General features: G+C 48.2%; 5 protein-coding genes and 1 long non-coding RNA gene across 13 annotated transcripts; 2 read left to right on the forward strand and 4 right to left on the reverse strand.

The window, feature by feature from the left end:
* Positions 1-8,216: 8,216 nt before the first annotated feature.
* On the reverse strand, positions 8,217-18,491 carry LOC1272105 (uncharacterized). Its single transcript, XM_061650582.1, has 4 exons — positions 17,466-18,491; positions 12,613-12,660; positions 10,324-10,788; positions 8,217-10,223 (listed from the first exon to the last, which is right to left on the reverse strand). Exons 1-4 carry the CDS (start codon positions 17,754-17,756, stop codon positions 9,732-9,734), a joined length of 1,296 nt encoding a protein of 431 aa, XP_061506566.1. The 5' UTR covers positions 17,757-18,491; the 3' UTR covers positions 8,217-9,731.
* Positions 18,492-48,573: 30,082 nt separating this feature from the next.
* On the forward strand, positions 48,574-54,112 carry LOC1272104 (bifunctional arginine demethylase and lysyl-hydroxylase PSR). The gene is made up of 4 exons (XM_061648906.1): positions 48,574-49,230; positions 50,775-51,133; positions 51,236-51,580; positions 51,662-54,112. The coding sequence occupies exons 1-4, from the start codon at positions 49,158-49,160 to the stop codon at positions 52,190-52,192; spliced, it is 1,308 nt and encodes a 435-aa protein (XP_061504890.1). The 5' UTR covers positions 48,574-49,157; the 3' UTR covers positions 52,193-54,112.
* LOC133391944 (uncharacterized) lies at positions 49,689-50,938 on the reverse strand. Its single transcript, XR_009765374.1, has 2 exons — positions 50,315-50,938; positions 49,689-50,168 (listed from the first exon to the last, which is right to left on the reverse strand). It is a non-coding gene; the product is annotated as an uncharacterized LOC133391944 (long non-coding RNA).
* A 1,569-nt stretch (positions 54,113-55,681) lies between the features above and the next one.
* On the forward strand, positions 55,682-94,252 carry LOC1272103 (kinesin-like protein KIF2A). Of its 8 annotated transcripts, XM_061644542.1 has the most exons (11): positions 55,682-55,807; positions 58,713-59,169; positions 75,368-75,663; positions 77,808-77,858; positions 78,977-79,142; positions 87,927-88,027; positions 88,112-88,653; positions 88,775-89,021; positions 89,101-89,760; positions 89,822-89,996; positions 90,672-94,252. In XM_061644542.1, the coding sequence occupies exons 2-11, from the start codon at positions 59,121-59,123 to the stop codon at positions 90,812-90,814; spliced, it is 2,430 nt and encodes an 809-aa protein (XP_061500526.1). In that variant the 5' UTR covers positions 55,682-55,807; positions 58,713-59,120; the 3' UTR covers positions 90,815-94,252. The 8 variants fall into 8 exon arrangements, with proteins under 8 accessions (XP_061500526.1, XP_310979.5, XP_061500539.1 ...); XM_310979.6 differs by lacking the exon at positions 77,808-77,858; XM_061644555.1 differs by lacking the exons at positions 55,682-55,807; positions 77,808-77,858 and adding an exon at positions 55,815-56,044.
* LOC1271637 (uncharacterized) lies at positions 82,499-84,494 on the reverse strand. The gene is made up of 4 exons (XM_566247.5): positions 84,350-84,494; positions 84,122-84,260; positions 83,091-83,364; positions 82,499-83,018 (listed from the first exon to the last, which is right to left on the reverse strand). The coding sequence occupies exons 1-4, from the start codon at positions 84,492-84,494 to the stop codon at positions 82,710-82,712; spliced, it is 867 nt and encodes a 288-aa protein (XP_566247.5). The 3' UTR covers positions 82,499-82,709.
* A 1,984-nt stretch (positions 94,253-96,236) lies between the features above and the next one.
* On the reverse strand, positions 96,237-105,225 carry LOC1272102 (AP-3 complex subunit delta). Its single transcript, XM_061644519.1, has 10 exons — positions 104,100-105,225; positions 103,523-103,888; positions 103,146-103,415; positions 102,292-102,365; positions 100,728-100,876; positions 99,374-100,650; positions 99,121-99,298; positions 97,934-98,101; positions 97,703-97,832; positions 96,237-97,627 (listed from the first exon to the last, which is right to left on the reverse strand). Exons 1-10 carry the CDS (start codon positions 104,193-104,195, stop codon positions 97,018-97,020), a joined length of 3,318 nt encoding a protein of 1,105 aa, XP_061500503.1. The 5' UTR covers positions 104,196-105,225; the 3' UTR covers positions 96,237-97,017.
* Between the last annotated feature and the right edge of the window lie 713 nt (positions 105,226-105,938).

Consider the following 105,938-nt stretch of genomic DNA (forward strand, 5'->3'; position numbering starts at 1 on the left):
TTTGTGGCCCCTTCCATCCCAGTACCTTCCACTCCCTTCGCTCAAGCGAATGCGAACGAACGAAAAAATTGAAATAATGATTTAATTACACGATACCGGGGCCCAGCGCGGACCTCCCGGTACACTCGGACACGGCACCGGTTTTGCTGCACCGGCAAAGTGCACCGATCATTACGAAATGACTTCATTAGGGGCGCATCGGTGCGTTCGAATGCGCCTGTGTGTGTGTTTGTGTGTATGTGTCGGTGTGCGAGCCAATAATGGTCGTCCATAAAACGAACCAAAAAAAAAAGCAAGAATAAGCACACACTGCTCCCAAAACCGTCCCCTTTTGGGGTTTGCAGTAAATTGCTGCCCTTCTAGACGAACGGCACCCGTTTCCTGTGCGGCTTTGCGGCTCTGGGACACCAAGACAGTGCTGCGATGCGGTTTATCGCTCGCCAAAGGCGCACCAATTCGAACCCCGAGCGGGCAGTATGGCGGCGGGTTTAATGTGTCTCACACGCCCTGGCAAGATGGTGCACCTTCGCACCATGAACCTTTTCCGGCAGTAGTGGCCATCCGTGCCGGAAATGATAAACGTTGAATGGCTCTTGACTTTCGGGCTCCAAGTGCGCTCGGCTTCATTATGTGTGAGTGTGTGTGTGTGTGTGTGTGTAGTTCTATTAATTCCATTTCAGTTGGAAGCTGTCCATTTGCGGAAGCTTTCGGGTTATGGGCACTTCATCGAACGTGTCCGCAATGGTTCATGCCAAAAATGCGACGGACCTGGCCAGCGGGTGTGTCCCAAACACCGAGAGGTCAATCGGTTGACTGTCTGCACAGTAGTAGTCTGTACAACCGGAAAGAACTTCCGACCATAAAACACCATAACTCAACGCGGCAACGCTAGACCACGTCCCGAAAGTGGTAATTCGGCGCCCGAGATGGGCCGCGATCCTCTGGAGGTTAATGACTGGGGACGTTGCCGCACACTGCCAAAGGACCGTGGTGGGACATTTAAAGTTGAAACAGTTTCAGCCACTTGCCAAACTCACATTTGCAAACTTTTTCACCAACGCGGAGCAGTTTATTGCCCCACCGCACCTTCCTCGGTTGGTGCGGACGTCTCCTCTGTATCCCTTTCATTCAGCCCCAAATATCCTCCAAGCTTAAGGAATTGAACCGTATCCGGATACTTTTGGGAATGTTTTCAGGTTTGCTGCACATCCGGAGTTTTTGGCTTGCAGCGGCTGACATCAGACACTGCGAGGTGAGTTATTTATTCACAAAAATGCCTCAAACAGGAAGTAATATCGAGTTGCTAGGCACAAGGAAGATCTGCTATGATTTACATAACGCAGAGGATTTGATGAGTAAGGTTCGCAAATGTCTACAATACCATCGAAGAACCATCTTTCTTGCATCTGTAAAATCCAGCATATTTGACCTCTGACATTGATTATGACCATAATAATGTCAACTGTGCGATCATATGAAGTGTCACAATAAAGAACCATTCTGCTTTGGATTGTTGCTTAGGCAACATCTTCAGCGTTTCACCTTAAGTCTTCAGCATTCAGTTCTTCCGTCTTCAATTCTTTCGCCGTCAGTTCTTCAGTCTTCTGTCAATTAATTGTTGTGAAATCAGTGGTCATTAAACATCTAACATATTTCATAAAAAAAAACCCTCAAAATTTGGACTAATGCGACAGGAGCAAAACATCGGCGAAAGAGTTGTTTTCAGGATCTTTCAGATAAGGCATTTGTATCGAGTTACTAGACATTATTTATATCATAGAACTCTAGCAACACAATCGCTGCGATGTCTTACTTACATCTCCCAAGAACTCCAACAAATAATCCGTTTGTAATTTGCAATCGTGACTCCACTATTTACCGTCGGTAGTTGGAACCGCACCACCGATACCAACATCCGCAACATCTGCACCGCTGTTGGCATGGAAGCATATCCGCCTAGCACTCCAAATTCCGGTTTCGATTACCGTGTGGTGAGGTACCGGCACACTCCAACTCCGAAAGTATCGACACCAAACAATGCAAACAAACCCAAACCCGATTTTGCCACCCCGACGTTTCGGCCCCCGGGGAATGGCTTTCAATTAAGCGCAGCTCAATTAAACCCACCACCAGCGTCCACCAAAGACGCCCGTACGCTGCAAAAAAAGATGCATCTGCAGCGCCGTCCCACGCATCTTCGAGCCCGCATCGGGACGCAGCATCCCGCATTGTCCCAAAACCTCGGCTCCGGCGAATCCTCTCCGCATCGGGGTGTTCGCGAGCTAATGAAAACTAATGAATACGACAATAACCTTAAATTAGATTGACCACACCGGTACGGCAAACGCGTCCGTGCCTGGCGGATGGTGAGGAAAGGACACCCGCCTGACCATAATTCAATCTGCCCGATGGTGACTCAAATAAAACCATGCAAATTATGCACCGAACCACGGAACGCACCGTCCAGCGGGCCGGAGGAGACGGACGGCTTCAGTTCGTTACGAGTTGATGCATCGCAAGGCGGGGGGGGGGGAGGGGAGGTTGCAGCAGAAAGGAGAAAAAAAACTCAAGTCATCTCCACGCGACTTTGAGTTTCGTTCGCCGACAGCACAAGAAAACGATAGCTCCCTCTGGATCCCCTGAGGTTAAGGAACCACAGCCCTCCGGAGAAGGCGAAGGGAGCCCACCCGATTCGCGAAAAGCGAACTCCCAAACCCCCCCCCCCGCTCCCCCCTTCTCACCCCGCAAACCCGAATCGGAGCACAAAACGGGCGAGCAAATGGCGTCACGGTGCATGATGATATCGGTCGCTGCAACGGTCGTGATCGGTATCGGTTTCCCAGACCGGTAGGTCCAACCGCATCTGACGGGCTCCCAGAGAGATCGCTGGCGTCATACCGTGTCGTGGTGGGGGGGGGGGGGGAAACAGGAGGACGATTCAACGTGAAGTGCACAAGACGAGGAAACGAACAACACACGCGCAGACCAGACCGGAGCACGTACAGTACGGCACGGTAACCTGATACACCTGCCGAGAGGTTCGCTCAACGTCACTTCATCTCGCGTCCACACGGGCAGCGTGATCGACGCTCTTGCGCTTCAGGCATGTGTCCCTTGGCCAGGGCGCAAACGGGCACGAAACAGGGGGGGGGGGGACTACGCCCGAGCCGTCCGAAACCGATCTCGTTGAGGATTGATGAAAGGTGGAACATGCGAAATGTTGCTATTTGTATCTGTCGTTTGCTTGGTGTTTTTTTTGTACAGATGTGGCTGGGTGGCGATTTCTATAGGCGCTCTAAATTAATCCAACAATGTGCGGCGTGCAACGAACACATAAGTAAGATTTTATTTACTTGTTTTCGAAAATGATCTGCTGTTACATTTGTTTCTGATGATGTTAAGTTATTTGTGTATCTAGAATTATAATTTCTTATCAGTTACATGGTATGCGAAACGTTCCGAAGAATCTGTATCGATAATAGCGAGAGCAATAGAGAAATGCTGGATAGCGAAAGGGATAACCGTGCTGGTTGGTACATGACGGGTTTGCGTATCAAAATCTCAGTCCGACCAATTATCAATCCAATCTTGAGGAACTTTTTCCATTCAAGTAAAAGATACTGTTTCAACATCTGTGTGTGTAAGTCAAGTCTATGGGTTATGAACATAATATAGCTTCACAAGTAAGAAGAAGAAGATCTATGTGGTTTTGTTTTTGTGTATTATTTTTCTTACAGCTAATTCCACTTTAATTAAACGTAATGATTGTTTCATCAGAAATGGCAAAAGGCTTAAAAAAAGTAGACATGGGTTGCAACACGTGAAGCAAGCAGCAATAACACATACACACACACAGAGAGAAACTGTCCACTCCAAACGTAGGCAGGCAATTATTTACTTCACAAACAGCTTGACACTGACACTTGTTTGCAGGCGCTGTCCGGCCCGGGCGGACGCTCTCGTCCGTGGATGTCGTGGATGTCATTCCCGCAGCTCCATTTGCAACAAATTAAGCGCCAAGAATGCGACACAACCACGGCACCCCCTGCCACCTGCCATACGGTTAGGACATAAAGGATAACGGAAGGGGAGGAGGTGTATGAGGGGGGGGGGGGGGAGGTTCTTTTGTAAACGGACATCCAATAGGCGGAGCATCGGGTATTTTTTTGTTTTGTTTCTGCTCTTGTTCATATTGTACTTCCTCCTTAGCCCTGCCCAGGACCTGCGTTTAGTCCGGGCGCGTCAGTCCGGTGGCGAAGCGAACGAGCGAAATAGAAGGATCAGCGCAAGCCACATGCAGGGGTACAAACCTGCAGGGGGGAAAGCCAGAGGAGAGAAACAAAACCAAATGGCCGAACGGTAGGGAAAAAATGAAACCTTAATGAATAATGAGCGAATAAAGGATTCGGATTCTACAGCAAGCGTAGATAAAACCAAACAAAACACACACACACACACACACACGCGCACTCATGTACACCGGAAGTGTCTTAGCAGCAAGTTCCGACTCGTGCATCAGTTGCACACAAATGAAGAGGAGAAAAAAACCACCCAGAATGGCCGCTCAAAACAACCTGAAAGAGCCTGCACGCTCCTCCAGGGAAGGATCTCCCGCGTGGGGAAACAAACTCCGGAAGCTGAAGTTTCGCAAACAGAGCGCAACGGACTCACACACACACACACACACACACACATGTGCAGAAAAGCCTTCAAACGATCGGTCCCATCCCCGAAATAAAACTGCATTCGTCTTCATTTGCAAAACTCCGGAGGAACAAAACCCGAAGAAACTGCACTCAGTCCCGCTCGCTTGCTTTCTCTTTCCGGCGTTTGCCACCAGGGAATAAGCAACCTGCAATAAGAAGAATGGTGGAAATGGCGGGCACTAGTTGAAAGGATAAGAGAGCTATTCAAGCACGCACACACACACACACGCACACAGTCGTCAGAGTGAATGCAACTCCTTGAAACGGATACACAATCGTAGTGCGAGCTGCACTTGAGGGTGGCATGCATCGCATGAATGCAATCAAACAACAGCAGCAGCAGCAGCAGCAACAAAAAACGAAGGAGCCACCACCAAACGCATACTGCACACGGTTGTTTCCACCTGCCCTCCTACCCCATCACACTCCCTCCTGTCCTGTTCTGCTGGGGAAAAGCCTCACGAGAGAGAGAGATAGTACAAACGAGTGGAAAAGGAAACGGCACAGGGTATGCTAAAAAAAAAAAACAGAGAAAATCGGGCTTCATTTTGAGGCCTGCAGTTTCTTCCTGCTGCCCTCTTCCTTGCACACACACACACACACTAACACACACATGCAAAAACGGATCCTCAAAGGCACCGGAGCGCATGCATCTTCATCAACTGTCAAACGAAAGGGTAGGGTTTTTTTTCGGGTTCCGGGAGGAACTGGGACAAGTACGACTATGGCGGCAACCGGAGGTCTCAAACAATTGTACCCCATCACACACACACACACACACACATACATGGAAAGGGGAAGCGCCAAGGCAAGGATACCGGATTGGTCTTTTGTGCAAATAATGGGGCGTGTACGGTGTCACTCACTTGACGAACCCCTATTTAGGCCGTGTGTGTGTGTGTGTGTGTGTGTGTGCGCGTGTGTGTGCAAAAACAAACGGACTTTATCCGAAAACCTCCCGCCCAGTGCAGCAAGCACCTTTTGCGGTGGCAAAGGGTAGTTGTGGAGAGGGCGGGAGCCTTCTTTTCCTACTTCCGCCCAGCGAACGACGGCGGCGGCAGACGACGAACGCACGCATTGTTTGGTTTTGTTAGGGCAGAACAAAATCAGCATTAAAAAAAAACACTCACACACACAATGCAGCTCTAGTTTTTGCGCGCAGTTTTTTGTACGCCCTTTTTTTCCCCCATTTCTTGTTGCATTCGCACTTGGGCGGCGGTGTAGCACCGCTTGTGCTCCCTTTGCGCAACGCTTTCTTCAGCGTGTGCCTTTGTCGCCGGTTGTGTTTGTGTGCTGTTTTTCCACCTTGCTTGTTTTTGTGTGTTGTTCTATGCTTCTTTCGTCTCACCCATCCCCCCCCCCCCTTCCCCCGCTGTATTTTTCCTCCGTCTCCGTGCCCAACTGCCCGAAACCAATGAGCGCCAGCGACCAGCCAGAGAGGTCCTCTCGCTTTGGCCGGCCGCTTCCGACCACTCGACAGTGGGTTTGCGGTGGAAATGAAACTGAAACGCGGGGCCCCGAAAACCCGAAGCCTTTCGGGTACGGTGAATGATCGACAACAATCGGCAACGCCGACGCTGCGGGTACGCAAAGGTGGGCAACCCTTGTGCACAGTTCCCCAAAGCAAGGGCGCACACAGCACGAGGGTAATTAGAAACGATGGGCAAAGTTTGCAAACCTGCACCAAAATGGAAGTACGGCGAGCTCAAAATGGCGCTCCCTATCCGCTCCGGGCGTGCATGTGTGTGTGTGTGTGTGTCAATCATGGCTAATGCACGGGTTGTACTGCAGCTTTTGCGAAGAGTATAGAGTTGAGCAAGGAATTAATGTTGAAAAATGTTCTTTAAAAAAGGACCTAGTTATCTATTAAAACTATGGATAGTTTGTTTCACCGAGGAGTTATTTGTGTTAAAATCAATGTCAATCAATCATGTCTTCCTAACATTGTTTTGAGACTGCAAGTGCTGGATGTGTTAACCGTGTGTGAATTACAACGAGTATAAAAGTGCAGCAAATAAATGCGTAAAATGCAATTTGAATAGTCGTAATTAAAGAAAACAATAGATAATCATTGAAAAAAAATGGGAAAAACACAGAATAACTAGCACATACCACAAAACAAACAACACAAGACACGTTTTAACTGCAAACATGAGAAGAAAAAAAAGTAAATGAGAAGAGCAGTTCAACCTGTTTCCCTCCCACAGAACGTTTAAAAAGAAATCCGCAAGCGAAACGTAACACAGAAATGAAATAATAAATCTTAATCCCAACATAAACAAACGCATTTCACCACCACTCACTACCGAACAATGCGCAACAGTTCAGCGCAGCATCAAGAACCGTTTGCCATAAACTACGGCTCTCCCCGGACCCGTTCGACGAAAGAAAAACACTGCCTCAACAACAACCGAAAAAAAACCCCGCAAAATTGCTACAGTAAGCAACGTTCGACGGGCCGTTCGAAAACCCGACGGGAAAATAACAAATAATATTCGCCCCGCCCGTGGAGTGCGTTCGGGACCGGGACCGTACTGCTCGGCCGTATCTCCCACTGGGTTATGGTGATTATTTATTTACCATAGTTTAATCAAACGACAGTGTCAGCAAATCGACGACGCACCGCTGATGCTGCACTCCTGCCAGCAAATGGGGAATATTTGTCGCTTTTCGGGGGGGGGGGCTGTGCGTGTGGTTTTCTTTGGGATCGTTTGGTGAAGGGGTTTTTTTTTTGTTTATCTTTCCTGCCTTTGCCGCTATATTAATATCTTACCATCGGGCGGATTTTAAAGGAGGATGGGCTGAAGGTTGCAAGTAAGCAGCAAGACAAGTTCCCGATGCACCCGCGAAGCCGTGAAGGGATACGAGGGGACGCGCGAGAACACCCATCGATCGATTACAAAGATGTAGATAATGTGGTCCCGGACAGTGCATGCGACGGACAGCGACTTTGGGCAGGGCTGTAGCACCAGCCGGCAGGGTGTATAAAGTTTATTTGTTTTTTAGGCTTCGTGAAATTAAAATGTTAAAATTTGCTCATTCGGTTAACTGAACCCAAACTGGGTAAAAGTTATATGATGGAAATAATGTTTCAATACTTTTCCCAGGCTGCTTGGACAGCCCTGCCATACGCACAGAATTTGTTTTACTTTTATTAGCGAGCCTTCTCTCGTTGCCTTCGAACCAGCACACATTCCAATCGAAACTACCCTGCTTTTCGATCCTGAATGCGCAACCTGATCCGTCGCGGATACCACCAGCACAGCACCCACTCACTACCAAGTGACGCACGTTTAGTGTCCCGAGTATGAGACATTTGGGGGTTGCGAATGGCAAGTGAAATATGTATTTATAGCAACAATAAACACCAGAGGTCCGTTGTTGCGTCTCCGACGAGGTTCTCACAGTTGTAGCAGGATCAATATTCACACAAAATAGAAATCAACAAACTGTCATCATCATCTCAGCGAAAAAAAAAAAGTGCAGAAAAACGTATCAGCAGACTGAAAGTTCGCTTTGTTATAATATATTTTAAAAGAGCTTTATTTTACAATGATCTTGAGTCAGTCTTTTTACACAAATGTACACTTGGTTGCATTGTTTTTTGTTTTACTATATATATATTACACCTCTCTTGCTTCTCTCACCCTCGTTCTCTTTCTCTTCTTCCCCCATGTCTTCTCACTCTCTCGCTCTCTGCTTCACGCCATATATTTCCATAGAGATTCTCATTGTTTTAATTTCTTGTTCTACTCTAATGTTTTTTAGCAGTTAGTTACACTGGTTTTGGACCTTCCGAAAACGGGTCTCCTTTATCCATTTCCTTCCGATTTGTTACCCTTTGTTTTGTGCAATTAACACACTCTCACACATGCGACAGAAAGAAAAAGAGAGCCCCTGTTAAACGCCACTGTCTCGTTGTACCCACCCGAACACCAATATCACTTCAAACTACCTCATCAGTAACCCTGTTTGCCTTCCATTCCATGCCACTTGGCGACTAACTCTGATCGGTCAGCTCGCGTTTCAGTTACATTGTTTATTTTGATTTGGTTATCTACTGTTACAGGATGCGTGCTCACCTTCGTCCCTCTTGCCGGAGGGCCAGATCACTCGCAGAGAGCCAGATGGCGCAGCACACTGCCACCCAAAATGCTGCCCAGGTTCATGTGTGACACCTGCGTAATTTGGTTTATCATTTCTTGCTGGACGTCTCCATTTGATCGGGGAAACGTAAACGTAAAAGGAGAACATTGGTAAGGTTGTTTGATTTGTGTGTGTTTTTTGTTTTGTTTTTGTTTATATCTAATACCTTCCACTCATTATCTAGTTCTCGTTCGCTCTTTTTTTTTCTCGCTCTCTCTTTCTCCCACCAATAGTTTGATATATTTCATCGCTAATGTCACGGTGTTGTGCACCCCTGTCCCCGTTGATAGTTGTAGTTTAAATTTCCAGCAATTTCAACATGATTTAAATATCGACCAAAGTGCCACATTCACAGAGGTGGTTCGAACACACGGACTCAGTACAGCTCAAACAGATACACAACAGAGAGACGGCCACGGCACCTTGGCAGACCCGTGACAAAAACTCCCCTAGAGCGAGAAGAACCTGGGCAATGTGCCAGCTTTACACATTCTAAGACTAGTATTTTATGTTTTTTTTTTTTTGCTTACGTGCTTGCATCGCACGCCGTTGTCTCTTATCTTCTGCACCCTTCTGCAGGCTTGTGTTAGTATAACTTAGTTGCGCTCGAATTTCTTAGCGAAGAAACTACATACAAAGAAATATTGCGGGAAATCGGTATGTTCCCATAGAGAACCACACAAAATTCGGCGATGGCAGCAGGAAAGATAGTTCGTAAAGAGTGTTGTAAAAGGACAACAAAACAGGGCTCTAAAACACAGTCAGCGGGAGCAGAAGAATAGAGGCAAACTTACGCAAACTCTTCAACGGTGCGTGCGATCATAAATAGACTATTTACAGCAGCGAGCGACGCCGGCATCTCGGTTCCGCATCCCTCTATCAAACGTGCAGAATCTTGGGCAGAACTTCGCTCTCGATCAGCAGCTCGCGGTCCTCGTGCGGGCCCGGCTTCCGGCGCACCAGTATGAGCACGGTGAGCGCAACCAGCACGAGGGCCAGCAGGGCCACGAACACGCCGAGGATGAGTATCTCCTTGGAGCTGCCGGTTGGGCCGCTCCCGACACCAGCCAGCTCGCCCGCGCTACGATCGAACGGCCAGAAGCTGTGGTGTCGAAGGTGTTGCTGCTGCTGCTGCTGCTGCTGCTGCTGCTCTACAAACATCCTCAGATCGTCATCGTCCACCGAGGGCGGTCGGTCGTCCTGGTCGGTGTCCACCCGATTGGAGGTGATGGTGTGGATGGCGGAGTTGATCGAGCCGCCTCCCAGCGGTGCCGTCTCCGTGGTGGTCGAGGTCGTACCCTGGAGACTCACGATCACCGCCTCGCTCGTGTCGACGAGCAGCGAGGCCGAGCGGATGAGTGCATCCGTTTCCTGGACGAGAGAGAGAGAGCAGAAACAGGAGATACGGGCAAGGGTAATTGCAACATTCAAACAGCGAAAGAACTTAACCCTACCAGCCATCGACACTCACCTTATTGCGGCAGGTTACGTGCACGTGGTACTTGGTGTTGGGCCACAGTGACAGCTCCACCTTGGACGTTTCCGTCAGCAGGTTGCCGGTCAGCCCGCCGCCCGAAATTTCCCACGACACCAGACACTGGTGGTACTGCTGCAGCTGCGGCTCGTCGCTAGGCGTAGCGGGCAGTGGCCGGGTCGCCAGCGTCTGCATGATGCGCGACACGCCGTCCCGGGCGCCGGGCACGACACCGCCGTCCCGGGCGATCCGCGACAGCCGCTCCACGTTCTCGGAGGCGGCGAGCGGCGACGGTACGACCGGGTGCGGCTGATGCTGCACCAGCTCTTCCGGCGTCGTCCACTCGATGTCGGCCGTCACGACCGACTCGTTGCGTATGAGGCGCACCAGGCTCAGCAGCAGCCGGTGGGCTAGATCGTTCTCCTTCCGGATCTGGTGGTTGCGGTTGCACACGTCCCAGCACTCTAGAAGGAAGGACCGGTTAGAGAACTTCTGCGGAACACAAACTTCGCGAGCGAGGGGGTTGGTTGTAGTTGGGCAAACAGCAGGCTAATCTCGAGGATGTATTGTTTGTCGTAAGCAGCACTGTCGTCTCCAAAAGAGGCAAGCAAAAGCCTAAACCCCAAACATGTCTTTCGGTTCAATACAAGCACGCACGGTTTCGTAACAGACTCCTACGCCCCAATTTCTTCCCAACGCTTTCACTGTACACTGTAATGCTTTTAGAAATGATATCCCAGACACATCAGCCACCGTTCGTATTAAGATAGAGCACCAACAGCAGCAACAGCAGCAGCAGAGCGCTCCAAATCTTGCATCTTAATGGCGCTAATGCAACACACACATCGCACTCCAAAAACCCTAAGCGGTTTTTATAGAGTCCGCCTTCAACATTCCCACTCTCTAGCATCTAATCCTTTACATCTTCTCACTCCCCAAAAAAAAAACGCCAACACCCGAAAGGTCTGTTCCGCTTCGAAAAAGGTGTTCCAAAAAGCCCAGCAATGACGGCAACGAAAACAACATCAAGCGGACATTTTCTCACGTGTCTATGGTAGGCGTCCCGCTCCGACCCGCGATAAGCGCGATTCCACTGAGCTTCCTCCGCCGGAACCTGTTCAACACAGATTGGGGATGAGGTTCGGGAGCCTTTTTGTCTTTGCGCCTTATTAGCCTTTATCTGCGGGTCGCTGCAGGACATAGTTTATGGGTCTTCGTGGTTCGATGGTTCGACACCGTCGGCCGTTCATCTTCCCCGCAGAAGATCTCTCCAACCCGCCACCTTCGATGGGCAGAGCAGGTGCGCCTGCCTGCCTGCTTGCGTGAGTGGACCCTAGTGAACCTTTCGGAAGAAAAACAGAGGTTTAAAATATTCCCCCTCCCTTGCACCTTGGACTCTCCATCGAGTTTTGATTGTTTTAAATATCGATCGCTTTCCCGAACCGGCTCAAACTTTTCGACTCCACTTCTGGATGGCAATGTACAAGCTCCTTTCCAACGGGTCGAGAAAGGAATGTGCATCGACACTGCATCAACAAACCATTATCTCGTCCGGAATGAGGCCTCAACCAGCCCAACCACCTTCGGGAAGGTAACAACAACAGCCACCTAAAAGCCCTGTGGCCGGGTGGGAGTATCTAATGGAATTGGAGCTTCTGCTACTGCTCTGCCCGACACATCTTCCACACTTTCCAAGCGCATCGCCACATTAAGGGGAAAGCCTTGGTTAACTTCAGCTCCACATGCTCCAGAGATGGGACTTTTGTGTACCTCCAGGCATGTGTGTGTGTGTGCACAAAAAAGAGAAAATTTCATTCCCTTCAGTGGCCGGGCTGCCAGCAAAGTTTCAGAAAGCTACTGCTCATGTTTAATTGCTTTTCCGGAGCAGTTCCGTGTGCTTCCCTTTCCTCAAGGATCGCTCCAGATCCAAGCCCGGAGCCGAGCCCGAAATGGTGAAATTCTAGAGCCGGCACTTAGCATACCTCTTCGGAAGTGTGCGCTTCCCTTTGATGTCGAAAGTGTTGATCCGTCGTGCACTGAAGTAACCCACAAGTGTCCCCGCAGGCGCACACAGCCAAGCTCGGACGCTTTTAAATGCTGCTCGGGCGCTTAGGAATTCCTAAGCAAAAACAACTTCCGGAGTTATCATTTCTAATCGGTGTTGTGCATCACGAGCGTCAGCAAAACAACTTCAATACAAATCCCTCTCCCTGCTACGGAGATGCCTTGCTAATGCCTAACGTTTTGTCCAACGTGCCATGCCGTGGTCTTGGAATTATCGCTTACCATTGAGCACTCGCGCTGCTGCGTGCAGAGGATGTCCTTTATAGAGCGCTAAAAGATGGTAAGGAGAAAGAGAAGAAAGACAAAGATTCAATTAATACAATGTAATAGAAATTAAATACCTCACCAAGCTTCCTAGCATGACAATATCAAACCCTTTTTTATGCCCAAACGAAGTAGCACCGAATTCTACCCCACTGGAAACACATTTCAAACTTCCGGGTCAGGCTGTATATGCCCCAAACCCCTCTCAATGATACAACAACTTCCAGCTCAAGATTCAACTACTTCACACGCTAAATGACAGCTAATTGCTTCCCTGCGCGTTTCCAACTCTCTCCCATCTTTCCCGTTCCGAACGCGGCACGGCAAAATCAGTCGCGCAGAAAGGACTTTCGAGAAAGAATCGAAAAAGCAAGCAAGGGAGTGGGAACAGAATAAAACGACCCGGGGGGGGGAGCATAGTGTTGGAACGCACTGCCAGCAGCTGGACGTGCGCCAAACCAGCCGTTAAGTTATGTCCACCATTCAAAACCCGGCACAGTCTGTTTTCCGGACGATCTATTTTATTGTTTTTTCAGCAGTTAGTTCCATTGCTCTTCTGTGTCGGTGCCAAGGCTTGCCAAGGCTGTTTTGGAAGGAGAGGTACAGTTTTATTGCAGTTTTTCTTTTCTTCTTCCCGTGTTCTTCTCGCGCTATGAGAAGAGTTAAGATTATGTGCATTTGATTTCGGCCAATTTCCCGAAAGCTTTGTCGTTATTTTGCTTGGTTCTCCAGCGGAGTTGGGAGTGTTGAGATATTCGCACCGGTGAATGTCGAAAATGTCTTGAATGCATCGTTGAAAAAGAATTATCTGTTGGACAGTTAGTTGAAGCAGCTAAAATCGTTGCAATATCGATGAGTTCAATATCAAACCCAGTGACCAAGAATGTGACTAGGAACAATTGTCGCCATGTACTTCATCCCCGACGAAGACAACAAAAAACCTCAACCAATGAAACCCACGGCAGGCAACAGCGATTGTATTAATCGTACCAGAGCGCCAGGTGAAGATACAATTAAGCGACTGTACATCCCCTTTTCGACATGACCTACGGATCGTAACGCAATCGATTGTCAATATGGTGACTCGAGTTGCCTGCTTCTGCAAAGGTTGGAAGGACTTTTCCCCCGTAGTCACCGCTACTCATCCCGCACGCCCATCCCAACGACAAGTTCAATTTCCGGACCACCGATGCGACCGGTCAGTCCGGCCTATTCCCAAGGTAATATGGCTTGGAATGAAATTATGCCGACGGTTTAATCACCGTGCGTGTGACTCTTCCCATTGCTCGGATCCAAGACGACCAAAGACAATCGTCTTCCTCGTGGGCACATGAGCGTCCCAGGCTCGACGCCGGACGTCTCTAGCCCAAGAGACATCCCGTCTAGTAACCGGGCCGAACATGCAGAGATCCTCCCCCGTGGGGAATGGTTTTGGTTGGATTCCTTCCCTCTACACCGTACACTGGCTGGCAACAATTCTGCAATTACGTGGCTTTTCGATTAAAAGCACTTCCGTTCAGGGTTCACCCTCTAACGCCACTATTCGGTAAGGTGAAGCCAACGCCAGACGTCCAGTTGGTGCCGTGCTTGGACACATGCCCGAAACCCCCCCTCCGAGCCCAGTCGAAATGCAACCGATGCTCCATCGTTTAATTGGTATTGTTCGGCTGGAAGGCATCGCCAACACACCACACTACCCGTGCGCCGCCGATGTTCCGGAGGTGAAGCGGAAGCGCATCACACCGCGCTCCGGCCAGCATACACCGCACGGACATGCTGTGGCCTGGTTGGGCATGCACTGGGAAGGAGCAGAGCGAGGTTTTTGGGACAGTTTTTCGTCCAAGTCAAACAACGCGCCTATCCCGAATTTGCGCAATTGCCACTTACTCGGTTCGGTTACCGGTGGTATTGCGGGATATCGCGCGTCAAGTACCGGATCGGAACATCGCCGCCCCGTTTGCGTGGATGACTGCATTTCCCCCCCCCCCCCCCCTGATACGTCCCCCCCCCCACCCTACCCGTGGAGATGTGAAAATCCGTGCGCGTCAGCGTCAGTGCGGCCCCCCACACACGATTTGCATGTCTGATGATTTTTCGAATTTATCCATTTCCGTACCTAGCAGGGGAATGGCGTGATGGCAGGAAGGATGTTTCACTCTGTATGTGTATGTGTGTGTGTTTTGGGGATGGGTGTATCGGACTATCGAGCAACTATTGATAAAACTTTGCCCACTTTAGTCGCACCAACGCTGCTAGTGGGCACAAACAAGGAGAAAAGTGCCACAATCCGCGAACACTACTCGGGACCCGCTTGTTGGTTGATGTTTCAATAATGCAATTGATGGTGAAGGCTTGCCTGTCCCTCTGTGTGTATCTCCGCGATTCATCGAGCTCGAGCATGGAGAAAGGCTCACGCATCACAAAAGGACGATGACGTTTCGCAACAGGATACAATGCTTGGTCCAATGCTGGATTTAGTTTTGGTGCCTAAATATATATATATATATGTTTATTTATATATATAAAATTATATATGCACATGAAAGTGAAAAGAACGCACCGTCCTTACTGAAACTTGAAATTGAAGTTGAAGCTTTGATTCGAGTGACCATCCCAGGCCTGCTTCTTAGCAGCTTCTTAGCATCTAGCTGCTCCATAACATTGACTAACGGCACCAATGCTCTTCAAGACACTCACTAAAACTTTTGGTTTGAAATTATCATCATATACTTCTTTCAATGAGCGTTTTCAAGTTTAGAGTACAGAATGTAACGTTGCCGCCTTCAACTGGTTTGGTTCGTTCAATCTTTCTACTCACGCACGTCTGTCCCTTTCTTCTACCTTACTTTGAACCATTCTGCAAGGGGATGCCCCCTTACTTTTCCGACCACAGCTTATCTAAGCGCTTGTCCTCTTTTTCTAACGCACCTACGCTCACCCTCCTGCCTTCACAACCACCATTTCTATCTCGCTCCCTTCGCCCACATCAAATCAAACCGCAGCATCAGCTATCAGCGTTAAGGATCAAAATATTATAAATAAATTCAGTACGCACCCCCAAATCTTTACCCAGTAGGTAGCCGGAGACGCGATAAGACATTCCGCCCTCCCGGGTCCTGCTTCTCGCCTGGACAATGAAATTCGATTCGTGTCCGTTAACGACGACCGATCAGCATTTATCGCCGCCGAATCGCCAAGCTGAACCGTACCAAAACGGCACCGACACCCGCCACGAGGAGCAGCTTCAACAGCTTTCCACGCTGCACTGCACCTCATCTCATCCGCCGTGAAGGGAGCGAGAGAGAGAGAGAGAGAGTTAGAGTGAGAGAGATAGTACTGAGCACATTCACCTCACGTACAACACCGACGACGATGGAGTTTTCGGGCTATTTTTTTTTTTTTTGCTTCTATTTTATCCTTACCACCCCCTCGAGTGACATCCCCAACGATGGCAACATGGCGCACCGATGTACGTGCAAACCGGACAAAGGACGACAACAAAACCCCCGCGTGCTGGTGTGCGTAGTAAAGTTCATTTACCTACGCCTTCAGCCACGCCGGCAGGCAGCAGGGAGAAAGGTGTGGGATATGATGGATTTTACACATTTTCCATCTTCCAAACCGACACGACTGTGCGAAGAAGCATCTCTTGCCAGACGTGGCTGCGTGTCAGAACGGCACGCTTAGTGCAAACAACAACAAAAAATACCACAACTGGAGAGCAAGAGTGAGATGGAGTGCAATTGCGCATTGAGGAGCGCACACAAATGCGAAAATTTAATGCGATACAGAAAAATACGGTGTGACAACGTGTAGCAACAAAACCCCACCACACACACACACGACAGAGCGAATTTACACTCTTCACACGCAGACAAACACACTTCTCATCCATGAGAACTGGAAGCAACGTTTGATGGTATAGAAAGATTAGCAGAAAAAGTTTTTTTCTTATGAAATATATAATCAACGGTCGTTTATAGCTAGACCTTTGACCCGGTCCTTCTGCGTGCTACGCCTGCAGCGAACGAATCGCAATAATCAGTCGTTTGCAATTGATAACGCATAATCTTGACCAGTATCGTCCATCCGCTTTAATTCTTCAAATTGTTCCTTAATCCCGTTCTACTTACTTGTTTTTATTTCTACAACTTCTTGTTTTACAATTCGAGAGTTGTTTTACTTTCTCGAGAGATCAGCTCAAAACCCACTGCTTCGCTCCTGTTATACCAACTGCAAATTTCTCCACTCATTGTATACACAACTAGATAAACAAACATAAACCCACCCCCGCACACGGTGCAAGTGTTCCGGATGCAGCCGATTGAGATAAATTTGCCAGCAATCGCGGCAGCAACATTGCCCCAAAAGAAAAAGAAAGCAACAACAATCCGCCCAACTGCACCCGGCGGCATTTATGATCAGTGGCTTTGATTTATGTTCGTCAGGCTAATGTGCAATTTCGCGCGTAGGTTAAACTGCTGGCAAAAAATCAAGGGAGAAGAGAAAGAATTTGCGAACGGATGTGCTGCATTTATTTATATTGTGCGCGGTGCTTGTTTTATTGGCTTTCAAGCTCGTCTGGATCGGACCTGGATCAAAGAAACCAATTGGGTCCACATTTTGTTGTTTTAGCTGCGACCGAGCAGGATTATGAGCCACGAACGAGCTAAACTGCGAATCTTTTTCTTCTCAAAGGAGCACAGACCCGGGATGCCACCAAACACCAACGCACATTCTATCGCCCAGAATGCCCATTTTGCCCTTACCCTTACGGTCTGGCGGCACATCGGCACAGTCGCTTTGCTTACCTTTTGCAGACAGCCCTCCCGGCAGCGCGTCGTCGACCGGGTCCGGGCCGGTGTCGGCACCGGCGTCGTCCCGGCGGCCGGCACCACTACCGCCGGCGTTGATCGGTCGTCGGTTGATGGTGGACGCCGCGGCTCGATCCGGTCGACCACGAACTTGGCGTGGAAGCGACGGGCCGCCGGGACGCTCAGATCGGACTCAGCGTCGGGTGCGGCCAGCAGGCAGCCGACGAGCGCCAGCAGTACGCCCGCCCGGACCGTGAGGCTGGTGGCCGAGATGGTTGAGCCGGCCATCACTAGGCGCAGACTGGGGGACTGGAAACACTCAACACTTCACTCCCTCACGCGGAGGGAAGCAGCAAACACGTTGCGTCGGTCTGTTTTTTCTCAATGCCGCACCACGGTCACAGTAGAACCCACTACGGCCAGGACGCTACGGACTTGCTGCTGATGGGCGCAGTATTTCTTTTTAAAGCACAAGTCACACAGAACAAAATTCAGTGCCAATAAAATGTTATCACTTCTGCTGTCAAGCTGCCACAAACAGCAGCAAACACACGGAGCGGAGAAGAGCTTTCACCTTTAACACTGCCGCACGTGGCCACCGGGATCCGGGATTTTCAAACACATCACTTTCTATTCAACCAACCAAACGGGCAAACGTTGCCACTGGGACACATGCACACTTTTCGCAAGAAAGCACCGCTCGCAATCAACAACGATTGATACACACGCAAGACACACCGGGGAATGTTTTTTTTCCCCCGTTTGTTCTCAAGTTACTCGGCAAGAGCTGTGGTTTTGTCAAACGCAGTACCAACTGTGCATTGAGTTGAAGTTGATTGAAGACAGCAATTGTTGGCAAAACTGTTTACTGCAGCCAGAAGACAACACGACGACGTGCCTCGCGCACAGCTACACAACCTGGCGCACGGGTCTTCACTTTTCCAACGCGGAGCTTCGGACCTCCAGGGCGAGGTAGGACTTGCTTCGACCGATGCACGAAAGAGATTGAACGGCTCGGCCGCTTCCAGGCGTGTTGTCAGCTCCTCAGCTCTTGCGGAGCGCCCTGAGTGTAACTCACTCTCACGCTCTTTCGCTGCTCGCGCTCTTGGCACTCATGCGTGTTGGCTCTTTTTTCCACTGCAGTGTAGGAGTCACTCACCGCCACGGGGCCACTCAAGCCTCTCTCAGCATAACATGAACTGTTTGAGTTCGGTAGCAAGAACAAAAAAAAAACTGCTCGATTTTTTATGTTTTTTCATCAACATTATGCTTTATGGCAAACTGCTATGGGTTCTATAACCGTGTTCGTATTTGTACAAATTTATTTTTATTAGAATTTAATTTGTTAAAAAGAGATCACCAGGGCTTTTTTTTCTCATTCCTGCAAAAATAAACACTCCTGGCGATAGAAGGTCGTTTTTTAGAAATAAGTTCTAAATATTTAAAATAATACTATGCACAGAAAATATAAACTTCATCCAATATAATAAAAGTGATCTAGCAAAATCTGTTAAAAAAAATAAAAAATAAAACGGAAAAAAATATTTTGCAAAAAGATCCTTCAGGTTCGTCGCTTACGTCCCGCATTTGCTCATCGGAATCTTTCTGACCCTTATTGCCGTCCCCGCTCTGGCCGCTGCAGCAAGTGTCGTCTGTTTCTGAAGCATCCAAAGCTCGCTCCATCCGATGCTAATTTGCTGCCCACCGTCCCGCAGTAGCGCGCCGGGCTCGGACAAATTTACACCACGCAGGTTCGAGCCCTGTTTGCTGTGCGGTCACGGTAACTACGATCCACGGTGCAAGATTGCGCACGAACCGGAGAGAGAGAGAGAAAGAGGGGGATGGGGGAGGGGGGTGTGGGAGAGAGCACCGAAAATGGGCAAACCGTTCGACCAAAGGGTTTCGCGACCATCCTGCCAGGGCTTACCAGGTAACAGGAGCAAACAGCCAACAAAGAGCAGCCCGCACCCCCATAAATCCGTGCGAAAGGCCGCGGGTGGATGCGGCTCGGCCGAACACGCCGCACCTCATTCTCCGCTTTTCTTTTGCAGCCCGGAAAAACGGAATGCAACCACGGTGTATCGATTGGGATCGAGCCCGCAGAAAGTGAACATTCGTGTTCTGCGTCGGGATCGACACCACACGCAGCAGGGCTGCAAGGTTCCACCGTGCACCGTGCTTCATTTGTGTTTGCACCCTCAAAGCGAGGGGGGGGGTGACAGAATCAACATTCCGTAGGATGGTGCCAGACAATCTCAGCCAACCGTCAAACAAAAGGTCCTTTTGGCAAGTCGCTCGACACATTCCCGCACGGATGTGGCGGTGCGCGTGTACGCGTGCTTGGATGTTTGATTTTCGTCGCTAAGGGTTATGTTATGTCGTGTTGCTTTCCCGTCCCATCCCGCCCGATCCATTACATTGTTGCAGCCGCACAGCACTGCAGCCGCTTTGCAAGAATGCGTTTGACAAGCTTCACGGAGAGAGATTGAGCATTGCAGCCAGAGCAATGCAAATGATACAGCACCGGTGAAGGGAAAACAGTGAACGGCCCGGGCGACAGATGTAACAGCGCACCGGGAGAGGATGTATTTTTATTTGTTTGAATGTTTACGACATTTTCTGCTCTACTTCCAATATTGATTCACAGAGTTTCTAGAGTACCTTTCTAGAAGCACTTTTTATGCTACATGATCTCATTTTCTACCTCTTTTATGTTGGTTTGAGATAAATTGCAGCATTATCATTGTCTTCTACATTTGCTCTTACTTTTCACTGTTTTGATGGCTACGTTCTTGTTTATTTTTCGTTCTACCGTCACGGCATTCACTTGTCTTTGATTTACGCTTTATTGTTGTTTTGCTTTCAGCTAATTTCGTCCGAACTAATCTTGATGCTTCTCTAAATCGTGCAATTAAGACGAACTTTAGGACCGCAGAAACTCAAAACAGGCAATCCCACCAAATGTGTGCGTGTGTGTGTGTGTGTGTGTGTGTGTGTGTGTGTAAGGTAACTAAATGCAAACGAAACCCATCTCCCGGGTCCGCTCGGCAGTGCTGACAGAAGTGTGATGCATTATGCAATGAGCATTAACAAAACCAAATAAACAAACAAAAAAAGGAGCGAAAAACCCCACTACCTCCGCGGCAGCACAAACTTTTTTGTGAATCATCAACCCCTTGAAGACCGGCAAGCGATATTAGGCCAAAAACGCAAATCAACACGCCCGGTGCTGCCTGCCCGGTGCTAGCCACACTGGCGCAAATGACAGTTTGCGCGCCTAGATGAGCGGGACGAGAGATCCATCTCCTGCCCTGACAGGGTGGGGCAGGGAAGGGGGCCGCGCAAACGGGTCGGTTTGCCGGCGCTCGGGACAACAATCTTGATCGCGCACACACAACAGTTTTACTACCTTTATTGCGCACATAAACATATTCATCGGTTTCGGGCTATCTTTATTTCTTATTTATCGAGCAATAAACGGACCGGCTCAGCTTAAGCCCCGGCTGCTGGGAAGTGTTTTGTGTGTGTGTGTGTTTTTTCTTTTTCTTTCTCAACTCTCCCGAACCCGTTCCGCCCCCCCCCCCCCCCCCCCCCGCATCATCTCACCCTTGCCACAACCGAGCGGGAGGGTTTTGAGTTTTAATCACTTCGCATCGGACGGGACGTCGTCTTTCGCGAAGACAACGTTAGCTCATCCGCGCGGGCGTGTGTGTGTGTGTGTGCGTATGTGTGTGTTTTTTTTCCTTATCTCGTTCCTCTTTACTCCCATTTCTTTGAAACTGTTCCGGCGAAAGAGAGCGGGAGCGGACGAGATCGTCCAGCAAGAAGTGGGGCTGCTGCTTCGCGATCACGATCGAATGTTACCCGAACCCTTTACCCCCTACCCCCCCCCCCCCCCCCCCCCCCCAATCAACCCTTTGTGCCCCTCCTCTTCTTCCCCCCGTGCCCTGTCTTTGGCGGGTGATGCGTCGCCCGTGTGCAGCCATTCCGCTTGTTGATTTTAGCGATCATTTATTTTATTCCATTACGTTTTGTGCACTTCGCTTGCCTGCGAGCTCCGCTTACGCGTCGCACTGTATGTTTTTTTCTGTCCCGGTTTCCCCACGGTTTTCTGTGCCATTTTCGTTCCTCTGCTGCACGTGTGTGTTCTTGCTGCTGTATGTTTTGCTGCTCCTTCTCATGCTGCAGTTTTCGCTACATTCTTGCTGTTGTTTTTTTTTTCTTTTTTGGGGGTTTTTAGCTATCTTTTTTATTGATTCATTTTGTTTTATGTTGTTTGAGGTAATTGTTTCTCTTTTTTTTGTCAATGCTTTGAGTTACATTATTAATGCACTGTTCTAGATTAAACTTTCTTGCTGTTTCATTTTATTGGAAAATGTTCTATTCCACTCAAGTATTTCTTCTGTATTTTCATAATTTTATTTTGATGCTGTTTCATCTTATCCAGTTTTGGTTTTTTTTCTTCTTTTTTTAAACTTCTTTTTTGTTTCTGTTGGATAATTCAACCCAATATTATTTTCTTTATCATTTTTCCCTTTTTTCCTTCCATATCGGATCAATCTTCTCATGCCAAATAGTGTTTCTAATAATTGTTTTGAAATTTTTTAAAGTAATACTTCACTTTTGCTGTATTTTTTGTATTCTTCTGGCTTGATCGTAACTTATATCACAACTACTATTACTTAGAGCGATCTCTGTTATATTGATGTATTACGTAATTTTCAATATAACACTAGTTCCATATTTTAAAAATATCTTACTTCTCTAGAACCTTCATCTAACTCTTCTATTTCTATTGAGGCTGCCGTTTAATCGGCATTAAAAGTTCCCTGTATAATCGCCCCACTTAAACACACGCGCGCACCCGGTCCCCCATTTAGCGTACCAAAAAACGCACAAAACCCCATCAAACGCTTCCACCAGTAAAGCACCCCAGCCCATATCCCATAACCTTTGTCTCTGACTAGGCGGTGGATTAGCTTCCTGTCCTGCTTCAAATGCTGGACACCGTGGCGGCATAAATGGAACCAACCGTAAACTGCGTCCGCTTTCGTTGTTTTGTTTCCATCGTGCGACTTCAAGTGCAGCCCGCTGCCCGTGTTCCGGCAAATGAGAATGCAAAGAGAAAGTTAACCGACAAAAAACTCACTCAAAACAAAAACAATAAAACACACACACACACACACACACTAGCCGCGAATCCTAACCTCCCGAAACGGCGGGCGCGGGACACACAATCTTGAGCCTTACCGCGCGCCCGCGTCCACCATAAAAAAAAGGGGAAGGCCTTCACCCTGGGATGAAGTGTTCCGGATTAGACCGAAATCCTCAGCCACGCCACCTCCCCCCAGAGATAGGCGGGAGCAGGGATAAAACAAACAAACGGTACAAGTGGAACACGCCGAACTACCGAGCATTGTCTCGGCCGGACCGGTCGACCCACGCGCGACGGGGCGCTGGAATGCTGTGGAGGGGGGAACCGGGGGGGCTGCCCACTCGACTGCAGCTTGATGGATTTATCGTCAGCTGTACGCTGATGGATAGCTACCTATTACCGGTCCTTCTGACCACGCACGCGCGCGCTCGCCGCCAAATTTATAGTGCCGAGCTCGAGCTTCCAACCTCCATATATAGGGAACCCCTGGAGGTGGAGGTGTGCTCGCCGCGGGAAAGGGTACGGATCACTCTAAACCGCACCAATGCATCAAGTAGGGAATGGAAACACAGGTGCACTTTGAAGCTAAAATCATACACAAACAGACACGGGATCGATGGTGGCCGGTTGGCGGATTGTCTACGTGCGACTCCTTTTGCCATGGTAAGTGCTGGCCGTTAAGCATTCATTCTGGGGCCTTTGCAGTAGGTGGATTATAAATTTGTTTAGGAAAAAAACGTTAATGATTCAATGGAAGGAGTTGGAGTTAAATTAAATGTGCCATTAAAGATTAGTTTATTAATTTCTGGAAGGTTCCCAACAACCGAAGTACAGCGAATTTAAGGCATAACGAGCATTAATATTTTGAAAAGTCGTGATCTGAAACGACGACGACACAGCGAGAATCTTATACAACGCACGAAAAGCTAAAACAACTTGAATACGTCATCTATGAAAAAGAACGAACGTTTAAACAGGTTCTCCTGGACAATCCACTAGTCAATGGCTATGAATAAATAGGTCTTTGACAGTTACCGATCTCCTTCATGAGCTACGTCATAGCACGATACTACGAGTACATTGTTTCTGGCCAATCGTAGCAAGATCTTATTTTTGGCTCTGAACACAACTTGAGATTTCGTCTAATATCCTGTGGGTTATGCACCAACAAGATTAGGCACTTACTTTCTTATCCCGCACTACTCAGAATACTACTGACCTCAACAGACCTCAACAGATTAAAGCCGGCACAGTCGCTGACCTAAGACCTCGGATTTTCAACTTCTCCGTGAAGATCTTATTCTCCATTCGTTGGAAGTATCATCTCAGCTGTTCTAGGATGTTATAAATGCCAGATTTGTTACATCCGTCGAACAAAACTCGAATCTAACAATGCAAAGTACTAAATGCAGGCAGTTATCGAACGTTGCTCCTTAGTTTTTTGTTGTCTCAGGGATTTCAAATCAACTTATAACGCTCTACAATTTATCCTGTATACAGTAGAGTCGTTTGAAGATGTTTGGGTTCGAGGTTCTAGGATCTTAAAACCTGAACTACTTCCGTGCCCTAGGAATAGAGCCGTCATATCGGAAAGTCTTGGTCGCCTTCAGAATAGCAGTGTAACTTGTCTACTGAATTCAACTTGATGTGTGTCCAACTACATCATATTTTTGTAATTCTGAATAAGTCATGAAGGCTCTAGGAGTGTGGAGTTCGTGTGGAGGTAGATTCTTGTGCTGGTTGATACACCATCAGTACTCCCAAAAAAGGTTTTACGATGCGTAGATTAAAGCAATGATTGCAAGGCGTATTCTAGCTCCATCCACAGGCCAGCTGAGATCAGCTACATACGGAACGAAGGTACGATTTCACTTACGACTAAACTGAGATGCCATGCCTCCCTCCCAACAGCAGCACTCAAACCGGCGAGTGAAGGGCGCAACCCGGCCGGGTTGACAAATCGGCCGCAATTTTCCACACCACACGGGCGGTCGATGACGGATAAGGTGTGTGATTACAGCGATTACCGTACCCGGGCTGCCTCCTCACCTGCATCGGCATCAATTCAACGCGCACGATTCGCCACACAATTCGCCATCATCGTTCGTCATTCGCCAATGATACGCAAATGACATGCAGCGCATCGCAACGCAACGATCGCAAATTTGTTCCGTGCTTTTCCCGTGCTGCAAGCGCAGTCAAACCGTGGCATTCAATCGCATCAGAAAAGACCACCCGGTTTGGGGAAGAGGGCTGCCTAGCGGCAGAGCGTTGCGACAAACGCTGATCGGATGTATCGTTGTGCCTCGCTTGGTAACGCTTTTGCATTTCGATATGCACCGCGAGCATAAATCGAACTCGCGGCGCTCAGCGCAAGGAAGGTGCTCTCCAGCATCGTGGAGATGGGGGGACCACGCGCATGACAAATTGCCTCGTTTGCCCCCGAAGCGCGCATTTCTTCGCATTGCACGGAGCGCTGCCTGCTCCTGGCGATGATTGAAAGGTGTAGAAAGCATTTCTTGGTTCTTGCCGTTCTCTTTCGGAATTTATATTTTTATTCGATTTGATTTTTATAACCATGCAGATGACACGAGTTTCCAGCGCGGAGATTCCTCCTTTGCAAACCAGTTGCCTTTCTATTGCTTATTAGTAGTTGCTTATTTCATTTCGGAAAAATTGAGCTAACAATAAATGCAAAGAATTTGCACTTTTAAATGCATCAATTGAAAACCCACGCTCCTATTAAGCACGGCAACGCAAGAACATCCGCCTCCGCTTGTTTTACGAAACTATTCGGCTATTCGTTATGCCGGTGGCAAATATTTCACTAACTTCACAACAGGCACAAGAAGCAAACGGCACGAAATAAATCTTTTCCCATTTTCATTTCCCTCCCCAAAAGCCGTTTTGTTCACACGAGCACAACTCACATCCTGACCGTGGCCAGCACAGGACGGATTTGCGGAATGCGTGATTAGCGGATTGAATTTCATCGCCTGCTTGTGCTCGGGCTCGGTCAAGATCTAGTCCAGTTTCTAGTTCTGCTGTAAGGCCAGTGAGAGCAAACTATACCATTGCCTTAAATGGCCAATTGCGAGAAAGAGTTTGTTGTTTTTGTGTACGGTTCAGTCTTGAGACCAATTTATTAAGTTTTTTTGTCAATAATTTTGTGGTGGTCTACTTTACACCTTTTTCCCATTCCTCTTATTATTCGTTAAGCTAAAGCCATTTATGTGAGAATGAGAAGATAACTGAACATGTTTTACTTTTCTGCCCGTTTTTGAATGATTTGTGTTCCTCTAGTTACTTTTTTTAGGCTTAAGAGAAACCATAGAAACGTATTTTTTATTTTTGCTCACACCTTTAAAAAAACATTGAAAAATATCTTTTTTATTGATTTTGCTAAAAAAAATGCAACTAACAGCACGAAATCTTATCGAAAAGGCACGTTCTTCAAAGGTATTTTACCCAAAAAAAAAATGATATTCGGCTCACCGGAGTATTCAAGAGCCTCAAGAACTCAGGAACTAATTTACTAACCATTGTAGATAAATGGTTAAACCAATGCATATTACAATGCCTGCAATGCTGACACTTTGTCAACGAGCAATACTTTGTAAAATAATGCCTTTAATGGACTTCAGGCCCGTACTTCACTCCCGTCTACCGAAAACCATTGGCAACACCACTGTCCCCGGGTTTTCTGCGCGGTCCAGAATTAAGCCTCCAAGCAAAAGGTGACTCGGAAACGGGCAGCACGGTCCAGCTCGTTCACCCAGCGATCATATTCTTTAAGCTCCGTCTGCGCCTTATCTTTGTTGCAGCTCGCGGCACCCCTGGGCACTCCGCGCAATGCAAAACCAATGCTTCGGATAGGGAATCCCCCCATTCGGGACCCTCGGCCCGCGCCAGATCCGTACTCACGATCTCGCGGCAGACCTCCTGCTACAGATATTGAATTATTTCATTATCTGCTTCGTTGCGCGGCCCAGCCCGGCCCGCCCCGTAGTGACGACAAAATCGCTGTGCCGCGGGACCGATGAGAAACGGCGGCAATGAAACGATTACACAAACGAGAGGACCACCCGAAATGTGATGAGAAAGTCGTGCCACGGTCCCGGTCTTTACCGCTACCCGTCGGGGGGGGCAGTTAGCCATTCCGCTGGCCATCCCTGGCTGCCTTGCCACTGGAACTGGCTGTGTTTTTTTGTTCCTTCTCCCTTTATCTTTTCCGATCTTTTCACTGTCTAAAACTGTTGTCGGATGAGATGAGGAGAGGGTAGCGTGTAGAGACTTCTCGGGGGAGTTCGTGTGTCACGGGAGCAGAGCTCGACAGCCGTTGCGAGCAATTAATGGCGGGCAATTTGAGTCGTTTTGGGGGGCTTGCGGAGTTGACAGCTGCAATAATTGCATTGGATTCTAAGGCGTGATGCTGTCGAATTTCATTGTCCGGGATTTATAGGTTGGGTTTTTTGGCTTGGAAGATTCAGAATACATGAAGGCGTATGGTTTGTCAAGTCTAGATAGGAGTAAGGAGTTACTAGATGCTGTAAATGCTTTCCCAAAACGATAACCTAAAACGTTTCTAGAGCCTAATAAATCATTTTGCTGTCCAAATTCGAGAGCATGAACATATAATTATCTGGAAAGTTATTCCTGGAGTATTAAGAGTATTATCTATTCATACATTGAACTTCTCTGACTAAAAACAACTTCCAGGCTTAGGCTCTATTCCTAGAAGTTTGTTAGGCTCTAATGTATGGTAATGTCAAACATGTCCAACATACTCTTAGCAAGATACTTTTGTAAGCTTTGGTCACAAAATGACAAAACTTTGCTGGAGATACTCAGTAACTAACAACTCTTGGCTTGAACTACGAAAACTCCCCAAATGAACGACAAGCATGTAATTTGTCGCGGTTAGGATGTAGTTCACATTTCGATACAACCATTGCAGATCTGCATCTTCATTTTCTGAACCCAACAGTGTAGAATACGTCATGAGATTCCGAAACAAAAAACTATCCATACGCCCTGGTCTTTCCATATTTCTCCTACTCGAAAGGTCCCTGGACTTTCCTACTATAAACCATGAAATCATGCTTCAGCAAAACCATAACTCATGATCCAAGCCTAATTTGATAAGCGCTATTTTAAATAGCTGCACCGGCAGGGTGAAGATACATGCCTCCATTTACAATGTACCCGTGGCAGCTGAGCGCCCAAGAACTCGCAAACCTCTGCCGATACGCCAAGGCCAAAAGGGCATCATTCGAATGCTTCGCTCGGCTGCAAAAGCTTTTCCCGGCCCCCGGTCCATAAGCCACATTATTCTGCATCGTTCTCCAGAGCCAGCCGCTAATACACACGCACAACAGCTCGATTTTATTCTACTCCCACCCCGCAATGACTCGCTTCTTCTTCACGCTTTGTTCTTTTACATGTTTTCCCTTCAATTTCCCGAATCACGATTTATCTTCAATTGCTTCGGTGCGCGGTTGCCTAATGGCAAATGCTTCCACCAGCCTCGGTCGAATGCGTTGCTGCATGTGCTCGACCCTCTCCTATGACCTTTTGTTTTCCCAAAACCTCAAACCTTCCCACCGGGTCTGTCTTTTCCAACCTCCGATCATAAATCAGCGAACTTGGGCGGAAGAACACCCGGCGGTCGCTACAAAGTTGCGAACAGAGCGGCGAAATTTTTCATCCACCAGCGGCTTCCAGGCCGTGGCCGCCATCGCCGGTAAGATGTCTTGATTTCATGTTCGAATGCACCGTACATCGACACCCCATTCCAATGGAGTCCTTCTCCCCTCTTGGGGAGACAATCCAAGTGCCAGTGCGGGCTAAAAACAAGACTGTCCACGGGGAAGCGACAAAAAAGCATATCGCTGTGTTTTTTTTTTCTTCTTTCCTTTCTGGCTCCAGAATCGATTACAATGTTAGTGCACTCAATTGTCAGCCCGGTACACAACGTTCCCGTAGCAAAGGTCTACGTTCTGCAGCTGCACCACTCCCCTCTCGGGCACCATGGGGGGGGACACGATTACGAAGACCGATTACCACGGCCTCAGATCTGCAATGTGATTGTGAAGCTTTCGCTGGCTCGTTGGAAAATTGAACTCACCAGGGGAGGAAAAACTACTCCGGAGGTGAATGGCTGAGGATGAAGTTACCGAGCATTTTTTGTTTTGTTTTGCTTCCTTACGCAAACGAGCAAGCATTAACATGTTAATTCGATACTAAACACGGCTCGCGGCAAGCTTCATTTGGCAGGCTTTCGTTGACACTTGGGCAAACATAACCCGCCCTATCCCCCCTCCGGGAGCGCCATTGACAGGACAAAGTGTCCAACTACAACGCTTTTTTCTATAGGACCCATGCTAGACGCTAGGCAAAGTACAGCAGCCAAGAAAGCACAAAATTAGCAACAGCAAACGGAGCAAACGACCAGGGACGCAAGGAAAAGAACTACAACGTACCGAACTTTGGACATTGCAAACCTTGCCTAGAACCTAAATAAGAAAACCACCCAATGTTGGTCCGTAGCTACCAACATCGAGCCCATTAATTGTGCCTGGAGCATGGCGTAGAATGCATTTCTGCTTCAGAAACACTAGCCGTTTGGCAATCGTCCATCCCAATCCCAACACCGTATGGCCGTACTGGCCCATATTGGTCCAACTACTTGGAACGAAACGGGGGTCGTCCCTTGCTCTCTCTCTCTCTCTCTCTCTCTCTCTCTCTCTCTCTCTCTCTCTCTCTCTCTCTCTCTCTCTCTCTGGTAGCTTGAGAAGCTGTTGTCTTCGGCAGAAACGAAACGGGTACTTACGGAGTGCCATTTTTGGAGGTAGGAAAGTTTTCGGAAGTCGAAAGACATCTTACCACCAGGGCTAGCTTAAGCAGCCTTGCCTATGCCCAAAACAACCAAAAGGCACAGATAATGGGCCGTCCCGTAACAAAGTGCTACTCGCAGAAAGTGACAATAACTCGTTAAGGTTTACGTATGTTTCCTTTTTCTTTTTGTTTTTTGCTTTGCTAATGCGCGGCAATACGTTCAAAGCGAAGGTGCTCGGGAGTTGCTAAAACATTTTTAATTTGAAGAGCACATTCACCAAGCGAGGCACTATTTCGCGTCGAATCGTATGCTAGCTTGCCGTTTTTTTCACCCTTCCTAACAGCGTCTTCCACTAACGCCATGCCACTAGCTCTCGGCAGCGGAAACAACGCGAAACAAAGTGTTGAGATACAGATACAGTGCAATTTTCCAGCTTGACAACTTTTTGATTGAAATATTGCATGGGGTTTTCCACGGGCCAAAGGGTGGCAGGTTCTTGTTTGCCGTGGTTCACCCTCCGTGGCGCTTGCAAGTAGTCATGCTCTTTTTGTGCCGTTTTTTTTTGTTGTTACACTTTGGATTTACTTTTTTCCTTTCTTTGTGTAACTTTTTTTTTACACCAAGTTTCTAGCCGAAGGGGTGGCGAATGACTTAACGCTAGGTTTGGGTTAAGCTCAAAAATTGGAATTGAGATAAGTAAGAGCAGTCAAGCGAGCCAAGCAAGGTCTGGTAAAAATAATTGTGATGCCATATAGCGTCCATACTTTTACTAAAGCCGCTAAAAACAATCAAAAGTTGACAATTCGGGATTGATGATTATTACATAAACTATTCATTTTTTTTTCATCCAAAGCCACTAGAACTTATTCAAAAACTTGAATGTACTGAGCTCGGAAACTCCAATATATCTCCAATACTCCAGCTCCAATATCTAGAATATCTCACTCTCTATTTACTTATCTCAAAGCCATCATTACTCTCTGGAAATAAGAAAAAAATGGAAATTTGCTGGACTTTCTTTACAATTCTTCTGGAATTCTTGGAAGTCTTTCTAAGGCACTTTTTAATGGATAGTGGGTTGCGAGGAGGGCGTAAGTTAAGAAATCAAGTCTGATTTTTTTCCACAGTTGAAGGCAAAAACACGGATTGGCAGATGACGATGCTCTCAGACTCTCATGCAGCTGACCATGACATCAAGTTTTATTGTAAAGCCGGAGGTAAATAAGTTAGTAAGTTTAATTACAGGTTAGTTTTTTTAAATAAGCTACTTATTTGTTTTATCGTTTTTCGACTACACAACTTCTCACTGTTTATCATAAAAATATATAATAATCACAAACGCTTAAGACCCTAAACACATCTAAAAAACATGTGCATTTGACACACCTGCCCATGCATGAACGTAAGTGCACATTTTAGCAAACAATGTACCAACTTTTCGTCCTGCAATCCTCTCCCCCTCCATACCGGATGCTTTCAACCGAGTGTCACAGTTTCTTCACTTCCCTGCTAGACGTTGTTCGAGGCGCCCATTCCTGCACCAGTCAGCGTATGCGTGTGCACTCGGGTGTGCGGCAATGGAAGTTGTGCGAGCACTAGGTACTTGGAGTAGTTGGAGCATGGCAGGCAACTCACCTCCCGTCGGTGTGGCAACGCCCTGTACGCCAATAGGTTTCGGGGTTAATTACAAAGTATTTTTGGTGTAGCTTTGTAGTTTTGTTGTGATGCTTCCTCTTTCTAGTTTTATTTATTTTCCAACGCTCGTCTCGTACGTACTGGAGGGTAGTAAACAAAGTTTTTTTACTATTCTGAACCCACTTTCCAGTGATACCAAGGGGTGGTGGAGATGCAACGACTTCATTTAGGATTTTAAACATTGTGTGTTCTGTTTGTTCGTAACCAAACGTGTGGTACTACCGCAACATTTGCGAGTGGCTAGTGTTGGAAGTTTGCACAAAGCATACGATCGTATCGCTTTGGTTTTTTTTTTTTGGTTCCACGATACGCTTCAGCGCCATCTGGACATGTCGAGACTTGCTGAAGAAAACCTTGTGGGTAAAAACTACACTGCGTCCAAGTCAAGCCCAGCAATTAATTTGCATTAGTCGCTTGAGATTCTGATGCTTTCCGATCAGTATTGAACCACTCCAGTCAACAATAAAACATTTTATCGAATCCGCACCTGAACTACATTCGTTACCTCCGGCCACCTAATGCATTTATAAATGCAAACCGGACTCGCCCGCAAATCATAAAACGCTTCAGCCTCCCGAAACGTGCAAGCTATCGTGAGCATTCTATCTGGCCCAGCTGACTGCCAGCCGCCAGAACGCCTTCCCAACCTTGCCTGAGGGCCTACCAAAAAGCGTCCAAAAGCAGCAGCAGCAGCAGGAAATGGAGCTACTCACCAACGGCTAGAGCCGTCCGAAATGAACGATCGTCGAGCGCGATAAAGCTGCGGTGGCTAGCAGCAAACGGGAACCCAACCACAACCATAAAATTGAATTAATTAGAAAACTAAATCAACGATCAGATTGCCTAATTTACTGATTCCTACCGGAGTCGTTCGATTGATTTATTTTCCTCCCACCTTCTCCCCACTCCCGATTCGCCCGTCCTACACCGGGCAAGGTTTTTCCATCGCTCACTTTCAATTACAATAAAACAGAAAACAATTCCCGCCCGTCCAGCAGCGCCAGGCAGCAACGGCATGTAAGATCTTTGTGTGTCTCCCGTTCCTCTCCCTTATCGAATCTTATTAATATTCCATTAGCGGTTGTCATCGGCGATGTACTGTCGGAGTCGGTTTTTTGACTGTTTCGTCCGCCTGGTTTTAAGGTAACCTGGGGAACGGGATCTGCTGCTCCCATCTGCCAGCCTGTGTCAGCCAGCCAGCACATCCCAAACCGTGCTTTCTGTGGACCAGCTTTCTTGGACGACTTCAGGAGCCTCGATCGGCTCGTCATATTTTGTCCCGGTGCCGCCGGTTTTTGGCTTTGTTTTAGTTTTTCAGTTTCTTTTTTTTTTTTTTGAAGACATGCCACTAACGCAGAGAGCATCTACTGTGCTGTTTGGTGTGCTTAATACGTCAAGCTACCGAATGCGAACTGATGGAAATGGGACAAGTGTTTGAAGCCGTTTTTACGGCAACCAGTTTCAGCTGAGGATGAGGCCTCGAGATTGGAGACAAATGGACGCTTCAAGGATGGGTTTGTTTAGTGGAAGTTGATAAGTCCAGGGTGTGGGTACCTCTACAGCAAGATGTTTTCATATCAGAGATCAAGCTTAACTACAATTTGAAGACTTCAATTAGTCACGATAGCTTTTCTTAGCACCCTCAGCAACTCTCAACAATCGCGATGTATAGAAGCAAAGCTGTCCTGAGCATTCTAAAATACTTTAATCAGCGATAATTGCATTGTGCTCTTTGATGTAAACCTAATAATCTGCCAGAATCAACTCACTGCATCTTGAAGAAGTAACCAATATCCATGCAATGGATGACAGGTAGTGTTGTGAAACTTTACCTCACAGTTAAAGCGTGTGATGAGAGATGTCATCCACACACTTTAACAGTGAGAATAGCATCAGCTCAATGGTCTCTGAGCATCTAGACATAACGTGGATGACACCTGAAGAGCCTATCTTTGTCCTGGCAATATGAAATTAAAGGTTAATTTGCTCATTGAAGCTTAATTGCCATTGTGGATCAATTCGCGTAAATCTTCAACTATTCACTGAGATCCCGTGTTTGATAGGATATGCCAAGATCATTCCAAAGAGCACTCTTCAAAGGTCCTCACTTACCCTAAAAGACTACCGCTCCAACTCGAAATTACAGTCAGGTATTCACGACTGAGGATACAATCAAACTTGATGCATGTATTCCATTCCATTTCCAATATATTCCATTTGATGCATTTTTGCTTTCTACAAACACTTGATCTATAAGGTGTGATGAATACACACATTACCAATCATCCTAATCCAACTGCTTCTAATAGCTCGGATCGATCCCAACACGCCAAATAGTTTGAGAAGTAAAACACTTGAAAATCCTCCAACCAGAAAGTTTTGACACTCTGCCACTGCTCTGCTGCCAAGTCCTTTTTGCCGTCGTAAAAGCTACTTAATGCAACCCAAGGCCAAACTCAGCCCACTCACCGTCCAGTCGAACCGCTCGTCCCATTTGCAGCCCGCGAGCACCGCGAAAAGTAAAACATCAAACTGATTGACGCCTAAAGTGATCGTAATCTTCGACAGATCTTCGAACACCGGCCGAAGTGCACAAGACGCAAGCGGGGCCGCAGAAAGTATCCATTATCGCGCGCGTCCAAACGGGCTTCTGCATCCCAACCCATTCTTCCCTCAGCGCCCACTGGACAAGGTCAACAGCCGAAGGATGCGCTCGTGCGCACGGGTTTATCCCTACGCTAATTAACATCCACATGCCGGCACGCAGGGCTCCGGCCGACCGGCAATGCCGAGACACTGCAAGAATGCGCACTAGAGGGAATTGGGGCGCAGCCGAAGAGGGCGTGTGGGATTATTTTAATGATTATGAATCGTGTTGCCTGGTCATGGTTTGGACCCGCCGCCATTTTTCCCTTCACATACGGGCGATCGGGCAGTATTTTGGCAGCAGCTGACAGACCGCCACGACGGCCTTCCAAACATCTAAACGTCAGCGTGAATGCTGACCGTGGAAACGTAAATGATTAAGAGTGCAGGCACGCCATCAATCAGTGCTGTGCAGTGTTTCTGAAGCTGCTTGTCGACCTGGAAGTCGACTCTGGTTCTGGATGTAAAATGCCCATTAATCGACGCATGGCCATGCCAGAAGATCCTTGGGAAATTCAAGCAATCGACACTTGCTGAATACACCGCCGGTGCTACGCTGTGTCCGATGCTGATTCAATTGATAGATAAACGTTAAGTAGCAACTTTAAGCTCCGTCACTCACGCTCGCTTTTAGGCACTTGTCACATAAAAAAGCTCTGCTCCGCATGGCAGAGATCTTGAGGTGCATTAAAGCCATCGTTTTCGATCTTTATCTTGCAGTGTGCAGTGTTGCATTTGGGGATCAAAATACTACCGCAAGCACATCGCTGGGGCGGGGAGAGAGGCAGATTGACGGGCCGGAACAATCCCCACGCCCCAGGACCGCTGTGCATTGGTACATTCCATCGAGCACTCTTCATCTGTGGTACGGGAATATCTGTCCAAGAGGTATTTGAGATAATGTATGCTCTTTTTTTGCTGAGTGTGCAAACCCTCCAAAGATTCGTCTTTATTCGCTCTCGTAGTATTCTCATCTCGAATCTGCTTCGCTTACTCCCCCCCCCCCCCCTCACACACACACACATACACTGACAAGCAAGATTCGTTGTCTACCAAAACCTGGGTAAGCTCGCTGCGTACAGTAACTTTCACAACCTCCACCGCCAGACAAACGACGTAAAGTGGATCAATACACACGCGGAGCACAACAATCCGGTTTTTTCGCCACCCCGCCAGAACCCGGACGGTTTTGTAGTTTTTGCTTGCCTGTATGTGTGTTTGTGTTTTTTTGGGACAGTTGTTTTAAGAGCTGCATACACTGTGTCCACCTTTCCGTACGGGAGCACTTTGACGGACGACAAACAGTCTAATTGACTCGGACACGGCTAACACGCAGCGCATGGACACTGCGGTGCGGTGTGCAAGTGTCATTGCATAAGGCTCTGGGGGCTGTTGATTTCATGATACGTTGCTCTCGGGACAAACAAACTCTTTCGGCTTTTGGCGAGAGTTTGGAGTTGATCAGTTGATTTTCGGAACTCGGAAGAATTCTGTTCCTCATCACCTCAGCAGAAGCCTTCTGGCAGTATGCACTGGCACAATACCGGAGCACTCTGCCAAACTCCCGGATCTTTTTGATCCAGCCTGCTCTTATGAAGATGAAATCTTCCCCTGTTGGAACTACAACATCAAGCACTTCTCCAAGCGCATCCCAAGTACAGCCCAATCTTCAGCACCCCCTAACACAGTCGATGCACCAGCACCGGCACGGTACGGAATCTGCACCACCGTGCGCTAATCAAAACACGGTCCCAACGCAACTTCCCCGTTCACGCAACCCGCTACATTGCGGGGCGAGAAGTTTATCGTACCGTTCCTGGTTTTTGGCGATGCGACCGAATAGCATAAAGCCTAGTTTCCTAGGACTCTCTGCAGCATGCCTCCCCCGATAACCCGAAATCCGGAACTGCGAGTTGACTTTCGCTTCATGAAAGTCTAAGGCACATCACTTTCCCCACGACGTTTCGGCATCCCTGCTATTGTTGTTGAAAATGGCGAGTAATGGTTCTGGCATGCCCCAACGTTCCCGCGGGTTTCTGCATCAGAAGGCAGAAGTTTTTCGCGCCTAGACGCGGCAACGTTTGCTTCCAGTCCGTCAGACGACCCGTCAGATAACAAACTGTGCCAGTGAGCGGCCCCGGCACCGGTTTCAGAAAGCAATCTGCCAGTGTTGAACTTTGGGTTCCGGGTTCGCTGTTTGGAGCGATTCTTCTGGTGTGAATGTATGTGTGTGTATGTATGTGTGTGTGTGTATAAAAGCTAACAAATGTATCCGTGATGAAACAGTCTTCAGGCGGTAGCTGTTGTACCAGTTCAACCGTACTATTATCCCAGCGGGATAACAGAAGTTACCAGGCAGGACATTTCGCCATTCGTGGCTAAAATCGACAGTCGCAACAGCCGATCAAAGTTTGCTCTTCTCGAGTAAGTTCTGTGACAAAACACACACTCACACATACACACAAGGATCAAGGCAAATGCGGGGTAGCTTCCGAGCAGAGCATCAGGCAGCGTCCAGCGTAATCGTCGGCATCTGTCAACGCGTCCGCGCGACGAACGTCAGCCGCGTCCCAATCGCGCATCCTGGGGTAATCAAGTTTATAAAACAATTTCGCCGAAAATTAACGAAAATAGCCCGCACACTAATTACGTACCCTGCATCATCATCACCATCATCATCATCTTCCCCGTCCTACGTCAGCTACCAGCAATTCCAGCCACTCCACTGGGTGGTCGCGCGAAGATTCTCCAAATAATTTCCTTTCCAGCCGGTTACGCTCCTTCGCGAGCATCCTTCCATCGACCGAAACTTCCTTTCGGATTGCGACTTGATCGCGCGATACGAACGATCGAATGCCAGTGCTCCCCCTAACATTCCTCGTCCATGGATGCTGCTGCTCCCGATTTTTATTGGGATGCTTCTGCCCGCTGCTGCGACCTACTTCGCTCGCTTCGCCGGCCGGGTGCAAGGTAAGTTATTAATGCTTCTCCGCTCGGGCGCTCGGGCCCATACGCCTGCCGAAGCCGGAGTAACACGGTTAGTACCCGTACAGACCGGTGACTTGGGCAATCGGCAGAGCATAGTTCTACCAACAGTATGTACCGGCTTGGGGTTGGGTAAACAAACAAATAAAAACACAACCCGGGAAAGTAATCCCACCGACGTCAAAATCACGAAAGGTCATGATTATCCGAAAGGCAAAACGGCATTACCTCGGCACTCCCCGCGCTCCGGCACCATTGTCTCCCGCTCCTGGGGAAGGAAAGCTTTTTGTTATCGACTGTTTTATGTACTCTTTCTGCCGCCTCGCTGGTGTAGTCGATGAGGTGCAGCAGGCCGCGGCAGGAAGACTTCATTCCGATCCGAGTAACATAATTCGATTCGCCCACCAAGCGAAGACACACCGAAAACAGCACGAAAAAGAACGAAAAACCAATGAAACGCGTGGACGAGCCCCAACACATCTTCCCCAAAAGCCTCACCCTTATGCTGCCATCCATTTTTTGGTTTGGATATTTTTCCCGTCGTGGACTTTTTTTTGTGTGCGTTTTTTTGGTTTTTTGGGATGTTCTGAAAGCACCAACGTGCAACGCAAGGCACAGCAACCACCACCCAGAACACAAGCAAACACGCATTGCATACACACATACACAATGCAAAGAAAACGTGCAGCAGAAAAGTGCAGTGCAAAACAACGGGCCACGAAACCTCAATCTTAACAAGATAATTACTCACTTTAGCGATGAGAAACGTTGCCCTGCAGCGGTTGCCCACACGCAGTCAAACTCTGGAGAGTCTGTTTGAATGTGTTTGAAAGAGAGAGAGAGAGAGAGAGAGAGAGAGAGAGAGAGAGAGAGAGAGAAACGAAGTATGGAGGGGGTGGGAGGAGATATCAGGCTACGCGCTGGAACGAAACCGGGGCCACAGGAATCAAATCCCCTTCAATGATAGCAGTTGCCGATGCTGCTTTCTCCTGCCAGCCCGGGATGCGACCCCGACCCCGGGTGGGAAGCCAAGGACCTCCCGAACGTTTTGGACGTTTCGGAATTGGCAGATGTTGATCCGGCTGGCAAATGAACATCATCATTTCGTTCCGTTTCGTGTCGCCGTTAATGAATTCTGTTCCTCCCGCAGTGTTTGCCAGGTTTGGATGCAAAGTTTTTTGGACGGAGCGTTTTGGGGGAACTTGAGGATTTTGGAGGCAACGGATCAGCAACGGATCGACCGGATGGTGCAGCTGGTGGTCGCGCGGGAACTATTCTAAGCAGGCAGAGGGCGCAAACTACTGAAGATAGGTGGCTAAGACAATCTTTCAGGAAAGAACGACTTTTGGTAGGTTGAAGGTTTCCAGACTCCAATCGCTATTTTTGAAGTCATCTGAAGCGCTCTGGAGTTATCATTCTATTCTGCCAGAACCATTCATACAGTACGCAAATTCGCGCCACCATCACCGTCATCTCTAAAGCGTTCCGAATGCTTAATCCTCGCTCCCTCGTTCCGTAAAGCATAGCTCTTCGATGCTCCTGCCCATAACGTGCCGTTATCTGCTGCAGCGTACGGGATAAATGATAGGCGCACACTCACACACAATCAACCTTCCAGGCCCTTAATTGATAGTCATTTCCAAACCGTGCCTTCATCGTACGTCCACCTCTAGCGCAGTAGTTCGCAGCGCAGACTGATTGAGACCGCACCGGGCGCTTTTTTTCTCCTCCGGACGTTTGTGGCATTGAGTGTGTGCACTTAATCTGCTGCCAGCGAATCTTTGCGGTAGGTCTGCAGCCTTCAAACCACCGGTTGGGGCCTATCTTAAGCCTCTGCCCCGCTCTCACGCTCTCTGCTCTCTGCTCTCTCTCTCTTTCTTTCTCTCACTGTCCTTAACTTCACCTGTCAGTTTCTGCTGCGAACTTCTTTGCGCGTAACAAACAAGCAACAACGTTTCTTCGATTCAATGATTCCGGCGTAGCGTTGCACAGCGAATCCACCGAGTGTGAAAATGCAATCGCCAATTTCAGTTTTTTTTGTTCTCTGTTTTTATTTCTCTCTATGTCTTTTAGCTCCCACATGCTCGGGATTAAATTAAGATCCACAGTTAATCTTTTGTTCCGATTTAGAACACCCATTTTGTATATACACAACACAGTAATGCAATCGAGCTGAGAATAACAACGTTTTTATGTTCACTTTGTTCTGACGTATTGGTGACACAATTGCGCACTTCTTTAATGAGCAATCGAGTTCAAACGCGTATCAGTTTTTTCGGACCATTTCTCCAAAATGAACCTGTGGTGCAGGAGATTAAATGTAGGGCTCTAATAAACGATGCATCTTGGGATTGAATCTCGCAGAATTCGATGAACAAGTGACCAATATATCAGCTTCGACTAGATACGTTCTAATAGCAACCATCAATTTGAGTACAATCAGAGTACAGCTCCTAAAGCATCGTGACTAAAACAAAGGCTCTCCTACAGGCACGACAGAACTGGGAAAAACTTGAAGATATTCATGGTCTACACAACAATTCAAAAAAGTATATTTTAATGGCTGTATTAAAAGATCTTCTTAATGTATGAGATAATCTCACAGTTTCGTATAAGCATCAGGTCTTTAATGTATCATGCTCATACATGCTGAATTTCTGCATCTGGGTACAAAGTTATCCAGGCTCTCCAACTTCTTGGCTGTGGAGAGAGGACCTACATGGCCGTAAAATCATCAAGCACTTTTTCAGTAGGACAACAAGAACATATACTTCCGAATGATTGATCAAATGAGACATGATACATCTTTTTGAATGCACTAAGCTGTGGGCAGCCTTAGACAGTACATCTCATGATATACTGGTCGCAAACCTGTATATACTGAAGGACATTCTATCTAAATTCTACTCTACCGTGTGATACGTTGTCATACACGTCTGATTTGTGCGATAAACTAATGATAACTTTCGCATGTCTCAGTAAGGGGCTAGTATGACCCCCGTCCAACTTCCAAGAAAGTTTAAAAACTCAATCATTTCATTTCTTTTCTACCAGTAGGTACAACACTAACTCCAGCCCCAGTGGAATCGAACCGTAACAGCGCCTAGTCGTTTGCAGTAGTTAAATTTTCCTCCTCGCTGGACTGACACAACCGGCAGTCGTCGGTATGCGTAATCCAATGAAACGTTTGGATAAGAAAAAAAAGCGCGGCGGCTGTCGCTTGCGGTCGGGCAGGAACGAAAAACGCATGAAAAATGTTACACAAATTCGTTCATCCTGCAGTAAGAAACATCGTACAAAAAAACACACTCTATTATGCCATCGGTAGCGTCTACAATGCTACGGTATCGTCGTGGAAAACCATTGAGCTTTTTTTCCGAACACGGGTGTGCTACCGAGAAAGAGAGAAATAGAGCGAGAGAGAGAGAGAGAGAGAGAGACAGAGAGAAGGAGAGAGTGGGCAGCAGAAGAAATCACGTACCGCAAGGAGAAAGAAATTTGAAGCGAGCAAAAAAAGGACAGTTTTAGACGCAGCGTAAGAAACAGGAAGAGGAGAAGGAAGTTAGTTGAAAGTCGAGCATGATCCAGCGTACACAAAGCGCTCGAAAAAGCACACTGCTTCCCACATATGCAGCAGTCCGGAACTGGAATGGAAAACTTTATCTCCTTCAAATTTTTCGCATCATTGAATTTTCATGAATTATAATTCGGCTTATCGAGAACGCGTTGGTGGGAGAGACTGGGCCTGCTGTGGAGAAGGCACCGGGCAGGCAAGGGAAAAGTTCAATTTGGTTCGTATTCTGAACCGGGCAGACAAGAAGCCTGGAAAGATTGAAGGTGGAACATTTCGGAGGCCCCGTAGCCCACGGTTGGACGTGGCAGAGCAGAGCAGTGTGACAGCTGCTCGCTATCTTTTACCGAAGGTCTTGTACGTTTTGCTCGCTCCCTCTTTTTTATCGCTGTCTAGGGATGTTCGAGGCCCAAGATTGGAATGCAAAGTGTGTTCTTCTGGGTGGGTGCGCATCGCATACTTTTGCAAAGCAAGCACGTTGCACTGGCCTTGCAACCTTGCTTGCTTCGAAAAGGGAGGGAAGAAAAAACATGCGACTCCAACATGCCCAAGGACGTTGCCCGTACGGTGTATTCGATTGTAGTGAAGGTTTTGTGCGCTGTTTCACTAAATCGTATGGGTGGAAGAATATGAAAACAATAAAAAAGGCCAGAGGAGACTTCTTGGAGCTGTTTTACTATTTATCTGAGACAGCCGTTTTACGTACCACGCTTATAGTTCATACTAGGATCTTGAATATCCTGGCGTACCTAAGCAATAAGCGAAGTTTGAGCCCAAAATCTTCAGAAGCTAGCGATAACTTAGGGAAGGTGAAGTTATCTTCAAGCAAAATCCTGAAACTATATAGAACTAGAGGGTGATCCAATCTATACCTGTTGAATTATGTATTCCAAACGATTCCAACGCAACAGACGGGTGACAATCGATACATAGGTGTGAGCTTATTCCAACCGTTAAAAAGGAACACTGTTTTGACACACTCGCCCACCTTTGCTCACTCCCCCCCCCCCCCCCCCCCCCCCCCCCGAAAATGGCAATACAAGCCATGGAGTTCCATTTTTTTGTAGCAATAATTTAACATTTCCATATCTCGTAGCCCCGTTTAGTCACAATCAGAAGTTCTCAACATTTTCACTATCGCTTCATTTCCCCAATAAGATGATTTATCTTTCATCATCACCAAAACTGCCGCAGAACATTCAAACCTTCAACTTCTCGAATCTTGCCCCCCACACAATTACCTGGCCTGGCCGCCTAGATCCTGTCCGACGGGCCCGAATCGTGTCCCGAAACAGAGAAAGTTCCCCACCCGGGCCGGACAGCTCCAGGCCAACAATCGCTCGCCAATCCCCGCAGACCGTAACCTCATTAATAAACCGCGGTAGTAGGAAGCCGTAAAAAATGATGCCCGAGCTCGAAAACCGGTGTCCCGAGTCCCCGTGCTAACCGCTGGAGAGGATGACGGCGGCCGCGTTGTGCTGTCGGCCTTCACTTTTGCCCGAAAAACCGTTCCATCTCGCTATCGTTTAGATGACGTGCTCCACGAACGCCCCACCGCTCCTGGGCGTCCTGACGTATCTCCCCCTCAACCTTATCCACAGAACGACGTTAGGCACATAGCCCGTGTTCTGGCCGCATTTCAGCATTTCCCTACACACATATTTTGAAACGGCACAAATTGATTTTTAATGTACCCTGTCATCAATGTCGAGTGGGCTGACGGGTGCGCATATATACGTTTCTTATTGTTATTATTATTATTTTACATATTCTTTCCACTGCCATCCATGCTCTCTCTCTCTCTCTCCTTCTCCCCCCCCCCCCCCCCCCCGCTTCGGAAGTGTTCCGCGCTCCGCTTAGGGTTGGACTTTTGGCCCCTGAAGCATCTTTTTGGCAGCGGCCGCGACCGTGGTTTCGCAAGCTTTGCAAGCTGCCAACATGTCGCCATGGCACAGGCGGTAATATTTCGAAAACAAAGCGGCACACAGCACACATCAAGCAGTAACAGTTTCCAGAAGGAGTGAATCCCCCAAATTCATAAACCTTCAAGGGAGAAAGGTGTGTCCCGGGCCCGACGGAAAGGTTTGCGAGGGCGAAGGGCAGGCTGGAATGGGATCTGAAATATTTATCAGTAGTCAATATCCACACACACACACACAGTTCGATGCACAAGAAGCGGTGGAGCGGCAAACAAGCCAACTGAGTGCTTAGAAGAAAGATCTGAAGAACCAGCGAGGTTCGTCGTCTGGCTTTTTATTATTTTTATTTTTGGAAGCTAGCAAAAACCTTCCTCTCCGTTGGATCGCTTCCAGAGGTCGCGACTGGGAGGTGGAACAGGGTACGGGCAGTCACTTTAATACCGGCACTGATATGCTAATGTGCTGCCGGTGGATAGAGAGGTCGCACCAGGGAGTGAAAGCCCGAGGTACCACCTGTTTGCATTTTTGAAGTTACGATGTTCCAAACTTCTGGAGTCTTGGAGGTTACAGTTTCTACGCTACACTGCAGTTTGACTGCGTCTTATGATTTTCTGCTGAGCATTACCGAATAAAGAGTAAACTGCTGTTATTTACACACACAAAAATGCTGTTGAAAGGTCTGGCAGATAGTGAACGATTGAGATCAAAAGGCTAGACCCCTTTTTGAAAGGTTTGTATTAACATGGTAATTGTACATTCCCGCCGCTAATTGCCGGTATGCGCCGTGAGAACGCCCTACATTTCTTATCGCTTTACAACATCACAGCTTCACGCTCCTCTTCCTCTTCCATACCAGATAAGGCCTCTGCGCGAGTTCTGCTGTGATTTCAAATTTCCGATTGCAATTGTCAGGTTCGCCAAAGCCCTGGTTACTCCCAAGATTGGCCCACGGTGGAGGGCATGCTCACCTGCAAACCTGAAAAGGGCAACACACCCGTTAGACCCATTCTCATTCGCGAAAGCTCTTCCTCACCATCAATCCGTTTTTTACCCCCTTTCTTTCTCGAAACCACCGGTACGATTATTTATTTATATTTACTCCTCCTCTTCCTCCTGCTGCATCCTGCTCAGCAACGAAGCTCCGGACGCTCGGGCATTCCGCTAGAGTTTGATTTTCCGAGCGTCATCATCCCGCTACTTAACGCCCGGGTGCTATAATACATTTTAATTAGCACTCGAAAATTATAGAGTTCTATTTTCTATGCTACCTCACCCCTCACCCCCATTCTTTCCCAAGCACCGGCACGGCTCAATTTACCCGGCTCCTCTTCAATTAAGCCGGATAAGCTTTCATTAGCCACGCTCCGTGAAATCACTCAGCACCCGCCGCTCGGACTCGGGCATTTTAAGGCCCGCGGCCAGCGCTTCTGGACTCCAGAGTTTGGTCCAGCCCACATCGAAGTGTCTGGAGGAAGACGGCCGACCCCACTCTGCCTCTGATGCCGCATGCGGGATGCTGCTGGGATGCCCTCCGCCCTCCAGCCTGTTTGCATGTGTTCCTTTGTTCTACTTCTACGTGGGTGCTTGGGGCTTGGCGAGACGTTGCTAGCTCGGGAGGCCTCCAGTCCAGCCGAGCGGTGCTAGACCGTGACACGCAACAATGCGCCTAGGCTTCGAAATAAGAGCAGCCTGCCCGTTGCGCCAGCTGGACCCGGTACAGTGCGTGCTGTGCGAACAGTGCTGAGTGTATTTAAAAACGTATTTATTTATTTTTTTTTTCATTGCCCCAGAATATCCAGAACGGACCCAACGGTGCAACGATTTGATTCAAATAAAATAAGATTTTACTTTTTTCCATGAGAACTAGTTTAGATTAACAGTTTATTAAAGCAATTTCCAAAACTTTTGTAGGGTTAGCAATGAAACCCCATACCCTAAGAATTGGATGAGTTCTGAATATTACAAGAAGAAATACTGAACAACAGCTACCAAAGTTTATCCCACTGATATGGCTTTACTTTTGTTTTGTTTATAGTTTCAGCAATAAATATAAGTTCAGCTATAGAATGTTCCTGGAATGTAGCATCAACAAGGCTTATTAATATTAATATTCAAGCAATGACTCTGGCAAAAAAAATATTTCCAAAAAAACACATAGAATCGCACTCATACCTGCATACAGTGCACACACTGTACCGCGCGAATAGCTACATCTGGTCGGTATTCTTACCACCATCTTCGTGGACTACACCGTAACGCGATACGAAAACGGTAGGCTCGAAATTAAGCTAACGGTGTTCCCGTGTGTCTGCTCACTTTCGTGGCAGCGTAATTGACAGCGTCATACAAACACAAGCACAACAATCGCGGCCGATGACGCAAAGTTTAGATAATTTTAATTTAGTTCTTGTAGGATATGTTCAAAGTGGTAGAAGATGTCGATCATTATTGTAGAAGGATTGCAAGAAATTGGCAAGTGCTAGAGCATCATATACTAGAGACTAGGATGCTTCCAAGGCCTTTTCGGTAAATCTGAATACCCCATCGTCCAAACCTAGCGGATGTGAATGGAGCATCAATTCTGAAGTACACGTAGTACTTCAACCTTCTTCAGTATAGTGAATTCCACAAAGCTGGATCATGGTCCTACCCAAGTTTGCAATACATCTTGCCAGAAGAGTATCGCAAAACTGACATCCACATTGACATCCACTAAAATACTAAGCGAGATACTTGCTCTTGAGAGTCTTTCGCACTGCCAAAAGCTTCAAGCTGTCAGTCACAAAGCGAACCAATTAGAGCGTTTACTTCCACTTTGTTTTGTTACCCACGACCCCCTCTGTATTCCATTCAAATGGAGAAAATCCCTTTACCGATCCTTTTTTTTTCACCACCCAGGATCCCACGAGATCAACTGTCAAACAAAGTCGGGCGGAACGGTAAAGCACACCGAACTTCCGCGAGTTCCCTGGGCGCATCGCTCGGCGAAAAACTATTGCAGCGAGTTAAACTCCCCATTGACTTGGGTCGAACTTTTGATTGGTACAACTTGATTTCCTTTCTCGGACAGCTGCCCATGTCCCGCCTTTCCGGATAGCTTCCATACACACACACTGCGGGCAAATCCGTCAGGCAGCTCGCACAAAACGGCTGTCTATTTTTATTCCTCGCACGGAAGCGTTTTATTTCAGCTCTCGTCACTCGTTTTGGTTTCCTTACTTTCGTTTCCCCTTTTGTGCAACACCCACTAGCATTTACTACTAGCGTTTGGGAAAAGTTTCACGTTTGTTAAAAAAAACTTTATGCTAGATGCAGAAACACCATCCCTACAGCGCACTGTTCTGGGGCGACTTTTGTCAGCTGTCGGTGTCGTCTGCTTTCCCGAACGAACTGTCCGGGTGTGTGGGAGCTGGTAGGGCTGTATGGTAGTGTATTTCTATAGTGTATAGTACATAGCCAGTGAAGTTTTGCTCCATTTTCTTGACCACCCAGCAGAAGGTGTTCGGTTCTTCTCAACGACGAAATAAGACTCTACTATTTATGGACAGAGCTGCCAGTTAGCAAATGTTTTTAAAGACAGCTAAATCAGACGAAGTTAAGATGACACATCTTCCTGGAGGAGCTTTGTGCTTCCATTCTGAACTAGGTCACTGATGTGTATGGATATCCGTTTTCAAGTGTTCTTGAGAACAAGAACCTATCGCTCTTTAAACATTCATGTTGCAAACTATTAAAGTTACTGTTATTAGATTCATGTCCAGCGCATTCTAACTTACATTCCATATTTTTCCTTTAACGCATACACCTTTCCCAACAGCTACTTAGCGCGATTGCCTTGCATGCACCACCGCCGAGGTTAATATTAATTTAATCTGCATATATATGGGTGCTACCGACGGCTGCTGTCAGCGGCACGCACCGCTCGTAAGTTCTGTCAAACACGACCCCGGTTCTTGGCCGCGGCAAAGCGGCAAATCGGCAACGTCTGCCGCTGAGCGATGGGGCGAAGGTACACGCCTCTCGTCGGCTACACCTGCAGCTAGTAGTTGCAGCCGTGTGTGAGCGAGGCTCAGTGCAGTGATTTATTTCCCACTCGCAATTCAGCACGTAACGTTACGATGCAAACGATGCCTTCACTGGAAGCTACAGTTCGTCCGGCGGCTTCCTCGCCCTGGAAGGGTTTTCGTAGCGGAAGCCCGGGAAGATTTACAAGCGGCGGTCAGACCAGCACAAGACTTCCTATAGCGATTCGCAACCGAACCGACTCTGAGCGCTTGCATGGAAAGTGGTGTTTTTACGGCAGGAGCTTTAAGTGGATCGATGCTAGAAAAGGCTTCCAGTGTGAAGGGGGTGGGTATGCGTTTCCCTCAACAAGTGTCAGCAGGAAAGTATGCGGCAATCAAAAACACGTTGCTAGAGAACGCATTGCCACGTGGTCCTGATTTATATTTCGCTTCTAACAAACTTTAGATGGGGGTTTTTCATTCGTTTCTAATTTCTAAATTATAGCTCTCAAAACTCATCTACTATGAGTAATGCCATTCGTAAATTCATTCTAAGCGCACCATGCTGTCCAGTTCCGTTCCTGTCTTTAGTAGTAAGACGATAGTTAAGGTTAAGTTATCATTGTGCGTAAACTTTATGCGATTGCATGTTCAATATTTTACCTCCAAGTCATTCGCTTCGGCAAGGAGCAACAATAAAGCGAGCTTTTGCAAGTTTTGCTACATAAATTCACACACAAAAATAAGCATTGCTTGAGCTTCAATTACTGGCACGAGAGCTTTGAAATACACGGCTAGAAACGGTTTTCGACGGTTCCATTTCAAAGATATGCTGCCGAACCCATCCCAGGTTCGGTACAGGTACGGATCTAGATCTCATTCGCAGATCCTCGCTCACCTGTCCCGAGGCTATTCCGGTCCTAGCTTTAAAGAACCTGCTAAATGATCTGATTCTGAGACTCGTCCTTGAAACCCAGCCCCAGTGATGCACATGGTTTGTAGCCAATCGTGGTTTAGGAACTGATTCCGTATAGGCTTATGACTTGTTCCTAATGCGCAACTGGTCCAGATGCAGTTATAGTGTATGATCGGTTCCAGGACCGATATAGCTTCTCGATCAGTTTAAGGACTGGAATGGGATAGTGAATGGTTCCTCAACCGATATAAGTTTACAATCAGTTCCAGGACCAATTCAGTTCAGTATCAATTCCAAGACCAGTAGGAGCCCAAGATCAGTTCCATGACCAGTATAGGTTCAGAATCAGGAGCAGGAAAGGTATGAGTATAGTATCAGTTCCAGGACCGGCATGGGTTCAGTATCAGTTCCAAAACCGGTATGAATGTGTGATCAGTTCCGGAATCGTTATGGATTCAAGATCAATTCCAGGGCGAGTATGTATTAAATATCAATCATTCAATGAATAGCACAATAATTAATAACCTTCTTCTTATTTGGCACAACAACAACGTTGTCGGTCAAGGCCTGCCTGTATCACTAGTGAGCTTGGATGTACAGTAGTCACTAGTTTTGAAATTCAACCACCAGAAAAAGTAAAAATAATCCATGCTCGGTACCGTGAAGACTACAGAAATATCAAAGGTAGCAGTTGCAGCCAAACTGTTCTACAGCTGTTATAAAGTAGGCTCGTTTTTCGCAGCACCGCCGCGAGTTCGTTTGTGGGTTTTTTTTTTTTTTTTGTTGTGCTTTGGACAAAAACAAAACCACGTATAACAGATTGCAATGCGTGTGAACACCGCACACGGGGCCGGAATGCGTCTCGTTGCATTGAAGCACTCCATTCGAAGAGTCGATTTTTGAGGCATTTAATTGTGACGGCATGCAAACAACATTTCTTGTCTATCTTTTTTTTTCACGTGCATTGTAGTAAATTGGTGTGCAGTTTACAGTTTTCAGACTTCCCCTCGCCATTTAGCCTGGACACAAACCTATGTGTGAAAGAGAAGAGTTCTTTTTATACAACCAGCCGAGCATGGGCTTCCATTTGAAGCGGTTGGGTCAAACCGTTTTCTTCCATTCACCATACTGGTTCGTGCGGCAAAAGGCGACAGTAGAACGATTAGGGCGAGAACGATAATTGCTCCGATATTCTCAAACAATCCAAAATTTGCCCGCGTACGTCGCAAAAAAAAACACAATACTGAGCCGTTAAATGGTCGTCAAATTCAATTGTCTTTGACGCGGACGTACATTTCTGACAGTTGCCTAACGCACACCGCCATCCCTTTGATCCAGCCTGTCAACTGTCAGCGCCGTTCGCGCTGTGACAGACGCCATCAGCCGCTGGGACCCGATCAAAGCATTCTAGTGAAAATTGTTCAACAGACAGCGAACGGCACACACAATACAACAAAAATCTCACACGCACACACACACACACAGCAACTCCAACCGCCCGACACAACGGAGCGTGAGCCGTGCGTGCTGAAGTTTCGAACCCCGGGCGTGCAGAACCGACGGTGCAAACACTTTTCTTTACCAACTTACGGTGTGTGCGCGGCGCGGCTTCTGTCTGGTCCGGATTCCGGTCGGTTTTTCCGTTTTCGTTTTTCCGTTCCGCTTTTCTTTCCCTCCCCTTCTTCTCAAGCGCACGCACACACGCACCCACGCGCCATCCGGTTTTCGCTTTTTTTTGCCGGAGCATCCCCTGATAGGTGGTTTCAGCGCGGACAGGCCAGGCGGGCAATTAGCCGCGCGTCATCGTTCCACCACCACCGTACTGCCCGAGCGGCCCCAGTGTCCCAGTGTGCAATCGATCAACGGGAAAGTGTGTGTGTGTGTGCGTGTGCGTTGGATCTAGTGAACGGCAACCATCAGACGACCGCCGGAGAACGACCGAGGCACCGAGTAGCGCTAGATGGCCGAACCCGTCAAGCTGTCCCATCGTACCCGTAAACGCGTCCGGGAAGTAAAGCGGAAAGCCAGACCTGGTACGTACCCCATGGCATCGGGAAGCTGCTTTCCGTGTGTGTGTATGTGTGTGTGTGTGTGTGTGTGCATTGGTGAATGGTTTACATTGTGAATGGGACAGAGCTGCGGGTGGAGAGCGACGAGCGCGGGTTTGCCGTTCGAAGGCTCCCGTTTTCCGGGGAATCCACACGAAAGATACAAAGCAGCCGCCTGCCATGCATAACACATTGCAATTTCTCTGCGAGAATGTTGGTGTGCGTGTGTGTGTGTGTGTGTGTTGACGTTTCTCAAGAAGGATCAGCGGCTGGCGGATGACTTTGAAATGCACCCTGCGCTCCCCCGCCATCGAAACAACACCACCTTGCGCGCGCTCAAAACCTTCTGGATGGTTCGTTTCGCACAACATTCGCACCAACCAGCAGACAGGGCTGCCCCGGTTTGCATTTGAAAAAACAAAGCGGTCTTCAAAGTAGTGGTATTTGCTTTTCTGTTTTTTCTTTTTTTTTGAGCAAGCACAGGAGCATTAAAATGTGGCATATTTTTTAAATGAATTATTTTTCATTGCAGTTTTGCTCTCTACTTCGGAAAGCGCACAGGCCGTAATGTGTGTGTGTGTGTGTTGTACATCAACTGTTGCTATCTCGAAGAATCGACGAAGCAGATGCAAGACTGACGCTGTCGAAACCGATCGTTTGTTAAAATCCTTGTAAAATAGCCTAACTACACCAATGCTACTCGGATATTGTTTGATTACATGAAATCTTACAGGATAGAAGGAAAAGTGCCCTTTTGATTTAGGCAGTGCTGCAAAATGTCATGAGCATCACGAGATGTTCACCAACGAAAACAATGAACATATCCGTGGTAGCTTGATGCGCATCGCTTGGTACTCAATGAAAGTGCGTCATGACAGGCCGAACGCGACCTGCGAATGCTTGAGTCCAACGCGATACTCTGACTCTGAGATGATCAGAGGTGAGACTCTAACAGTTGGTGAACCAATCACATGCTTGAAAATGTCGCAACCAGGTGGCTGACCAAGACTTGGTTGCGCAAAATCATGCACCAAACACGTGATGATCGTACCAACTGTTTGAGTCTCACCTCTGATCATAACAGTAGATTCTCCACTGTGCTTTGGTGCTTGATAATAGAAAATATCACCGGACACCTACCTAGTAGGTCGTTATTCCACCCTAAACTTTTTGTACTGGGATTGGACATTGTTTGCTAAGCTTATTACATTTGCAAACTCGATTCGAGTAGAGACCTATGGTTCAGTTGCTCCTGGAAAGTGTTTTGCGTTTAATTCGAGTTGAGTAGACCGTTTAAATCGCACTAGGCACCAAGTGTAATAAAATGTAAGAAATACTATTTATATTCTGCCATTTTAAATGGTTTTTTTTAAAGAAACGTCCTGGGAACAAAACAGACTAATCGCACTTTCTTGAAGAAGAAAAGAAGCGGCTATGCCTTGATATTGTCATAAATATTTAAAATAATCACACTGTTTTAAATTTTCGCGTTTTCCATCTTTCTCTCTTGTCCCATAAAAAAAAAATAGAATTGTCAGACCGATCAGCATGGGTGCAGCTGGGCTACCATCAAACGTTCGAGACGTTCAGCAAGTTCGAGGACAACGTAGAGCGCATCCACGTGGACAAGGTGAGCGCACGGGAGTTCATCGAGCGGTTCGAGCGCATCTACCAGCCGGTCGTGATCGAGGGCATGCAGGACGGGTGGCGGGCCGGCCACAAGTGGACGCTCGAGCGGCTGGCCAAGAAGTACCGGAACCAGAAGTTCAAGTGCGGCGAAGACAACGACGGCTACAGCGTCAAGATGAAGATGAAGTACTACGTCGAGTACATGCGCACCACCACGGACGACAGCCCGCTCTACATATTCGACAGCAGCTTCGGTGAGGTAGGTGTCCACCCAAAAAAAAAAAAAAACCCCGACCGCGCGACTTCCACCCATTACCTGCATACACCGTACGTGCGCTGCGGGTTGCTTTGCTTTCCACAGCACCACAGACGCCGGAAGCTGCTGGAGGACTACGAGGTGCCGCTCTACTTCCGGGACGATCTGTTCAAGCATGCGGGCGAGGTGCGCCGGCCACCGTACCGCTGGTTCGTGATGGGTCCGGCCCGGTCCGGCACCGGCATACATATCGATCCGCTCGGCACCAGCGCCTGGAACGCGCTGGTGCACGGCCACAAGCGCTGGTGCCTGTTTCCGACCCACACGCCCAAGGAGCTGCTCAAGGTGACCGGTTCGATCGGGGGCAAGCAGCGGGACGAAGCCATCACCTGGTTCAGCCTGATCTATCCGCGCACCAAGCAGCCGGACTGGCCGGCCGACTGCAAACCGGTACCGTAGCTGTGTGCATGCAGAGAACCCTTTCAAACAAATCCACTGATCATCCTTTTTTTTTTTCTTTCCCATATCTAGCTGGAAATTTTGCAAAAACCGGGCGAAACCGTGTTCGTCCCGGGCGGCTGGTGGCACGTGGTGCTCAACCTGGACGATACCGTCGCGGTGACGCAAAACTTCTGCAGCCGCACCAACTTCCCGGTGGTGTGGCACAAAACCGTGCGCGGCCGGCCGAAGCTGTCCAGCAAGTGGCTGAAGGTGCTGCAGGCGGTCGAGCCGGACCTGGCCAAGATCGCGTCCGAGACGGACCTCGGCCAGAGCACGGGCGTCGCGTCGGACAGCTCGAGCAACTCCAGCTCCTCGTCTTCCAGCTCGAGCAGCTACGACGACAGCGACAGCGAATCGAACACGGACAGCGGGCAGGAGTCGCTCTCGGCGCACAAGTCGAAGAAGCACAAAAAATCCAACAACATCACCACCACCACCACCACCAGCGATGGCACCGGTGACCGCAGCAGCGGCAGCGTTAGTGCGGGAGCAGGCGGCGTTACTGTTGGCAAGCCGAACGGCGGCATCAGTCCCGCACTGGACGATGGCTTTCCCCTTTAACGCTCCAAATGCGGGCGTGTCGGCTTCCCGCCCGGGCCGCCTTTTAAGCTTCACCTTCGCCTTTGTTTACCGGTTTTTTTTTTTTTTTGCACCCGGCAGCGTGCGCCGAAAGCCGTCGTTTTCCACGGACAATCGGTCGAACCAGTATCTCAGCGAAAAGTTAAGCGGAAGGGCGAAAGACAGTAGAGGTTGGAGTAGACGCTTGACGTGGCAGTTTTACGTCTTTATCATCCTGAATGAAAGCGACAAGTGAATGAAAGTATTACCAAAATAACATCATACGCACCGCACCCCCACCCGTACCCCAGTCATGTATGTGTGTGCCTGTGCGTGTACACATCTCTTTATCTCTTCCCCGTTCGGTTCATCGCTCAACGGTTATTTATGCTACGCGCTGTACTGTTGTGGTAGATAAACACAAACACACACACAAACGGAGAGGTATTGGCTGGTAGAGAAATGTAGAATAACTAATTCAATTATAGACTTAAACAAATTGCTGGCTCTGATCGCGTTTCATAAAAGGCAGTTTGTATGGGATGTGATGTAGGAAAAAAAGGGGGGGGAGGTAAACATTTAGCGCGCTCGTATGATCAGGGAAAAGCAGTAGGAGAAAACCCCCATCACCGTCTCCTCACAAGCAGCATACGAGAGACGCGTGTATTAGAGAAGGGGGTGGGGGGGGCGGAGGCCTGCGGAAGAAACACGCTTCCGTAGCGCGAGTAAAAGTAATCAGTGGTTTTGTGCCTTTTCTAACCGAACACAAAAAAATGAAGGGATATAAATACGCAAACAGACAAAACACACACGTGGAACAAACAAGCAAACTAAAAGCAAATTACCACTGTACGGTATATTAGGCGCGGGTGTGGGTGGCGAGCGAGTGGGGTGTGTGTGTGTGTGCGTGTGTCGATGTGCGCTCTTTTAAGATTAAGTAGCCAATATAGTAGATAACCCCTGGCGCTGTGCATTAGGGAAAGCAAAGCGGGGTCGGCCATGTCGAACATGAAACACACACACACACTCACACGCACGTGCCCACAGCCCCACCTACAACCGAACACACAACCAAAACAATCCTCACGGTGCAGCAAAAGCGTTAGAAGGATCCAAGCCTGGGCGCGCTTTGCTGTGAAACGGGAAGCAATGTGCGAGATGCTTTACATTTGAATTCTAAGTTTCATGCTCGTTGAATTCGTGGTTTGCAGTAGAGAGAGAGAGAGAAAGACAAAAAACTCGTCAGACGAAGGGAGAGAGGGAGAGCAGGGTGGTAAGAGATTAAATTTCGCTCAACAGGAAACAACACAATATAATAGAATGATCTAAAGGAGTAGGATAACTAGGGTAGGATCGTTTTTGCATAAGGAATGTGAATTCAGGCAGCTATCTCTTCTCCTCCCCCCCCCCCCCCGCTTACGCTCTGCTTCCTGTTTAGGGTGCGTCCCACGCAGAACGAACACACACACAGCGATATGGAGGTGCGCAGGATAAAACTGACCAAGCTATACGAATATAGTGTTAACAAGCCACACACACCTGATACAAAACCATACTGCTGGCAATAACGGGAGAAATTAGGAATCATTAGCAGGCGGTACTCGCCACAGTAGGGACAAAGTAATAACAACCGTGGAGGCAAGCCATGCGTGTTTAATGTCCTAGCAATTCTGGCAGCCAAAAGTGGGTGCTGCTGGCCACCCACACCCGCCCTCTCCCAACAATCTTCTCAAGAAGTGATGAGCAATGAAAGCGATAGCAAAAGCGAAGAAAAGATAGCAACACGGTACATAATTCCTGCAACTCGCTAGTTAGGAAGGATTACAAAGAGAAATAGGAAAATGAAATCAATGAACTTTATGAATTACACACCTGGAAAAAAATGGAAATGAACTACCGCGCAAAGCAGAAGGCGCAGCTGAATTCCGCGATTTTTTTTGTTTTGTTTCTACTGACTTCTCGGCTCTTGTTGCACATATCACATAATCGAGCCCCGTGAGACCATTTTATTGCGATATCATTCACATCAATCCATAGGTAATGAAGATCCGTACGAAACTTCTAATATCTCTCTCTCTCTCTCTCTCTCTCTCTCTCTCTCTCTCTCTCTCTCTCTCTCTCTCTCTCTCTTGTTGACCTGGTCACGATAGAGCACGTCGATGTGACATGGCCCGGTCAACAATCATTCTCCAGGATGTTCTCGGTCCCCGTCTGCAGCCTCCCATCCATGCAGATACCCGATCTCTGACAGGTCTCGCCTCAAACCTGATCCAGCCATCGAGTTCGCTGTGCTCCCGTGCGCCTCATGCCGAACTGGGGATCGCTGTCGAACATCTTCCTGGTGGGGCATGAGTCCGGCTTCCTCATAACATACCCCAACCATCGTATTCATGCTTCTCCTTCACGCTCCATGCTCGAATACACCGCAGCCAAAGATGGTCTGGAGGATCTGGTCCGTAGAGGACCACCAGGCGAATTAATGTACGATGTATCTCACATTTTGTGCGGGCTTGAAGTCTTCGCGTTGTCAGCAGTCGGTGAAGCCTATAATAATGATTCCCCTGCACAAAGCGTCCCAGGATTTCCCTGCTAATGACGTTGTCCGAAGTAACGATTGTCCCTTTTCTAACCGATTGTCGCCGTCAACTAAATACACTGCTTCCCAGATGGTCTGAGTCTCCGGCAAGCAGGTAATTCGTGTTCGTCGCATTGATCTGGTGGCTGTGTGGTAGCAATATTTCGCTGATCGGAACCCGTAGAAGGTTAACATAGGCTCTCCATCCCCTGCTCCAACTCAATGCGTCCCTGTCGTACAGAACGGAAACATGTCTCCCAATTATTCAAGCTTGGATATACGGGGAAACCCAACCCCTTGGATGAATGGGTTGCATGGTTAAATAAAAATCCAGCTAACGTAAGCCCTACGACGAAGCTGGAGGTTAGGGAAGGGGCCTTGCAAGCCACCCTCCTAAAAACATAAAAGCAACGAAAAGTCAACATGAAGAAGCACCGCACAGGACCAATCAATTCGTGTGAAATGAATGTACAAAAAATGTACTCTGCTTCATTCAAATCGCAACGTACAAGCTGGCAGAGAAAAACGATGCGTGGTGGTTGAAAAAAACGGTTTTCATTTTGAATTGTCATTTCAGTGTGTGTGTGTGTGACGCAATTTGAACGCAACGACAGCTGTCAGACAGTGCGCCGTGCGCTCGCTGCGTCCAGCCCAAGGTGTATGCTTTTAAAACGTTAAATTTTATCGCTTCTGCTGGGCGACATTGTGGGCGACATCTGCTAGGCTTTGTATAGGATTTTCAATATTCCGCACCACTCCAACCCGGGATTTTAATAACGGAGCCAACGGAGCCAGTTCTTTCTAGTCGAGAAATATCAATTGGTCTCTGTACAACCTCACCTTGTCATATATTCAGCCACCTTGCTCACCGGAGCTCTGTCGAAACCGAGCTGTCAAGTCGAGAGAGAGAGAGAGAGAGAGCTGTCAAATCACATGCATACACCTTGGTCTAGCACCGGAACGGTAGCGCTGCAGCCGCAGTCTGTTCGTACGCCTCAAACCAGGCAGATGTGGGTCGACGCAAGTGAACAAGGAAGCAAACGGTAAGTCTCTCGCGTACCTCTGGCTGCCATGGTTCTGTGCGCTTGTGTGTAAAAGTCGGTCGGTCGGGAACAGCCAGAACAGGAACATTTTGCACAAATCCTGGCACCGACCCGTGTGTGTGTGTGAGTGTGTGTGCGCCATTTTCCAGGCAGGAAAAATCGCCCCTCCGCTCCGTTTGGAAGTGTGTGTGTGTGTGTGTGTGGCTGTGTGTGGCTGTGGCTGTTGGTAGCGGGCAGGTAGCCAAACAGGGGGAAAAGGAAAAAGTAGCTCGCGGCGGATTGATTTCATTCTTCTTTCGAGTGCGCTCTGCATTCTCGCCATGACAGAACACCACACACTCCATTGTGTGTGTGTGTGTGTATTTCTTCCGCACACAATCCAGCATCACACACACACACACGCACCAAATCCATTCATTGGCCCGACACACACACACACACACACAGGGTTGCAGAGATGGGGCAGAACGGATGGATTCTTTTTTGCATGGTTTCTTCCGTCCTCAGCCAGTCCCACTCCCTGCGGCCCTCGTCTCTTCGCAACCGGTTGGATTTTTGGGTGCGTTGGCGATCCCCTAGTGTGTGTGTGTGTGTGTGTATGTGTGTGTGAGTGGGAAAAGCGACACAGTGGAGCAGCTGTGGGGCGCCGCTGGCTTTTCTCCCGATTGCCACCCCCCAACCCTCTGCCACCGCTCACAAACGGGCTGCTGCTGCTGCTGCTGGGGGAAATGGAAAATGGAGAAGAAGAAAAAACCGCCACCGGAAAATACAACCATGGACGTGAGAAGGCGCCGAAGAAGAAAACGGCAAAAGAAAAACAACAAAAAGAGAAAAACGTGTGCCCCAAAATGGACGGGAAGAAAAGCGAGCAAATGATGGCGCTCTCCTCCATGTCTGCTCTGTGTGTGCGTGTTGTGTGTGTGTGTGTGTGTGTGTGTGTGTGTGTGTGTGTGTGTGTGTGTGTGTGTGTGTGTGTGTGTGTGAGTGTGTGAGTGTGTAGCGGCTTTTCTTTCCAGCTCGCCCAAAGGACGCGCTGGTCTGGAGAGAAAACCAGCTGGTTCGGGAGCGATGGCTATAATACAACCCCCCCCCTCCCTCCCCCCCCCCACCACCATTTTGCTGCTTTCCACTCTGGTGCTGGTGCGATGTGGTGATGAATTTTCCTGCTTCGGCCACATTTGCCACTAACTGTACGCGTACACGCAGTGTGCCTGTGCATGTGTGTGTGTGTGTGTGTGTGTGTGTGTTCATGTGTTGGCATCCCTGAGCAGCTGCTGCTGCTGCTGCTGCCGCCGCCTTCGACTGTTCGGGACTTGTGAGGGACGGAGCTGTGAAAGGACGATGGTGGTGTGCTGGTCGTAAAAATGGTCGTGATTGGAACGGCGACAAAATGGTTGCGAAAAACATGGTGATACGATGCTGATGACACCGATGCTTTCCTTTCGTCCTGTCGTGCGGGGTTTAGGGTCATCCCTTCGGTGGCAAGCATCGAATCTTGCCCCCCCCCCCTTCCGCGGCTGGTAGAAGTATCAGTTGGCATCATCATCGTTATCAATCACAGCGTCCTTGAACGCGATCAGTTTTGCCCACAGACGGTTCCATGCATCCCTTCGCTACTCCCGGGGATCATTAGATTGGCCGTGAACGTTAGCCTTCGACGTTGCAAAATCCGAATGCATCTTTATTGGAAGTTCGGTCCCTTTTATACCCCCGGAAGACCATACAATTTTAGGGTGTTAGTGTATCCTTTCCGAGGATAATTAGTGCATAAGTGTACGTACGCGTGAGTGCCGTGTGTCAGTGTTTGTGACGCATATTTATTACGCTTTTTACACGCAGCGTATCCGGTTTCTAGTTTAAGGTGATCGCGCACCTCGCGAATTTACAGTTTGACACGTTCGTTACGGAATTAATAATCGCGGTTTTTTTTCAGATTCAACGCAAAAGTAACCAAATAATTTTGGAGCTGGCGTTGGTAGCGCCAGAGTACACTCTTCCGCTGTCCATGCCGGGGGTTTTTCGGTGCCACGCATGGTCCGCTGGTGGCGGCTAGCAGTAGCAGTAAGCGATGCCGGTGGTTTTCGTGTGTTTTTGTGCGATCGGAGCACCCTTGAACGGGATCATTTCCAAGGATTCAAGGATCTTCGTTGATTTTTTTTTTGCATAGGGGTTTGCTAACTTAAGTCCCTATTTGATAGGCGATGGGACTGTGGAATAAGAGGGGTTTGCAAATTACAAAGGTTGAAAGTGAATGAGAGGTCCATAAAAACATAGAAAGAGACATAACATTTAGTATGCAGCCTTAACGGTTGCTATAGCAAACTGAGAGTTTTTCCTAATTAGAGGGACAAAAATGTACTGGAAATTGTTGTGTTCGGCAGTTTATTATTCGTATCCACAGATATTGCAGTGCTAGATTCGGAATGTTCACACTAGCGATGTACTCGCTGGAGTGCACTCACGACTCCAATTTCGTCTTCGGTATCATAGGAACTACTAGTTCCGGCCGGAATCGTCGGCAGTAGGGAGTTGTCCGGAGTCGTTCACTCCGTTTTCTAGACTTGATTATCAAACTAGACACATCAAACGAATCAACATCACACAATAGCTTGTTTGCCTTCAAATACACTTCCCTGGGGGGGTCGTGGCTATCACAGCCATAACAAAAAAAAAAACGTAAACAAAAAAGTACTCTGCCTCCAGGGCAACATAAACGCCAAATTGTGTCGCTTTGTTTGACTTTATTTTCCTATTTTTTGTAGACCTTTCAGGTTAGGTCCTTGATGTTTTGACGTCATTCTCGACTCTCTTGCTAGTGTATTGGTGTGTGTGTGTGTGTTTTTTTTTAAATACTAATAATTGATATCTCGTTCCCTACTGTTCTTATCGTCTCTCCCCTCAACAGCTGCTGACCCGCAAGTTTTACAATCCGACCAGTCCAAACCGCACCATCTGCTGCCAGGGTGTAGTGGTGTGGTGCGCTTTTAAGTGTCCTGTGTGAGTGAGTGAGCTGCGTGCGTGTGTGTGTGTGCCTGTGTGTGTGTGTGTTTGTGTACGTGTCTCTCAGTGTATCTTTGTGTGTGTGTGTGTATGTGTGCGCGCGCGAACGTGCCTCTCGGTGTCCTTTTTGTGCACGTGTGTGCTGTATGTGCGGAGATTTTGTGCAACTTTGAGAAAGCCGTAAATCGCGACGACACAACGACTGCAACCAGCCAAGCTAGCAGCAGCAACCACAACAACAACAACAAACACTCACCAAAACGAGACTACCAATCAAACCAATAACCAAATTCGCTCTCAACGCCCGGCAAAGATGGAGATGTTCGAGAAGGGAAGCGTCATCTACATTACGCGTAGCGATGGTAAGTGCCGCTGTTTTATTGATCAAAATCCTCCTTTATTACCCCAACCCTGCTTCCTTGTTTCCTTGCCTCCCGAATTGCCCGTAAGATAGTGTTCAGCGCTTTATCTTTCGCTGGCCCCCGAAAATAAATACAATCTTCCATGATCTTCCAGAAAAAAAAACCTGCAATTGCATTGTCGTGTCTCACAGCAACACGCGCTGTCTCACTCTCCGCCTGCATCGCTCTCGCGTTGCACTGTTGGCGCACTGCGCCGAGCCCTTTTGTCGCGTGGAGTCTCCCTTTTGCCCGTACGCTGCTTGCAGCACACGAAAGGGACGAGGATAGCAAGCCGCCTCTCCTCTGCGTGTGCATCATTCCCACGTCGTCCCACACGATTCGGTTCGTCGTTTGAGGTTTTGGGTTTTGCACTATTGCTGCGTAACATACGCAAACAACCATCGACAAAACAGCGTTGTCGTAGGACATGTGTGAAATGGCAGACGTGAGAGCGCCTTACTAGTGGTGAGAACTCGCAATCGGACCTACCCGATTCTGATTCCGGAGGCGGCTCCAGAATCGATTCCGTCATCAGATTAGGCTCCGGAATTGGAATTGGGAACCTGGGAATCGCTATTTGCCCCGGTAACGGAAGCAGGATTGACTCCAGAAATGGAATTAGCTCCGACAAGAGATTCAGTTCTTGAATTGAAATAAGAAACTTCAGAAGCGAAATTAATCCGGGAATCTGCAGCTATCAATACGTAGTATCATTGGACTCAAACGCCTATTCTAAAGGAGATGCCAACACCAACTCCGTTTCGAAGCCGATTCTGATTTCGGTGCCAATTTCGATTCCGGAGCCGATTCCGGACCCGACTCCGGAATCGATTCCGGAAACTGATTCCGGACCTACTATTCGAAATCGGTTCCAGAAAACTTCGGATCTAGTCGGAATCAATACCGACGAAAACTTCCATTCAAAGCCATGTCGCTGTAGCCGGAAGCTGATGCATACGGAATTTGATTAGGTCCTCTCTTTGGTTTTATACTGCACGCCAGCTGGTCTTTGTAGGAAGAATTTGTTGTTTGTTGATAAACAGGGGAATCTAATTCGTATTCGTTTGATCGGGCATCTTGTCTTGGGGGATTGTCCACCATAACAGTCAGATTTTGTTTTATGGAGCTTGACAGTTGGCCGGCATGAAACCATGCCAAACACTCGATACAAAAGCACACAACAAACCAGTGCGCTCTGCAAACGCCAATCGATTTTTCAATCCAGAAGCGCAAGGATGACCATGGCGGCGGACCACCGAATCACATGACACAGTTAGAAAACAGTGGGAAGGAAAAGCCTAACCGGCGTGTAAATGCGCCTTCTCGGCCATTGCTTCTCATTGCTGCAGCCTTCGCGTACACTGTAGTAGTGTGTGTCTGCTGCGTGTGGCAGTACCGGCATTAAAAAAGGACTATAAATAGCCCGGCGTCCTCCATGCGCCACATACCACAAAAACACAGACACACGAGGAGAGAGAAGAGAATCCGCCGAGTTTTGTGAGGTCTCGGTGAATAGTGAGGTCTCGGCCACGCAGGTGATTGCAGGTAGTAGTGCGAGTAATTAAAAACTAATGAAATAGCTCTGCCAAGCTCTAACGGAGTGGCGTGTGTAGAGTATCTTGAAGAAGATTTGGGGAGAAAGAAGATGTAGCACATTTTCGCTTATCTCGGTTCTACTTTTTTTTTCAACGATATCCTTCAAGCTCTTGATTCATCTTCAGAGCCCACGATTTTGAGGTGTCACTCGCTGAATTCTTCATTATTGGAAGATTGTCTAGATTTTAGTAGAAACCTCTACTACCTTTTCGGTGCATTGATCTCGACTCGTTCTGATGTCTGGACACACACATACACACACACATACACACACCTTCGTTGCTTTGTATCACATTTATAATTTCAGGTCCGTTCAGTTTCAATGCTTCGGGAGGGGGGGGGGGGGGGGGGGGGGTGGCTCCTCCGATCGCCTTGAGTATATGGACACACTCGAACGAACCGCTCGCGATTGCGTGGGGGTCGTCGTCGTCGTCGTTGTCGTTGTCCCCGGCAAAGCTTTACTTGGCCGCCTGTCACTGCCTGTCACCAAAAGCGTCGGTTTTAACGCTGCCATTCCTCAGCTGGCAGCTCCTCTTCTTCTGGTATCTTCTCCACTCCTGCAATAGCTCCCCAAAGAAAGTGCGATCCTTCGTGTAAGAAGAGAGACAGCTGGTGGCCGCTTTAGCTGCAACCTCCGGGCAAAAGCACATCTGTGCGGAAATCTCGCAACTGTGTCCACTAGACACACAACTACACATGCACACATTGCTTTCGGATATCGCCACCGACGAAGCGCGGCTCCATTGCCAGGAAATCCATGGGAAGGTTACGGAGCGGATGCCCACGCGAAAAAAAAAGCCGCCCGATCTTGAATGATGGTGTCTCCCTCGCTCGCCGCCGTGCTCATTGTGAGCAGCAGAATTATTATGGACGCCGCCCCTGCATTTGGGCGCAAATGGCCGAGGGTTGGCCGAGGGCGGTCGCCCTGTCTTGGGCGAGGGATGAGGGATGGAAGAGGTCCAGATCGCCATTTTAAGTTGTAACGCACACACAACGCGCGCCCGCGCGGCCTGCTTTTTTGTGTGTGTGTCGCAGGCCCCCGGTTAAAGGAATCGACCACTTGGAGGCGGAGGTGAAACGATTTCCTTTTTTTCGTGTTTGCTCTTTCCATGCCACCTATTGGGGGTCTCCCCGTCCCAGACACCCAGAAACTGTCCCCATCCACACACACACACACACACACACACACACACACACACACACACACAAACACACACACACACACACACACACACACACACACACACACACACACACACACACACACACACACACACACACACACTAACACACACACACACACACACTAACACACACACACACACACACACACACACACACACACACACACACACACACACACACACACACTAACACACACACACACACTCACACACACACACACACACACACACTCACACACACACACACACACACACTAGAAGCAGCAGTATTTTGGGCGCTCTTCGTGCTGAATGTTGCAGATTCTGCGAATCTTCAAATTAAATCAAGAAGCACGGCACTACACTTCTCCACACCAACCGTGGTAATGGTATCAATGCAAGCAAAATGTTTACTAATTAATTCATAAACCCGATTCGCAATCTGGTGTCAACTCATCGTCGGAAATGATGTGCCAGATTGTACAACCAGGCAGCCAGAAAGGCCCCCAGTGAAGTGCACAGCTTTTGTTTATTTGTTTATTCAGGAGATCAATTAGTGGTCTGGCCACGATGACGCAGTATTGCCGACTTTTATGGCGACGTTTTCATTGGAAAACATCAAAGGAATTTCCTGGAAATGGCGCACAGACGACCTTGTCCAATGTCGTCTGCTGTCGTTTTGGTCGTTTGATCATTGTTGCTCCTCAGTTCCTTTCGGTGTTGGATTTGGGATGTGAGGGACATCAGATGATATTACTATCCTAGTACATCGCTCTGGGGAAGAGCTGCTGTCTGCCGATACGGCGATACGACTGAATTAAGAAGGTGTAATTGCACCGTTTTGCTGATCCGATTCGAGTCTGCACCAATTCTGAGTCTGCACTAATTCGCCTAGATGATCGTTTGCTTTGGCTCGTTCTACATCGTCCAAAAGACTCCCTCCTATGCTCTATAAAACACACACACACACTTATATGTGTGTGGGAGACGATCGTTTGCTATTTTTGAAGCAGAGAGGTAGAACGAACCTTCACCACTCTACCATAGCAGCAATAGCACCGAGCAGGTGGTTCTCTCTCTCGCCTCTGCCACTATCTTAACACCGTTTACCACTGTGGCGATGGGGTTCTCGGTCCCCAGGTAAAGCAACTGTCAGTGGCAACGACCTGTCCACACCTTTCCAGCGCGCGCCAGCTTCAATCCGATCTCATTATCACGTCGGACGTCGTGTGTGTGTGCTGTTATCGAGGAAGGGAAGGTCGCGTGCGCCGGCACGTAGTGTGTAGTAGTCGCCCGATTGAAAAAGGTCAGTGGACGTCATCGCCTTCACAGCTACACACACAGCCACATATACTCGCTTGTATCGCATCGAAGTTCATTTCCTTTTTTGAACAGCGCACGAACACTCCATTTGTCCCGTCTTTTGTGTGCGTGTGTATCGCCCCATGTGTCCCCGTGTGCGTTTCTGTTTCTCACACGTGCACATACAGTAACCGGCTTGGCTAGCAAACGCAAACGCAGGGTTAGAGAACGTTCCAAGCGATGACGGACGGTTTCCTGCTTGTAAAAGGTGTTGTCTGAGCTACTACTTTGGCGTTCCAGCCAGCGTCAGCGAGTGTTGTGTGTCCGCGTGTGTTGTGAAAGGAGGAGAGTACATTTAGAGCACACAAACACTCAAACGCACCCACCGAGCACACTAACAACAGAGTGTGACCGCAGATAAAGCAGAGCCGCTTCCTTCCGTTCCGCATTTTGCCACGGACACCGTCGTGTGCGTTTGCGCGTCTTCTTGCCGCGTGCGTACAGGGTTGCACTCATCAGAGGTCGTTAGCAATATCCTCTCAAGCGTACGATGGTTCTATCATTATTCTATCGATTGTGAGTCAAATCGGTTGAGGAAGTTCTCGACGAGGGAGGGGGTGTGTGCTGTATGGTGGTGAGCATATTACTACCAAAAAATTACAACCCTTGTACCCTTGTGGTTTTTCATGATTTACGTTATCTGCCATGATGTTTGTGGCGATGATGCAATAAGCTTATTTTCCATTAAAAAAGGGATCACTGCTTGCTTCTTGTTGTAGTTTTTTTTATTCTATACGCAACGTTCCTTATTGTATGCGTCGTATCGCATCAATCTGAACAACGACCTTGGGAATGTAGTTTACTTTATTTGGGGATTTTTGGCTCAATTAGAAGGCTATAGCATCCTCTGGATCTGATCATACCCCGACTGCCGGACTAATACCGGTCCAATACCGATACTGAAACTGATCCCAAACCTGGAACTAATCCTGAACCAAAATTGGTTACGTAAGTGGTCTTGGAACTGGTTCCGAACATATTCCGATCGTAAAAACTGTTTTAATCATTCTTTCCGTCCCGCTTCACACAATTAACAATGTTAATTACACACATGTGGCTGTACACCTGTTTGATTTGTTTTGTATTTTAACATTTTTCTTGTAAGAATACAGTAAAAATAAATTGCCCAGAGAGTGTCGCTCTCATAACATTTGGACAGTCGAGACCATCATGGCGTTTTTCTTTGGCGAACAAAACACATATTGCGGCACGATTTCAATCCTTGCCGGCAACCCCTGTACAACCTCGTAATGACGTACGCACACACTTGTGGCGCTGCTGCTGCTGCTGCTGTGCTGCAAACCGCTTAGCTGGCGTTGTCCATATGACTCATCACGGCCTTACCACGACGGACAAACGGCGATCGAGGGTGAGAGAGCCGCCGATTACTCACCGCAAGAACGTGCGGACGATTATTGCAGCCGCCTCGTCGTCGCTCTCAGCGATGGTGTAATACGGACCCACTGTTACCCATGTGTGTTTATGGCAACCACATGGTGGCGTTGTACACAACACAACAGTCTGGTGGTCGCTTTTCTTCCCTCCACGGCACTGTCACCGAAATATTTTCCGAATATACGATGGTTCGCTGCTGGCACGGCGTTTTTCCCATTCGTTAAGCGGCTTTCATTCCGCACATGGGGGACAGAGGTGGACCAACCTAGCCCCCGCCACACTCCCTCTCACCCCCTCCCAGCCTTGGTTTGACAGCGGATAATTAAAAATGTATTTATGCTTACTTGGTTGTGTAGTGTAACTGATTTAGATGGACGCAATCGCTCTACTCTCTTCCCCAGTGTTTTGCAACATTGTTACATGAGTCACAAACACTTTAAACTTTTTATTTTAAACTTACCAATGAAGGAGAGGAGCCAGTGTGTGTGTGTGTTGGCGTGCATGCTTTTTGAACATTTCAATTTATAATTACGTGACTGGAGGCGAAGATGTCGAATCATGCGAAACGTGAATTACGACGTTATTTTGGGCATTTTTCAATTATTTTGAACTAGGTTTTAATTGGTTTTCTGGTGCCACGAAAATGTTCTCCAAACGCCCAAAAAATGCCCTCTACCCCTTTGCTTGTCGCGTCTCCTGATGATGATGATTGGGACGGTGATGTCACACTTGCGCATACCAAAATGGGCACATTTATTTTGTTTGCTCACGACCGAATCGATTATGAAGCATCGACGGGGGGGAGAGGAGGGGGAGAGCTCTCTCCGCGCTCTTGTTGTTTTGTGCAGACGTGGGCTTTTTCTGCAGTTTTCGGTGCACCCATCGAAGTCGAAGCCGGATGTGCGTGCGAACAGAGGGAGATGGGGATGATGACGTGTCGTGTTTACACTTTTACTTGTGTTGATTGTCCAAATTCTGGCTTGCTTTTGAGAACAACTAGTTAATTTGGCCAGGTCACACAGGGCTGCGCAAAGGAATTTCAAAGATCCTGCTGAATCCGAAGAGTATCCGGTCCTGGAACTAATCATGAATCCATAACACTCCTTGGACCAATTTTGTATGTATACCGAATTTGGTACCAAACATGATCTCATACAGTTCCTGGAACGGATACTGAATTCATACCCATCCTGAGAGCGATTACTAACCCACATCGAACCTGGAACTGATATTGAACCTATTTCTGTCCTTGAACTGGTCATGAACCCATACTGGTCCTTGGACTAATCTTGAACCCATACCGGGGCTGGAACCGATCATGAATCCACATTGGACCTGGAACTGATATTGAACCTATGTCTGTCCTAAAACTTAGCATGAACCCATACTGGACCTGGAACCGATCATGAACCCATACCGATCGTGGATCCTGGACCAATACACCAACTCACACTGGTCCTCGAACAGATCATGAACCTATATCAGCCCTTGGACCAATCTTGAACTCATACCGGTCCTTAGATCAATCTTGAACTTATACCGGACCTGGATCCGATCATGAACCCAGACTGGTCCTGGAACTGATCATGAACCTACATAGTCCTTGCACCAATCTTGATATCATACCGATCCTTGGACCAATCTTGAACCCATACCGGAAGTAGAACCGATCATGAATCAATATTGGACCTGGAACTGATATTGAACCTATGTCTGTCCTAAAACTGTGCATGAACCCATACTGGACCTGGAACCGATCATGAACCCATACCGATCCTAAATCCATACACCAATTCATACTGGTCCTGGAACGGAGCATGATAATCGATCCTTTGACCAATCTTGAACTCATACCGGTCCTTAGATCAATCTTGAGCTTATACCGAACCTGGATCCGATCATGAACCCAGGCTGGTCCTGTAACGGTTCATGAACCCAGACCTGCTTTGGAGTTGATAATGAACTCATACCGGTTCTGGCATTTATCACGTACGCATACCGGTCCTGGAATTGATCTTGAGCCTATATAGCCCTTGGACCAATTTTGAATCCATTCCGGTCCTTGGATCAATCTTGAACCCATACCGGACCTGAAACTGATATTGAACCAATTTCTATTCTGAAACTGATCATGAATCCACATCGGTCCTGGGATCGGTTTTACATCCGTGGAAACCATCATTAACCCATACCTGTTCTGGAGTTTAGAATGAACTCATACCGATCCGGTGGTCCGGGTCTAGAGCCGGTACAGTTCCGGTTGCAATGCGATAAACCTTACCCGACAGTACAAGTGCAGCGTAGAAATAGCATAGAAATTATGTTTTCGGAACGAAATTTGCACCTGGTCCTTGGGTCTGGAAGTGATTCAGTTCCAGTGTTGATCGATTAACTGATTTTGCTGAGTAAATGAGTAAAATGGCGATTAATTGAAGGTAAGCATCTCTATTAAAGCAAACACACTCGTTTCGAAACAGATGCAAACCAACCGCGAACGCGAATAGATTCGTTTCCCACCGGGGGAGAGGAGGGGTTTGCAATCAATCTCCGTTTATGCTGCTCCGGTGTCCCTGCCAACCGGAGCCGACCAAGTATGCGCTGCACCATTGCCAAAGAGCGCCTCGCTCTTTGCGTGTTCGATGTGCGCCGCCCAATTGTTAGCTAATTTAATTTGCCCTTTTTATTGGCTTCTGTTTGGGAGGGGAGGGGCTGGCATTTCAATGGAAAGATTTTGTCTGCTTGCGCTGCCGAGATTGTTTGGTCTCGCCGCGTGCGACTCGTGTGCTACAATCGTGTGTGGCGGGTTTAATGTTTGCGGCACAGGTTGACGTGTGCACAATCGTTGCATAATCGTGTAGGGAGTTTGGATACATCTGCATTTTTCTGACAGGGTTTTCCAAGGGGTTCTCATAGGAGTGGGATACTTCCTTGACTCTTTCTAATTGGAAATGAATTTTAAATGTTGGAAATTGGACTCTATGGTAACCTTTTTGGACAGGCACCTTAGAAATTCCTATTAGATTTGTCCAACAAGGGTGCTATAGAGTCAAATTCCCATTAGATTAAGTTCATTTCACGTAAGAAAGAGTCAATAAAGTGTCCCACAGCTATGATTGGACTATTGGAAAACCCTGTATCTTCTCTTTACAGTTTTGCTAGAATACTAGTTTTCCTTTTTCAAAACCAGTTTTATGTTTGCAAACCTTTTTTTTATTTGTTTTTGCTTTTTTGTTGCCCGCGTTGCGTTGTTGGTTTGGGGATGTTTTAGAAATTTTCTCTTGTCGTTGCAACCATCCATCGATTACAGGTCTCCTACCACCACCACTACCTAAACAAGACAAAAGCGTGATTCGAAAGTGTGTGCGTGTGTGTGTGTTTGTGGCACATTTTTGTTTCACTTTTTCCAACCCAACACGCTGGTAGAGTGGTGAAAATGCCATCAAACACCACACTTCCACACACATACACACACACACACTGGTTTTCCGCGCCCCGTGGTGGTCTCTGGTCAAGATTTCTATCGCCGGGGAAGAAGGCGCGGAGCAGAGGTACGCCAATTGTATCGCACTCTTTTTCATGTTTTACTCCTCCTCTCTTTCTTCGCTCCTTTGCCACACCCTCTCCCTTCTTCAATCCCTTTGAAGGGGGGGAAAAAACGTCACTGGAAAGGAAAATTGCCAATGTGAACCGAGCGCGATATGAACTTATCGGTGCGCGCGATGGATTAGCATCGACTTCCTTCCTCTCCTACCACCACAGCTGTAGCGTAGAGGGGAGAGGAGGAGGATCGTTCGGTGTGTCGCGTAAGTGGAACGATGGAGGGAATTGTTTTTTTTCCTCTCTGCAATTTCCTTGATCAGTTTTCCCTTTTGTTCCATCTCTCCCCACTTTTCTCGCCACTTATTTGAGATAAATGAATAGAGTGAGAGAGAGAGAGAGAAAGAGGGTAAACACACTCAGCACACTGTTGAACATACAAACACACACACACATGGAATGCAGTGTGGTAGAACGGATTGTTGCGCTCACTGGTGAGTTGTTGGCGCGCCTCATTTATAGCACCATTTTCCATTTTCCAACCGAGCAGCACTACTTTCTTCCATTGCATCGACACCCGTGGAAAGGGAGGAGAAGGAGAGGAAGGGGAGCATATAAAACAACAATCAATTACATAAAAAAACCAGCCCTTCTGTATAATATATTGGGTGATTTTAAACGATTGAGAGGGGTTGTAGGGGGGGATATTCCAATGCCATTAAATTCATTAACAACGAAGAAAAGAAACCAAAGCAACAACAATCAAGCACGATGTTTGTGGTTTGCTGCTTTTTTCCATCGTGTTGGGCAGATATTTAAAATTCCGGTTCACTGTTTTTGTCAAATTTTTTTTTTTTATTTGGCTATTTTGCCTACTTCCAAATTTGTGTCCAAAAAAAAAACTGCAATAAAAACAGGGTTTTATGCTTTGTTTCCATCTCAAATGAAGTGGCTCGATTTTGAGAGCCTTCGCCAACATAAAAAAAAACGCCAATTAACGAGAAACTGTTTGTGTTCCGCATCGTTCATTAATAAACTCGATAGCAGCAATCGAGCACAAAAAAAACACAAAAAAAACACTTTAATTTACTAGCTCAACTAGTTGTCTGCATCAAATTCAATCGAATCCAACAATTTTCTACATGAAGAGAAATTGTATTGGAACCCGAACAGCGTCATTCGATAGAAAATGAATATGCCATTTTTAATTATTTTTTTTAAAATGAATTTTATGATTTTTTTAATCCAAACCCCCCCCCCCCCCCCACGGTGGTAACATTATAAATCGAAGATTTATTAAGATCTTAAATGCTTGGTGCATTCAGAATACTACTCTTAATAACCACCGTTTAAATACGAATGTTGGTGAGGTTCGTTGCTTAACCACCGGGGCAAGTCTTTCTAGCTTAATGCGCGAAGCGCATACATGGTGCGTTGATCGGGCGACCGTTGGAGACAACACCCCGTTACGCACAATGGTCCACAAGGACAAGGATGTAAATCGGCTACTAGCAAAGCATTCGTGGCTGCATTTGAATTAACACATTGCCACGGTTGAGCAAAATTGCGACCTGTGTGTCCAGATGGTGATAAAGATGGTGAATTTATCGCAAACTTATGTGGCAAGCAATTGCATTAATGCCGCAAAACGTTTATATCTCTTTAAAATAATCGAATTGGAATGCATATCCAATAGATCGGCCCAGACCCGCCTTAGTGCGAGTGAAAACTAACGGGCAGTGGGTTTGTTTTAACTGATGAGCAATAAAAAAAAAATAGCCACACTTTCCTAACGCGTCTTACAAATCACACAGCAAGCGCCCACGCGGGGTATCTATTTCTCATGCTTTATTTACGCTACCTATCATTTAAAGCTAGCCTCTCATCTGTCCCTTTTATTTGTTTTTGCTGCATAAAATTGATGACATTTATAATTTTACGACGCGCTTTTGTGCCATTATTGGAAAGAGACGGCCCGAACGCTCCCTCCCATCGTCGCCTGCAATGGCAATTGCACTGCAAGGTGATGTCATTGAATGGCCGGAAAAAGGGTCCTGTTTTTGTTGGTGCGGCGCGGTCGTGGAGACGGTTTAGCGGGCAACATACCGAAAAGGAAATAAACTAACGCAAAGGTAATGTCACCGGGCGCGTGAGGCTTAGATGGGGCAAGGGCGGAGAGGGCACAGCTAGTTTTTTTTAGACCCGCGGACCGGAGAGGAGCGAATCACTTTCCGCATTCGCGCTTCCTTCCTCGTATAAAGCCGCGTGCGAAGGACCAGTTACCATGATTGGGCATCTGGCCGGGCTTCGTGTACCGTGACCGTGACCCTCCCTCCTCCGCTGCTCCACCTGCCATGTGATGACGCGAGCACAAATGCATGACACGACCTGAGACACATTCGTTGCTTTGTGGATGCATTTGAAAAAGGCAGAAAATGAAAATATATGCAAGCTACCAAACAAAACAAAATACACAAAATGCATTCGCCCGGCAGTGCGAGAGACCTCCGACCCCCCCTTACAATGAATGAGGGTAAGGTGGCAGAATTTTCCATTTTTTCACATTTTCTCACTGCACCCAAAGCTGGGAAAGCCATTTTCGCTTCCAAACAACCCTCACTTTAATGTATTCCCCCGTGCCTTCTCCACACTGCCGTCTCGCGCCCGCTTTTCCGATTTGTAATATTCCTTCCACCCCCTCCTTCTCTCTCTCGCCCTCGCTCTCTGTGTGTTTCAATGCAGTTGCAGCGTTGCTGGCACCACCACCCATACCACGTTTGGCGCTGTTTGGCTCCAAAAATAGCGAAGCGCGCGTCACGGTCGCTTTTGGCGCAACCCAGCGCCAACACGCGCAGCGGCAGCAGAAGAGGGAAGAAGCGAGAAGAGAGTGGTTGGTAGCGCCCCAAGGTCGCCTTTTACATTTCAGCAGCGCGGACACACACACACCTGAAAGCCAATTTTCACCTGAAATTGCAAATGAAAACGAATAGAACAAACAATTGTGCAATTGGTCGGGCGAGCAGCTTTTGGTTTTGGAGCAAAATAATGCAGCTAGACTGTTTTGCTGAATTTCTTTCAGGTTGCTTTTGTCGCGTGATGTATATATGATACAGGCGGCTTCCCTGCGTCTGTGATACAGTGGCCCAACAATTTCGCCCCATGGATTTGCAGGCGCGTATACTACGTTGCGGGATCGCCACCGCCACCGCGGTCTCTTATCTTTGTTTATAAAAAAAGATAAATTAGGCTTCCCTTGGCACCGTGTTTGCGGTGTCTTATTGTACATCCGCTCATGTGTGTGTAGAACTGAGGGAAGAACAGAGATAGGTATGCGGAAGTGCGCGTCCGGTGGTCGATTTCGCTGACTGGAACGCGGCCCGTGGCGGGTGAAATTGATGAGTAACGTGCGGTTCGATCCTACTGCTGGCTTCTGATAACGATTGCGTACTGTTGCAAAGGTGACACAGTAATCAGGGCTTTAAAATGTGTGGCCATGAACGTCACGAAAGCAATGGTAAAGGATGGAAGTTTTTTAATACAAAATAATAATTTAAAGCACTATTGAAATTGTGTTTTTTTGTATTATTTGTGACGCATTTAAAATAAAAAAAAGGGAACCATCTCTTCTCCTTTTCATTCGAAAGCAATTTTTGTAACAAAAAAGGATATTTGGCTGGCCTTTAAATTTTTTTCAAATAATTCTTCCTGGAAAGCTCTTCTGAACCGTGTGTGTGTGTGTGTGTGTTTCACCTGGAAAATGGAAATGCCTACGACGCCGCTGCCGCGCGCACAGTTTTCAATGATTGATGAAAGTAAGACACCGCACCGGCGAAAGCAACAAAAAAAAAAGGTTTTATTATATATTAAATTGTACTCCAACTCGAATGAGGGGGGGGGGGGGGGGGGCGTTTATGGGAGGGAAAATAAATGCCTTGCGGCTAGCAGCCATCAACAACCCACCCCCTCTCTCCCCCATTGTCTATGGTCGGATAGTGGGAGGGGAAATGGGAACGAAATGTACAACCGCCGTAAATTATTGATCAAATATTGTTTACCAGTGGCAGTACTTTGGTGTAGTAGGGTGGGTGGATTGGAAAACTAGAGTACTTTACCCCCCGCAACGGTAACAAAACGGTAACAGACAGCAGCAGCTGTGAAAAGGTAGCAATGCCGAATGAAAGCGAAAAAATATGTATCGATACAAGAGGGAGAGAGAAAGAAAGGAACAGACAGAGAGACAGAGAGATAGAGAGATAGAGAGGCAGAGAGACAGAGAGACAGAGAGACAGAGAGACAGAGAGACAGAGAGACAGAGAGACAGAGAGACAGAGAGACAGAGAGACAGAGAGACAGAGAGACAGGGAGACAGAGAGACAGAGAGACAGAGAGACAGAGAGACAGAGAGACAGAGAGACAGAGAGAAAGAGAGACAGAGAGACAGAGAGACAGAGAGACAGAGAGACAGAGAGACAGAGAGACAGAGAGATAGAGAGACAGAGAGACAGAGAGACGGAGAGACAGAAAGAGACAGAAAGAGACAGAAAGATTCAGAGAGACAGAGAGACAGAGAGACAGAGAGACAGAGAGACAGAGAGAAAGAGAGACAGAGAGACAGAGAGACAGAGAGACAGAGAGACAGAGAGACAGAGAGACAGAGAGATAGAGAGACAGAGAGACAGAGAGACGGAGAGACAGAAAGAGACAGAAAGAGACAGAAAGATTCAGAGAGACAGAGAGACAGAGAGACAGAGAGACAGAGAGACAGAGAGACAGAGAGACAGAGAGACAGAAAGACAGAGAGACAGAGAAGCATTGAAAACATTGAAGTAAGAGGGAGCCAGGCGTTTTAATGTATAGTTAGTAGAGGTACGGTGGGAAATGGTTAATAAATAATGTTCAGGAAATAGTGTAATAAAAATCGAACAGGAAACCATTTTTCCAGTGACAGCCCCACACACACAACTCATCACCAAGGACGACCTACAGGCACAAAACTCGCGATAGAGAGAGGGAGATAGAGGCAAATAGAGGCAAAGAAACAACAACATTTAGTGCGCACGGGACATTTCCTGCATCCTCCTCCCTCTCGAGATCGGCCAAACCTCGTGGTTGGCCATATTGTTTGTTCTCACCAAACGTCACCCGAGAGAGGTCCTTAACACCATATTGTGTGTATGTGTGTGTGTGTTTGTGTCCCTTTTTTGTGTTGCGATGCGTGCTGTCGTCGTTTGGCCGGGGTTGCGTTGCGGGTTTTATACCTTCACCTTAAGCTTTAAAGGGGTTCACCTCCGTGTCCCCACAGCACCATCAGCAATAGAGAGGCAAAAAACAAAACAAAACAAAAAACACCCTCTCGCGGAGTTCACGCAGCTGTCCAAATAAGGATTCACGGATGGTTGGCACAAAGGCGGCGGCGGCGGCAGCATGGCAGCGAGCACAGCACACCAACACACAAGCGGGATGGAGGAAGGGTAGAAGGAACTTTATTTATAAGGGTCGTTCTGATGATGTCCTCCAACTCTACTCCCAGCTCCCCAACTTCCAACCCACACACACACGCACGACGACACGGAAAACGGGAGGAAACGGAAGCACAGTGTGGCGTGTCCTTCAGGAGGGATACAGACACACAGTTGGCAAGTCTGCGGTCGTCGCGCCAGCTATACACACACAGTCGCCATCGTCCGTCGGAAGACGTTGGACACGCGGGAAAGCCCTAGTGCGTTTTGGGGTGCTTTGGGGAGAGTTGTTATCCCAGCAGAAGCGGCGCGCAATTGACGCGAGTCGTCGCCCGAGTCGCCGATCGTCTTCACATCACATTTCGCCCACTCGTAGACACACCCCGCATGTGCTGCGCGCGGGGTCATGTTGCTACAACCATTCCGGCGATATATTGCACCGTATAAAGAGAGATCAATCTGTATGTGTGTGTGTGTGTGCAATATAAGAAAACCTCGATATCGCGCTTGGTACGCGCGCCACCTAAAAAGGCATGATTTCAATTGAAATATGAACCCTGAGCGAGAGAGAGAGAGAGCGCTGTGTGGAGTGTGAAGTGAGAAGAAGTGGTGGTGTTGATGGTGTTGGAAGTGCAGGAAGACTGCCACAACGGATCGCCGCACATTCGTGTCATCGGGTCACGCCAAATCTTCCTTTTCCGGCTTCTCCTCTGACAGCAACAATCGAAGAATCGCTGCCCCGTCGCGCGAGATATATTGATGATCGGTAGAGCTGTTGATCGAATTAACAAGCTGCAGCAGCAAACTCGTGCTGTGCGCCAAACGGAGAGCTGCTCGTGGCAAAGCGAGAGACGAACGAAGCCTTGCTCGAGAGAGAGAGTGAGAGAGAAAGTGGGCAATGTCTCGGTGCAAGCGTGTCCGCAGTTGAGCACGGGGGGCAGTTAGGGTCGCTGCCGAATTCACGAACGCCGTGGCGGCACTGTCGCCTACTACGAGTCGACTCCCGGTCGCCAGTAACGACGAGAACACTCGCTACGGTGGACCTGCCTGCGTGAACGTCACGTTTTGGTGTGTGCAGAATTGGTGTGTCTGTGTGTTACGGTTTTGCTCAAGGTTCTCAGCAGGCAGCAGTTGTTTGGCACGGGGGAAATCGATTGGCAGAAACCAACACCAGCTCCAACAGACCATGCTGTGGTTTAAGAAGCGGCTCAGCACACTGTTCGGTGGCGGCGGCAAGCGTACGGCCAAGCGGGAGGTGGGAAAAGGTGCCGCTGCTGCTGCTGTTGCCACCGACCCGGATGACAGTGGGCCACCGGTTGCGAGCGCTGCAGCAGCAGCAGCAAGTAGCACGGCGGCAACAGGTGGCACGCCTAACACTGGACCGTCCGGCGACGGCACCACCACCCAGCTGCCCCCGTCGAAAAGTCGTCAGTCGAAAAAGAACGCCCAAGAAGCTGCTGTAGCCGCAGTGGCAGCCAGCAGCAACGTCCGCTGTGTTCAGTGCAGCCGCGGGAAGCAATGTAATGTTGTCCTGTTTAATGTTCCTTCCTTCCATTTAACCTTTTGCATTTGATACTACTGTATATGCCTCCTGTTGCTCAGTACAATGCTTTCGCTAATTGCTTTCCAATGTCTTCTTCCTGCCAGGTCGGATCCACACGGCGATCGTGTCACGGTTCCACGAGGACACACGCTCCGTCACGGTGGAATGGTACGAGCGGGGCGAATCGAAAGGCAAAGAGATCGAGATCGACATGCTGCTCGAGCTGAACAGAACGATGCAGCTGCAGCCGCAGCTGCAGCAGGAGCTGCACCACCAGCAGCAACATCAGCACCAGCAGCACTACCAGCAGCAGCAGCAGCAGCACGAGCCGGAACCGAAACCGACGGCGGAAGAGGCGAAGCAGCGAAAGAAAACGCCCGCGCCCGCTAACCTAGCACGCGTAAGTATGCCCCGGGGCCGGCGGTCCGGCGATGCTTAATGCTCTCTTCTGTACTTTTGTCCCATTGTAGAGGAAGTTGGCAAGGGGTGCGTGTGTTTCTCCCAATCGGGCCCGGGGGTATTTGTGTAAAAGGCGACTCTTTTGCAGCGCGCTGTGGATGATCTTGTTTTGGAGCGCGTGATGCCGTTAAGCGTTGGATGAGGGAGAGGAAAAGAGAGAGAGAGCTACATACACTCCTGGCTTTACATTGTACGAAATCGACGCTTGTGCTGGCTTGACAGATAGTGTTAGGGACGGTATAGGTGTGCTTTATCACAAAATAAGACTTAAAGGATGATCAGCTCAGTCGTGTCGACGCACGGCAAAAGTCTCACCTTCCCTCGCAATGAGTGACCCAGGTGATCAATCGCACTAGGTTTTGGCGGTAGATGTGTAGACGATTTTAAACAATGTTGATCAACTAATGTAGCTATGAAAGGAAAAGAAAGGAAAAGACGGTCGGTCTCACTGCGCATATGCAAAAAACAAGGGAAAAGCAAGCCACACCAACATGCCCAATAAGCTCTCAATGATCTCAACTCAACCAACCAGTGTATCATGAACACTAGACACTAGCTAGAAGAAAGGCTTGCTTAGCGCTAGAAGGCCCATTTTAAATTAATTTCTCCATTTCTGGTGTGTGGCAAATGTAGCATATTTTGCAGATCGATTGCCGCTGCACACATTGTGGTACGCTTCTCCAACATAGTCCTGAACGTGTGTGTGTGTGTGAGCGTGCCTCGTATAATCACCCCATCACTCCCCATTTTTATTCGGGGGATTTTTTTTTTTTGCTTTCTTGTTATTTTGCCTGCCCTCCCCGTTGCCAAAACAACTCCGGTGTTATTTTCCGGTAGCTATGACGTTGCCCGCTGCGGGGAGGGCGCCACACTGCGCAGAGGACGACCTCTCTCTCTCTCTCTCTCTCTCTCTCTCTCCAGTGGACGGGCGAAGACACGGAACCTACCGTTTAGCGAGATTACGCAAGCATGCGCGCACCAAGGGGGCAAATTCAGCTTCAAAAGCAAAAAGAATTAAAATAGTTAGTTTCCTCCTTTTTTTTTTGGGTGTTGTGGAGGAACGCCGCGCGTTTTCTTTTTCGCTACCATTGGAAGGTGGTACATCCTTTTTGTGTGTAGGGTGATGGTGGGGAGGTTTTTTTCAACAAACTGTCGAAAAAACGAGGCTTTGTGCGAAGCGCCATGGCAACCGGGGCATTTTTTTGCTAGTTTTGGTTGCTTTCATACTCGCACAGGCACAGCGCGCTCGCTGGAAGGAAAGGGAGTTGGTTGGCAAAAGGATGGCACAGCGTAAACTGGGCCGCACCAGCATTGCAATAGCCGGGAAAATACCCGTTCCAACCGCAGTGAAAATCCGGATGCGAGCGCGAGTGCACGCGTTTTTAATTTTGCATTGGCCGTTTCCAGAGCGAATAAAACGGGGGAAGATCGCTTGCACCGTTTTTGCGATTACAGCCCACGCGCGTGTGATTTTGTGAGCCTGCTCTGCTTGGGTGGTGTGGTGTGCGTTGGGTGGGATGTTCCCCATCTACTTTGAGGTTAACTTCGGCGAGCCGGACCGTTCGCTTGCGGCGGCCGCGGCCCGTATGGTGCGGCGGCGGGTGTCACGCGCCCGCCGCAAGGATGTTAACAACAACGATCGTAAAGGTGCACGGAAGGAGGAGCATCATCAGGTCAAGGTAGCGCTGGCAGGAGAGAGATTGTTGTGTGTCGTGAGCAGGAGGCTGTCCGAACGTGTACTGTTGTGGTAGAACGGCCCAGGCCCCTTTAATACATACCTTCCGAGCCCGCTCGTTGTCTTAACATTCAATTAACCGCAATTGTTGTATGTTTCTCTTTTCCTTCCCGCATCTCAACACCATACATCCATACTCTACCTACTGCTCGTTACATAATTCACTAAACATCCCTCCCCGTTCGGTGTCGTCGGTCACTCCTCTTGTGCGTCATCATCAACTGGTGTTAAACAATTCAATCTCTAACTCATCTCTACTCTTGAAATAAATCCAAAAATCTTATGGGGGGAAAAACACACCCACACAACATACCCATCCGCATACCCACCTTCCCGATCCATCCCTTTAGCGATCGAGTTCCATCGAGGACGAAGAGGATACTTCCCAGCCAGAACAAACGGTAGGCGTCTCTCTAGCTAATCATATTAACCTCCTTCTCTTGCTCTCTAATCCATCACACTCACACACGCATCACTTTTTCGTGCAAATGGTGTTTTTTTGTTGTTCTCTTCCTTGTTTTGCTTTTGCTTAGCTAAATAATACTTCCTTCTTTGCTTACTTCTAGCCTTACCACACACACTTTGCACCACCCCTCTTCAGATACACAGCTTCAGTTTGTTAGGCTGTTTGGTGTTATGGTATTTTTCTGATTGGTTTTTTTTATTTTTCTTGTTAGAACTTCCTTTTATACTAGAATCTGTTGACAGTTAATAATTCTTGGCATAATACTGCACTCCACCACCATGCATGCCAACAATGGAATCCGTTCTTCTGCTGGGCGTGTGAGGGAAGAAGAAAATCATTTTGAAATGATTTGAGCTTTGAGCGCCTTGAAACAGCATGGACTATTGATGATAGTTGACTTTTATTCCGCTTGGTGTCCTTTTGCCACAAGTATTTTAGTACATTCACACACAGACACACACACACTTTTGGCATTTTTGGTTGGTTTTTGCTTTTAGCATGGTATTTGGTATTTTGTTCGTTCCTCGTTTTTACCTTTTTTGTTTCTTCCTCGTTTTTTTTTCTTCTGCTGTGTACTTTCAAGCAATTGTTCTCTCTCTCTCTCTCTCTTTTGGTTACTTTTTTAGTACAACGTTTGACACCTTTTTTCCACCTCTTTCGGGATAATAGTGCGCGGGATAGACACAACCACTTTCCTGGTCACGTACACAAACACCACGGCGCGCAGTGTGCATGCGGTGGATTATTCTTCTTTCTTTTTTGTTTTTGTTTTTTTTTTATACACTCAAGTGCATTTTGTTTTTGGTTTTGATGGAAAAGAAGAAGACCAAACGCGGTTGGGAGGAGGAAAGAATGTGTTGCAATCAAATGTGTTTCTAATATTCTAATAATGTATGTTTACTTTTCATTTTTCATGTCCCGTGGCGTTGGGTTCTCTGTGGCGAAACATCCGGAAAAAAAAAACAAAACAAAACGACAACGCCGCGGCTCCTTCTTCAACCAACCCACAACCACGCGCGCACACTCCACGATCAACACGACCCACTGGTGCAGAATCCAACGCAAGCGATCATCCGATACAACAACTATCTAGCCCAACGGGGCGATTCGGGCAAGGGCGCCAGCATCCCGGCACCGTCCAACTTCAATCGGGCCACCATTCTACACACCGGGCCGACGCAGCGCTCGGAACAGTCCGGTACTGGACGCACCACCAATGGTAAATACGCCCTTTACAGAGAAGTCTGCGTGTAGTAGTAGTAGTACTAGTAGGTGGTGTACGGGAGGTCTTGTAGCAGGTTCTACGGAAGGCATAAATGAAAGCCTGTAGAAGAAGTTGCTACAAGGACGTGTAGTGGATAAGCAAAACGCGCTGTTCAAGATGCGCTGGGGTCAGGACTCTTAGATTCCTGTCTTTCACAACTGTTTGGGAAGAGTGTTTGGTGCATTTGCTTTTTTTTCTTGGGGAAAATTTTAAAGTTCTGATATTTTTCGTAAAACGTATACATTTCTGGGGTTTGACATTCGTTTTCGTATCGCTTGCCCGACTCAGATAATCAAAATCAATAATCAAAAAATGGGAGCCCCAATAGGAGGTTAAACAATCACTTGACATTACAAACATCTCCACCAGATGTCGCTTTACTTCTATCGCAATGGTCCCCAATGTATACAATAGTGATGGGTAAAGTTGGCAAAAATCCGAAGTCTACTGAGATCCGACTCCGATAATCTTGGAACCAACTCTGGATGATCAGTCCGCTCATCATTATCCAGAGTCGCTCGCAACCCTCCGGAATCGCCCGGAGTTCTCCGGAGTCATTTTTGGATAGTTTTTGGAGTCGTTCGGAGTCGTGGTTGTCCGGAGTTGTCCGGAAGCGGTTGAAGTCGAAGTCTCCGATCGTCTCCGATCAGCTCTGGACGACTCTGAATATCTCCTACTCCAAACTACTCCGGACGACTCCAAAAGACTCCGGACGACTCCAAAAGACTCCGGACGACTCCAAACGACTCTGAAAGACTCCGGGCGATTCCGGGCGACTCCGGAGGATTTCAGAACTAACCGGAACTAACGGATTTTGCCGGAGCACAGACCAACAAAAGCCGGAGTCGGATCGGAATCGTAGATACGCACCAAAGAGCACATCACTAGTACACAATGCTACACGATATTGTTTTTTTTTTTTGTTATCCATTTGAACCACACTTCCACAGGTCAGAGAGAAATTTCATGTTTTAGCTTGAGCAATTAGGGCTTCTTTTTTCCGCAAACGCTGCCCTTGAAGGGCATTTTATGACCCAGAAACACGTTCGTCAGTGTCAAGTTGCAATAGCATTAGTCGGGGTAAAGAATGAGGGTTTAGAAAAAGAAAAAAAAACGCAGATCGTACCTAAAACAAGCAATAAGCGCTCTAGTGTAGGAAGGAGGGAAGGAGTAGATGTGCTACAGTGTAAGGTCATTGAAATGCTAATGACCACGAGCTGTGGAAAAATGCTATATATATATGTGAGTGTGTGTGTGAGTGTGGCTGGTATGGTTAGTTCAATAATTGCCGTTGTTGCACATTTGCGTCCTTTTTCTATGCTCTGCTGCCGACACAGCAGTGACATGCACGTACAATCGTGTACTGCTTCTACTACACGATAGCGGCAAGGAATGGCGGAGTACGGAGAAGAACAGGGTGTTATAATAATCAGTGAAGGTTTTCCTTTTTTTTCAACTCTCTCGACACCACAAAGCACTTCTTTGAGGTTTGGATGATGAGGCGGAAAACAAGCGGACGCTTTTGTTGTGCAGATTCGTTCCTTTCCTTCGCTTCCATCGAATGTGGTCTGGTGTGTTTGCCAACGTCTGCCCCAGAACCAGCTCAGCACGGATGTCAATCGGTTCTGGTTTACACACACACACACACCACCACCAACTACCACCATCATCACCCCATGTGAAAAACGGATAAAACATAAATGATTTGAAAAAAACGTGCGCGGGACCCCGCGGTTGTGTGCTGGTAGTTACTGGTCCTTCCGGTCACGCACACACACACATATATAGACCTCATCCACACCCCCTTACACGTGGCATGACGTACGAGACGGAACAGGGGGGAAACCCCGGAAGAGGAGGAGAACGAGGCGAAAACGATTAGAGCGAAGCGTTTGTGGGTTCTCTCCCCAGTCCAGTCGCTGCTGCCGTTGTTGTGCGCCGGCCAATATGCAACCCCCAGGGGAGCGGGACAAAGGATAAGGAAATTGCTTCATGGTCGGTTCGGTGCGCGTCAGCACACACTCTCCCGCGCTTTCCCGCGGTTGACGCGCGGTGTCCCCAAACAAATGCGACACACTAACGCCTGCTGCTGCTTCTCCCACAGGCGCGCGCGAAGCATTTGAGAACGCGCCCACCAGTAGCTGCAGAATCGTTGACTGGTGCAGAGGACAATCGCTGCCGTGTGTCGTGTGTCCTTATCGTCTGTCGCGTTCTACGGTCAACCAGGTTGCTCAGCGGAAGGGGTTTGTATCGGGTGAGAGAAAATTGATGATGTGTGCGGCTCGCGGTTCGATCCGTGCCGGGTGGGAACGAATGCGCAGATAGTGGATGGAACAGAGGAGACAACACACATACGCCTCTTGTGAGTCATAATCTGAATACGGTGAAAACGGCGTCGTCGTCGTCGTAGCTAGCTTTGCTGGGTGGACCAATTTGTGATCGATTTGTGGTCTGACGGCGGACAGCCTTCAATCTTGAAATAGCCCGTTTCGATGTTGTTGCTACACAGTGGAAGGATTGTGGTGAATCAGCGTGATATGGGCAATTTGGTTGAATTCGGGTCAGGTGGAAAGCACAACAAGCAGAGGATACATTGCTACATAGATAGCTGGAAAGTTGTGATGGCTAGGAGTAGCAGCAGCAGTGTAGTGGAGTCCGACAGCAAAGCAAAAATCCTTCCCCCAATGAGGCAAAATCGTCCCTAAAGATTGTTGGTTTGCTAACAAGCCAACTTTTGCTACAATCAACTCCAATTTTACGGATCAAGAAAGGAAACTTCGCTAGAAGTGTGTACATCTTGTTGTCCTTGTCCCTTGTTGTCTGGAGCTAAATCCTTTACATCAAGTGGAGTCTCCAGACTGTGGTCTATGGTTTTGAAAATGTTAGGAACTAACACTGCTTTGAACTAGCTTTGTGTCTCATGAATTTTGCGTTGAGATTCATTGATAAGAGTTTCACTTCTATATCGTATCGGATCTCTGAACCTCCCCCAAATTTTTTTGAAGAATCGTGAATCTTTGAATGTTGTTGAAACTCATGAATCCTTCGAGATTTCGAGATGGTTTTTGCAGGATTCATGAAACCTTAGACAATTCACGAATCTATTCATCCGAGATTTCAGATTAATTTAATCATAAAAAAGATTCACGAATCCAAAAAATTTGATTTTTTGAGATCCAAATGTTTGAAGTGGTTGAAGGATGATGAAACTGCATCTAACATAACAGCCACCTTGATTGACTTGCAGTTGAGGTTGTAAGTTTTTCGGCACTGGTTCGGTTCGTGTTTGTGTGTGTGTTACATCTGGGGGATATTGCATTACAGTATACTTTATTGGGGGGAAAACAATCACCTCCTCCCATGTGTGCCATCTCCACAAAAACATAACATACACACTGCCAATGAGTCGATGAGAGAGGGACACTTGGGGTGGCAGTCTCTTATCCTTTAGCAAAAGCAAACGAGCACACACGCACACTCACACATAGAACAGACACACACAAGAACACACTTGTGCCCGTCCTACGCTCGCAGCCATCCGACGAGCGTGTCGCTGGCCGTACCGTCGCACTGCAGCGAGTCGGGCGAACCGTCCGCGAACTTGGCCATGCTCTCGACCAGCCGGTCAAAGCTGAGGCCGTGCGTGTTGAGCGCGTTGTTGATCGTGTTCATCGCGTAGAACTTGGCCCCACTCAGCAGCCGGCTCAGGTACTCGATCTTCAGCTTGCCGCCGTTGAACAGCTCCACCAGTATCGGGAGCGATTTGCCGATCGCCTTGTTCCAGATCTTGCTCAGCTTGGCGCTCTTCGGGAAGAGCGAGGCAATCTTTACCTGGCACGGTGAGGAAAGCGAGGAGAGATGAGTGTGTTTGTGGGTTTGAGAGAGAAAATTTAGGGAAATTACCTTCGCATCTTCGAGCAGAATCGAACCGCCGAGCTCGGTCACGTACAGCAGGTCGTCCTTTTCCTCGTACTGCGCGTCCAGCCGGACAGTGACGTTGCGCAGCTGGACGTACGACGTACCGTTCGCACCGTTCAGCGAGGTGTGCGCGAACGCGGTCACGTTCGGGAAGGAGAGCGGCACGGTGGCGGACGTGCGGGTGAACCGCGTCCGGGACGGGTCCCAGGTGAAGTCGTTCAGCCCGTACACGGTAAAGTTGGACGCTACCACATTGATTCTGGGGCGAAGAAAGGGATAAAGGTGTTATTCATAATGTTGGGAGTATCTGATTCAGATTCATGAATCTCAATGAATCTTGGAAAGGATTCAATGAATCATAATGACGGATTGAAAGATTCATCAATCTCAAAGATTCATGGATCTCGAAAGAACCTTGGGGCTGAACTTAAGACATGTTGTTAGACCGTACGAGGACCACGGGAGCGCCCCAAATGCAATATTTTGTAAATCAATAATCTCTAAAGAATCTTGAATTTTCAGATAATCTCAGCGATCTATGAATCTTTGGATATTTTTGAATCTTCATGGGTCTGTAAATCTTTGGAGATTCATGAATCATAATCAGATCAGATCAGATCAGATCAGATCAGATCAGACAATCATTAACCTCTAAAGATTCTTGAATTTTCAGAAATTCTTGAATCCTCAGAGATCTATGAATCTTTGGAGATTTAGGAATCTTCATGGATATGCAAATTATTGGAGATTCATCAATCATATTCAGATCAGATCAGATGATCATTAACCTCTAAACATTCTTGAATTTTCAGTGATTCTTGAATCCTCAGAGATCTTTAACCTCTAAAGATCAGAGATCTATGAATCTTCAGAAATCCGTAATTTTTTGGAGATTCAATAATGTTTAGCTGGAGATTCGAGCTTTGAATCTCAACGAAATATTCATGAAGCAGAACACGAGTTAGTACAGCAAACACAACAGCAGAGAGCCTATGCCGTTCAGGGCCGTTACTTACTTTTTAAGCGAAAGCAGATCGAACGACGTCTTGAGGGTGTAGCTTAGCTTGAGCGGTACGAGCGACGGGATGCCGAACATGGGATAGCCGCAGCGCAGCTGGCTCTTAACGGCGGTGAAGAACCGTTCCACCGTGGGCTCTGCGGATGTTTGGTTGATGTGGTCGTTGTAAAGAGAAGGGGGTTGGAGGGGAAAAGGGGGCTAAAACAAACCCCCCCATTTCACTTACCATCGAACGGGAGTGGATCGGTGAGGCTCGGTGCTGCCGGCGGTACGCTCACTGTTTGTCCCTGCGACTCGGGGTCCGCTTCCGCCGCAACACGACCCACCACCACTAGCAGCAGCAGGGACACGAGCACTGACGCACGTTGCATTTCGAGGGGCGGATGAAATACTTATTCTAAGCACCTAAAACACACACACACACACAAGCAGACACTCAAACACTGCGTGGAATGATTAACACGTTTAACAATGCCCTCCTTTTCTCTGTCTGATCGGTTTGGCTGACCGTAAACAACACCCCCAGCTGGCACTCCCGGATGCCCTTATAAACCCTTCAACGCAGATGCTTTTTTAGCAGCGCACAGTCTCTTCAACCCAGGGCGTGCCGATATTCTGACGGTGAAAATCGCCTCTCCACTATCATTTATACCTTTTCGGCCGGTCGGATGTCTTCGCTTGCCCTGTGGTGCTGTGTCCCGGTCCCATTTCCCAAACAGGTTTGGGTTACTTTCGGGCGAACGCGCGGGGGCTGATCAGCATCATCGTGTTCGATCGTGGTGACAGCAAGCCCCCCCCCCCCCCCCCTGGCCTCAGCAGCCACTATTGTTCCCAATTTCTTCGCACGTTCTGGGTGGGGCAGGGGTGGTTGTTGCTTTCACCCTGGGACGGGGCAGGCGGGGATCTTCGTCCTCTGTTCCACACTGGTGGCCCTGGTGAAGCTCAACTTATTGTTTTTTTAGTCTACTTATCTTTCTCTCTCTCTCTTTCGCACGCCACTTAACGGTTATTTAGCACGAAGGGTTTCGGGAGCGTTGCTTTTACTTCGCGACACGGGATTGGGAACTAGAATACCTTCCTTTTTTTAATCTGTGTGTGTGTTTTTTTTTTTATTTCTCCTTAAAATGTCATGTCGCGTGACCCACCGCCCTCTCCCCAACCCAACCGGCGGCCCCTTCGGTTGAGCTAGAAAGCGGCGCGGGGGGTACAAGACACATCTAGTTTGCTGTTTGCTCTAGCGTCCGGGCTGCAAGCTTCGTTCTTTTCCTACATATGGCTGTAAGCGACGAACCCGCCGAGCCGCGTGACAAACGTTTGACCTAAAGAGGCTCAAACCAACCCCCGGAGCACATCCGCTAATCAGCTGTGTTGGCTCCTTATCCCGTTCGAACTCTCTTTTCGGTTGTGAATTTGGGGCCCCTGACACACAGCAGCACGCCCGTCACCCCGTGCTCCGCTTCAAACAAAAACAAAACCACGCGCGCCGAGAGAGAGAGAAAGGGAGGGGGGGGGGAATGCGTATTGATTTATATATGCACGCTCCACTAAATCCGTTAGATTTATTGCCCGGTCGGCCGGTTGTGCTTCATGTTGGGCGCGCTTGTGTAGAACGTCACACCATCATCTCGTTTCGGTCTCGGTCGCTTTCGGGGTAAACCAGTTTTCAGTTTCGTGCTTCCTGCGCGCGCCACCCTTTGCTCGAATGGGAGCAGATTGAACTGCTGCTGCTGCTTTGAGTGGGTGGTTTGAAAAGGTGTGCGAGAGTTGTGCCGTGCCGTTGTGGCGTTCTGCTGGCGCATAGAGTTTCGGAGCGTTTGGAAACGAAATTAGGGTTACGGTCGACGGGGGGGGGGGGGGGGGGGGGGGTTTGCTGCGTGCCAGCCGGTTTTTGGGCGTCGTCGCCACAGATCGGCAGAATTTGTTTGAACCCATATGCTTCAAACTGGCTTGCCTTTATGACACAGAAACTTATTTTTTTTGGTTCCTTCGAACCGGATATTTCGATTCTTCATCCAATAGGACTATTTTATCGCATATACAACAATACGGATTAATCGCAAATGCTTTGCTGTTTGTCTTATTGTAAATAACAAATTGAAGAAAATTTGAAAAAACGAAACGGTAGCAAAAATAAGACTGTTCCTGTGATTTTTTTGGGCCACTATTTATTTTCAAACATTGAAACAGTTTTCCCCAAAGTTTTTTGGGTGTTTCCTGAACTTTGTTTTTTTTTTTAATCATCTTACAAATTGTCAACCTCATGGCATCCCTCCTCTCATCTCCCTGAATGATGAATCCGCTTCCAATCCCTCCGAACAATGCTCCCTCTTCGCTAGACACTTATCCAGCGTGTTCGTTGATCCTGGCGTCCGTGCGGTGCAAACGGGCTCATGTAACACCTCCCGTGATGTCTTTCCCTTGACTGACTTTGCTGTGGATATTCCCTCTGTGCTGTCTTCCCTGACCAAACTTAAGCTCTCCTTCACTCCTGGTCCCGACGGTATCCCTTACTCCATCCTGAAAAACGGTGTCCTCCTTTTTTGTTCCCCCCTCTTATCACGAATCTTCTCAAGATCTATGAATGAGGGTTCCTTTCCATCCGTTTGGAAGTCTGCGTGGTTAGTTGCCACACATAAAAACGGGGGACCGATCTTTAGGGTCTAACTACTGCGCCATTTCTGTACTATGTTCTCCGTCCAAAGTCCTCGAATTCTTGATCCACATATCCATCCTTCCTACTATCGTTGGACACCTCTCTCCGCACCAACATGGTTTCGTTCCCAAACGCACAGCCTCCTCCAACCTTATGTGTCTTGTTTTCCCCTGTTCTCACAAATATCTTGGATATCTGGTCGACAAACTGATGTCGTGTACACGGATTTTAAGGCTGCCTTCGATCGATTACCTCTTGACCTTCTGATGGCCAAACTCGAAAGACTCGGTATCGGAGGTCGGTTACTGTCATGGTTCAAGTCCTATCTGGGCGGAAGATCGTATAGAGTAAGAGTTTCGTCCTGCCTGGCAGATTCCTTCGTGGTGTGTCGGCTGGACGAGAAGCCTTTTCCTTTAATACAAATGTTGATCTTGTCATCAACAAGGCCAATAAGTCGCTGGGACTCATTCTAAGACTCGCTTCCGAGATACGCGATCACCTATGCTTGACGACTCTGTACTGCTGCTGGGTCCGATCTATCCTGGTATACGCTGTTGCTTGGTCTCCTTCAGGCTCGACAGCGATGGCCAGGCTGGAGAGTGTCCAGCGTAAGTTCACTCGAGTAGCTGTTCGACGCTTCCTTCCCGGTTCTCATCAATCCCTTCCGTCATATCCTATCCGTTATCGCCTTCTTGGGTTACTCTCCTTCTTAGGTAATAAATAAATAAATTTCTCACATAGTTTTCCAACGATTCGATTTAAATCTCAAATAATCAGTTTGAAAACTGGAAAATGCTCAATAAATCGAATCCCATGAAAACCCCCAAGGGAGGAAACCCTGTAATGTATTTGTACACCACAACTGTGTGTGCATTTTGTAACTGTTGTTTCAATCGGATCGCTGTCTTGGGAAGAAATGTTGGTGTTAATATTGTGTTACATCGTGTCTGTGGAGTGTGTGGTAACTTCCGCTACTGCTCATCATATAATGTGCCACAATATCATGATATTTGCTTCCCTGCGCCTGCTTATGTATACAAGTACGGTAGATGTGCGTGATGGGAAGGTGTTGATGGGCCATACGACTCCAAGGGACTAGTTGTTTGACGTACCTAATACAATTGGGACCGTTGTGTTCGTTTGCTTGCAGTTTCGTCCCGGATCCTTGGTAACAGCAACAACACTGGCCGTAGCACGATGATCAACAACCGCGCGGCCGAACAACCAGCGGAAACCAGAACGCAACCAAAGGTACATACGTCCACAAAAAGCCTAAAACACACACACACACACTAACCGTACACCTTTACTATTTCCATCCGCTCGAACGCACAGGCGCTGGGAAAAACGAGCGTCGCCACCGGCCAGCAGCAGACGACCGCACCGGCAGCAGCGGCGGCGGCGGCCGCGCCCGCCTCGGCAGTCGCGAACGCGAACAACGCGGTCGCCAACTCGATCCCGCGCAAGTCGTCCTGCGTGGTGACGGTCGGCATGATGGAGGAGAACCGCATCAAGCAGCGCGACATGTTCAAGGTGATGCGGGAGAAGAAGAACGCGCTGATGAACCAGGACGGGGGCAACCCGAACTGGGAGTTTATCAACATGATCCGCGAGTACCAGAGCACGATCGACTTCCGGCCGCTGGTCCAGGGCCAGTCGATCGACCAGCACCAGATCACGGTGTGCGTCCGGAAGCGGCCGCTCAACCAGAAGGAGCAGACGCGCAAGGAGGTGGACGTGGTGTGCATACCGAACAAGGACACGGTGATCGTGCACGAGCCGAAGGCGAAGGTCGACCTCACCAAGTACCTCGACAATCAGAAGTTCCGCTTCGACTGTACGTTCGACGACACGTGCTCGAACGAGATGGTTTACATGTAAGCGTTTTGGGCGCTTGGGGAAGGGCGACAGGGCAGTATCTTTAATGTGGGCGTTTTCTCTCTCTCTCTCTCTCTCTCTCTCTCTCTCTCTCTCTCTCTCTCTCTCTTATGCACACAGGTATACCGCCAAACCGCTGGTGCAGGCAGTGTTCGAGGGTGCGATGGCCACGTGCTTCGCCTACGGTCAGACCGGGTCGGGCAAGACGCACACGATGGGCGGCACCTTTAACGGCAAGTCGCAGGACAGCATGAACGGCATCTACGCGCTGGCCACGCGGGACATCTTTGAGCTGCTGCAGAGCCCCAAGTACCAGTCGAACAATCTCGTCGTGTCGGCCAGCTTCTACGAGATCTACTGTGGCAACGTACGTGTGGTGGTGGTGGTGATGGCTTCTCTCTCTCTAGCTAACGCTAATGCTTACCATTTTTCCCCTCCCACGGCAGGTGTACGATCTGCTCGCGAACAAGAACAAGGCGCGCGTGCTCGAGGACGGCAAGAAGCAGGTGCAGGTGGTGGGGCTGACCGAGCGGGAGGTAAACTCGGTCGACGAGGTGCTGGCGATCATCAGCAGCGGCAGCAACCTGCGCACCTCCGGCCAGACCGCGGCCAACTCGAACTCGTCCCGCTCGCACGCCATCTTCTCGCTCACGCTGCGCGTCCAGGCCAGCCCGAAGGTGCACGGCAAGTTCTCGTTCATCGATCTGGCCGGCAACGAGCGGGGCGCCGACACGGTGTCGGAAAACCGGCGCACCCGGTCGGAAAGCTCGGAGATCAACAAATCGCTGCTGTCGCTCAAGGAGTGCATCCGGGCGCTCGGGCGCAAGCGGCACCTGCCCTACCGTGGCAGCGTGCTGACCAAGGTGCTGCGCGACTCGTTCGTCGGCAAGAACATCCGCACGTGCATGATAGCGATGATTGCGCCGGGCATGGCGTCCTGCGAGCACACGCTCAACACGCTCCGGTACGCGCACCGCGTCAAGGAGCTGGCGGTGGTCGATCCGGACGACCGGGTCGACCCGGAGGAGGATCTGATCGAGTGCGACGAACCGTCGAACGGGGGCACGCACAACTTTAACGATCTGGAGCAGCTGCGCTCGCTCAACGTAAGTGGCTTGCGGGATGCGGGAGCTGGCTGGCAAATTAGCTAATTCTCGTGCCTCACAGGAACAGGAAATGACGATGGAGTTGTACAATCAGCATAAGGCCATATCGGATTTGCAGCAGAAGGAGGAGGAGGTGCTGGATAATCATCAGCGGGTGAACGAGTTTCTGGAAAAATTCTTGCCCGAAGCGAAGGAGCTGTACAACTTCACGAACCTGGTAGACTACGATCAGGACGGTAAGCAAGCCGCGCATGGTTCGTGCGGGGTTTTTTTTTTGTTTAGTGGAAATGGAAGCCTAAATGTGACAATTTGGTGACACATTCTCCAATTGTCAAAGTGTTTTCCTTCGTTATACTACTATTTTTCCCTGCTTTTTTTGGCATTGTAAGGATTTCATCGTGAAAAAAAGGTCTAATGATGGAAAAAATGAAGTTTTCGTCTGAATCAATTCTGGAATCAATTCCGGATAGTAGGTCCGGAATCAGTTTTCAGAATCGGTTCCGGAATCGGCTTCGGAATCGGCTCCGGAATCGGAATAGTTTCCGGAATCGGAATCGGTTCCGAAAACAGAATCGACTACGGAATCGAAATCGGTTCCGAAATCAGAATCGGCTCCGGAATCGGAATCGGTTCCGCAACCGGATCCGGAATCGGATTCGGAATCGGAATTGATTTTAGCATCGGAATCAGCTCCGGAATTGAGTCCGATATTGTTTTTTACGATTAAATTAAAAAAAAAATGGCTTATTTCTGAAATGGTTTTAACCATTCATTGCCTAATCCGGAAGCTCTGAAGCAGCAACACAGCATTATCGATAAACATTTTAGTATATAAAAATGCACATTTTATATGACCTTTTCAATAGTTTCTCATCCCCACCCGTGTATGGCTTTGCTCGCTCTCTTTTTAGCCTACTGCAAGCGCGGAGAGGAGCTATTCTCACAGCTAGCCGAAGTTGCCAACGCGTTCAAGGATCTGATGTCCGAGTTCCGTACGAAGCTGTCGCAGGAGGAGATAGTGTCACAAGCGGCCAAACTGAGCCATCGCAAGTAAAATCAGCAGCAGCAGTAGCAGCACTGGAAGGGAGAAGCTTGTTTTCATGTTGTTCTAGAACTAGAATTTAAACTGATGTTACGTTTCAACGAGTCTCAAGCTTTGCGTGACATGCTCTCCGTCCCTATTCTCTCCGGAAACGCACGGCCCCATTATCAAAATCATTCCTTTTCAATATCTACCCCCTGCACTGCGTGCCGCGCCCACCCTTCATAACCCCTCCCCCTCCCCCCCCCTCTCCTCATCCATTAGGGATTAGTTTTATCTTCTTGTCAGAATACATAATTTGAGCAAACGCAAATATGTTGGCGCTGAATTTCTTCGCCGCTTTCGGCACATGGACGCGCCGCGCATTAGTAGTGGTGGGTGGTAAATTTGAAAAACAAAACAAACCGTGACCAAGGGGTGGAGCCACATTAACTAATGCTAGCAATGGAGTATCCCTGACAACCAGCAGGTTCTGTGCGGCCAAGGACCACTGGGTGGCACACTAAATCGCGCGTCGCGTATTGTAACTCTACACACACACACACACATACACACACACCCTTTTTTTCTTTGACATGTGTGTGTGTGCGCGAGTGATACGAAAATGTAGAGGGAAAAGGGGGACACTCAGCGATAAGAAGACAGATTAACGATAAACGAGGCGACAGGAAGACAGATCAAAGGCGAATCACTCCCACTACTGTTGTATTATTATTATGAACTATGGAAGATATTATTATTATTATTATTACTATTATGATTATTATTATTATTATTATTGCATTAAATAATGTAGCTGTAACACGTCTCTGGTACGCGCTGGTGGGTGTGTGTGGGTGTGTATGTGTGTATGTGTACTCATTTTCTCACAGAAAAAAGGCATTTGCTGCGCGCGCAAATTAACGTGATAATATGGTGAATGGAGACAACACAAGACAACAACAAATAACACATACACACGCGCACCGACACCTCTAACTACACGAGAAAAGCAAACGTATTATGCAGAGACGTGACGTGTGCGTGTGTGTGTGTGTGTGTGTGTGGGATGAGTGTATGAAAAAGAGAGGACGAAATGGGGGAGGGGACGCTTTATAAGGATCCCTATGGGAGCTCCGGTCAGAGGAAGAGACAGAAAGAGAGAGAGAGAGAGAGACAGAGAGAGACAAAGAGAGACAAAGAGAGAGAAACAAAAAAATAGAGAGAAAAAGAGAGAGAGAGAAAGAGAGAAGGGAGAGATAGAGAGAAAGAAAGAAAGAAAGAAAGAGAGAGCGTGAGAGAGAGAGATAGAGAGAGAGAGAGAAAGAGAGAGAGAGAGAGAGAGAGAAAAAAGAGAAAGAGAAAGTGTGTGAGAGAGAGAGAGAGAGAAGTCAAGCTAGAGTTAGAGACTGAGAGAGAGAGAGAGAGAGAGAGAGAGTGAGAGACGGACAAAAGTCCTAAATAGGTTGAAATACTTTGAAGGCGCATATAGATGTAAAAATGACATATTCGTAATTAGCTACAAATGCGACTTGAATGGGGTGGGTATAAGGATATTGATTCCTTTTTCCCTTTCCGGCTGCTATGTGGGAGGAAGAAGGCTACGCTTCCAATCGCAGTAAGCTTCTTAGGACAGACAAGACTTATAGATCGCGCTAGAGGGGTTTGAAAGTCCAGATTGTTTTTTTGAATTCTGTTCCAATTATTACATCGTGATATAAACGTTTCCTTTTCCTCATTTACTCTGTTATTCTCTCTCTCTCTTTCTCTCTTCCCCCTATATATTCCTCTCTCTCTCTCTCTCGCTCTCTCTCATTGACACACACACACGCGGACACACTCATTGGTGATGATTTACATACGCGCAAGTGTAAAATAATATGCTCTCTGTTTAGATGAACTGAAATGAACACAAAAAAACACGAATTGCTTTTCCCGCCCATCCGCGGTGTTGTAATGCAACAGTAATTAGGAAACAAGCCGCAAATAAAACGTAAAAAAAGAAAAACAATTGCAAATTGTTTTGCATCCTCCTCTCCTCCCATACTAAAACTGTTTTCTAGGGAGATAGTGCTATGAGAGGGTTTTGGTTGTTGTTGTAAGTTTAGTTTGCAGTTCAATAACATCCCTCCCCCCCCCTTCACAAGCGCGGCAAGCCGCGCCGACAGGACAAGACAAGAAGATGGAAAAGACATTATTTATACCTTTGTTGTTGCGGGAGGTGTTCGACCGTTTTGGTTTTCATGTAGCGTGTAAGAGAAATGCCCGAAACCTATCCCTGTCCCCAATTGCCGCTTAATTTTGTAACAACACACTTACGCCTAGAGTAGGGGGGGGGAGGGGGAGAGAGAGGGAGGGGGGAGTTGTGTGTGAAGAAATCGAAAAAGTATTGCGAAAGATAAACACACAAACAATTAGGAATGATTTTATTATTAAATAGCAGCAAGCAGAAAGGAACAGGACCCCCCCCCCTCCCAATTGTACCAACACTTTCTCTTGCTCTCTCTCTCTCTCTCTATCTCTCTATCTCTCACCCAATTGTATCGCGAACGGAAAAGAGGGGACGGAGGCAACGCGAGGGTTGTAACACAAAATGTTTGCAATTGCAAGTACATAGGACTAAGGAGACACAGAGACAGAGAAGCAACCGAACAACTAAACACAAAACCACTACTAAATAACCAATGCAATATATGATAGAGAAAACAGTAAAACGAGTAAGACAACAAAATGCCTGTACACCAAGGGGGGGGGGGAAATGGAAGGTTGCTATCGAGTAAGTAGCAGGGGAGGAGGAGAAGGAAATGTTTGTGTGTTTGTGTGGGTGCGTGTTGTGCTGCAAGAAGAAGAAGAAGAAGAAGAAGAAGAAGAAGAAAAACAACGAGCGTCGGTAAAACATAGCTGGGCGAGCTGGGTAACGTTTTAGCTAGATAGATAGAGCAAAGAAGAAACGTGTTTATAGCGATTTAGGAGAGTGATTTTTTTTGTTTGTTTTTGTACAAAACGTTACAGAACCAATGAAGAGAAGAAGGCAGGAAGGGGCCGGCAGCAGCAGCAGCTCCAGTCACACCGAGCGAAGTAATCAAAGCACAAGAAAGCGCACGAAACGCAGCAGAGCAAAGCAAAGCAAAGAGGGAGAGAGAGAGAGCGAGAGAGCTTGTGCGAAGAAAGGGATAGGAGACTGCTAAGGAAAGGGGAAGGAGAAGATAAGAAAGATTAATTAATTCCTAACTGAAATTTAGGTTTACCTACACACACACACATCTTACTAGTAGCAGCAAATATACGAAACTCTAAGTGTGTGTTGCATTTAGGAAACAAAATTTTCTCCCCATTTCCCCGCCCCCCCCCCCCCCCCCTAGCACTGCTGTACCGTTGTAGTAGTTTCACTGCTTGTGGCCGACTGTTGTATCTGAGTTTGTAGTCTTCTCCCGCTCTGCTCGTTTGCGCTATCGATTCAAGGACGAGAAGTATGATTCAGCAAACAAACAAACAAACAAAAAACTGCAAAAGAGGAAAGAGGGAAAATGAAACTAGCAGTAAAAAAAAGGTATATATTAGATATATTTATATTTTTATCTCACACCTTTACTACTACTCCTCTCCCGCCCCCCCCCCCCCCCCCCCCCCACTCGCTTTTTCACTGGTGTGTAACAAGTTTTCCCCAAAACAATCCCCATCCAAAGGAAGCCCACAGTTAGTTGGTTTGTTTTGTTTTTCCCTCCTTTTTATCTACAACACACACACATACACACATACACACACAAACCCACATCCATACCATACCCCTGTATTGCGCTGGTGTTACGTTAAGCAAAACTCTGCTAACAAAGTTTCAAAAGAAAAAAAAAAGAAATAAAACCGTTTAAATCTTATTACATCTGTTGGAGTGGTACGAGTGTGTTAATGCGTATGTAAGTGTACGAAAGAAACGACGCCAAGGCGAACCATTAGTTCGAATTCATTATTAAAGCGCTTACACATTCTTTCAAACCACGGTCTGTAAAGTCGTTCAGTTAGTAAGTACCTCATGTAAACTAACCTCATGTATTTGAGGTCTTTGCTAGATAAAATGACTTTTCTTTTGCCGGCTGCCGCCACTGCCACTAGGTAGGCCTTACCTTCTTCTAATCGTCACCAGACCACCGGACATGGTGGACCAAGTCACGATAAACCACCTATTCCACAGGTCTTTGCAACCGCGTGAGGTCGCCGTACATCTCGTATAACTATAGCTATACGTATAGCTTCTGAGCATCTTCCTCTCGAAAGCGGCTAAGAGGGTTTCGTCAGATTTGGGCAGCGCCCATGTCTCAGAGCCGTATGTGAGTACCGGTACTATATAGGTACTATATATAGTCCCAGCTTCGTCCGTCGCGACAGGTTCCTTGAGGTGAACTGATTTTTTCAGGCTGTAGAATAACCGGTTGGCAGCCAGCATCCTTGCGAGCAACTCAGCTCAGTGAATTCTGGAACAAAAGTGTTTGTTTGGAACAAGGTTTGGATGTGTTGTTGGATCGCCGTCGCTGATGTTGCCACCATCAGTTTCGTCCCTTGCCTCGTTTATCTGCAATCTGAGGCTCTCTGCCGCCCGCTCGCCCGCTTTTTTTATAGAAGATGGTTCCCGAAATCTGCACCCTCGAGACCCGGATGGCCTACACTAGCGCCCAGGAGACAGGCAAGCCCGTCCCCCTGGCGCAGTTTGGCCAGGATTCCTAAAGAGCACATAGCGTCGTATAGTTTTACCCTGGTAGAGTTTCCGTTTCGGAATTTCCTGCACAGGCGGCAGCTCGACATGGACTATTATGTTAAGGCAACTCAAGGGTATGACTGTAGTGAAGCGAAGGTTGACGAATGGTTAACGCTTAAATTGATTCAGTAGATACATCAAACGCACACAGCTTGAATGGTGATTTTTCATTATATATTTTTTTAATAATCTGTTTTAAATAACATAATTCGCTTGTTCCATGGTAGGTGTGTGTGTGTGTGTTAGAGCGGAGAGCTTGTTTTTCGCACCGCAGCTTTCCACAGTGTCGGGGAAGGGGAGGATAGAACAAATTGGAGAACAGCGGACGGAAGGAAGAGAAGAAAGAGTGCAGGCTTTTATTACTAAGGCGAAGAAGCGCTTCCATACTATTACAATGTTTGTTCTCTCGGGGCTTGTGTATGTAGTTGCGTTTGCTTATTTCTTTACAGGGAGAAGTGCATCTTTTACGACTCTTAATTTTCTTCATATTTGGCTCGAGAGAGAGAGAGTGAGTGAGAGAGAGAGAGAGAGAGAGAGAGAGAGAGAGAGAGAGCGCCACCGAAAGTAGTGATGGCTGTTTGCATCACCTGCAGCCTGAGCCTGGTACGGCAATAACGCTTCTAATCACACTCGCGTTCTGTTCCATACCCAATTAAATGAACAGTTTGGTCACACACTTACACACAAGCAAAACACACAACAGAATCGAGAGATGGAAGGAAGATGCATTTGCATTTTAATTAGTAATACAGATCTCATAATGGCAATAATGATAATAATAATAATAATAATAATAAATTTAATTTATCGCAATACAGTATTAATTATGAGCCAACATCGAGACGAAACCGACGCACACTTGCCGCCCCTCGCTCGCTAGCGTAAGCGTTCTAACTGCATCAGGATCGTACGCTGGATCGTTCTTTGTGGCGTGGGGAAGAGAAACCAAACCGCAAGCCACCACCACCACTGGACTCACATAACAGAGTGTTTACAACTTTTTAAATTGTGTTTTTGTTTGTTCTTTTTTTTTGTTTTTGATGAGCCTTTGAAAACACGTGTGTGGGGTGGGAGGGCGAGTATTTCATCATTGACACCATTCTTTTTGTTCGCTTTCAAGCGTTGTTCTAACGAAAAAACAGGGGAATTTTGATTCGCGTTACTGAACTCAGCGGCTTATTTTATACAACATCTTAATGCGATAATGCATGTGTGTGTTTGTCTGTGTGTGTGTGTGTGAAAATGATAAAAAACACACTCTCATTGGGACACACGCGGGACCTAACAGTAAGTTGTAACATTACAGCTTCATTCTACGATTTGTTTACCATCAATCTCTAGCCCTTTTTCTCACTATCTCTCTCTCTCTCTCTTTCTCCTATCCTCCTTACTTCCTAACATCTTGCCACAATCTGTGTCCGCAGAGGAGTAGGAGATGAAGGAGGGGGCCGCGGGTACGCATACACAAAAAAAAAGGGCAAAGGCATTAGATCGCATCCTTGCTAACGCCACCCAACGACTGCGCCGGCATCTCCTCGTAGCCCGACTTTTTGCTGCTGCTGCTGTGGTGGTGGTGGTGATGGTGCTTCGAAGACTTTTTGCTGTGCTTCTTCTTCTTCTCCTTTACGTCGCCGTCCTCTACCACCTCGTTCGCCGCTCCCCCGTCCTTGGGCGGCTTGCTGCGCTTCTCCTTCTCCTTTGCCGTCCGTCCCTTGGCCGGCGTTTCCTCGTCGATCATCAGCATGATCGCGTCCGCCTCGTCCGGCCGCTCCTTTCCCGCGCTCTTTTTCTTTTTCTTTTGCTTCTCGCGGCCGGCTCCACCGCCATCCACCTGCTGCTGCTGCTGCTGCTCGTCGGACCGATCGGTGTGCTTTCGATCCGCGTGCTTCGAGCCGGACCGCTCGGTGGCAGCGGCGGTACCACGACGCCGCGACCGGTGCTTACTGTCGGTGGTGGTGGTGCCGCCGGGACGATGGTCGTCGGCCGGGTTCCGGTTGGTTTTGGCGGTCTGCCCGTCCCCGTCCCGCAGCAGCATCACGCTGCGCTGGTTGGCCGCCTTTCGCTTCATCTCCTGGGGGTAATCGTCCTCAAATGGGCTGTGGAACGATGGAAGAGGACACAATTAGCAATCGAAGGAGGGGGGGGGGGGATTGTTTGGTGTTGCGACTTACGCATCGAGATCGATATCGAGCGCCCGGTGCGGATCGTTCGGGTCGGCATTGTTTTTGTCCTCCGTGTCGGACAGTATTGCACCCTCCGGTAGCTCAATCACCGTGTTCACCACGTGCAGCGGCTTGGGATCTTTTTTTGGGGGGGATAGTGAGAGACAGAGAAAAAGAGAGAAATATCCCATTAAAATCGCTGTTCAATCATCACGTTTGAGACCGTATCTGTTGCCTTACCGTCGCTTTCCGAGTCAGACTCGTCCGAATAGCGTTTGCTCTTTTTGCCACGTCGTTTCGACTTTTTGCCGCTTTTCTCTCCCTTTTCCTTGCGCCCTCCGCTCTTGCCGACGAACACGCGCGTTGCCCGTTCGGCATCCATAAGATACTTGTCCGACCGTTTTGTGGCTGCAACAAAAAATGAGAGACATTGAAAGCTTTGTTCCAATTTAAATAACAAATAATGGACAAATTACTAATCTCCAGCAATGGGATACTCTACTACTTTACAAATTTATCTGGACACCTGCAAGCCATTATTAGAAGCGGGGTAGTTACATACAAAGGGAGGAATAAGTCCCGGAATCGGAATAGGTTCCGGAATCGTCATTGGTTCCGAGATCAGAATCGGCTTCGAAATCGGTTTCGGCATCCTCATAAGAATAGACGTTTGGGTCCAATGGTGCCGCAAAGAATCAAAAGTTAATACTACTAAAGATCCATTCTGATGGAGATTCCCGGACTGATTTCGTTACTGTAATTTCTTATTTCAATTCACGAACTGATTCTCATTACGGAGCTAATTCCAATTATGAAGTCAATTCTGATTGCGTACCGGAGCAAAATGCGATTCCCAGATAGATTCCGAATTCTCAAACGGAATCGATTTAAGCATTGGAATCGGTTTCGGAATTGATTCCCAACACGGACAACTCAATTGCAAGCATCAATCAAGCCTGTATGGTACAAAATGCTACAAATAGTACAAATTGAATAAAATATTATCTTCTCACGAACTTATTATGACATTTATCGTCTAACAATTCGTCATGCGGTAGAGATGTTCGCATAATCCTACAACATGAACAAAAGTACGGTACCAATACTGTTGCGTTGTACCAAAATAGTGTACAATCATGTCGACAAGAATAAATACTATTTAGTAGCACAAATAAAACAACTGATAAAAGTGCTATCAGAGTGCACAAACTCGAGACACCTGTTGCGTGTGTGAGACGCTAAAAGATTACAAGACAAAATATTATACTAATTCCATCACTGGCAAGCAAAATATGCATGGCAGACAGAAAGCAGAGTGGCCAACACGTTGAGATAAATAATGAAAAAATAAAACCTCTTGCGATAAGATAAAGAGTAACCGACATCCCAAAATGTAAGAAAGATGGAGAAAGGGCAAAAGTACGCACAATGTATCTGCAGTGGCACCTCGAGTGCGATTTCGGCGATCGGTATGTCGTCGTAGCAATCATGCTGCTGCTGCTGCTGCTGCTGGTGGTGGTAGTCGCCGCCAGACGCCTTTTTTGTTTTGGCCGGTTTCAGATAGTTTGGATTGTTGGTTTGCTCAAGCAGTCGCGCCTGTCTCATCTGGACAAAAGGGAAGGGAAACATGAAGGATATTACCCGGCAAACGTCCACAGCCCCCCCTCCACCCGCACCTACCTTGTCGAGCTCTTCCTGCGTGTACTCGATGCGCTTGTACGAGCGCGAACCATCGCCACCGCCGTTGGTTTCACGCTCACCGCCCCCGCCACCCCGGCCGCCGTCGGTCAGGAAGAGCGGGAACTTGTCCTCATCGCTCGAGCCACCGTCCGCACTGCTGGCGTCGGCGGACGGGGGCGGCTGGTTGATCCACTCGTCCAGGTCCAGCTCCTCGGGCAGCTGCACCTTCCGCTGCGCCTTCGGGGCGACCGGGTTCAGCTCGCTCGCGAACAGCCCCTGCAGGTCGGTCGCAATCTGCTCGATCTCGTCCCACGCAGCCCCCGGATAGTGACCCCCGGAGCCGGTGGCGACCGGTTCGTCCGGCGCGGCGCGAGTTTCCTCTCCTCCGCCGTCGCCTGGCTCGCCGGGCACGTCCGGCGTCAGCTCGAGCAGTCCACCGTCCGCGACCGGCGCAGCAGCGTGCTGCTGGTCCGCACCACCACCGAGCGATTCGCGCAGCAGCACGACCAGAAAATAGACCGAGCTGGCCCGCTCCTGCACCTCGATGTCGGCCGAGCTGAGGTAGCTGCGCAGGCCCTCGGCCAGCGTCTGGCAGTGGCGCTCGATGGCGGCCCCGTCCCGCTGGCGGACCGCCTCCCCCACCAGGTGGGCGAACAGCTTCAGTGCGTTCTGCACGTACACCGCCTGGATGTGGCCGGCGACCGGTTTCGGCTGCAGCAGCACCGCCAGCGTCCGCTCCGGCCCGTCCAGGTGCGGCGCAAACTCGCCGACGATCCAGGCGGCCGCGTACAGCACCTCCTGCATCGTGCCGTTCGGGGCCGCCGTCACCGGGTACGTCTCGAGCAACGTCGCCATCTCGTTCACCGCGAACGTGCGCACCGCCTGGACGCGTATCGCCACGTCCAGCAGCTGGCCCGCAATCAGCCGACCGTGCCGCGAGCCCGACTCGAGCAGTATCAGCTCGACCAGCACGGTCAGGTACCATTCGAAGTTGGTGACGTACTGGTACGAGCCCTGGGAGCAGATCTCGATCACCTTGTACAGCAGCTCGTCCCGGTAGGACGAACCCTCCGCCCGCTCCATGTGGCCGAGCAGGCGGCGCACGATCTCCATCAGGTTCTTCTTCGACACCATGCCGTACAGCAGGTCGAGCGCCCGCAACCGGATCGACTCGTCCTTGTCGTCCAGGCACGCCAGTATCAGATCCTTGTGCGTCTGCACGCTCTTCGGGTGCGTCTTCAGGATCTTGGACATTGCCAGCAGCCCGAGATACTTCACTGTAATGGTGGAGAGAGGAGACGGATGTAAGGCAGGGACAGTGCGGAACAGTTGCAAGGTAAGGTGTGCTACGTACGGTTTTGATCCGAGTCCTCGATCAGGATGCGCAGCTTCTGGACGCACAGCTGGATGGAAGCGCTATGGTTGGGCATGCCGCTGCTGATACTGATCAGAACCGCGATCACGGTATTGATGCATTCGTACAGCAGGCTCATAGCCGAGGTGCTGCCGGTGCAGAAGAAACGGAATGCCAAAAAGAGAAAAGGACTGTTAGCATTTGGCGGTTACGTTACAAAACGTTACAAAACAAACGGGCTGAAGCGCGCCTTCGGCAAGCCACTAAGAAACTACTAGGTAGGAGAATGATTTGCGCAACTCTTGTGATCGTTTTTTTGCCTTTAAAATCAAGCTTAACGTTTTCTGCTCAAACTTAACTAAAGTTGTAACAACTCTTATAGCAAGATTGAATGTGAATAAGTGATTTTAGAGATACATGTTATGTAGGACAACCTTGATCACTTATGGCCAGTGCTGCAAAATATCACGAGCATCACGAGATGTTCACCAACGATAAAAATGAACATATCCGTGGTATTGCTGATACTCATGACATGCCATGCCATTATGACATGCCGAACGCGACATGCGAATGCTTGAGTCCAACGAGATACTCTGACTGACAAGCTGAGCTTAATGCCGGTGCAAGGATAATCATGATTTTTTCTGGCTGTGTGCTGCGAAATGTCACCACCAACACTCATGACTGAAACGAAACTCAAATCAGCTCACATACACAACTGCGATGATCAGAGGTGAGACTCAAACAGTTAATGGATCAATCACATGCTTGGTGACATTTTGTTTAGCACCCAACTCTTGGTCACTCACTTGGTCACGACATTTTCTGTCGGTGATAATCACGACAATCTTGGAACATACTGAGCGTGGTGTCCCAAGCAGCAAAATGACAGAGCTTTCTCGCTCTGTCTGGTTTGATTGTCTGTCGGGTCAAACAGAGCGAGAAAACATGATCTTTTTGTTTATTGGAACCACTCGCTGCGTACTGCATATCTCCCATGACTATCGCGATGATCTCCGACAGAAAATGTCACGACCAAGTGACTGACCAAGAGTTGGTTGCACAAAATCTCACCAAGCATGTGATGGTCGCAGCAACTGATAGTCGCTTACATGATTTTGTTTCAGCCGAAACATGTTTATGACTATGTCAGTGACATTTTGCAGAACTGATCACAGTAAAAAAAAGTCATGATAGAGTGATTGACCACGCGTTGATTGCTAAAATGTATTGGTCACACCAACTGTTTGAGCATCACCTGTGATTATCACAATTGAGTACGTGACACTGACATGGATTTTGTCTCAGTCCGATTTTTTATGATATTGACATTTTGCAGCACTGCTTATGATCATGCCGACTAATGGCAATGGATGTTTGATACAACAAAATCAAGCTAGTAGTTAAAACAGCTAAATACAAGAAAGATAATACGAGCAGAAAACGTCACGAACGATGGCTTCTACTGAGCGCGCACTCATACAGGCCAACACGGGATGCACACACACACGCACTAAAGCCCAACATATTACATCGCATTTAGATACATCACACAACTTGCCTATGGATTAAATTGGTCAACGGTTCAATTAGCTTTTTGCCTAATCGGGGTTCTAGCGGAGTTAAAGCACCGAACTGGAAGTAAACAGAAACGGAAACAGAGAAGAAGAGAAAGAAATAAGGTTTTAGCAAAAAACGGAGAGCAAAAAAAACACAAACATACAGAAACAAACAAAAAGAGAAAACTCCCCTCCCCCCCCAGTAACATATTGTGTAATGGGAATAGATTTGTGTCGCTACTGTAACGTCCCGTGCTTTGTTTTTGTTACCACGCCACGAAACATGCCCGGTTCCGTACTTTTGATAACGTGTCATATACCGTAGAAATGATTAAAAAGGAGGTGCCGCTGCACCTCCGCCGAAAAAAAGCCGAAAAGAAGAGATCCGGCGGTTTTTTCCCTCGGATTTAGAGAGCAAAATACCGAACAGACTGGTTGTAAGCTTGTAAGAAGCGCTGAAAAGGGGGGAAATGGACGCTGCAGAGGGGCATCGAGCGAACAAGCTCTACGGGGAGATGGTGGCTTCACAACGCGCTCTGGCAGTCGAACCTGGAAATCAGCTCGATGAGCGGATGCGTCAGTTTCTTGCCCAACGCCGGCTCGATCGCGGTCAGACTGGCGAACTAAAGGACGGAACGCCCCGGACGGAGGAAGAAGAAGAAACAAGGTTCGATTAAATATTGCAAGTTGCAAGCGCACCGGCAGGTAGGAGGCCCTTCACTCTTTCTGTCTCTCGCTCTCTTTTTGTCTTAAAAAAACACACACACACACGCGGGTGCGTGCACGGTTTGGTGAAGAAATGGTGGAAATTAATTAGTGAGGAAAAACAAAAACCGAAAAAAGCCCCGCCACTCACCAGCTTGATAATTTTGATCAGCATCCAGTTGTTGGTCGACGTGGTCATCAGCTTGAAGAAGATCGGTGCTAGCGACAGGTAGTTTTTCGGGTTCTTGCGCGCCAGCTCGCAGATCACGTTGACCGCGGCGGACTGTACGCTCGGGTCCGGATCTTCGAGCTTTTCCTTCAGCTTCGGGAAGGCGGGCCGCAGCGCCTCCGGATACCGGAGGAACACTTTGTACATCATGAGCACCGCCTTCATGCGCAGGTACGGCTTGGTGGAGCTCATCTGCAACCGAACCACAGGGGGAGGGAGAAAAAAAAAACAAAGAACGAAGCAAGATTTTACTCTTCCCGCTGCCACCCTTTTTGCCCATTCGCAAAGCCCAGCCGTACCAGCGTCATGATGTCGTTGGCCAGATCGCGCGACAGATCGGTCGAGATGAAGCAGCTCAGCCCGGACAGGGCCACGCCCGCATCGTACTGGTTGGTCGAGCTGAGATCCTTCCGGATCATGTTCGTGGTCAGCATCAGCAGCTCGCTGTCCGGATGGAAGCACTGGCTCGCCGCCAGGTAGCCGATCCGCTTGCAGGTGAACCGGTTCGAGCTCATCACCTCGATGATGTTGAAGCCGGCCCAGGAGATGTCGTAGCCGCACATCTGCAGGTAGGTCAGCTTCGCCACCGCGTTGCTCTTCACGCTCACATTGTCCTGCCGCAGCTCCTGCTTGATCTCCTCGATGCACTGGGCGATGTACTTGGCCTGCAACGGGCAGGACGTGATGAAGTATTTGCGATCGACCCGGTACAGCAGATTGCGCAGCCGGGACGACCCGTGCAGCCCGAACAGTTCCATCGCGTACGGTGCGCTCGGCACGACTGCCGGCTGCCGGATGCCCGACCCGCCGCCCGCATATCACCGTGCCCCCTCTTTCCCCCCCCCCCCTTTCCAGTTCCAGTTCCGCCTCGCTTACCTCGTTATCTTTGTTGTTCCGAATGCCGCGCACCAGATCGGTCAGATTTTTGTCAAACATCCGCTCCAGGTTGCCCTTTACCATCTTCAGCGCCATCTTGCAGTGTGTGTGTGTAAAGTGGACGTGTCTGTGTATCTTTTTTTTTATAGTAAAACGGCGCTAAACAGATGCAGAATCGTTGACTGATGGTTTAGTGACAAGAGCCGGAACACTGCTCGCTCGGAAGGGCCCAGCAAGGTTCCCGTCGCTCGGTTGATTGCAGTGCAGTGCCGTTTCGCGGACCGGAGGGTTTATGGGGAGTGCGTGGGAGACCCGTCTTGCAGAGGCACAATGTGTGTTTGTGTGTAGGTGCGTGCCGGTTGATTGATTCGCGACTATTCGGTGGCGAACGACCAGGCGGATGACGCGCGGTCCGGTTGCAGTGCTTTGGGATTGTTTTCCTTCCCTTGCCAGCTGGAGTGGGGAGCTACAGTGCCAGCTCACTCACACACACACACACACACAATCCGCCCGCTTCCGTCACCTAGCGTTACTTTGCATTGCCTCACCAGCTTTACCTAATCGTACCACACAACGCCGAAAGAAAAGAAGAAAAAGGCGACACTTTCTTCCTGGGCCTCCTCGCTCCTTTTCGCTTCTTTCTCCTCCCACACACGCACGCACACACACACAGGTATGTTAGTTGGCCTACGTGGGTTCCAAATGTATGGGGAACAGCCTGCCACACACCCCCTTGCCCGCGGTTTGCTGCTGTCGGCCACTGAACCCCACGCGAGAACACTCGAGCCAGAGGAAAATGGGTAAAAGTTTTGCAGCGTCACTCTCTCCACAGCAGCGTCTCAAGCAGGAACGGTGGCCAAGATAACACGATTCAGCGCAAAAAATCCCCGGTAAAGGCCACAGAGTTCCCGTGTTCCAGCCGTCCCCGAATGATGATGACGGAGTTCGGCTGCAGCCAGCTCGGTGCTTTCTTTCGTTTTTTTTTTCTTCTTCTTCCACTCACCCTCACTAAGCCACGATAAACAGACGGGGAGTTTCGATCGGTGTGTGTACGTGAACGAAACTATCCGTGGATGGGTTTGTTGGCGGGGCGGGCGTACAGCATGGAAGGGAAGGTGCGAGCAAGCAAAAACTGATGATCTGTCAAATTGCGGTGACGTTTTTGCTCGATTTTTTCCCCTTTTTCAGCGGCGCTGTCAAACGCGCTGCTCGAAACATTCGCCGAGTTCGGCCGACTTCGTCGAGATCTGCTCGACTGTTGGAATTTTGAATCAGCAGCTCGAAAATCGGTTATTCCTTCACTGAAGGTGTTTCAAAATTAAAAACAAAATTGGGGTTTGCTTTCTTTTAAGCAATATGACAAGTTTAATGTATTATTGTACCTGTTTGCTACATCATTTTAGTAAAGGAAAATTGGAAAAGAATGCCGTTCTTTAAAAACGCTTCATTTCAAATTATGAAAAAGCGTTATGTGTTGAAAGTGCTTATTGCGCTATGATTTAAATTTATTTCACTATTGTTAAAAAGAATACAACGGGACCCCTCATAACGAATACTCCTTACGTTTAACGAGCAATATCATTCGGGTTCCTGATACACTTGTTTGGTGTCGATGTGAAGCCATGATCACGATCACGGTTAACCTCTGAGCATTTCTTTGTTTTTGCTTATCGCTATGGCAGATGGGAGTTTCGATGCTAACAATCGTTCAACATAAAGCAATTGTCAGGAGGAGCAGGATCGTGTTGCACAGGTATGTGGTATATTGATGAGTGTTTCTTGTATGCTTTGCTGGATCTACTGTAAAATGAAATAAGATGATTTTTTTTGGAGGAAAAG

Source organism: Anopheles gambiae, chromosome X, assembly GCF_943734735.2.
Source record: "Anopheles gambiae chromosome X, idAnoGambNW_F1_1, whole genome shotgun sequence".
Lineage (NCBI taxonomy): Eukaryota > Metazoa > Arthropoda > Insecta > Diptera > Culicidae > Anopheles > Anopheles gambiae.

Excerpts from the sequence above, each read along its gene's own strand:
- LOC1272105 (XM_061650582.1), bottom strand. The coding sequence starts at position 17,756 with ATGGCCGGCTCAACCATCTCGGCCACCAGCCTCACGGTCCGGGCGGGC. Across the intron at positions 12,661-17,465 it reads GGGAGGGCTGTCTGCAAAAG|CGCTCTATAAAGGACATCCT; the intron begins GTAAGCAAAGCG and ends ACCATCTTTTAG. Across the intron at positions 10,224-10,323 it reads ACGTAACCTGCCGCAATAAG|GAAACGGATGCACTCATCCG; the intron begins GTGAGTGTCGAT and ends TCTCTCGTCCAG.
- LOC1272102 (XM_061644519.1), bottom strand. The coding sequence starts at position 104,195 with ATGGCGCTGAAGATGGTAAAGGGCAACCTGGAGCGGATGTTTGACAAA. Across the intron at positions 100,877-102,291 it reads TTGACCAATTTAATCCATAG|CACCTCGGCTATGAGCCTGC; the intron begins GCAAGTTGTGTG and ends CTGCACCGGCAG. Across the intron at positions 98,102-99,120 it reads GGTGCCACTGCAGATACATT|CCACAAAACGGTCGGACAAG; the intron begins GTGCGTACTTTT and ends TTTTTGTTGCAG.
- LOC1272103 (XM_061644527.1), top strand. The coding sequence starts at position 74,907 with ATGCTGTGGTTTAAGAAGCGGCTCAGCACACTGTTCGGTGGCGGCGGC. Across the intron at positions 75,241-75,367 it reads GTGCAGCCGCGGGAAGCAAT|GTCGGATCCACACGGCGATC; the intron begins GTAATGTTGTCC and ends TCTTCCTGCCAG. Across the intron at positions 89,761-89,821 it reads AGCAGCTGCGCTCGCTCAAC|GAACAGGAAATGACGATGGA; the intron begins GTAAGTGGCTTG and ends CGTGCCTCACAG.
- LOC1272104 (XM_061648906.1), top strand. The coding sequence starts at position 49,158 with ATGGCCGAACCCGTCAAGCTGTCCCATCGTACCCGTAAACGCGTCCGG. Across the intron at positions 51,134-51,235 it reads TCGACAGCAGCTTCGGTGAG|CACCACAGACGCCGGAAGCT; the intron begins GTAGGTGTCCAC and ends TGCTTTCCACAG. Across the intron at positions 51,581-51,661 it reads GGCCGGCCGACTGCAAACCG|CTGGAAATTTTGCAAAAACC; the intron begins GTACCGTAGCTG and ends TCCCATATCTAG.
- LOC1271637 (XM_566247.5), bottom strand. The coding sequence starts at position 84,494 with ATGCAACGTGCGTCAGTGCTCGTGTCCCTGCTGCTGCTAGTGGTGGTG. Across the intron at positions 83,365-84,121 it reads GATCTGCTTTCGCTTAAAAA|AATCAATGTGGTAGCGTCCA; the intron begins GTAAGTAACGGC and ends TCTTCGCCCCAG. Across the intron at positions 83,019-83,090 it reads TTCTGCTCGAAGATGCGAAG|GTAAAGATTGCCTCGCTCTT; the intron begins GTAATTTCCCTA and ends TCACCGTGCCAG.